Genomic DNA, 144179 nt, shown 5'->3' on the forward strand with positions numbered 1-144179 from the left:
CACAGATGATTAAGAACTGCAGGATCTGAAAGCTGTGCCGTTTATAGCTGGAATCCTGCAGGATTTAGGTTGATGTACGAGAACAGGAAAACTGCGAAGCATATGAAATGTGCTAAAGGAACACTTGGGAGTTTCTGGGAAGAAAGTGCATATACTCGTAAGCCATCTTTGCATTTTAATGGTTTGCCAGAGCAATTATTAAATTGCTTATTCATTAAATGATAAACACAAGAAGGCAGCTGTGCCATTTAAGAAATGGGAAGTATGAGCACTGGAGAGAAGCTTTCCTGAATTGTAATCAAATATCAACTGAGAAGCTGTTTTTGGGCTTTCCTCAAGGTGTCGCCATTGCCCAGTGAATGTTTCTGTGGAGGTGGCTGTTGGGTGCCTTCTCTATTTTTAACCAATATATTAAAGCATTTTTCTGCAGTGACACTGAATGATATAAAGAGGATCCAGGCAAATCCCTTGTATATTAATGAAAACCATGTATGGCTAGAGATACGTGTCCTCTAACCTTTCCCCTTTTTTCTGTTTGAGAAACCTTTACGATACACCTAGGGCCTTATTCTGGTTCACTTGCAAAACAAATTCTCTTTTTCTCGCTCTCTTTTTCTCGCTCTCTTTATCTCTCGCTCTCTCTTTATCTCTCTCTCGCTCTTTCTCTCTCTCGCTCTCTTGCTCTCTCTCTTTCGCTCGCTCTCTCTTTCGCTCGCTCGCTCTCTCTTTCGCTCGCTCGCTCTTTCGCTCGCTCGCTCTCTTTCGCTCGCTCGCTCTCTCTTTCGCTCTCTCGCTCTTTCGCTCGCTCGCTCTCTCTTTCGCTCGCGCTCTCTCTTTCTCTCGCGCTCTCTCTTTCTCTCGCGCGCTCTCTTTCTCTCGCGCGCGCTCTTTCGCTCTCTTTTTTTCTCTCTCTCTTTTTCTCTCTTTTTCACGGACAAAACCATGTGCACTGCAGGTGGGGCAGATGTAATGTGTAGGGAGATAGTTGTGGTGTTATTTATTTGTTTCTGTGCAGGGTAAATACTAGCTGCTTTATTTTTACACAGCAATATAGATATCAGTTTGAAGTACAAACTCCACCCAAATATAACTCTCTGCACTTGTTACATCTGCCCCATCTGCAGTGCACATGGCTTTTTCCATTAGAGAGCATTTACTTTTGCAATGGTACCAGAATCAGACCCCTAGTCTCGCTCTTTCTCGTGTTTGAGTATGGTGGCCGTGCAAGATGTCTGCCAAACTCTGATGCTTTTTATAAAGGGCCAATCCTATGCAAGGCAAAACCATCCCGCACAGTCACTGAACTTTAACTTCATTACATCCCATCCAAATTTGGATTCAGCTATAGGAAAAGAGACAGATATGGAGTAGTGCCTGAAAATGGTGAGGATGCACCGCTGGTACATGAGAAATCAGATAATATTATTACTGATATGTATTACTCCTCCACCTATAACTGTTTTTTATTTTTTCCCTCCATCTTATTTTCTCTCTCCTTTTTGTCTCCCCCACTTTATGGGAGCTGTTGGGGCAAGCTGCAGGCACATGCCTAACTCCTACTGCACATATTCTCCTAGTGTTCAGTCTAGCACCCGTCAACCCATGCAGTTCCTCTTCCCTGCCTGGGGTGTCGCTGTCTGCTGTGGTGTTTCTAGCACAGGTCTGGTTTGCATATCACTGCTGATATACATACCACACTGTGCTAGAAGCACTACAGCAGACAGCGACACCCCAGGCATGAAAGAGGAACTGCATGGGTTTTCAAAATTCTCCTGGTTTTGGAGAATTATATAGATTACAAGCTTTTATTTTGATACTCAGGAAATGTGTTTTTTTTTCTCAGATTAACTGAGTACTGTCAACTTTTAGCATGGCTACCAATGTTCAGCATCGGAACTCTGAGCGTAATGAAAACCATTAAGATGTTTTTATAATTTGGGTGTTAAACATCATCAAATTGATGTCAAAGAGCTCTAATTACATACTTCTATCATCTAATTCATATTCAATTGACTGCCGCACAATTCAAAGAGTACTTTTTGGGCTTCCACACAATGCAGAGAACAAAATGTATTCTGATTTAATGGATTATATTAAGACCATGCAAAAATTGTGGCACTCAATATATCTGCAAAGATCTGTAAGGCCCATACATACTGCGTAATTTTGAGCTGAAAGCAGCTCCGGGTTTTTTTTTGTTTGAGCCGCTTTCAGCTCAAAAGCCGCTCGGTGTGTACGGCCCGGCGGTGAGAGCTGATGCGCGCTATGGAAAGTCATCCACCCCCTCGGACAATCACAGGTGAGCAAATGTCATTTAGTGTGTGTGCACTGAGCGATTTTTCAGCCCATCAATTAATTTTTTTTATTTCTACCCCATCATCGTAGCTGTCCATACACACTGGGCAAAATCACCCAGTGTGTATGGACCTTTAAGCTACAGAAATACCTGAGTTTCATGATACCCAAACATATCTTATTCATAGCTACATCATTGTTGTGCGTTGGAAAATCCTTTTTTTATTCCCTTTGTACAGTATCTATATCAAAATGTACAGGAAATAACTGATTCCTTTATCTACTTGACACTTTTGCATAGTTAAAAACCGAAGTCCCCTGTTAACACCTTTCCCACTGGAACTGTAGAATCCAAGCACATTAACTGCTGTGCAAAGATCATCAAATAGTCTGGCCATTCATCAGACCTCGTGCTTTGGAAATTAGCATCCCATCTCCTAGTCATAGAAGATGGTGATCCAGTCCTATAATACATTCAAACACCTCTTATATACTGTATAAATACATTTAAACATGTAATTCTACAAGTGTACATATTGCACTACATAAAATGTTCAAGCATGTTATTGAATTTAGTCATTTACAGTGCATGGCGCCTAGAGCAAATTCGTCCATTTAAAGAATGATGAAAGGGCCACATTTATAATGTTAGATGGGTCTCCACCCAAACTAGGTGTAGGTGATTATCAAGAGCGGAACAAATGATATCTTTACTAAACTAGTCTGGATACAGAAAGACTGCATTATTGTAACCAGCAAATATATGGCTATAGATGGTAATCTTGCAGCAGGGCCCTCCAGCCTCTATGTCTGTCTGGTTTACACAGTTTTTTCTTCCACTGTTATCAGTTGTAAAGCGCAACAGAATCTGCTGCGCTATATAAGAAACTGTAAATAAATATACTTATCTTAAAATCTACTGGATCGCAAACACAAGGTATTAATTGCTCTGGGCTGTTTTTCTAGGTACCCATGCATATGCGATCGCAAAGCTTCAAATTCTTTAAGCCCAACCTACAATCTTATCTGTGGTCACCTTGATCACATTGCAAATGAAGCCAACACCCGTTGCATGCAATCTTGCACAATTAAAATTGCGATCATTTTATCTAAATTACTATGGTAAAAAGACATGGCAACACTAAATGTTACTATGTATAATGCAAAGCGTTAATGTATGTAATTTGGCATGCAGCAGACTAAACCGCATTCCCTGCATCATTGTGATGTCTTTCAGCTTTGATATTTTTTTTAGCAGCCATCATTAGCCATCCGCTCTGCACTTACCCAGCCTGTGCGAGTAATGCGTTTGTATTTTCTCCTATTGGGTTTGCAATGCCCGCAGAGCAGCCACTACACATCCTGCATCGCAGAAGATGCACAGCTATCCCATTGACACATCTCCCTCCTGCTGTCGCAGATACCTTTTTTGTGTGATCGCGGATACCACGTTGTGTATGCATGTGCAGCGTACCAATAATGGCTCATTGTGATACAATTTGCAGTTACAACTGATGCTGAATGATGGGTATTATACTTCATATGTGATGTTGCTATGGGCAATCAATCAGATCCTGTCTTCTAGAGGGTGCTAAACAAATGAGAAGTAGATTCTGATTAGTTGCCCATAGCAACATCACATGTGAAGTCTAATTCCTATCTTTGGAAATGTCCTCCTTTTTTGTATTGTTTTTTTTTACTTTTTTTGTATAGTAGCATAACAAAACAGTATTCCCTTTTGAAGGTCTGAATTTGAACATCTTGATGCCACCTGACTGTAACATATATTTGTGAAAGAACACTGATCTTTACACCTTACATCTATCCGCCTCCATCCTATCTTTATACCTGTTAAACTACCTCCTGTCTCTAACTTCTGTCTATAGATCTACCGCCTTATTTATTTTTCTCTTTCTCTTTTTCTGTCTCTTTCTCGGTCTCTCGCTTCTCTCTTTCTCTTGCTCACTCCTTTTTTTTTTTTCGCTCACTTGCTCTTTCACTCACTTTCTCTTTTCTCTCTTTCCTATTTGGGCCAAGCGGTTCTTATCTGCCATCTAATATTGTGTATCATTATATTAGAGTCCTTCTCTTGGCTATAATTTTGCAAGGCCACACAACAATGTGATGACGCGTAGCATGGTAACGATCCACTTTCCTGCCTATAAATCTTTTTGGTACTTGTGTAGTTTCATGGCAGCAGCTTACGCTATGTTTGAAGCTACGCTATTAGCGTAGCCCAACAGCTGCATTACTTGTGTAGTTTCACGGCAGCTGCCTATGCTACATAATCAGTGTAGGCTGCCACCATGGAACTACCGTACTGTTGCCGGGAACTGCATCTCTGTACCTGGCAAGCCTACTCGGCTCCTCTCACACCGCTGGTGCCAGCATGATCCCCTCTCTTTGGCGGAGAGGGGGATCATGCTGGTGCCGGCGGAGAGGTGCTCCATCTCTTTGACATGCAGGAGCATCTCACGCTCGTCACGCGTCCACCCGACCTTTTCATACCCCCACTATCCACGTCGGTGTGGAGTTTATTTTATATAGTCTGGTGAGCGCAGCGGATTACATGTAAGGTCATCCGCGTCCCCTCGCGGCGCACGCCACGCTTCAGGCTTGGTGGCTCGCTGCGCTCGCCACAGTATGGGTATGAAAAGGTCGAGAGGACGCATAACACATCCCCTCACAGGGCACGCTACGCTCGCCATGTTTCAGGCTGCCGTGGATAGTGGGGGTTTGAAACCCTGTAGGAAGCATTGCTGTACCCGGATTCTGACAGGAATGATACGCTGACGGTGTAACTGCCGCCGTGAAACGACACAAGTACCATTATTTTAGCTAGTTAACTCACTGCCACTGATAGAACCCAATGGACAGCTGCAACCCAAACAACTGCCATTTAAAGTGAATGCTGACCATCCAAGCCTCAAGTAGATTTTTTTTTTTTTTACTATTCAGTTGTCTTTTGTATTTAAAACAGGCTTGTCTGTTAGAAACTCTTTTCAATGTACAGTAATTTCTAATTTACAGTCACAACATTTAAACTACTAAACATTGGTGAGATACAGACTAGATATTGAAGACTCCTACTATAGGCAGATGGACTCCAGCTGCTAAGCCACAGGTTTTTCCCTTTTACTACATCATATGTGGTGGTGATCTGGATTAAGACCCCAGAGGGGGCACATCATGCCACCCGAAGGTTTTTCTATAACTGACAAGTGGTCCAAATGTCCACCTCGTATACATGTGTAAGCAAAAGTGACACAGAACAAATATAGGGGGTTATCTTTCAGTTGAATAAATCACACACCCTCCCCTTCTTCACCATACATAATAGCATTTTTATTGGTATACTTTTTCAGATATTTTATATTAGTACTTTGCAAACTATTTGGTTACCATGGAAACAGTGACATATTGTACAGCCGTTTTACCTCAAATGTTTTTTACTTCAGCTGCACTATTCTTTTATTCTTGACACAAGACTTCGTAAATAATAGCTCTACTTTTTTAGTAGACCTTTTGAATAGTGAAAGGATTTCACCACCACTATGCATTGTATATTTTAGGTAATGGAGAAAGGAAGTATTTTACCAAAAAAGAGACACAGGACTCCACTCCACCGAAAAACTCTGGCAGTGAAAAGAAAAATTGCACGTAAGTAAGAAATAATTTGTTGTTCATTTTAATGACCTGCACCTGCCACAATCTGGTTGTTGTGCTCGGTTTTGGTGCACCTGCCACAATCTGGTTGTTGTGCTCGGTTTTGGTGCTTCTAATGCAATCTATCTGGGCTGTATTTCAGAGCATAACGCCCCAGGCAGGAAAGTGTGCGAGTTAGGACAGGTGCAACGGTGCTACAACAAACTATTATTGCTTTGTAACATGTGTAACAACCAGGATTTTGTTATGGAATATGGTTGGCAATGTCAGTAACTCATACACAATGCTGCTAAGAGCGTGGTTGCAGGACAGAAAACAGAGAGTTGTAGTAAACGGAGTACAGTCAAAGGAGGGAAAGGTTACAAGTGGAGTACCCCAGGAATCTGTACTTGGACCGGTGCTTTTTAATATCTTTATTGGTGATATTGCAAATGGAATTGAGGGTAAAATGTGCCTTTTTGCAGAAGACACAAAGGTATGCAACAGGGTAGACACACCACGAGGGGTAAAACAAATGATTGAGGATCTAGGCAGATTAGAGAAATGGTCAAGAGAATGGCAACTACAGTTTAATGCCAAAAAATGCAAAATCATGCACTTGGGTCTCAGAAATCCAAAGACTCAATATAGTATAAATGGCACTATAATGGAAACTACTGAGGAAGAGAGGGATCTAGGTGTCACTATTTCAGGGGACTTAAAAGCAGGTAGGCAATGTAACAAAGCAATGAAGAAGGCAAGTCAGATGCTTGGTTGCATAGGGAGAGGTATCAGCAGTAGAAAGAAAGAAGTAATAATGCCACTGTATAGGTCATTGGTACGACCTCACCTAGAGTATTGTGTTAAGTTCTGGAGGCTATATCTTCAGAAGGATATAAATACATTAGAGACTGTACAAAGAAGAGCAACTAAAATGGTGCATGGCCTACATCACAAAACGTACCAGGAAAGACTAAAAGATCTTAATATGTATACTTTCCTTGTCAGGGTCCATGGGTCCCACAGGGGACATCGGGGTTGTAGTCGGATCCAGGGGGTCCGAGGCACCAATCAGCGAAGCTCTTAAAGGTTTTACCCAGCATGCCCGGGCCCTCTCCCCTACAACCCCGCCTCCAGGCTACTGCCGCCAGTTTTTACCGCACCTGTAATCAGCAGGAATCACCTCTTTGAGGTGATTCCAGTAGAAGCTTTTCCATTTTCATTTTTATTTTTATTTTTAAAACAGCTGCTACGGCGGCAGAAGCCGCCTTGCGGCAGAGTCGCTCCCCGCCGTCAGTGATTGACAGCGGAGTGAGCGTCTCCTTCACTCCTCCCGGCGCCGACCTCCTCAGAACAGCTTGAGGCAGACGGCGGAGGCGACGTCAGCGCCTAGCACCGCCGGACGTCGCTCTCCTGACAGCGTGGCCGGACCAGGAGCAGGTAAGGCTTCCTAAGGAAGCACTAATCGCTGTCCTGCCGCGGCGCGCTGGGAGACGCCCGCGGTGGCTGGCGTGGGCACTCGCTTCGGCCAGGGATCCCACTAGACCACCGGGGACAGAGCAGCAGGCTGGGCCTGGGGGGGGACCCATTTTTAAGTAGCTCTTATGCTCCGGTGGGGGAAGTCCAGCAAGGGGAGGTGGCGTTTGGCCTGCAGCCCCTCCCCCAGCTTTGGCGCCAATCTCCTCGAGGTCTGCCGTCCATTAGCTGTAACTGTTTGTGCCCGCCCCCCCTCTCTTGGACCAGCGCCATTACAGCAGCACGCAGGTCTCCAGAGGTCGGGCACATCTCTCTCCCCTGTGAAACCGGCTACAGGCTAAGTAGTGCTTTTCACAGCCACCCTCATTCCCCCTTTGCTCTATAGAGTACTGTGGTTGATCTAGGGTGTGTTAGCTCATCTATATTGCCTAATATAGTGTGTATGTGACTTTGTGCTAGTACTTTCTTTTCCTCTGTCAGTTTTTTTCTCAAACTGTCCACTTTATTCTAAGTGAGGTTTTTACCTCAGAGGTCACATACTGTCAGTGGATCACTCTAGGTTCTCTTTCACTGAATTACCTACTGTGCACTGTATCCCCCCTATTGGGAGTGTGTTCACTATGTCCAAACGGGGGCGCAGCCAGACAGAATCTCCCTTGCTCTTGTCCTGCAAGAGCTGCGCTGCAGGTCTGTCTGACATGGATGTCATCCAGGATGGGCTATGTGTCAATTGCTTTACCCCTCCTGACCATCCCCAGCCCTCAGGGGCACCTCAGCCACCATGGGCAGCCTTTCAACAGCTGTTGGGCACCCTGGTGGATCGTCTCCCTAATGCTATAGCACCCCCTGTAGTACAGCCCCCCCCTCCATGGGTGGATGCTTTGTCGACCACGGTGCAGACCTTGCAGCAGACTACGGCAACTATGCAGAAGCTACTGCCTCTCGCTGCACAACCCAGTAGATCATTGATAAATCCGTTGCTACCGGTAACCAGGGATGGGTCTGATGACACAGACGATGGCGGGGATGACCCCGATAATGCAGACCCTGATAATGGGGAGGACATCATACCTGATGACGATCAGGATGACCCTATGCCTACGGACCCTTCCGCTGCTCAGGCTGAAACCCCTGACATAGCAGGCCTTATTTATGCCATCCGGGAGGTTCTTCTGTCAGATGCAGACGAACCTGAACCCACTGCTAAGACCAGGGACGTCTTCAAAAAGCAGAAGGTAGTCAAAGCCCAGTTCCCTCATTCTGATCATTTATCAGAAATCAGGAGAGATCAATGGGAGGCCTTAGGAAAGAGAGCAAACATATCTAAAAAGATGTTGGCTAGATACCCGCTACCTCCAGAGGATTGTACCCCTTGGGAAATCCCTCCCACAGTGGACGCGCACGTGTCCAGGCTGGTTAAACCATCCGTGCTCCCGGTAGCCTCAGGGTCAGCCCTGAAGGACCAGACAGACAGGCGTCTGGAAAACGCTCTCAAGGCAGCCTTTTCCTATGCAGGGGCAGTACAGAGGCCTACAATTGCAGCTACGTGGGCGGCAAAGGCCATTTCTCCTTGGTTGCAAGTGATAGAGGATGAGTTGGCCCCAGTCGCATCTGAGGATGCAAGGCTGTGTATGCAACACATCAAACATGCAGCAACATATATTATGGATGCTATGTCGGACGCCGGCACTCTAGCTGCCAGAGCCTCCGCCAGTTCAGTGCTGGCACGCCGGATTATCTGGCTTCGGTCATGGAAAGCGGACCTAGAATCCAAAAGGACTCTGGAACTCTTACCCTTTAAAGGGGAAAACCTGTTTGGGGAGGAGTTAAATAAAATTGTGGCCTCCTTGGCGTCAGCCAAGACAGCCTGCCTCCCTACGGCTCTACCTCAAAGGCCTAGAACCCAGTCCTTTCGGCCCTTTCGCCCTCAAGGCAAGGCCAGAGGCCAGTCCTATACCAGACCCTCGCCCGCTCATAAAACTGGCAAACCCAAACCCAAGCAGCCTTGGGCCGCCAGACAGGCTCCCCCCAAGACCGACAAGCCTTCAGCATGACGGGGCCAGCCTCCCACAGACGGACCCCCAAGTGGGAGGCAGACTCCTGTACTTCGCTCACCAGTGGCTGTCCACCACAAAGGATGCCTGGGTGAGGGAGGTAGTGTCGCAGGGGTACGCCATATCTTTCTCAAAGCCTCCCCCAAGAAGGTTCTTTTGCACAGGTCTCCCCAGAGACCCATGCAAGGCAGAACACCTAAGGATCATCCTACAGACCTTACTTCGGTCGCGGGTCATTGTTCCAGTGCCAGGGCACCAGAGAGGCCTCGGCTTCTACTCAACCCTGTTTCTGGTGCCAAAACCAAATGGAACATTCCGTCCCATTTTAAACCTCAAAGCTCTGAACAAGGTGGTAAAAGTCACAAAGTTCAGGATGGAGACCTTGAGGACCATTATCCTGGCCCTAGAGGAGGGGGACTTCATGGTCTCTCTAGATATCAGAGACGCATACCTCCACATCCCCATCCTACCGGCCCACCAGAAGTATTTGCGCTTCGCTATTCTGAAGAGTCACTACCAGTTTCAGGCCCTCCCATTCGGCCTTGCAACAGCGCCAAGGATCTTTACAAAAGTGATGGCTATAATGGCAGAAATCCTGCACAAGCAGGGGATCAGGGTCTTCCCCTACTTGGACGACCTGTTGATTGCAGCCAAGTCACCAGAGGTCCTGACATCCCACTTGCAGATAACAGTCTCCACATTACAGGATCACGGGTGGCTCCTCAACTGGGAGAAATCTTCCACGATCCCCTCCCAGAGAATGTTGCATCTGGGAGCTTTACTGGACACCAGAGCCCTGCGTCTGTTTCTTCCAAACGACAAGGCCAGGGACTTAATACAGAGAATCCAGATCTTTACTCAGAAACCAAGAGTCTCGGTTCACTGGGCCATGAAAATATTGGGGAGGATGGTGTCCACATTCGACATGGTCGAGTGGGCCCAGTTCCACTCCCGTCCGCTCCAGGGCCTGGTCCTGGCGAAATGGGATGGCCTACCACAACACGTCAAGTCGACGTTTCTCACTCTAACACAGGAGGTCAAAGACTCGCTCCTGTGGTGGGAACAGATGGACCACCTAAACCAGGGGAGACTATTCTGGTTCAGAGAATGGATAGTACTGACCTCAGACGCCAGCCTGCGAGGCTGGGGGGCAGTAGTAGGATCCCGGTCCTTGCAAGGCGTCTGGACCGAACCAGAATCTCGACTATCCATCAATGTCTTAGAGATTCGAGCAGCCTACAATGCCCTTCTTCAGTCTCAGGATCTGTTGCAGGGAAAACCTGTTCAGATCAGGTCAGACAACGCCACGGCGGTGGCATACATAAACCGCCAGGGAGGAACACGAAGTGTTGCCGCCCTCCGGGAGGTCTCCAGGATTCTCACCTGGGGGGAAGAACATCTCCTAGCCCTGTCGGCAGTCTTCATCCCAGGAGTCCTGAACTGGGAGGCGGACTTTCTGAGCCGACAGGATATCCACCCGGGGGAGTGGTCTCTACACCCGGAAGTGTTTGTCAGTCTGACGCAAGTCTGGGGCACCCCAGATGTAGACCTCATGGCGTCCAGACACAATTTCAAAGTCCCATGCTTCGGAGCAAGGACCAGGGATCCGCAGGCCTACTTCACGGATGCCCTGTCCGTACCGTGGAAGTTTCATCTCCCATACGCGTTCCCTCCGATAAACATGATCCCCAGGGTGATCAGAAAATTCAGGCAGGAAGGAGGAACCCTTCTTCTCATCGCACCAGACTGGCCACGCCGACACTGGTACGTAGACCTACAACAATTGTCACACCAGTCCCCCTGGCCATTGCCTCTTCGTCAAGATCTGTTGAGCCAGGGACCTTGTCTTCATCCAGACCCTCAGCGCCTGTCTTTGACGGCGTGGCTCTTGAAATTGCCTTATTAAAGGGCAAGGGTTTTTCTGACAAGGTGGCTAGGACGATGATCCAGGCTCGCAAGCCAGCATCCTCAAAGATATACTACCGGACTTGGCATTCCTATTTTTCTTGGTGCAACTCTAATAAATATGATCCCAAGATTTTCAAAACAGCCAGGATATTGGCCTTCCTTCAAAATGGATTGGACTTAGGACTAAGATTGGCTTCCCTGAAGGTCCAAATCTCAGCCCTTTCAGTATGGTTTCAGAGAAAGATTGCATTCTTACCTGACATTCGCACATTTCTACAGGGAGTAGTACACATACAGCCTCCCTTTGTCCCTCCCACGAATCCTTGGGACTTATCTTTAGTGCTTCAAGCTTTAACCAAACCACCGTTTGAACCACTATCATCAGTGGAACTTAAATGGCTGACAGTCAAAACTGTCTTCCTCCTGGCCATTGCCTCCGCACGCAGGGTGTCGGATCTTTCCGCACTTTCGTGTAAATCACCCTTCCTGGTGTTCCACAGTGACAGGGCAGTGTTACGGACAAGATCTTCCCATCTGCCCAAGGTGGTGACAAAATTCCATGTCAACCAGGAAATCGTGGTACCTGCATTCACCTCAGATGACCTTTCCTCTGATGAAAAATTGCTCGATGTGGTCAGAGCTTTGACCGTCTATGTCGACCGCACTAAATCGGTCAGGAAATCAGATTCCCTCTTTGTGTTATATGGCTTTCACAAGAAGGGCTGGCCAGCGGGTAAACAAACTATTGCCCGCTGGATCCGCATGGCTATACAACAGGCATATCTTCTGTCTAACAGGCCCATTCCGGTTGCTATCAGAGCACACTCTACTAGAGCGGTTGGGCCTTCATGGGCAGCGAGCAGGGGTGCTTCTGCCGAACAGCTGTGCAAGGCTGCAACGTGGTCATCCGTCCAGACATTCATTAAGTTCTACGCCTTTGACACGTTCGCCTCCCAGGATGCCTCCTTCGGTCGTCGGGTTCTGCTGACACCTCAGACAAATTCCCTCCCTTAATTACGGCTTGTGACATCCCCGATGTCCCCTGTGGGACCCATGGACCCTGACAAGGAAAAGGAGAGTTATGGTAGACTTACCTTTGTTAACTCCCTTTCCTTGAAGTCCATGGGAACCACAGGGCGCCCACCCTTTTAAATTTGCCACTGAGGTTCACCTTTACGTGATGTTCTGATACTGTGACCCGTTCTGACCATTCCATATTCATGCTATGTATGTATGAGTTCTGGGCATATGTGTTCTCTGTCCTCTTCTCTTCTCCGCTTCCTGCTCTCGGCTTGTTACCAAAAACTGGCGGCAGTAGCCTGGAGGCGGGGTTGTAGGGGAGAGGGCCCGGGCATGCTGGGTAAAACCTTTAAGAGCTTCGCTGATTGGTGCCTCGGACCCCCTGGATCCGACTACAACCCCGATGTCCCCTGTGGTTCCCATGGACTTCAAGGAAAGGGAGTTAACAAAGGTAAGTCTACCATAACTCTCCTTTTAGAGCAGAGAAGGGAAAGGGGGGACATGATAGAAACTTTCAAATATATCAAGGGCTTTAACAAGGTACAGGTGGGAGACATTCTTCACAGGAAGAGGAGCAACAGAACACGAGGACATGCACTGAAACTAGAGGGAGGAAGATTCAGGGGAAATGTGAGGAAGAATTACTTCACAGAAAGAGTAGTAGATAAGTGGAATAGCCTCCCAACAGAGGTGGTAGACGCAAATACAGTAGTACAATTTAAACATGCTTGGGATAAGCATATTGATATCCTTACAAAAAAATAAGGATCAAATATGGTTTGAGGTAACATGTTTAAAAAAAGGGGCAGACTAGATGGGCCAAGTGGTTCTTATCTGCCGTCAAATTCTATGTTTAATCCTCACCTCTGGTCCATGTATAGCAGCCTCTCTCCCCATACCTGCACTGTCAGGGACATGCGGTAGTTATGTTGATATGGCTGACCCTTCCGTATTCTAGCTTACAGTGGTATGGCTATATGTATGAATGTGTGTTTCTCCTTCATCCACTAGGTGTCACTGGAGTTACACTGGGGAATATAAGGCGACCACAGGGAGCATGGGCACTTTCAATATAAAAGTAGTGTGGCCAACTCCTCCCCTTCTACTTCCCCCTCCCAGGCAATCTTAGATTGTGTCCGCAAGGGAGCAGGTCACACTTGTGCACACTCCTGGGCATTTTGATATAGATAAAGCAGCAAGTCTTTTACATTGGGGACAGGCATATAGTTGCTGCTACGTGGGAAGCCTGCCAAAGGGAGCCGGGTGCTGCTGCAGTTTGCGCCCAGCTCCCTGGCTGCAGAGACAAGTCTCTGGAGATGAAACGGGCGCCGCTCACCGAGGCACGCGTCGCGATCCTCCCCTAGCCACACTGCCAACTGCAGCTCTGTGAGTATACCTTGCCTCGCTGTTAGCAGTGGAGGTCAGGGCACTTAAAAGGCGGCATAAGCAGAGCTTTTATTTAAATCTGGCACCATGGAGAAGAGAGCTGCCGGGCGTTAGTGTGCCTGTGGCGGCTTTTTTCTTTGTACTTGGCGCTGCTGGAGGCCCTGTGTTACACTTGCACATTCTCCCAAGGCTGCATGTTATAACATCCCGATTCTCCTGGTGACCATCCTGCTACAGCTCTACCCGGTTTGTGCGTTAGTGGGGCTTTAGAGCTAGGTGAAGGCAGTTGGGCATTGTTAAAAGAAGGGCTATAGCGCTCTGTGTGTGTGTGTGTGTGTGTGTGTGTATGTATGTGTATAGATAGAGATATATCATAGCACTGTTTACACCCAGTGGCAGCTTCTCTCTTTCACGGTCTCTCCCATCCAGTGTTTCTATCTGGATCTTCTTCTATGCCTACTCTCCCTTGGGTGTGTGGTAGTATGTAGACTTTGGCATATATTCAATGCCGTGGGCGAGCGGTGACTGCGAGCAGGACTTTTTGCTCGCAGTCACCGCTCACCCTGTCAGTATTCAACTGACCCCCCCTCATTCGCAAATTCCCCCTCGCTCCGTTTTTTGAGCGAGGGGGAATTTGCGAATGTGCCTCCAAAAGCTGCGAGAGCCGAGGCTAATTACAGCGAGTTTGCTGCACTAGCCGCGGCTCTCGCAGTTTAGGGGAATCCTCGCCGTTCTGTGACTGCGAGGATTCCCCCAGAACGTTGCATAGTGCGAGCGGCCGGCGCGGGGGTTAAACTGCGAGGATCACTGGTTTTCTGTGATCCTCGCAGTTTAACCCCCTCGCCGGCCGCTCGCACCGGCATTGAATACTGCACATTGTCTGTGTGCCTTTAAAATGGCAGGGGGAAGCTCCAAGAGGATTGCTTGTCAAAAGTGTAATGCAAAATTTACACCAGCCTCAGAGGGGATGTTGCTTTGTGATAAATGCTCAGTTAAACCCCCCTTCTGGGCTACACAGCTCACAGATGTCATGTTTATCTGCTGAGCTCTCTGAGTCTCAAAAAGATAGGGAGACCTCCAGAAACCAACAGAGTGATTTAGCCACTGCAGTTCAAAACCTCACTAGAGCCTTGGCTCCAGGGCAATCTGAACCTCGCCCTTCCTCTTCAAACCCCCCTTTTACAAAGGAAGAGGGCCCTTCCACAAAATGTGAAATTCCTGATTCTGATATGCCAGAATTAGAAAAGGGTGAATTTGAACCTCAGAGGAGGAGGAGGAGGAAGTGCTGGCTTTTGACACCTAGGAGCCTGCACAAACCTCTCAGGGGTCAGAGTATTAAATTGAAATGGTAAAAGTTGCTTGTAATGTGGTGGACGGAGTGGATACTCCTGCCCGAACCTCCCTATTTGGGGAAAAAGAAAAAGCAATCGTCCAACTTCGCTCCTGCGGAGGAATTGAATGACCATGTAAAGGAAGCCTGGAATCATCCAGACAAACTCTTTCAAACACCTTGCAGGTTTTTATTAAATTACCCCTTGCAACCAGAAGGCAGAAAGAGGGTATTGGTACCCCCTCGGTGGACTCGTTGGTGTCACGGCTGTCTAAAAAGACAGTCCTCCTGGGGCCACCACCCTTAAGGACATCTCTGACCGCAAGTTAGAGTTAACCCTGAAAAATATCTTCTCAGCTTCTGGAGTGAAGCGTCCGGCACAAGTCAGATTCTGGGTTAATAAGGCCATAGGTGTGTGGGCCTCAAATCTCAACTGCGCACACTCCCGCTCTAGCCCTGTCATCCATTTTTATACCCGGAGTAGAAAACTGGGAGGGCGATTTTCTCAGTCGGCAGGATGTACATCAGGGAAAATGGTGCTTACACCCTCAGATATTTCAGAGGTTGATCCATCGGTGGGGCCATCCTCAGGTGGACCTGATGGTGTCCCATCACTTTCAACTCCCCAGGTACTTCTCTCGGACGCGAGACCCACAAGCAGAAGGAATGGACGCGCTGGTCGCTCCGTGGCCTTTTCAGTTTGTGTACCTCTTTCCACCGTTCCCGTTGATATCTCGAGTTCTTCAACGCATCCGGAGAAAAAGAAATTAGCCATCCTGCCTGAAGTGCTGACATTTTGTCAGGGGGTGTTACGCCTGCAACCACCCATTCGACCTCCAACGGCTCCTTGGGACCTTGATTTGGTCCTCCAATTCTTACAATCCTCCGTGTTTGAGCCTTTGGAGGAGGTGGTCCTTTTACTGGCACTGGCCTCAGCCAGACGCGTATCTGAACTGGGGGCTCTCTTGTCGTTCCCCCTTACTTCAGTTCCATTCTGACAGAGCGGAACTCCGCACTAGTCTGTCATTTCTTCCAAAAGTAGTATCTACTTTTCATGTGAACCAACCCATTGTGGTTCCAGCATTCACAGAGGACTCGCCGGAAGCAAGATCACTGGATGTGGTCAGGGCGCTGCGCATCTATGTGTTTTGCTTGTTACCTACGACCCAATACGTCATGGGTGGCCAGCTTCAGAGCAAATTTTCAGGGTGGATTCGGCTGACCATTTGTCAGGCTTATGTCACCTCTTCAGACACCTCCTTTTTGCATAACTGCGCACTCAACCAGATCGGTGGGTCCCTCTTGGGCGGCTGCCCGAGGGGTCTCTCTCCAGCAACTCTGCAGAGCTGCTACATTGTCGTGCAGTAAAACCTTTGTTCGGTTTTACAGGTTTGATACCTTTTGCGAATTTCATTCAGCTTCAATGAATGGCCGCACAGTACTACGGGGTTTTCAGCGATTTCCTGCCCCGTTGTAAGCTCTGGGACGTCCCCAGTGTAACTCCATTGACACCTAGTGGATGGAGAGAGGAATTTTTTGTACAGGTGTCACTGGACACCAGCCTTAGCGCTGTTCTCTACTTGCCCTAGGGCAAGTTACATGTCAGGGTAGTTACTTTCGAGTTTTCCCTGTTAAGGTTTTCAACTCTTATGTTATGATGCGACATTGTCTGTTGACTCTGTATGTGTTTTTAGTTTTCAGTGTTTTTCTCACTGTTTCTTTTTTTTACTTTCTTTATTGAATGTTATGTGGTGTTTAACCTCCTCTTCGGAAGTGTGTTTTTATCTTCCTGCTCCCTTCCGAGTACAATCTTTATGACTGCCTGGGAGGGGAAGTAGACGGGGAGGAGTTGGCCACACTAATTTTGTATTGAAAGTGCCCATGTTCCCTGAGGTCACCTTCTATTCCCCGGTGTAACTCCCAATGACACCTGTGGACTTACGGCAAGTACAAAATCCCTCTTTTAAGATGGCGCATCCGTAGAATAGAGCATAGTGTTGTGTACTGCCCTCTGTCATCGATGGAAAGATATACCCCTGTAACTTTAAAATAGTAGAGCGGTTTAGATGCCCTGACATCTGCAAAACTATGGGTCTTGGGATAGTGCCCACTCTAACAGCCCAAGTTTTAGTCTCATCCATGCCTAAGCACAGATCAGAATAATACCGCTTTCACACCGCACAAATAACTGGGGCTGATCTGTGTCTCTGTGCGGTGTGAAAGGGCCATTTGAAAAAAACCCGGGTCCATCAATCCCCCCCCCCTCCCCGGGTCATGCAGCCGCACCACCCCGCCCACTTTCTGACTTGCGCAACCTGGTGTGGGTCACAAATGTCAGGTCTCTCCCGGGACGGACCCATGTCTAAATCCCAGGTGCGACTTGGCATTTGAAGTGTGACGGGGGTATAAATATAGCCCATTTTGTACCACTACATTTTTAGTGGTGCAAAAACACCCCCAAAAAATAATTAATTGAAAATTATTTTATTATGTTTAATCTAAAAATTGGTTTTATTAAAATAGTTTAAATAAATCGTAGCAAAGCCTAATATCTTTGGATTGTTAATGTTAGCGTTAAAGCATTTGTTTATCAAGGTTTCTAATACATAGCAATGTTTCACAGTATTATTTTCTTTCATTAAACCGTTAATGAAAAAAGAAATCCTGCCCCTTTTTGTGTTGCTCATACCGGATACAATGTTAAGACATACTGTATTTAACTTATAACACAGTCAGTGCTGATATATCTTGCATGTCTGGCTGTGTGTACAGGTGACCCACTGCCTGTCTGTACATCACAGCTGTGTGGGCAAATTCAAGTGCTTTTACTGTGGTTCGCTATGAATGAGCACCATTTTGGTCATAGAGGCTCACAATTTTAGCAACTTACAGAGTTTAGCTTTAATTTATTAACAGAACAGCTTTGTTTTCATGGCAATACTTTATAGACTTCTGGTGCATTTGTATTATGTATGGGTTACTTTTTTTTATTTTTTATTCTAGTATATCCTAATTGTACACTGACCCATTTTAAAGGGTCAGGACCCAGCAATTCCATCTGCCATCAAAATGTTATTGTGTGGTGAATATATAACTATTAAAATACATAAAACTTTATAATTGCTAATTTCTGCATTAACCCCTTCCCGACAATTGACGTACATTTACGTCATGGTCGGGAAGTACTTCCCGACACATGGCGTAAATGTACGTCATGGCATTTAACTGTCACCGCGTCTATAGACGCGGTGACAGTTACAACATGTCTGCTGTCCCTGACAGCAGACATGTCCGTGCATGCCCAGGGGGGGCTGCGATGCCGCCCCCCCATCGGCGATCGCTGTGATTGGCTGTTCAGTGTGAACAGCCAATTACAGCGTTTTTTGTGTCACCGGCGAATAACGTTCGCCGGTGATTGGTGCTGTAAAGTACAGCACCAATCACCGCGGGGTGTAAGGGTGACACTGGTGTCACCCCACCTCACCCCGCCCGCCCCCAAAGGCCGTGATTGGTCCGTCGGACCGACGGACCAATCACAGCCATGGAGGGGGGTTTAAACTAACGGTGACTGCACTGCAGACGCCATTCCGGTCTGGAATTGCGTGCAGTGCGGTCACCGTGCCTAGCTGCCGCGATATACTGACCAGAACCTTGCAAAATACTTACCTGATCCTTGCAAATATCTTGCCTGCTTCATCACTGCTTGTAGTGTGCTGGATGCTTCCTGGATCCTGTTACTTGTGACTTCCTGTGAACTTGTGCTGCTGCAGTGTAATAGCGTTAGTTAGATAGAGAGAGATAGAGAGAGATAGTGTCAGAGAGTGCTATATTTTGTGCTGCTGCAGTGTGATATAGTTATAGAGAGAGAGATAGAGAGAGATAGAGAGAGATAGAGAGAGATAGAGAGAGATAGAGAGAGAGAGATAGAGAGAGATAGAGAGAGATAGAGAGAGATAGAGAGAGATAGAGAGAGATAGAGAGAGATAGAGAGAGAGGCCTAGTGACAGAGTGCTATATTTTGTGCTGCTGCAGTGTGATAGTTATAGATAGAGAGAGATAGAGAGAGAGAGATAGAGATAGTGACAGATTGTGCTATATATTTTTTATATAACTGACTGCTGCCCCCCCTTTTGTGCTGATCAGTATAAATTAACTGATCAGCAACTTTTTGGGGGCGCAGGTTTTTTTTTTATATATATATATATATATATATATATATATATACCTGTCACTGCTGCTGCTGCAGTGTCATAGAGTGTTAGATAGTGAGAGATAGAGAGATAGTGACAGAGAGTGATAGAGAGTGCTAAATTTTGTGTCTGCTGCCCCCGCCTTTTGTGCTGATCACTATATCTGAGGTGATCAGCAACTTTTTGGGGGTGCAGAGGTTTTTTTTTTTATATATACCTGCCAGTTGCACTGTCAGTTGCACCAAAGGTTGTGCACCTGCTGCCCCTCACTGGTAATCAGTGTCGCATCACTGATCACCTTTTTTTTTTTTTTTGTGTGTGCGCTGTGGGGTCTTTTTTTAATTTTTTTTTTACACACACTGTGATTTTGTGGGTGTCCTGTGGCCGCTGTGCGCTGATCAGTGACGTACATCACTGATCATCTTTTTCGGCACAGGGTTGATCTATTTTTTTTTTTTTTTTTTTTTGATCAAATTCCTGTTGCCTTTGAGCGCTGTTCAGTGACGGACGTTACTGACCAACATCTGTGCTCAATTTTTGGCGCAGGACCTTTTTTTTTTTTTTTTTTTAACCCCTTCAATTTTTTTTTTAACCCCTTCAATTTTTTTTTTTGTAACCCCTTCAATTTTTTTTTTTTGTATAAAGTATTTTTTTTTTTTTCTGCACTACATACACACTACACACTACATACCCCCCGGGTTGAAATAAAGTTTGTACCCCCCCCTACACTATACACGTGTTGAAACATTTCACTACCAGTAACACAAAAATAAAAATGGCATCCCAAATGTCATCCCAAATGTCATCCCAGTCATCCAGAAGAATGTATTCAGCGGAGGAGGCATATGCCATGCTTGCTTCTGACTCTGACACAGCCAGTGATGCAAGCGGGGAATTTGAAGGATTCGCCTTAAGCGCCTCTTCCTCCTCTGGTGATGAGGGACCCCCTCAAAGACGCCCCCGTAGAGCAGCTGAGACCCCCCCCCAATAATTGATCTCGTATGGACCCCACCACCAGACAATTTTGAGCCCCAGGTTCCTGAGTTTTTGGCCATGCCAGGAATCCAATTTGATTCCACAGGTCTCAGAGAAATTGACTTTTTCAAATTATTTTTCTCTGATGATTTTATAAATTTAATGGTGGACCAAACTAATTTATATGCCCAGCAGTTTATTGCTCAAAACCCCACGTCATCATTTGCTAGGTGGACCCCTGTAGATGCAGTAGAGATGATGACGTTTTGGGGTCTGGTGTTTCATATGGGCATAGTAAAAAAGCCAGAAATTAGGCAATATTGGAGTACAGATGTTCTGTACAGCACCCCATTTTACCGTATGGCCATGCCCCGGGCTCGATTTGAGACGATCCTTAAATTTTTGCATTACAACGATAATGCACAGTGCCCACCCAGAGATGATCCCACCTTTGACCGGCTATTCAAAGTCAGGCCGGTCATTGATCATTTCAGTGCCAAATTTGAAGACATGTACATCCCAGATAAATTCATTTGCATAGACGAGTCCCTTATACATTTTAAAGGAAGGGTTAAATTCCGCCAGTACCTTCCCAGTAAGAGGGCAAGGTATGGCATAAAAATGTATAAGCTGTGTGAAAGCACCTCAGGGTACACTCACAGGTTTAGGGTATATGAAGGGAAGGATTCAAGAATTGAACCGCCAGAATGCCCCCCCTCCCTCGTAGGTGTTAGTGGAAAAATTGTCTGGGATTTAGTGCACCCCTTCCTGGATAAAGGTTATCACCTCTATGTGGATAACTTTTACACCAGCATCCCCCTGTTTAAGGCCCTTGGTTCAAGAGGTACAGCAGCTTGCGGTACTGTGCGCAAGAACCAAAGAGGCCTCCCAAAAACGCACATTGCCCAAGTAATGAGAAGGGGTGAAAGCAGGGGAATATGCACCGAAAATATGTTGTTGGTCAAATATAAGGACAAGAGGGATGTCCTTATACTGACAACAATTCACGGAGACAGTACCACCTCCGTCCCTGTACGAGGTACCAGTACCCACACCTCAAAACCTAATTGTATCCTGGATTACAATAGGTACATGGGCGGAGTGGATCTTTCAGATCAGGTACTGAAGCCGTACAGTGCCCTGCGGAAAACAAAAATCTGGTACAAGAAGCTGGCCGTGTATATCATCCAGATGGCACTGTATAACGCTTACGTGCTATTCCGTTCTACCGGCCAGAGGGGGACATTTATGCACTTTCAAGAGGAAGTCATAAAGGGCCTAATATTTGGGAACCAGCAGGCAGAGGGCCCCAGTACTTCTAGTACTGGCCCCCGTATTGTACCAGGGCAGCATTTTCCTGATGAAATCCCCTCCACTGGAAAAAAGGGCAGGACACAAAAAAGGTGCAAAGTTTGCTATAAAAAGGGAATAAGAAAGCAAACTATTTTCCAGTGTGACACTTGCCCCGACAAACCCGGCCTATGTATAAAGGAGTGTTTTAAAATATACCACACATCTATGGATTATTAGGTTCATAATTTCACCGTGCTTCGGGGGTCTTGCTAATGCCACATAGCACCCACCATTCATTCCACCAGAATCTGAGCCGCAAAATCCAAAAATCACTCCTTCCCTTCTGAGTCCTGCCATGCACCCAACTGGTATTTTTTGGTCACATGTGAGGCATTGCCGTACTCGGGAGAAATTGGGGCACAGATTTTGGGGTGCTTTTTCTCCTTCATACCTTCTGAAAATGAAAAATTTTGAGCCAGAACTGCATTTTTGTGTAAAAAAAATGTAATTTTTCATTTTCACTGCCCACTTGTATCAAAATTGGTGAAACCCCTGGGGGTTTGAAATGTACACTATACCCCTAGATGAATTCCCTGAGGGGTGTACTTTGCAAAATGGGGTGACTTGTGGGGGGGTTCCACTGTATTGGTGCAACATAGCACCCACCATTCATTCCACCAAAATCTGTGCTGCAAAATCCAAAAATCACTCCTTCCCTTCTGAGTCCTGCCATGCACCCAACTGGTATTTTTTGGTCACATGTGAGGCATTGCCGTACTCGGGAGAAATTGGGGCACAGATTTTGGGGTGCTTTTTCTCCTTCATACCTTCTGAAAATGAAAAATTTTGAGCCAGAACTGCATTTTTGTGTAAAAAAATGTAATTTTTCATTTTCACTGCCCACTTGTATCAAAATTGGTGAAACCCCTGGGGGTTTGAAATGTACACTATACCCCTAGATGAATTCCCTGAGGGGTGTAGTTTGCAAAATGGGGTCACTTGTGGGGGGGGTTCCACTGTATTGGTGCTTGGGGGGTCTTGCTAATGCGACATAGCACCCACCAAAATTCCACCAGATTCTGAGCTGCAAAATCCAAAAATCACTCCTTCCCTTCTGAGTCCTGCCATGCACCCAACTGGTATTTTTTGGTCACATGTGAGGCATTGCCGTACTCGGGAGAAATTGGGGCACATATTTTGGGGTGCTTTTTCTCCTTCATACCTTCTGAAAATGAAAAATTTTGAGCCAGAACTGCATTTTTGTGTAAAAAAATGTAATTTTTCATTTTCACTGCCCACTTGTATCAAAATTGGTGAAACCCCTGGGGGTTTGAAATGTACACTATACCCCTAGATGAATTCCCTGAGGGGTGTACTTTGCAAAATGGGGTGACTTGTGGGGGGGTTCCACTGTATTGGTGCAACATAGCACCCACCATTCATTCCACCAAAATCTGTGCTGCAAAATCCAAAAATCACTCCTTCCCTTCTGAGTCCTGCCATGCACCCAACTGGTATTTTTTGGTCACATGTGAGGCATTGCCGTACTCGGGAGAAATTGGGGCACAGATTTTGGGGTGCTTTTTCTCCTTCATACCTTCTGAAAATGAAAAATTTGGAGCCAGAACTGCATTTTTGTGTAAAAAAAATAATTTTTCATTTTCACTGCCCAGTTGTACCACAATTGGTGAAACCCCTGGGGGTTTGAAATGTACACTATACCCCTAGATGAATTCCCTGAGGGGTGTAGTTTGCAAAATGGGGTCACTTGTGGGGGGGTTCCTAACTTTTAGCATCTTATGGTGCCTAGAAACCTACATGGTGCCTAAAAAAATAATCTCATAAAAAGGAGGCTCCAAAATCAAGTAGGTGCTCCTTCTATTATGAAGCCTGTGGTTTGGTCAACGTGCACACTAGGGCCACATATAGGATATTTATGAAAACAAAAGAATTGGGGGAATCAATTTTTAGTCACATTTCTCTAGTAAAATCTACTGTGTTCCTTAGAAAAATGTATTAAAATTGCAAATCTGCAAAAAAAAAGAAATTTTGAAATTTCACCTACACTTTGTTTTAATTCCTGTGAAACACCTAAAGGGTTAACAAACTTCCAAAATGCTGTTTTGAATACTGTGAGGGGTGCAGTTTTTGAAATGGTATCATTTATGGGGGTGTCTCACATACAAGTCCCTCAAAGTCACATCAGAACTGAACTGGTCCCTAAAAAAATCAGTGTTTGAAATTTTCTTGAAAATTTGAGAATTTGCTATTCATATTGTAAGCCTCCTAGTGTCCAAAAAAATTAAAAGCAAGTTGAAATAATGATGGAAACATAAAGTAGACATATGGTCTATGTTAGTTATTAACTATTTTGAGTGGTATGATTATTTGTCTCACAAGCAGAAAATTTAACATTTTGCAAATTGCAAAATTTTCCATTTTTTCACGACATTTTGGTATTTTTCACAAAAAAACACAGACTGTATCGACCCAAATTTACCACTAATTTGAAGTACAATGTGTCACGAAAAAACAATCTCAAAATCACTGGGATAAGTAAAAGCAAAAAAAAGTTATCCCCACTTAAGTGAGACATGTCAGATTTGAAAAAAAGGGCTCTGTCAGGAACGCAAAAACTGTCTCTGTCAGGAAGGGGTTAATTACTCTTTTCAATGGGACTACAAAGCAGTTTGAAACTGAGGTATTTTTGGTTATTTTTGTTGTTGTTTCTTAAATCCTAGATATGACCGAGGAGGAACAACTGGCACTGGCACTACAGATCAGTCAACAGGAGCAGACAAATAATGTGAATTATAGACCAGAAGAAGATGACATTTTAAAAGAGGCTATTCAGGACAGTCTCCATGTAAATATACACTATTTGTTTCTAATGCTGAATCTAGTTGTAGATATGGGTAGACAATGGTAATTTTTAATTGCTCTCATACACACTAGACAATGTTTTCAGTGAACTATATTGCTGAACAATTTCCCTTGTGCTTTCCAGGGTCCTGGACAAACGATATTGTGCATACACTGAACGATATAGCCAGAGTCTAGTAATATGCAGCTTTTGTTCTCAAATGGGCAAAACCATGTGCACTGCAGGTGGGGCAGATGTAACATGTATAGAGAGAGCTACAGTTGTGTGACTTTTTTTTTTTTTTTCAGGGCAGGGTAAATACTGGCTGCATTAATTTTACACTGCAATTTAGATCTTAGTTTCAAAACACCCCATCAGTGCACATGGTTTTGCCCATTTTGAGAACAAATTTATACTGTAATCAGATCTGAATAAGGGCCTGAGACTGCAGTACAATGCTATTGTAGAGACTGCAGCCAAAAGATAAACTGGTCCAAAAAAAGTAAATCCTTGATTGCAACCCCTAACTCCATAGCCACTTTTGTCTCCGGTTCCTAAGGTGTAGCATGCAATAATTAGCACTTTGGGAGTCCTTGTTCTGACCCATTGTTCAGTGAGCACGAAACTCCTTCATGTTAATTGTGGCTGGTGCTCATTGAGGGGCAGATTTATTAGGCTCGGTGAAGTGATAAACTGTCTGGTTTTTATCACCGGCCAATCAGCTCCTATCTTTCATTTTTCAAACCAAGCCTGTAACTTCACAGGTAGGAGCTGATTGGCCAGTGATAGAAACCAGACACTTTATCACATCACCGAGCTTAATAAATCTGCCCCTTAGATCCTAAATTTGGCAGTGATGTTTCAGTGAAAATGGACTATTTACAAATGTAAAGTGTGTACTTATGAATATGTGTCACCACCGACACTGTGCCGGATTATCCTTGGTATCCCCCGGAGCACGATTGCCACCCCCCCCCAGCACCTGGTCTCACTCGCTGCAGTCCATCGCCTTAATGAAGAGCAACTGATGGGCTCCGAGCAAAATAGTTTGAGAATTCATGTACTAGACCGTGAAAAATTGGAGGTCTCTCTATGCAAACAATTATATAGATTGTATATACTGTAGATGTGGGCCATATTTTATGATAAAGCATATCTGCCTGAGCAATAGACTTCTCTGGAGGCTGGCTCCCCCATTTAATGTGACAGTTTACAATTTTAATATGGTAAAAGGAGGAAGCATAATGCTTATGACATTTATTTTCTGCACTTCTTTTTTAGAGTTGTCAAGTTCCTGATCTTTCCACTAGTGACAGAGGACCTGTTTTAACAAATGAAAAGCATTCAAGTGAAGTGTGCACTGGTATCCAGGAACACAGTCAGGGACTGCCCTTATCCCAATCCTCGAGGCTTTCAAGTGAAAGCTCCTCAAAAAGCCCCATGGTGCTACTAAAACGTCTAAGTCAAGATATTGTGGAAAGTTGCAGTGTCATTTTGTCTCCCAATCACCAGTGCCCTGATTCCTACCTAGAAAGCTGTAAAGCTTCTCCGCCATCTCTAAATAGCAGCGTGGACGTACTAAGCTCATCGCCATGTAAATCGGTTGCTTTGAGTCCTGTGTTCTCTTTGAAGCCCCCATTTCCACATAGATTGTTACCCTGCAGATTATTTCAGGACAACAATCCAAGTGCTGCAAAGTTATCAGATGAAACAGATGATCAATGCTCACACTGCTCAGAAAGTTCCCAGTTGGACTCCATGTCTGTGGTAAATGCTTCAAGTCTGCCTGAGATCTCTAAAACGGACAATGTCCCTCATAGTGAGGAAGCCTGTGGAAAGAACTTGTGCAATGAACGATCGACAATTTTGAACAAAACGGAAATTACTTCTGTGGACAGATTTGAACGTTCTGCTTGTAGAGAAGGTAAGGAACAGAAAGGTGAAGGTACAGTTCATTACTACTGGGGTGTCCCTTTCTGCCCAAAGGGTGTAGATCCCAGTGAATACACAAAAGTCATTCTCTGTCAGCTTGATGTGTATCAAAAAAGTTTGAAAAGTGCTCAGCGACACCTCTTGCACAAAATGGACTATGGAGAACCCATTCAGCTATCGGCTTCATGTCAAAGCTTTAATGAGCAGGTAAAAGGTGACATCAGCCAGGAAGAAGATACAGAAGAGATTTTAGGTGATTGTGACCTGCACAAAACAGACCTGAGTGAGAAGGAGCCACCCTGTGATTCTGATGGCTCAGAGGGACCACACATGTCAAGCAAAAGGCAAAAGGTTTTCCCGGGACCGGTTCATGAACTGGTGGAGGTTGCCCAGCCCTCTGCTTTTACAGTGCAGCCAACTCATTCACAGGTAAGCGCCATGCTAATTGATTCAATTATGTACTTATCGCATCTGAGCATCCTATAACAATGCACCATTATTAACCTCTATGCACAGGGAGCTGAAGGTTAGGAATGGCATCTGTTTTGAAGTCTGATCACTTACACTATTTCGTCAGGTCCTTTTGTGAAGTTGAAAACTGAAAACCACTTGGACAGGGGTGTAGTAGCTAGGGGGACACAGTGCTTGGAGCAAGGGTATGTTTTGGCACCCCTACCCATCCACCCTGTACTGAATTAAGGGTCTGGCCATCAAGTGGGGGGGCATGTTACATTTGGAATAAAACATTTTTAAAATACTAAATTGGTGACAGTGCAGGTTCTAGACCTTGTAAAGCTCAGGGTAAAAGTTTTTATCTGGTATCACCATGATCACCTGAGCAGTGCATGCCAGAAGCACACTGAAAAAAATATTGTGGCATGGCTATATGGGATAGAGGTGTACACACTGGACCATGTTTAATGGTGGGAATCGTCGAAAACTAGCAACCCAAGCCGTTTAACCACTGCGCAGGCTGCTCATCCTATTCTACGTTCCAGGGGAAACGTCGCTTTCCTCTGACAAAGAGCGAGGCTCATGGCTATTTAGCCGCAAGCCTCGCTGTTTTAGCGGCCACACACACGCTGATTTCCCCGTCGCTGCAAAAACCTAGCGACGTTCAAAAAGCGTGTGCAGGGGGTCAGTTGAATACTGACTTGGGAGCTGTGGCAGAGAGCAGTTGGCACTGCTCACTGTTGCACCTCGCGAAAATCTTTTAATATATCCCACACTGAATAGTACCTATTCACATTACACTGCACAGAAGTAGAGCCCCTTATACACTTAGATTGTGCCTTTCAAGTGAATCAGAATAATCCCCACTATGGGCAGTATTCAATGAGAAAAATTTGCCATGTTTTTTGGTGAGTTTGTGCTTTTCTCACGTTGGACGGAGACGTTTGCTCTCCAAAAGCAAGCAACCCTATTTAACGTGCACTTCTCGCCATCTTTCTGAGTGATTTTCGCTGTGTCTCTCCGTGTAGCAATTCATCTTTTCATGGAGAAGTGGAATGTGAACTTTTTTAATAAAATGTTTTTTTGTTTTAATTTTGGTGTCAAAAAATCAGGAATTTTATTCTGCGAAGGGGCATGCTATTTTTATTCATGTGCTTATAGCACATGAATATATATTTTAATAAAAAAAAATATATATATATGGGATGCGGTCATTTGGTCTACTGCATTATGGTCGACAGTCATTAGGTCGAATCCATTAGGTCGACATGCTAAAAGGTCGACATGACTCTAGGTCGACATGGGAAAAGGTCGACATGATTCTAGTTCGACAGGTCATTAGTTCGACAGGTCATTAGTTCGACAGGTCATTAGTTCGACAGGTCATTAGTTCGACAAGGTCATTAGTTCGACATTGTCTATGTCGACATTCACAAGGTCGACATGGAGTTTTTCACTGTTTTTTGAGCCAACATGTGCCGACAGGCGGTATTTCATGCCCTACCATCCACTAGGGCGTGGTGGGAGAATAAAATAGTGTGCCGAGCGTAGCGAGTCACCGTGCCCGACGCATCGCGAGCGATGCGAGGGGATGCAGTGCACTTTAAACTGTGTCCATGTCGACTGTGTTGACATTCAGGTAAAAAAACAGTGAAAAACCCCATGTCGACCTTGTGAATGTCGACATAGACAATGTCGAACTAATGACCTTGTCGAACTAATGACCTGTCGAACTAATGACCTTTCGACCTAGAATCATGTCGACCTTTTCCCATGTCGACCTAGAATCATGTCGACCTTTTAGCATGTCGACCTAATGGATTCGACCTAATGACTTTCGACCATAATGCAATAGACCAAATGATCCCAACATATATATATATATATATATATATATATATATATATATATATATATATATATATATATATATATATATATATATATATATATATATATATATATATATATATATATATATATATATATTTATATTTATATTTACATATATATTTACACTGAGCAGCCAGCAGGGGGCCTGGAGCCGAGCCGCTCATTAGATATTCATATATTCACTGCACCCGATCATTACATATGCATGATCGGGAGCAGTGAATATATATTCACTGCCCCTCCGACATCGAATACGGCGAGAGCGAGTGGCAGCCAGCCCTCCGTAACGCAGTGAGTGTGCAGCGAATCCTAAACAGGATTCGCTACACACGGCGAGATTTCTCATTGAATACTGCCCCCTCTAATGGAGAAAACCATATGCACTTCAGGTGGGGCTGATGTAACATGTGCTGTGAGTAAAGGGCCCCATACATCAGCAATTAATTGTGACAATTTTCAGATCTGGAGATGATTGCCACAATTAATTTTAGATGTGTGGGCTCCCCTTTTGGCAATCCCAATCAAAATCGCCAATCGATTGCTTTAATCAGGTTTTTAAACATGTTTAAAAATCTGGTATTATCTGCAGATCTTTTTTATATGTGTGGGCATTCCCAATTCGTCGTCTTCATCTATTTACATTATGATCAGCAATTGATTGGGCAATTTCCAGATATGAAGATATAAGAATCTTTAGATGGGAAAAATCTGCCGATCACTGAAATAAATCTGTAATGTGTGGGCAAAGTCAGATAGATTGTAAAATCCATTTATCTGGCCAAAAAATCCCTGGATCTGGAAATCCATTAATTGTGATTGCTGATGTATGGGGCCCATTAGATTTGGGTGGGGGGTGTACTTCAAACGGATATCTACATCGCAGTGTAAAAATAAAGCAGCCAGTATTTAACCTGCACAGAAACAATAAAACACCCAAATCTCTCTGCACGTTACATCAGCACCACCTGCAGTGCATATTGTTTTGTCCATTAGATAGTGATTGTGCCTTTCCGAGTGAAACAGAATAACCCCCTTTGTCACACAGTAGAGCAACTTATACATGTTACTTCATTAGGCAGGCAAACCTATAAAACAAATAAGTAGGCATACAGCGTTATAAACCTAGTCAGGAAGAAAAAAAAAAAATTACATACACTGCTCAAAAAAAATTAGGAGGAGTTGCAGGCCTATGGCGGATGTTCTGGACATAAGGTCAATGGTATGAAATCGGAGGCCCTGGCATTGCATCTATCCCCTGATGTACAGAGGTTCTTAGAGCTTAACTTTGACTACACATGGAGACCACAGGGCATTCATTTTATTCTATCCTGGCTAGGACGTATAAACTCTATTAAAATGAACATTTTGCCCAGGCTGCTTTATCGGTTTCAGACAATACCAATAGTGGTTCCTTACCCTTTCCTTTGCTCAGTTCAGTCTCTATGTGGAGCTTTTGTGTGGACAGATAAAAAGCCTATACTCCGTAGGACATGCCTGGCTAAGACATCACTTAGTGGAGGTCTAGGCCTCCCCATTTTTAAACATTACTATCATGCCTCCCAAATGAGTCACATTCTGGGCGGTATTCAATGTGAATACCGGCGACGTGCAGCGAATCCTGTTTAGGATTCGCTGCACATTCGCCACTGCTCGCTGCGTTCTGGAGCCTCGCCGGCTCTGGTATTCAACGAGTCGGGGGCTCTCTGCCCCTGACCGGCGAATTTGAGCTCCTGCGGCGGACGCCACAGGGTGCCTGAGGACGGTGGCAGGCAGGGAGATGGAAGTCTCCCTGCCTGCCCCAGAACGTTTGTGGGGGGCAGGTGGGCTCCCCGGGTGCCAGGCAGCACAGGGGACCGGGTATATACACTACACCCGATCATGCATATGTAATGATCGGGTTAAGTGAATATATGAATATTTAATGAGCGGCTCGGCTCTGGCCCCCTGCTGGCTGGTCTGTGTGGTCTGGCTCACGTCTGGGCCAGATATGTTCAGCTAATCCCCTGGCAGGATCCTTGAAGTATGTTTTGGAGGGAAACCTTCCCCCTGGCCAGACAGACCGGCACCTGGGTGGTACCTGGTCCCCCAGGTGGGCTGTGGCTCAGAGGAGTAACCACTCCCCTCTGTCCATAGGGGTCAATGCTGACAGTGCATGCACGTCTCATGCACTTAAGTTGATTGGTTGAAGACCACAGGGTGGGCTTACCCCCTATGGTAAAGTGTATTGGAGTAGCTTAAAAGGAGGGCCTGTGAGCCCTGGTATTTTTTACTTCTGCCTGTATCTGAATGCTGTAACCTCTGTATGATGTGCCTCCTAAGATATGAGAAAAGATCTTTTAAGAGCTATTGGCAAATAAACCATCTTTTGCCCAAGATGACTACTTTCATCTTGCGACCAACAGAATTACTGCAATAATTCTGTTCTCCGGCTTTTCTGGGTACAAGTATCCAGCATCCTCCAAGTTTCCGCTCTGTCAGCTACCGAAGCAGAGGTCTGGTCCGTGACCAGTGGGGAACCAATCGACGTCCGTCGGCGGTCTGTCGGCGCACACACTCCAGCAGGTAGTACTCAGGTGCCAGCATTTGGGCCTGAGGAGGTATCCGTGGTTCCAGGCGCCATGTAGGAGGAGTCTGGTGGTGGCAGCGATATCCCCGCCCACTGCGTAGTGGCAGAATCCGTAACAGGGAATCCCCTAATGGCCAGAACCCGTAAGACCAGGAACCGCTATCTGTGCATCCAAAGGGTGTAGCCAGAGCATAAGGGCAGGCGTCCGGTCACAAGTACATAATCAGTATTAGTGAAACAATGGCTTAGCAATATGGAAGTGGCAATTGATAATGGAAATTTGTGGCAGAGGAGAGAGACCACTTTTTAAATTAGCAGCAAGATATTACCATCTGGATGCTGGTTCTTAATTGAGGAGAGCTGTTTTAGTTACAAAGGCTTTAAAAAAAATAAATAAAGAAAATTTGGGTACTTGTGTAGTTTCACAGCGGCAGCTTAAGCTAAGTTTTAAGCTATGTTATTAGCGTAGCCCAACAGCTGCATTACTTGTGTAGTTTCACGGTGGCAGCCTAAGCTACGTTATCAGCGTAGCCCAATGGCTGCCTAGTGTAGCCAGCATAGTGTCCCTGTGAGGCAGCTACTCACTGTACTGTTGCTGGGAACTGCATCTCTGTTCCCGGCGTCCCTGGCAAGCCTAGTGAGCGCCTCACACAGTGCCCGGCGGAGAGGGGATCATGCGGGCGGAGAGGTGCTTCATCTGTCTGAGATGCAGAAACGTCTGATACGCTTCTGCGTCTGGGTAACTATTGCGACAGAGTTAGGGGTTCGGTAGCATGTGCGTCTCCTGCACAAAGAGGGGGTGCCGACACAAGTGTGTCTAATGCACAATAAAGGAGGCATTTCCAAGTGCTCCAAGTTACATACTGGCAAATGCCTCCATTTGAAACCCCCACTATCCACACCAGCCCGAAGCGTGGCAAGCGCACACGTTACGCGTCCTCCTGACCTTTTCATACCCCCACTATCCACGACGGCGTGGAGTTGTTTTTATAAAGTGTGGTGAGCCACCGAGCCCAAAGCGTGGTGAGGGGACATGGAATACATGTAAAGTAATCCGCGTCCGCTCGCCACGCTTCGAGCTCGCTGCACTCACCACACTTTTTATAAGATCAACTCCACGCCGACGTGGATAGTGGGGGTATGAAAAGGTCAGGAGGATGCGTAACTTGGGGCTTGCTACGCTTCGGGGGTGTTTCAGGAGCCATTTCACACCTGTCATGTCAGGCAGGTTAAAATGGTCCCCACACAATGTATCAAGCGCAGATTGACTACGTTAACTGCATAATGCTGGCTAACTATGTAAGCTCTGACTGGCCACGAATGGGCGGAAACACGATGCTGATACTAACAGGGACGCCTGACTGACTACTTGTGTAGTTTCACTGAGGCAGCTTAAGCTACGCTGTTAGCATAGCCCAAAGGCTGTGGCCGCAGGAACACTACGCTGATTCTGACAGGGACGCTGACTACGCTTGCCGCAGGATCACTACATTCATTCTGATAGGGAAGCTACACTGACTACGTAACTGCCGCCGTGAAACTACACAAGTACCGAAAACTGATATAAGTGGAAGTGTATTGAATATATATTGTTCAAAGGTGAATGGAAACCAGACATGCTGAAAGTTTTTAAATAAATGTGCTTATTTTAATGTGAAAGCTTCAATGCCACATGCTGCAAGATGTTACTAACATGCTCCGTTACAATTATTGTTCTAAATGTGTTTACCTTATAATCATTTAACAATATGGCACTATGTATGATATTACCATGATTTTAAGGTTAGGTGCTTTCTTATTTCATATCCTTTATTCAACCACTGTTCAAGTCAGTGCTTCGCTGAACACACTTGATTACAGAGATGGATAGCAAAGGACATTGCATAATCACCAATGTCACAGTTTGAAAGGAAGATGGGCACGTCTACTTGCTTGGATAGACTATTCAGACAAGCAAATGAAAGACGCCTGCAGAGCTATTTTAGCAGCAATCTGAACAGTGTTTCAACCAGGGGTGCAATCTTACTACAATAGTATGGATGCAGCAGGATATCATTATGTTCACGTTTACTACCTCTTTATCGTAAAGCTGATCCTTCTGTAAGTTAAGCTGAGAACATACTGGTCGATCTATCGTTGGCACGTGTTTAAAAGCAAAGTAGAACAGCGATTTGATGAGGAATAAATTAATGTGTTCAAATTAAGAATTGGTTCTAATACGCAATGATAAATAAAACCATAGATTATAAAGGTTTTAAAATGCTATGCATACACTCCTCTCAATTGTGGGTCATCAGTTGATAGCGTCCAGTTCCTATTATGACCTCTTAATTAAGGACACTCTCTTGCATAGGAGAAGATTGGTCCTAATTATATAGACCTTACCACTCACTAGTATAGAGTCCCGTTGATGTGGATAGTGCTCAAGCTTCAGATACAGGGTTCTCTAGAGTGGTGATGTTGGTGGTTGAATCTGTGGGACAAAATTGTTTATCTCCTTGGATTTGCAATGAAGTCCAGAGGTCTGGTCTAGGTTATCACTGTTGATATTGTTCTGGTTTATCTAAATGAGAGGAAAAGTGGGCTTTAACGAACATGTTTCACTGGGTAGATCCCAGTGTTTTCAAACTAGGATTAATACTGAAACCAATATGGCTGTCTGTTACATCTGTGCCGAATAATTAATTTCTTGAAGAATTCATAGGTTTAAAAGTTTATTTTAAATATATAAAGAGGAGACAGGCTAAGGTAAATAGGAGCACTTTCTCTTTGTCACATGATGCAGTATATGTTCCAAGTGATTGTTGGGGTAAACAACATTGGTGTTTGGTGGAATCATCAGAGTGCTGTGGTGTCACATGATTGACCCCTCTATGACTTCGCCGGCTCGCATGTTAAACCCCTGGTATCCCAGGGTCCCTATACCTATGTTCAAAATACTAATTTTGTTAATGATTCTTTACGAACATCTGTCAGTGTGTTCGCTCAATATTGTTAGCAATTGGAAAGCACAGACCCTCCCAAAAAATGGTCCTCCTCACGAGGAACTTATAGATCTGTATAGATCTGGCCTGTTGCCCTGAAACTATAACTCAGATCGCTGGTAGCATTGGATGTGGGTTTTATGATGTAAAAGTAGATTGCAATATTGTACTCAGTAGAAATAAAAGTCCCAGAAAGTCTGCCTGTATATGCCTAGAAAGCAAGGGCTCACAAGCACTTAATCCCACTGTAACGAAAATATATGGATTTTTTTATTTTTATCTTTATTGGAATTTTAAAAAAATCAATCGCACTTCAACAATGCCTGCACAGCTGATTTATGATCTGTGCTGCACCTAAAGGCAAACCTGCCCCTTAGTTCTTTTTAATTCTTCTATTGTGATGGTTTTGGTACAATTTCTATTAGTTTTACAAACAATTTTTAGTAAATCTGGTATTAATATTTGTGACAATGTTAAGGATGCAATGTTTGGTGTGTTGGCGTGTCTCGCCTATGATTTCCAATCTGGTTTTGCTTTTAGTAAATCCTTAAATTAAAAGGATCCTGCAAAAACAATAAATGTAGTCAATTTATCATCTTGTTTATATGTTAAGAATGTCTATGCTCCAAGTCATACATTGCATGGTTCTAAGGTAGACCTAGCATGTTCTAGAGAAGGTGACAAAATCTATTCTAGTCTTTCCTACATAATTGATGTTTACATATCAAAGTCAAAGCATTAGAGCTGGTAACAAGTCATATATAAATTAAAATGCCTACTGGCTAATGCAAGAAGCTTGGCAGGTAAAATCGGGGAAGTTGAAACTGTGGTCACTAGGGACGTTTATGACATTATTGGTATTACAGAAACATGGTGTAACGAGTCGCACAATTGGGCATTATGCATGGAGGGATATACACTCTACAGAAAAGACAGGGAAAATAGAAAGGGTGGGGGTGGTGTGCCTATATGTAACATCGTGTGAGAAAGATATGAGCACAGGTACAGAGGAAGACTACACGGAGGCCGTGTGGGCAGAGATGACAGACAATAACAAAAAACCTAATAACAGAATTTTAATAGAGGTATGCTATAGCCCACCAAACATAAAAGAAGGGGACAAGTCTCTCCTTTTAAACCAAATCAAACAATTATCAGATCAGGGTCCGGTATTAATTATGGGGGATTTTAATTTACCTGATATTGATTGGAAAAACAAAACATGTAAAACAGCAAGAAGCAGTGGGTTCCTAAGCTTACTTAAAGACCAGTTTATCACGCAAACGGTAGAAGCTCCAACTCGTAATAAGGCATTATTGGATTTGGTATTAACAAATAACATAGATTTCCTTTTAAACACAAAAGTAATTGAACACCTAGGGAACAGTGACCACAATATGGTTTCACTGGAAATCAACTTCAGTAAATTACATCATAAAGGATCGGCAAAAATACTAAACTTCAGAAAAGCTAAATTCGAATTATTCAGAGAAGCCCTAAAAAGAATTGTGTGGGAAACAATTTTTGAGGGGATAAATGCTGAGGAAATGTGGGATACTCTAAAAAATTTACTCGCGTCATTAACTATTTAAATGCATTCCTAAAGTAAATAAGGGTAAATTCAATAAGAAAAAAAGCCACCATGGTTGGACAAAAAAAGTTAGGTCAACAATAAAACAAGAGCATTTAAATTCTATAAAAATCACTTAAATACAACGAATTAAACAAAATTTGCAAAGGGGCAATCAAAGTAGCTAAAAGGGATTATGAAGGGCGCATAGGTACTGAAAGTAAAAATAAGCCCAAGAAGTTTTTCAAATACATAAATAGTAAACGTATAATTAAGGACAACATAGGCCCACTAACCGATATCAATGGAAAACGTTTTACGGAGGATAAGGGAAAAGCAGAACTGTTAAATGAGTTCTTCTTATCCAGTGTTTGCTAAGGGAGAGCACACATACTACAAATGGGATGAACAAGCCAGACCTCAATATTGATTTCTCTACTGAGGAAATAATATTGAGACTCGGCAAAATCAAAACAAATAAATCACCTGAGCCAGATGGGATTCATCCTAGGGTACTAATCAAGGGAGGAATTAGCTTCCCTCTACATGATGTCTTTGATAATTCACTATCATCAGGAAAAAAGGAGGATCCCGCTAATTACAGACCTGTCATTTTAACCTCAATAGTGGGTAAACTATTTGAACGATTTTTAAGACATGGTATCCAGGAATATTTAGACCTTCATAGTTTACTCAGTAATAACCAGCATGGGTTCGTAAAAAATCGTTCATGCCAAACTAATATACTTGGTTTCTATGAAGAGGTTTGCAAAAACCATGATAATGGAAACGCTGTAGATGTGATTTTCCTAGATTTTGCTAAAGCCTTCCACACAGTACCACACAAGAGGTTGATAAATAAAATGGAGGACATGGGATTATGGGAAAATATCTGTAGATGGGTAGGAAACTGGCTGTGTAATAGAGAACAAAGAGTGGTCGTGAACAGTGCCGTATCAAATATGATACCAGTACTAAGTGGAGTGCCACAGGGTTCGGTTCTTGGGCCCTTTTTGTTTACCATTTTTATTAACTATATTGGGATGGGGTTACTCAGCAATGTATCCATCTTTGCGGACGATTCAAAACTGAGCAGAGTTATTAAATCATCAGAAGATGTCACCACGCTTCAAAATGATCTTGACAATCTAGATGAGTGGGCAAAAAAGTGGAAGATGAGGTTCAATGTGGACAAATGCAAGCTCATGCACCTTGGGAGACATACCCAGTGTGCTAGTTATAACCTAAAGCGGAGATGAATTGGGTAATTCAGTACTCGAAAAGGATCTAGGAGTCCAAATAGACAACAAACTGGGGTGTAGTGCTCAATGTAATATAGCAACAAAGGCCAACAAAATTCTTGCATGTATTAAAAGGGGCATGGAAACTAGGGACTCAAAAGTAATTCTGCCTCTGTAGAAATCATTGGTTAGACCGCACCTCGAATACAGACTACAATTCTGGGCCCCACACTATAAAAAGGACATCATAGAATTAGAAAACATCCAAAGAAGAGCAACAAAGCTTATTAGGGGAATGGAGAATTTAAGCTACAAGGAAAGATTAAACCATTTTGGGACTATTTACACTAGAGAAGAGACGTTTAAGGGGGGATATGCTCAACCTGTATAAATATATTAGGGGCCAATATAAGGAACTGTCAAACACCATTTTTTCTACTAGAAAGGAATCTAGGACGAGAGGGCACGAGTTTAGATTAGAAGAAAAAGGATTTTGTTCATCTAGAAGAAAAAATTTCTTGACAGTCAGAGCAGTCAAACTTTGGAACTCTCTTCCTGGAGAAGTGGTGTCGGCAAACACTATAAATACGTTTTAAAATAAGGTTGGATAAACATTTATTGGTTAAAAATATCAATGGGTACGAATAAGTAACATAGTCTGTCTTTAAAATATCAGAACATACTATACAACAAGGTATAAGCTACTATAAACTTAGGTTGAACTAGATGGACGCAAGTCTTTATTCAGCTTCACCTACTATGTAACAGAAAATGTTCCTATCATGTCTGCCAAGGAAAGAAATGTGCATGATACAGATGTTGACTAATAGAGGTCTATGGGTAATGTTTGCCTTGATTTTTTGCTGCGCACTGGCTAATTTGTAAATGTAAAAATACACTTGAACAGAGTCAGGGCAGTAGCGCATCCTACATAGATGAGCCTTTCAGCACCATCACATAATCCATATACCAGGTTGACGTTGCAGCAGTTCATATGCCATGTCTGATGGCTCCCCCAGAGGTCAGCAGCACCTTGGTTTGTAGAAAGGGAATGCTGGCTATCTGGTTTGAAGTAAAGTGACCCTGCTAATGTCTCCAGTGTCCTCTAATATAATCCATTTATGTTGATAGAGCCATGACCTCTAGCACCTAAGTAACATAATGCATTTCCTTGCTGTGTCCTCGGTTCGCTTTTACAAATTGACACCTATTTTCGGCTGGGGCCATTGTACAAAAAGTTACATTTAATAGACAACTGATTTGATTACAATTACTGTATATGCCAGCTTTAGTGACACATGCCCAAACTTTTGCCCTTCAATATTATAATGTACCCTCTTCATGATCCTAGCACAGTTTTTGGAAACGACTGAGGAAGAGAGGGATCTAGGTGTCACTATTTCAGGGGACTTAAAGGCAGGTAGGCAATGTAACAAAGCAATGAAGAAGGCAAGTCAGATGCTTGGTTGCATAGGGAGAGGTATCAGCAGTAGAAAGAAAGAAGTAATAATGCCACTGTATAGGTCATTGGTACGACCTCACCTAGAGTATTGTGTTCAGTTATGGAGGCAATATCTCCAGAAGGATATAAATACATTAGAGACTGTACAAAGAAGGGCAACTAAAATGGTGCATGGCCTACATCACAAAACGTACCAGGAAAGACTAAAAGATCTTAATATGTATACTTTAGAGCAGAGAAGGGAAAGGGGGGACATGATAGAAACTTTCAAATATATCAAGGGTTTTAACAAGGTACAGGTGGGAGACATTCTTTACAGGAAGAGGAGCAGCAGAACACGAGGACATGCACTGAAACTAGAGGGAGGAAGATTCAGGGGAAATGTGAGGAAGAATTACTCCACAGAAAGAGTAGTAGATAAGTGGAATAGCCTCCCATCAGAGGTGGTAGAGGCAAATACAGTAGTACAATTTAAACATGCTTGGGATAGGCATATTGATATCCTTACAAAAAAATAAGGATCAAATATGGTTTGAGGTAACATGTTTAAAAAGGGGGCAGACTAGATGGGCCAAGTGGTTCTTATCTGCCGTCGAATTCTATGTTTCATTCAGAGCTTGTAGTGCTACTGTGTGTGACATAGGGAGAGATATCTCTATGTGGGTGTGGGTGTGTGTGTGTGGAGAGCTGCTTGGTACTCCTTCATGTTATCGGTAAACGTATGTAGGTCGCCCGGTGCCTTCCCAAATAATTTCATATAGATTTGTGGTTGAGGCGTCACTCTGTCTTATTAAGTAAGGGTTATAGAAACTCCCACGCATAGACGTTCAATTAAAGGTTTCAATTTTATTAATAGTCTTCAGGTTTCTAAAGACAATTAATAAAACTAAAACATTGAATTGAATTTGAATTTGGGGGGGGGGGGGTAGGGGGTATTCTCACACACAGCCATATACCGACGGGGACGGAGATGACTGCGGGGCCCTATTCAATGCTGTCTTCTTCGACAGCATTTAACAGGTGATCTCGCAGAACGAGCCGGACTTCACAAGCAATCGGGCTCGTTCTGCCGGGAAGTGACGAGCTCCCGGCTGCAGCCCGCCTCTTACCGGGCCGCAGCTCATGGCCATGCCCCCTCTTTGTCCCGCCGCAGGCGGGACATTGAATCCCGCCAGCTTTTTCTTGGTTGAGCAGACCGAGAACAGGACAGGGTCACGCTTCCTCCCTCTTTTTAAGGTAGCTGCTTCTTTTTTCTTCCATCTGTGAAACATGACTTCTAAATAGTCAAAAATGGCCGCAGTTGACAAAAACATGTGGATCAGCGAATTACTCTACAGTCGACAATTGAACTTTCAGTGAATTGAATACCCCCCTTATATTGGAGATTATTTTATCTTCTGTATGATACCTAAGGAGTGAACAGAAGGTGGCAGTGTTGCAATATTGCTTTTTATATTGTCTGAAAGGTCAACAGCTATCCAGATACTTAAAAGTTCACTGGCTCCCAAACTGGGTGGGTGGCCCTCTGGGGGTGCTTCAGGGCACTTGCAGTGGTGGCCGAGCTTGGTGGTTCAGGACCAATTAAAATAGTTGTTTAATGTCCCCGGCAAACCCAGTGCTGGCTGCTGCGGGATGCAGTTAAGATCCCGGCGGTCGGGATCCCGGCGTTCAGAATCCCGACGCCGGAATCCCGACCGCCGAAATGCCGACACTTTCTCCCTCCTGGGGTGTCCACGACACCCCTGGAGGGAGAATAAAATAGCGTGCCGAGCGTAGCAAGGCACCGGGCCCGCTGCGTGGCGAGCGCAAAGAGCCCGCAAGGGGGGGCGATCCACGTCCCCCCCTTGTCGGCATTTCGGCGGTCGGGATTCTGAACGCCGGGATCCCGACCGCCGGGATTCAATACTGAATCCGGCTGCTGCCAATAATACAATATTTGAACAAACGTAAGGGAATCCTGTTACTCACCACTTAACTGTTTAATTTCATAATAATAACATTTGGGCCTAGGTGTTCATTGAAAAAATAATCATCCTATCCTTTAAGAGCCATGTGTTTAAAAAAAAAGTTTTGAAGCAACTGCCCTAGTTGCATTTTTGAATATTAAAGTTTAATTCGGATTTAGCTTTGGAATTTCACTAGATGAATAAAAATTATTTAATTTTCTGTATCCTGCTTGCAATTTGCCCATGTTCGATGGGATCCCATTACTGGTCCAGATGGCTGCCTATCAGCAGGTATTGGGGTTAATAGTTTAGGTTTGCAGGGGACCATTATGACCCTTTGAGACCACACTAAAAAAAACAGTATTTTGCCGATTGTTTTTTTTTTTTTTTTCGTTTTAAAATGGTAATATGTGCGGTCTGAAAGGTGCAGAGTGATTTTACCCTTTCCAAAAAACTTTTTTTGGGGGGAAACGGTAAAAAAGCAGGGTCCTACCCGTTTAAGACCTTCTTTTTTTTTTTTTTTTGCTGTCTGAAATGCTACCCAGGCAACAGTGAGCACTATTGGTTCCCAGCGCAGTGCATATTTAATGAGACGACCGCTCATTACATATGTGCATATGTAATGAGCGTCCGACTCATTAAATATGCACTGTGCTGCCTCAGAGCAGATCAGCTACTGCTCACTATCAGACCTCCTACCCTTCCACCCTTGCAACTCTCCTCCATGCCTGCAGTGCGGGCTCTGGTGCCTGATCTCCTCTCTCCCCATCGCTGCTTTCACACCGCAAACCTGCTTTAGACCAGGTATTTACATGCGATGTGAAAGGGGTTAAACTTGCTCTGACCCGTTTTCAAAAACGTTTTAAATACCTGGTCTAAGCAGGTTTTGCCATGTGAAAGCAGCATTAGCTATTATAAGTTTTAATTTTGGGTGGAAATAGTATATAATTTTAGCTTTTAAGTCGTATCTACAAGTCTGAAGGCAGATGTTCTGCTCTTGGCCTCCAAAGAAATCCTCCTCTAATGGGGCCTACACACAAAGCAATTTAGGGGTATTATCTAAGCAATCTCGCTAGATTATCACTACATTGCTCCGTGTGTAGGGGTCATAGCAATGTGTGTCCATGACCCAGAGATCTTACGTGCAGCATGGATGATCTCCAGCTCCAATGCATCTGACACATGTGGGACTAATTTCTTGGCCCGATGGGGCCCACATCGCATAGTGCATGGGAGGCAATTGTGAACTACAGCTCTCATTATAACACGAACTTTCTTCTTCCTACTTCATAAAGCCTTAACAATGGGTTCATCCCTCTCTTCCTCCTAATTAGACAGGTAGTTTTTTCCCCCAGGATCTAGCTCCTCCTCCTTCCTCTCCCTATATAGTCCAGCCTCTCCTCTGTAGTCGCTAGTCTTTTTCCTGTTTAATCTATCTATGTGCAGGTAGTCAGTGTAGTGTTAGTGTTTGTATCCCAGTAGGCTGGTTATGCTGCTGGGTCTGGGCAGTGTGGGTTGGCGGTGCCTTACCCTTTTGGTTCAGTCTGGCGGTGTCCGGCTGTCTGGTCTCGGCCGGGAGGCTGGGGTATATTTCGCTGTCCAGGTAACGTGTAGCACACATGCAGGAGGCTCTGGGTGGCTGAGACGTGCATTGGCGGAAGCGTCCGGATCAGGTGTCACGCCTGTGATGACTTTCGGCGGGCGCAGTCAGTACACGCGGCCTGCGTTCCACAGGCGGGCCACGTGCGTTCCAGCACCCGGATGTTGGGGGTTATTTGAGCGCCTGGCCGGTGTAAGAGGCACTGCTACCTTCCTGAACAGTTTCCCCAACGTGGCTGCAGATCCCACTGGATGTTAAACGTGGAGGATGCCTCTTCTAAGGTTCATTTACCGCTGCCCAGGTAAGTCCTCAGATTGAGGACTGGTTTTATTTCTTTATTTTTAGTGCAGTTAGTGTCTCTTTTTTCCTTTTTGTAGTGTGCCTAAGAAGAAAATATGCAAGAAGTATGCTTACAAAAATTGCCCTATGTGTGATAAGTCATTTATGGGAGAAGAAACTTGGGCCCTTATTCACACCTGATTGCAGTACTAATTTGTTCTCAAAATGGGCAAAACCATGTGCACTGCAGGTGGGGCAGATGTAACGTGCAGAGAGAGTTACGTTTGGGTGGGGTGTGTTGAAACTGAAATCTAAATTGCAGTGTAAAAATAATGCATCCAGTACTTTCCCTGCACAAAAACAAAATAAGTCACACAAATCTAACCCTCTATACATGTTACATCTGCCCCACCTGCAGTGCACATGGTTTTGCCCATATTGAGAACAAATTTGTACTATGATCAGATCTGAATAAGGACTTTTGTGTCAGGACTGTACTAAAGGAAGAGCAGCTGATCCTAATGTGTCTTCACAGCTTAATGACATGGTGTCTTGGATGAAAAAGAATTTCTCTAACGTCCTATGGGATACTGGGGTTCAATACTATGGCGATAGAGATATTCCGCAGGAGAGACAGGCACATAAGATCTTTCAGTGTGGGTGTACTTGCTACTCCCTCTATCTCTCCCCTCCACTAGTCAGTTTAGAAAAATGTGCCTCAGGAGAGTCTGCACTTCTGGAAGCTCCAGAGGATTTTTCATCAGATTTGTTTTAGTTTATTATTTTGGGGCACTGCTTGTGGACCAAGCAGCAGTCCTGCTTCGAGGGTGCCAGGGGAAGGGTCAGTCACCGGCCTCTTCAGGCGCAGTGCTGCGCTGCTGCAGGACTTTGTCCTGAGTGGGGTTTTCTGTCACCCTCTGGCAAGGTCTGAAGACATCGAGTGGTGAGTCGAGGTTCCCCACAAGGGGTACCCCGACTTCATGTGTGGCAAGATGGCGGCGGCAGTAGCGGCGGACCGCGCAAACCCCCCATCTTTAATCTGACATATACAGATAGCCGCTGGACCTCCAGGGCTATTCCTATATCTGGTTGTTAATACAGATAACGGAAAAATTGTCAGTTTTATTTTCTAATGGCGCCGGCTCCATGTAGGGGACGGGGCTTGGCTCAGAGCGGGACCAGGTTCTGCTGGGTGCACTTTTAACATTACTTCCTGCTTCTTCTGCATCTGAGGTCGCCATTACGCAGCTCTTCATCGGTGGGGTGGATCCTGGATCCTTTTGCCAGCAGAGACAGCAAGTTTTATAGCGCTATTTAACGCTTAGTTGCATTGCCTAGACTATATTCAATATTGTATGACATTCTATGTTATATTAATCACTGTGTTTTACTGGGCAAACCAGCTCTCAATCAGTGAGCTAAGGTTACAGGGTGCACTGGTTCCCAAGTAGCTCTGATTTCTTCCACACTGGCTAGTTTTTGTTACAATACTGTATTAACCTTAACACATAGTATCTGTATTCCATGCTGTAGACAACCTATACAAAAGACAGTGTGTGGCAGAACACATGTTTTAATATGGTAATGAAATTGACTTGTATGGTGTGCAGCACCAAGTTTATTCCGGCATCAGTCGCAGGTTACCTGTGAACCGTGTATGTCTCCGCAGCCCAGTGGGATTACTCCTCCGGCTAGTGGTTTGCCCCCACAGCTCAGCGGTGCGTCACAAGGTGACCAGGAGCCCGCATGGGCCAGCAGCATTAAAACACTGCTGGATTCTGTCTCTTCCCAGCTGGCTGCTAATTCACAGCAGACTCAGAGGGTACAGTGAGATTTGTCCGTCTTAACTGCTAGGGTGGATATCATCACCCCTTTTCCCAGCCATCCTCAGAAAAGGCCTTTAACGGCAGTTGCCCCTGATACAGATGAGGAGGATATCCTTGATGAGGGGGAGGAGGAGCAGGATCAGGAGCCTGTCCAGGAACAGGCACCAGCCCATGGCCCTGAACCTTTGATTAGAGCCATTAGGGAAGTTTTGGACCTCCCTCTGGAGGAAACCACTGAAGCGGACCCCTTCTTTATGATACAGAAAAAAACAATCTGTTTTTTTCCGGAACCAGCGGAATTAGGTGTTTTTAAAGCCGCTTGGAAAACCCCTGAAAAAGGTTCCAGTTAACAAAACGGTTTTCAAACGCATATCCTTTTGAGCCTGCTGGTAGAAAATTGTGGGAGGAACCTCCTGTTGTAGACTCCTCTGTTTCTCGCCTTTCTAAGAAGGTATTACTTCCAGTCCCGGGTGTCTCCACTTTTAAGGACGGAGCTGATAGGAGACTTGAAACCACACTCAAGTCCATGTATACGGCAAGTGGGGCTTCTCAACACCCTGTACTGGCCAGTTGTTGGATGGCTAAGGCTATTCACACTTGGTCCGCTCAAATCCAGGATAGTTTGCTGGGGGACATGTCTGTGGCGCAGTCGGGTGAGAAGCTGCGTCACATTCAGGACACGGCAAAGGTCCTATGCGAGGCCCAGAAGGAATTAGGGGCTATAAATGCCCGTAATTTGGCAATGGAGGTCTTGGTCTGTAGGACCTGTGGCTGCGCAGTGGGTGGCAGATGTGGACTCAAAACGCAGTTTTGAAAGTATTTCTATCTCAGGTGAAAGACTTTTTGGGAGTGAGCTGGATGAGTGGATTTCCAAGGCCACGGCGGGAAAGTCCACTCCTTCAGCCCCTCCTGCACCGAAGCGTCCATTTATCACTCCTACCCAGCAGTCTAGATTCCTGGGCCAGGAGTCTTATTTAACACCACTACAGGCTGGAGTTCGACAGACCCCCATCCCCGAAGGTACTCCAAGTCAGCCTTCCCAGCCTCTGCAGAGGATCGGTTACTACTGCAGGGGGCAATTCCGGGACTGCTACAGTCCAAGGTAATTCTGACGGTTCCACAAAAAAAGCAGGGACAGGGTTACTATTCGAACCTCTTCCTGGTGCCGAAGCCAGATGGGTCGGTGAGGCCTATTCTGAACTTGAAGACATTGAACCCATACCTGCGGTTGTTCAAGTTCAAAATGGAGTCGCTCCATTCAGTCATTGCCAGTTTGGAACCAGGGGAGTTCCTGGCCTCCATAGACGTCAAAGGCACCTGTTTACACATTCCCATTTGGCCCCCACACCAAATGTTCTTAAAGTTTGCACTGGGGAGGGACCATTATCAGTTCCAGGCGTTGCCGTTCGGCCTGTCCACGGCTCCGTGCATCTTCACAAAGATTATGGCGGAGATGATGTCCCTTCTCAGGCTGAAAGGAGGGAATGTCTTTCCATACCTCGACAACCTTCTGATCAAGGCAGGAGGATTCTCTCGGACCATGGGTGGATTTTGATCCTGAAGAAATCATCCTTGGTCCCAAGTCAAAGAATGCTGTTCCTCGGCATGATCTTGGACACAGCAGAGCAAAGAGTGTTCCTTCCAGTGGAAAAGGTGGCTACAGTTGACAGTTGCGGTATTGGCGAATCCTCAGGTGCCGGTCCATCTCTGCTTAAGACTGTTTGGCAAGATGGTGGCCTCGTTCGATGCCATACAATATGGCAGGTTCCACACCAGGACGTTCCAACTGAATATCCTGACAGTGGTCAGGGTGTCCCCGCCAGATGCACAGGAGGATTCACCTCTCTGCACAGACCAAACTGTCGCTCCAATGGTGGCTGGATTCAACTAATCTTCTAGCCAGACGAGGTTTCCAGATCCAGGATTGGCTCTTGTTGACTAGGGATGCCAGTCTGAGAGCATGGGGAGCGGTGGTACAGGGATTCTGTCTTCAAGGTGCTCCCATGCTCCAAGGCAGGGCTGTACAAGTACAGTCTGACAATGTTACCACAGTCGCGTACATAAACCGCCAAGGAGGAACGAGGAGCATGGCCTGCATGAGAGAGACTGCCAAGATCACCTCTTGGGCGGAACAAAACGTTCTGGAATTGTCTGCCATATTCATTCCGGGTGTGGACAACTGGGAGGTGGACTTCCTCAGTCGCCACGACCTCCATCCCGGAGAATGGGAACTGCATCCAGAGGAAGTGCCATTGCAAATCTGTGGGGATCCCACAGATAGACCTCATGGCTTCTCGACAAAAACAAAAGGTGAACAGGTACTGCTCACAGACCAGGTATCCTTGTGCGGAAGCAGTGGACGCCCTAACTTTGCTTGGAAATACTGGCTGGTATACCTTTTTCCTCCGCTCCCGCTATTGGCGAGAGTGTTAAAAAGGATCCGAAATCAAAGGGCAGAGGCAATCCTGGTAGCGCCAGATTGGCCTCGGCGTGCCTGGAACGGGAATCTTCAGGCCATGCTGGTGGAAGACCCTTGGCGACTGCCTCTCAGGGAAGACCTTCTTCAAGGGCCGTTCATGTAACAGGACTTCGTTTAAAGGCCTCGAGGTTGAGAGGCAGATCTTAAGCCAGAAGGGATTGCATCCCTCGTCATTTCTAATATGACCCAAGCCAGAAAACCGGTGACTGCATCCCACTATAATCTCATTTGGAGGAGATATGTGGCCTGTTGCGAAAAGACGAGCCTGCCTCTGGCTGTGTTTTAAACTGGACAATTTCTTGCGGTTTCTTCAAGCAGGTTTGGACCTGGTACTTTGATTAGGCTCCTTGAAAGTCCAGGTTTCGGCACTATCTGTCTTTTTTTCAGAGAAAACTGGCTTCTTTACCTGAGGTCCAAACTTTTCTTCAAGGGGTCCTCAGAATTCAACCCCCTTCTGTGCCGCCAACTGCACCATGGGACTTAATTGTAGTCTTATCCTTTTTACAGTCTTCCTGGTTTGAACCATTGGATCAGGCTGATTTAAGCTATATTATGTGGAAGACTCTGGTCCTGCTGGCCTTGGCTTTGGCCAGAAGGGTGTCCGAACTTAGAGCCCTCTCTTGCAAGAGCCCTTACCTGGTTTTTCACGGCGACAGGGCAGAATTGAGGACCAAGAGCATTTCCTACCTAAGGTTGTGTCTGCATTTCACCTTAATCACACGATTGTGGTTCCTTCTAGTTCGGCCCATTCAGAGGTTCCGGCTTCTCTGGATGTTGTTCATGCCCTCAATGTGTATGTTAAAAGAACCTCTAGGTTCTGAAAGATGGGTAGTCTGTGCTCTATGATGCGCAGAAGAAGGGTTCTTCAGCATCCAAACAGACTATTGCCCGTTTGATATGCACTACTATCCAACATTCCTATGGAACGGCCGGTTTAACGCTTCCATCATCGTTGAAGGCTCATTCAACAAAATCGGTAGGGACTTCCTGGTTGGCTGCTCGAGGAGTCTCAGCCCTACAGCTTTGCAGAGCTGCAACTTGGTCAGGGCAACATACGTTTGTTTGGGTTTTTTTTTTTTTTTTTTTCAAATATGTTTTATTGATCCTCACATATTGCAGTTGTTACAGACAGTAGTAGACGTAAAGGTATTAAATGAGGAGCAATCCTCCATTTTCTAATTTTCCACAAACATATACGAACAATGACCATAGAATGTCCATGAAATAAAAGGAAACTTAACATGGCAACTCCGGTTAAAGTATAGTGATGGTTGATGCGAGCAGCAGCACTGTACATAAGATGCAGGCAGTATTGGCCATTTCAAGACTGGGAGTTACCAAAAATGATCAGTAATATAAAAGACTGGTTGGAAAACAAAATAAAAAACAAAACAAAAATTTAACATTTAAGCAGTAGTAACAGGTAAACAACTAACTAATAGCCCACTCCGAGTTCCAAGCCATCAACCCATCCATGGACCGATCCAGCCGTCCAGCAAGAGATGGAAAGGAGAGCAGATAAGGTGAGTGGGAAATAGAGGAGAGGAGTATAGATAGGAAGGGTATGTGGATTGTGACACCTAAATAGCGACAGGGGTTTTATTTTGGAGAAGCTGTAAATTATACCATGAGGTAGACTGGAAGCATGCCTGGATTGCCGTTTTTGTTCTAAGGGGTAGGCTCTGGATGTACTTATCCCAGCATTGAAATAGGCCTGAGGTCATGGATTCTTTGTGGAGAGATGCCTCCAGCCAATCCATAGTGAATAAGAAGAGTAGTCTAGATGTTGCCATCTCCAGGGAGGGGGCCGAAGCATGTATCCATTGCTGCAGAATAGCTTTCCTGCCCACAGCTGACAGGATTACCAGAAGTTTTTTATCATATTTTAGAGTGGAGGTCTGGTCCGCGACATACCCAAAGAGCGCCCAAGATTCATTACAATGGAAGGTTAGTTTTAGTGAGGAGGTAGCGAAGTTGTGTAGGGTGTTCCAAAAAGTTTGGATATGGGGGCATGACCATAGGCAATGGTATAAGTCAGCTTCATGAGAGTGACACTTGGGGCAGTCAGAGGAATCAGCAGTACCCATCAGATAACGCTTAGGGGAGAAGTAGGCTCTATGTAGATTTTATAGGACATCTCCTGATAGGAGCTAGCAGGGATGAGTTTGAGATTGAGGAGAAACGTGTCTAGAATTGTTTCAGGGTTGAGCGTCGTGGTCTGTGCGGCCCATTTATGAAGTCCCGGAAGGTCTGAATCAATGTCGAGTTCAGGGCGTATACGTGCATATATCGTGGATATGGAGTGTGTACAAGTACGGATGACAGAGTCAAAAGGGTTTGTGATATCTTGGGGTTGTAGCTTTGGGAGTATAGATTGTAGGTAATGTGTAGCTTGGAGGTAAGCAAATTTATGTTGTGGTAGCAAATGGAAACGTGACACGGCTTCGTCAAAAGTCAGCGGTGTATGTGAGGTGTTTAGTAAATGTCGCAGAGATAGAATGCCAGAAGAGCGCCAGATAGTAAAGGGGGACATGGCTTTGCCGTTCTGGAATTCTAGATTGCCGACAAGGGGGAGCGATAGGGAATAGTAACACTGTAAGTGCAAAGATTTCCTGACGCGTCTCCATGCGTATATAGTAGAGGATAGGAGGGGGGTTGTCAAATTGGCTGGATTTTAATTGAGAGGGTTTAGCGTGTAAAATGAAACGGAGAGAGAGGGGGTAGCAGAGTTGGGAATCTAAGCGGGTGTCTGTAAAGATGTTGGATTCGGTAATCCAGTCCACCGCATAGCGGAGGATACAAGCCAAGTTGTAGTATTTAATATTAGGTAGGTTAATTCCACCCCTCTGAGTAGATTGTGTTAGCTTGTAAAGACTAATCCTGGGTTTTTTGGAGTTCCAAATAAATTTGGAAATCATGGCATTAAGGGATGACAAATCAAATTTGGTGATTAGGACCGGGGTCATTTGTAGAGCGTATAATAATTTGGGAAAGCTAGCCATTTTGAAGAGATTACAGCGACCTAGAAAGTTCAGAGGTAGATTTTGCCATAGAGCAAGTTCTGCCTTGATTTTTTGAATAACCGGAGTAATGTTACATGTGTATATATTATGGGGATGTGTTGGAAGAGTAATACCCAGATACGTGATATGCGAGGGGGCCCATTTAAAGGGGAAAGGAGTAGCCCATCCTGCGCGTGCCTGTCCAAAAATGGCGAGGGCCTCAGATTTATGAAAATTAATTGAAAACCCAGCAAAAGATGAAAAACGATTAATTGTATCGATAAGGGATTGGATAGGAAAAGAAGAACATCATCTGCAAACGCCACCACACGTAGCTCCCTAGTGCCTACAGAGATACCCTGAAAGTGGGGGGATGATAAAATATATCGGAGGAGTGGCTCAAATGCAATATTGAAAAGCAAGGGGGAGAGGGGGCATCCCTGGCGGGTCCCTCTTTCAAGAGAAAAAGGGGGGGGTAACGTTGTTGACCATTACTTGGGCCCTAGGGTCAGTATATAAGGATTTAATAAGAGCGCGAAAGGATTCGCCAAATAATTGATGTGCTAGTATCCTATGAAGATAGGGCCAAGCAATTTGGTCAAAAGCCTTTTCGGCATCTAAATTAAGTAGGATGTTGTCATGGGTTTGATGGAGACGAGTATGGGTTATTGCAGCAATAGCTGCACGAATGCCCACCACGGACTGCCTACCTTTCACAAAGCCTAACTGGGCAGGTGAAATTAGCCGTGGTAGACATTCCTGCAGGCGGTTGGCCATTAGTTTCGGTAAGATTTTAAAGTCCTGGTTCAGGAGGGAGATAGGGCGGTAGGAGCCAACCAGGGAGGGGTCTTTTCACGGTTTCGGTATAACTATAATCTTGGCTTCGTTAAAGTTAAGTGCCAATGTTTTAGAGGACAAAATATGGTTAAAAAGGAGAGCTAAAGTTGGAGAGATTTCCGAGCGGAGTAATTTGTAAAATTCAGCGCCAAAGCCATCCGGGCCTGGACTTTTACCATTAGGGAGAGATTTAATAGTAGTACAGATTTCTTTCTCCGTAATGGGTCTGTCTAGCATATCGCTTTCTTCCTGTGAAAGTGTGGGTAGGTTAGTGGCCTTCAAAAAGGATTCACTTTCCGCTGTGTCATCAGGGCCTACTGAGTATAGGGACTTATAAAAGCTCATAAATTCGGCACATATGTCGTTGGGGTCTGTAAGAAATGTTCCTGATTGCTTAATCGTGTTAACCCATGTGCGGGAGTGTGGCCCTTTAATTAAGTTAGCCAGGAGTTTGCCAGATTTGTTTCCAAATCTATGCAGCTTGTTTCTGAAATGATTGTGTTTGGTCTGGGCCTGTTCTGTAAGGAAAGTATCGTAGAGCAATTTAGAAGAAAGGTATGCTTCTTTGTTAGCAGGAGTGTCAGATCTCTTATAAGTTCTATAGGTGTCAGTAAGGGTACTACTCAATTCTTTTAGACGGAGAGTGAATCGTTTGCGTGTAGAGTGGACGTAGGACATAATGTGGCCTCTGAGAACTGCCTTAGAGGTGTTCCAAAATAATGGGGGGTTATCTGTGTGTGCGGAGTTATCTGTGGTGTAGTTAAGCCAAGATTGTTTTAGGTGTAGTAGAAAATCATTAGAATGGAAAAGATGAGATGGAAACCGCCAGCATCTAGTAAAGGATTGGGGCAAAGATAATCGAATGGATAGCAAAATAGGGGCATGGTCGGAAATAATAATGTCATGGATGGAGGTGTGTGTCACCTTGGGAAGGAGATGGTCTGAGATAAATAGGTAATCTATTCTAGAATATGTCGAGTGGGGGTGGGAGAAGAATGAGTAATCCCTCTGTAATGGATGAAAGATGCGCCAAGTGTCAATAAGGGTGAGCTGAGAACATAGGGGGGAGAGAAGATTTGAGAGAGCTGGAGGTCTGTTTGCACTTACCCCGGATCTGTCCATGGATGGGTCCATGACCGCATTGAGATCTCCTCCAAAAATGAGATTGGTAGAGCCCCAGGACAGTAGTTTCTGTAAAAGTAAAGCAAAGTAGGAGTCATTGGGGTTAGAGGGGGCGTAAACATTAAACAGAGTGTAGGTGACATTGTCAATGAGTACATCTAACAAGATAAATCGACCATCAGGATCAATACATTTTCTGACTACGGAGTACTGTAAATTGTTGCTAAATAAAATAGCTACACCCCTAGTTTTATTGGTGAAAGAAGCAGAAATGCACTCCCCAAGCCAGGGGGCCCTGAGCAATGGCTGTGAACCCTCCACCCAGTGGGTCTCTTGTAAAAAGACTATATGTGGGGACATACGCTGTAAATGTGAGACAACTTTCTGACGTTTAACTGGGTGGTTTAGGCCCTCTACATTCCATGATATGATGTTGAAAGAGAGAAGAGGGACATCTCTCCTAGAGGACGTAGATGAGGGAGTTTGGTCAGTTATGCTAACCAACTCCTGTAGGCGGGATCATATGATGAGATAAATATGGTGAGGGGAGCCCCCCTTCGTCCCAGTGAGCAAAGGGGGGGAATCCCATAGAGGGAATAGGCCTGGGGTCGGAACGGGCAGAAAACACAAACATATAAACTATTATATAGAACATTAATGACGGATCCTAAACAGACCCAACGGTCACCTAACCAACGGATATTTGGACTATTCACACATCATAGCCAGCAGTAACTAAATGTAAAATAAAGCAAAACAACGGTGTTTACAACATATCAGGTATTGATATGGAAAGGGGGAAAAGAAGAAATCTCCCTTCCCACCCCTCCCCCTGATTTCAGAGAAAAGAAGAGAAAACCCCCATGAGGGAGGTAGGGCAAGCCTCAGGTATCAGGAATGGAGAAGTGGGCCTTTGCCTCCTCCAAAGTGTCAAAGAAAAGTGGTTTCCCATCCACAAACGCCCGCAACCGTGCCGGGTAGAGCAGGGAGAATTTGATGTTAGAGTCAATCAGGTGCTTGCAGATAGGTGTGAATTCCTTGCGTTTGGCCGCCACCAAAGCAGAAAAGTCTTAAAAGTAAGCGTTCACCATTGTAAGCAAGGTTATCAGTTTTGCGGTAGTGTTCCAGGACTCTGATTTTATCTGCGTAATTAAGAATTCTCATTATGACAGGACGTGGTCGCCCCCCACGATTCGGTCGTTCTGGGCCGATGCGGTGTGCCCGCTCTATAGCAAGTGGGATTCCCTTCAGATCAAGGGCTAGTTGCTCCGGGAGCCAGGTAGACAGGAGGTGTATGAGCTCATGGCCCTTTACGGACTCTGGAATGCCCACCACTCTCAGGTTGTTTCGACGGCTCCTGTTTTCCAGGTCGTCAATTTTCTCCTGGAGTGCCGCAATATCCCGAGATTGGGAGTCGACAGTTCGCTGAGCTACAGTGAGATCATCTTCTATGGACGAAACCCTCTGCTCAACCGTGTCCAGACGGTGGGTCAACTGAGTGAGAGTGGAATCGATAGCCTCCTTGAGCCCAGACAGTTTTTCATCCAGCAGGGGGCCAAGGACCGCAGCTATATCAGAGGGTTTCATCTTGGATTTTCTGGGTTTGGTAGTGGATTTACGTTTTTACTTTGAAACAGATTTGGTAGAGGAGCGATCCGAGTCTGTAGAATGCCCACACGTGGTAGCCTCAGAAGGTTCTAAAGCTGGGTCCACAGAGGACATTGAGATGGGTACCAGGAACCTTTTCATAAACAGAAGTCTCACTGCTATGCTGGTAGTAGATAAGGAATGCAGGCGGTAGTATGAAGGCTATTTGTGTGAAGCGAAGACATCAAATTTTGCATAACGGTTATCGCATCATTGGACAAAGTGAAGCATAATGGTATCGGGCCCGTTGGGGTCTGAGAAGTGAAGTCAGATTACATTGCAATGTAACAGAGAGCCATAGTTCATGTGTGAAACAATATTCAAATCACAAGAGTGCAGGAGTTGATTCCGGATAAGTGCAGGGCACAATATGTGCGTGTACACGGCAGTACTCCTCAGGAAAGGGAGACAGGTGGTCTAGACAGGCCGTGCACAACGAGGGGGGGCAGCCATGAAGTGGTGCGGCAGGGAGTCCCAGATGGAGTGTAGTAAGCACAGATGTATCTGATAGTATTAGGACGCTGTTAATTATAGGCACAGGGTGTCCTGGTCAGATGGATGTGGAGGCAGCAGCACGGGCAAGGTATGAACCCAGTCCCCACTGGCCTCAGCCTGTGTATACAGCACCTGCATAAATCAAGGCCCTGGTGTCATTTGGGTGATGGGCCACAATTGTCCTGTGTAATATGGGGTCTCACTAGTGCTTGCTGGGTGCCTCCTCGGAAGGATGGGACACAGAAGGGGAGTATTGGGGCACAGGGCTGTTTGGGCAGGACCAGCTGTGGAGGTGTGCAAGGCCTATTGCGTGGGTACCTGTAGCCACAGCCTGACTGGCGGTGGCAGCGTGATCCAGGCAGGAGACAGGGCAGCAGGGGGGAGAGCCCACCGCCCCCTGCACCCCAGAGAGATTGCTGGGCTGGGCGGCCGTCCAATCATGGGTGCGCGCCGCCCCTGGCGCGGCGGAAATCGAGGTCCCGGCTCCGTTTGGCGGGCTAGGCCTCAGTCTGCCGGAGGGTGAACCAGCCCTCTCCGTCTCTGTGGCCCGCGCCGCCTGGGTCCCATCAGCGGCGGCTCCCCAGACGGGGAGGCAGCGTGGTGGTCAGTCGCGGCCGCGCGCCGTCCAGGGCGCGACAAAAATCGAGGCCCCGGCTCCGTTCGGCGAGCTAGGCCGCAACCCGCAGGAGGGTTATTAAGCCCTCCCCGGCTCCGCAGCCTGCGTCGCTAGGGTCCCGGCAGCAATGACTCTCCAGCCGGAGGGTAGCGGGGTCTGGCGGTGTGGATTAGGGGCAGAATTTGGGCAGGTGAGGCAGGAGCTTGGTTAAGGTGCTGCCGATCGGTATGGCCGCCAAGCCACGCCCCCGCAACATACGTTTGTAAAGTTCTACAAATTTGACGCCCTGGCCAGGGAGGATTCCCAGTTTGGGCAAGCAATGTTACTGCAGTCTCCGCACATACCCGCCCATTCTGGTAGCTTTGAAACCTCCCCATAGTAATGAACCCCAGTATCCCATAGGATGTTAGAGAAAATAGGATTTTAGATACCTACCGGTAAATCCTTTTCTCATAGTCCATATGGGATACTGGGCGCCCGCCTCGGTGTGGTTTTTTTCTGCTGCAAGTGGTTTTCAATTGGATATCCTGTGTTTTGGTTTGTTGCCTGGTTAAACGTGTGACCTTTTCACCTGTAGGTGTTATCAAAATTCATTGTTCACCTATTTTGTTATTTTTGTTCCGGGGGGCTGGTATGAATCTCACCACATTTACATGTTCACTTAACCTCCTCACATAGGGGGTTATTCTAGTTCACTCTTTCTGACAAAGTCCTTCTTAGATGGACAAAACCATGTGCAGTGAAGGTGGAGCAGATGTTACTTGTGCAGAGAGAATTAGATTTGGGTGGGGTTTTACTGCAAAGTGAGATCTATATTGCAGTGTAAAAATCAAGCTGTCATTATTTACCCTGCACAGAAACAAAATAACTCACTCAAATCTAATTCTCTCTGCACATTTTACATCTGCCCCCCTGTAATGCACATGGTTTTGTCCATCTAAGAAGGATTTTGTCAGAGTGAACTTGAATAAGGCCCTTAGTTTGCTCTCCTTCAGCACAGTTTTCTGAACTGACTTTTGGATGGGGAGATAGAGGGAGGAGCCAGTACACCCACACTGAAAGTTCTTATGTGCCTGTCTCTCCTGCGGAGGATCTCTATCCCCATAGTATTGAACCCCAGTATCCCATATGGACTACGAGAAAAGGTTTTACCGGTAGGTATCTAAAATCCTATTTTTGTGACCAAGGAGGAATTCATTAGTAGTAAAAGATCTTGGTCTCAGACCAGTCTGGATCATGATATAGAATTGGAGTCTGGTGATGTCGGGTCTGATAAGGATGGTTCTATTGATTCCAGTGCAGAATCGGGAGAATTAGTAGAAGATGATTGTTTGTTTAATGTGGACTTGGTTGAAGTTAGTATAAATGGCACTATAATGGAAACTTCTGAGGAAGAGCGGGATCTAGGTGTCACTATTTCAGGGGACTTAAAGGCAGGTAGGCAATGTAACAAAGCAATGAAGAAGGCAAGTCAGATGTTTGGTTGTATAGGGCGAGGTATCAGCAGTAGAAAGAAAGACGTAATAATGCCACTGTATAGGTCATTGTACGACCTCATCTAGAGTACTGTGTTCAGTTCTGGAGGCCATATATCCAGAAGGATATAAATACATTAGAGACTGTACAAAGAAGGGCAACTAAAATGGTGCATGGCCATCGCAAAACGTACCAGGAAAGACTAAAAGATCTTAATATGTATACTTTGGAGCAGAGAAGGGAAAGGGTGACATGATAGACACTTTCAAATATATATCAAGGGCTTTAACAAGGTACAGGTGGGAGACATTCTTCACAGGAAGAGGAGCAGCAGAACAAGAGGACATGCACTGAAACTAGAGGGAGGAAGATTCAGGGGAAATTTGAGGAAGAATTACTTCACAGAAAGAGTAGTAGATAAGTGGAATAGCCTCCCATCAGAGGTGGTAGAGGCAAATACAGTAGTACAATTTAAACATGCTTTGGATAGGCATATTGATATCCTTACAAAAAAATAAGGATCAAATATGGTTTGAGGTAACATGTTTAAAAAAGTGGCAGACTAGATGGGCCAAGTGGTTCTTATCTGCCCTCAAATTCTATGTTTATATGTTTTAATAAAGGATCTCTATAGAACCCTTAATTATAAGCAACCCGTGAAGTGGGAATATGATTCCCTTTTTGAGGACAAAAAAGGGCCTGTGTTTCCCTGTTCACAAAGTGGTAAAAGATATACTGTCTAAACAATGGCTTAACATTGATAAAAGGGTAGGATAATTTAAGAGAATTGATCGCATGTACCCTATAGATGACGAGGAATTTTTAAAATGGTGTGGTATGCAGCCATAGCGGAGGTTACCACACTAACAACTATACCCCTAGAAGATGGATCTACATTTAAAGAATACCATGGAGAAAAAGATGGAGACTGCCTTGAAGAGATTACATATCTCTAACTCGGTATCCATGAAGTAAGGGGTGCCTATAGCCTCTCTGGTAAGGGCCCTTTGAATATGGTGTGCATCATTACAGGAGGACTTACAGGATAAGAGCTCATGGGAGCAAATTAGTAAGAATTTGGCTCAAGTTCAATTAGCAGTGGACTACATCTGTGAAGCTTCAGATTTCTCGGCTAAATCATTGACCTCAGGAGTGGTAGCCAGAAGAGCTTTGTGTTTGAGGTCATGGGCTGCAGACTCACATTCTTAAGGCCCATACACACTTGAAGATTTTCATTTCAAAAGACTTTGCCAAAATCTTTGATAGATAAATCTTTCACCAAAGTAGTGCGTACACACTGGACTATTTTCCTCAAAGAGCAAGAGATTTTCAGGAGGCGAAAGACTTTGCTGAAAATCTTTCATATACAAGGCTATTTACATAATGGGCAGGGTTTGAATTCCAAGGGTGGGAGCAGGGGCCATTTTAATCAGTGCATTCCTGTTCCTGGTGCCTGATTCAGAACTGATTGCTGGGCTGCGTATATTCAGAGCCCAGCAATCAGGTAAACTCCACCACGCGCCACCCGGGTGATAGTGACAAATTGTCGGGTGACGGCAGCGTAAGGGTGGCGGTGATGGTGACGTATAGTGGGTAACAGCAGCGTGAGGGTGATGGGCAGTGGGTGATAGTGATGGATTGTGGGTGACGGCAGCATAAGGGTGGCCGGTGATGGTGACGTATAGTGGGTGACAGCAGCGTGAGGGTGATGGGCAGTGGGTGATAGTGACGGGTAGTAGGTGAAAGCTGTTTATGTACGGAGTGTCACCTGGCGGTCCCGCAGTTGTAGAGTTGTACTGGCTCGGGGGGCACATGCTACCTGACACAGTCCGCCACTGGAACTTGGGCCCCTAGCATCAAGACGGCCCAGAATATATGCATTGCTGGCCTGTGCCAGCAATGTATATATTACTAGCTAATACGTAATCATTGGTGCCCAGTGGTACCAATAGTAGATACATTGCTGGTCTGTGCCAGCAATGTATATATTACTAGCTAATACCTAATCATTGGTGCCCAGTGGTACCAATAATATATACATTGCTGGTCTGTGCCAGCAATGTATATATTACTGGCTTATTAACAACATTGGTGCCCAGTGGTGCCAGCAATACAGTGGGGCAAAAAAGTATTTAGTCAGCCACCAATTGTGCAAGTTCTCCCACTTAAAAAGATGAGAGGCCTGTAATTTTCATCATAGGTATACCTCAACTATGAGAGACAAAATGAGGAAAAAAAATCCAGAAAATGACATTGTCTGATTTTTAAAGAATTTATTTGCAAATTATGGTGGAAAATAAGTATTTGGTCAAAAACAAACAAGCAAGATTTCTTGCTCTCACAGACCTGTAACTTCTTCTGTAAGAGGCTCCTCTGTCCTCCACTCGTTACCTGTATTAATGACACCTGTTTGAACTCTTTATCTATATAAAAGACACCTGTCCAACACTTCAAACAGTCACACTCCAAACTCCACTATGGCCAAGAGCAAAGAGCTGTCAAAGGACACCAGAAACAAAATTGTAGACCTGCACCAGGCTGGGAAGACTGAATCTGCAATAGGTAAGCAGCTTGGTGTGAAGAAATCAACTGTGGGAGCAATTATTAGGAAATGGAAGGCATACAAGACCACTGATAGTCTCCCTCGATCTGGGGCTCCCCGCAAGATCTCACCCCGTGGGGTCAAAATGATCACAAGAACGGTGATCAAAAATCCCAGAACCACACGGGGGGACCTAGTGAATGACCTGCTGAGAGCTGGGACCAAAGTAACAAAGGCTACCATCAGTAACACACTACGCCGCCAGGGACTCAAATCCTGCAGTGCCAGACGTGTCCCCCTGCTAAAGGCAGTACATGTGCAGGCCCGTCTGAAGTTTGCTAGAGAGCATTTGGATGATCCAGAAGAGGATTGGGAGAATGTCATATGGTCAGATGAAACCAAAATAGAACTTTTTGGTAACAACTCTACTCGTCGTGTTTGGAGGAGAAAGAATGCTGAGTTGCATCCAAAGAACACCATACCTACTGTAAAGCATGGGGGTGGAAACATCATGCTTTGGGGCTGTTTTTCTGCAAAGGGAACAGGACGACTGCTCCGTGTAAAGGAAAGAATGAATGGGGCCATGTATCGTCAGATTTTGAGTGAAAACCTCCTTCCATCAGCAAGGGCATTGAAGATGAAACGTGGCTGGGTCTTTCAGCATGACAACGATCCCAAACACACTGCCCGGGTAACAAAGGAGTGGCTTCGTAAGAAGCATTTCAAGGTCCTGGAGTGGCCGAGCCAGTCTCCAGATCTCAACCCCATAGAAAATCTTTGGAGGGAGTTGAAAGTCCGTGTTGCCCAGCGACAGCCCCAAAACATCACTGCTCTAGAGGAGATCTGCATGGAGGAATGGGCCAAAATACCAGCAACAGTTTGTGAAAACCTTGTGAAGACTTACAGAAAACGTTTGACCTCTGTCATTGCCAACAAAGGGTATATAACAAAGTACTGAGATGAACTTTTGTTATTGACCAAATACTTATTTTCCACCATAATTTGCAAATAAATTGTTTAAAAATCAGACAATGTCATTTTCTGGATTTTTTTTCCTCATTTTGTCTCTCATAGTTGAGGTATACCTATGATGAAAATTACAGGCCTCTCTCATCTTTTTAAGTGGGAGAACTTGCACAATTGGTGGCTGACTAAATACTTTTTTGCCCGACTGTATATACATTGCTGGCATGTGCCAGCAATGTATATATTACTGCATTATAAACATTATTGGTGGCCAGTGGTGCCATCTATATACATTGCTGGCATGTGCCAGCAATGTATATTAATGGCTTGTTAATAACATTGGTGCCCAGTGGTGCCAGTAATATATACATTGCTGGCCTGTGCCAGCAATGTATATATTACTGCATTATAAATATCATTGGTGGCCAGTGGTGCCAGGAATATATACATTGGTGGTCAGCGGCTGCGTGTGTAATGTATACACACACTGTGGAGCAGGAAGGTTGCTGCCAGTGAGCTGGGGGCGGGGCATCCGGCCGGGGGCGGGGCGCTCCGGCGTGCGTGTAGCCGGGAGGGGAGAGAAGTCTGTGCTGCAGGTCTGCAGCGTGTGCCGGGCAGCGTGGGAGCGAGGAGGGGTGAGTATAAGCAGGGGGAGGGAGCGGGCGGTCAGCTGGGCTGAAAGTCTGTGATCTTTCAGCCCGGCTGCCGTACACATTTAGCGATGATGGCTAAAAAAACAGCCATCATCGCTAGATGTGCTGGTAAAACCAGCAGACTGCCCACCTCGGTAGCGATGATGCGGGAGCGCGCATCATCGCTAGTCGGGGATCTCTGGCCCATACACACTAGGCAATTTTGAGCTGAAAATCGGTCAAAACACCCGTTTTGACCGATTTTCAGCTCAAAATCGTCAAATGTGTATGGGCCTTAAGAACAAACCAGCCACTTTCCCATATGAAGGTGCTCTTCTTTTCGGGAGCAAGCAGGATCAGATGATTCAGAGGATGTCTGAAGGCAAGTTGTGAGACTGCCACAGGACAAGAGGAAGATTTACCAGTTATTCGTCCAGGCAAGCTTTCAGACAAGCTAGATCAGTGGTAGCCAACTACGGTCCTCGAGAGCTACCAACCGTTCACATTTTCCAGACAACCTAGCTGCTGCAAAGGTGCACTCATTACTAGCTGAAACATTTTCAAAGATCCACAGGTGGAGCTAATTACTTCACTTGTGATTCTGTGAGGAGATCTGGAAAACCTTAACTGTTGCTCTTGAGGACTGGTCCAGCTCCTGATGAAGGCGTGTGAACACGCTGAAACGCGTTGAGCCATCACTCTTTGCTCTAGCACTCTATTGGAGAGCCATCCAGCTCACACACAGCTCCATTTTTCAAACCTTGCAATTGTAGAGGACACCATACCCGGACCAGTCTTGCTGTATTCATCGCTTTGGATCTCCTGGAATCTGCAGCCCTTTCATCTTGGTACCAGCCGTACCTTAAGGACTGCTACATTATTCCATCTATTGTGAGAGGTCCAGGAATCCACTACTGGGAAATCTCTGGGACTCTGAAAATTCATTCCTAATAAGGTTATCCACCACGTATGGTAATTATACACCCTGGTGTTGATTTGGACACTCAATACTCATTTGGCCCCAATATTGAATGCTAGCGGAAAATCCTTTAAAAAAAATGTTATCATCATTTTTCCATTTTTATATCTTTGAGAATTCTCATATGCTATGTATTGTTTATCAATTGTGTTTTAATATTGTAATAAATTCAGTAATACCCGAGCGCTGTATCATATTCCATATATTCTACTTGCATGAGTTATAGTGAACCTAAATGGAGCATAGGGGCGATGACTTGACTGATCATATTAAATTGGCCTAACTTGTGTTTAATGCAGGACTTTATGATGCCTTTTTGGAGGATTATTTTAGTGTAGTGATCATTATACAGTATATGTATGTTCTATTAGCCCCAAAGCCGGCTTAGTCCCGATACCTGCTGTTATCGGGTATTATGCTTGCCTCGCTTAATTTCTGCAGCTGCCTGGACCCACTCACACATACAGGTGTAGCCACACCCATCGCAATGCTGGCGTCCTTGTCTCACCATGAGAAGTGTCCCTTTATGGCGAAAGCATGTAATTATGCTGCTTCACAGCTGGGTTGTGATGGCTCCACTAAACAAAAGTACAGTACAGTGCCACAAATGGATATGGCACTACAGAATACAATGACCAGGTAGTCATGTACCTGTACATTACAGTGCACATTACATTAAATATGATTAAATACCATAATGTTGCGTACATTGTGAAATTTGAAACCTGAGCGTAGCACAGAGCTCCATCGCAATTTACCAGCCGCCTACTTACAAAAGAATTCTGGGTTTCTGCATCATGCGATAAATACCTTGTTAGCTCCCTGTGACTCTGAATTTCTGCTGCATTTTTGCTACTTTTTATTGTTAAAATGCATGGTTTGCAAAATGTAGCGAGTAGGACACATGCAGTTTCTGTTGATTTACATTTCTATGTGGCATACTGATATTCATTGTGTGGCTGCTGCTGTATCTGTATTAAAAATGGAACATTCCTGGAAAAGGCTAACGTAGGATTCTTTACGCAGATACAGTCGCACAAAGCTGAAGCTGCTTGTGCATCTTATTCGCTCTGATTTCATGCACCCTACAACGTTTCACCTGCTCAGATGGTGGTGAAAAAAATATCCCTGTTAAAACCTATGAATAATTATCTCTGCTAAACTTTTTAGATGGGTCCATTTTTGTGAATTACAATAAAAGTGAATATTTGTGAGATTATGTTGTCGCAGCTAATTGAATTCAAGAGAGGTTCAGAGTTTGATTGCGCAGCTGTCCTGAGAACACTATTTTTATATTCGTATTATTTGATGTTAACAAGCTTGCAGTAGCACTTTCTACAGCTGGTCTCTGAATTAGATTCATGAGGAAAAAAGAGCAATCAAACGAACCTTGCCAGGGACGGAGACAGCCTTGCATTGTCCTGCCCTAGTATTTAAAAAAACAAACAAAAAAAACCCGACTTAATTATTCATATTAAATTTATGACACTGGTGCACTGTTTTGTAATAATGGAAAAGGATCTATGAAACTAGATTATTATATCTATGCATCTACAGTCTGTTTTTGATATTGAAGGTGTTTGTCAGAAAAATTGAAAACAAAATCTTTTATGTGGACTACATTTCAGAGTTCGGCAGTAGTGCCATTGTGGAATTTTATTTGTGGGCTCGGGTGCTTGTGTGCTGTTGCCTGGTGGTGCTTAATAGCAGCAGTTTCATTTAAAAGACAGATGTTAAATTGCCTCTCTGGTATTATCATAGTATACTGTGCTAATAACAGTCCATATAAAACAGAACAAAAGCTTATTTTCTTGCGGGTAGCATTGTGGAATTTTATTTATGGGCTTATGTGCAGTTGTTGTTTCTCATAAAAGTTAAGTCTGGTTTAATTTTTTCTGTTGATCAAACCGCAAAATAACAAAAATTGCAGTGCTGTATTAAAAATCGCGGGTGGTTTCCATACACATCAAACATAAAAGTATGACCAAAAGAGGACATGGGCATACTATGTTTAGTCAATATTGCTGGAAGTCCACAATTTCGCATTATTATGGCCATCTGACAAAATACATCATAGACAAATTTATCAGAAATAGCCACTTTAGATGAACTATCCTACATTCCCTCGAAATTGTGCGCAGTCTAAGCACTAGTTCTTTTGACGCCTTATGAATAAAATGTAAAAATATTAGATTGAAGAACTTGAGCCATTCGGACTGCCTTTGTTTTGTATTTGGTGGTCAGGAGAGGTTATCCAGCTTTCAACCCAGGCCATTGCTCAGTGGATTTGGGAATTCATAGATCAAGGTTACATTAGGCTTCCTATGCGTCATTTGGCTGCTGCTCACTCTACTTTTGTTGGTGGTAACATCTAAAGTGGTTTGGCCTGACATTTTGAATCCTTCACCTTTAAGGAGACTGGTTGTGAATGAGGGGTATTCCCTCCTGTAGTGGACACCTTTAAGACATCCCGAGGGTATTTCCAGTGTTCTCTAGCATTGTGAGATCATGCTAAAAAAAAAATTTTTTTACCTGCCGAATATGTTTTTCTGATGCCAAGCGGGACATGGGACACCCTCCCATTTGCTCTTGATTTTCATTAGTTGAGTTGGTTTGCGTTACACCAGGTCACCTGCCCCTTATGTATGAATGTGTTTTGTGTGCCTGGCTTTATCCTCCTTTGCCTTCAAGGCCTTTTCTAAATAGAAAGTAGCTATTTAGGAATTAGCAGGACAGGGTATTAGGGAGGAGGAGGAGCCTTACCTGCCCTAAAACCAAACATAAATACTTGTGCCCAGACTCCTCCACCTGTACCCATGGTTTTTTTTGGGTTGTATTAGAAACTCTCATAATGATTCCCTAAATCCTACTTGTCTTCTCCTGGTCCTTTCTCATTCTAACTTATGTGACCTGTTCACTCTATCTAAAGCTCTACATGGGAAAGTAATTTCTCAGCAGTGTGCAGAACGCACACCATGTTTTAACAACCAATTCTAAATTAGATCATATACATGACTAGAAAACTTTGCCAAACCTCTGAAGTATGGTTTTTATGCACTCGCTACTTTTGTGTTCATGGTACGGTACTTTATTTACTTGCATCCCTTTCACATTCTTAGTCTATTTAGATCACTGCCGCTCCAGTTTCTTATGCTTCTTTCACACCGCAAAACCAGCTTAGACCAGGTATTTGAAACGTGTTTTTTTTTTTTTTTTTAACCCCTTCCCGACATTTGACGTACATTTACGTCATGGTCGGGAAGTACTTCCCGACACATGGCGTAAATGTACGTCATGGCATTTAACTGTCACCGCGTCTATAGACGCGGTGACAGTTTCAACATGTCTGCTGTCCCTGACAGCAGACATGTCCGTGCATGCCCAGGGGGGGCTGCGATGCCGCCCCCCCGTCGGCGATCGCTGTGATTGGCTGTTCAGTGTGAACAGCCAATTACAGCGTTTTCCTGTGTCACCGGCGAATAACGTTCGCCGGTGACACGGGATCAGAGGTGATTGGTGCTGTAAAGTACAGCACCAATCACCGCGGGGTGTAAGGGTGACACTGGTGTCACCCCACCGCACCCCGCCCGCCCCCAAAGGCCGTGATTGGTTCGTCGGACCGACGGACCAATCACAGCCAAGGAGGGGGATTTAAACTAACGGTGACTGCACTGCAGACGCCATTCCGGTCTGGAATAGCGTGCAGTGCGGTCACCGTACCTCCCTGCCGCCATACTGACCAGAACCTTGCTCCATAGCTTGCTCCATACTTACCTGATCGCTGCTTCATCACTGCTTCCTGGATCCTGTTACTACTTGTGCCTTCCTGTGAAATTGTGCTGCTGCAGTGTACTAGCTAGATAGATAGAGAGATAGAGAGATAGAGAGATAGATAGAGAGATAGAGAGAGATAGAGAGAGAGATAGTGTCAGAGAGTGCTGATCGCTGCTTCAACACTGCTTCCTGGATCCTGTTGCTACTTGTGCCTTCCTGTGAAATTGTGCTGCTGTAGTGTACTAGCTAGATAGAGAGAGATAGAGAGAGATAGAGAGAGATAGAGAGAGATAGAGAGAGATAGAGAGAGATAGAGAGAGATAGAGAGAGATAGAGAGAGAGAGAGAGAGAGAGAGAGAGAGAGAGAGAGAGAGAGATAGAGAGAGATAGAGAGAGAGATAGTGTCAGAGAGTGCTATATTTTGTGCTGCTGCAGTGTGATATAGTTATAGATAGAGAGAGAGAGATAGAGAGAGAGAGATAGATAGAGAGGCCTAGTGACAGAGTGCTATATTTTGTGCTGCTGCAGTGTGATAGTTATAGAGAGATAGAGAGAGAGAGATAGAGAGAGATAGTGACAGATTGTGCTATATATTTTTGATATAACTGACTGCTGCCCCCTCCTTTTGTGCTGATCAGTATAAATTAACTGATCAGCAACTTTTTGGGGGCGCAGGTTTTTTTTTATATATAGATATACCTGTCAGTGCTGCTGCTGCAGTGTCATAGAGTGATAGATAGTGAGAGATAGAGAGATAGAGAGAGATAGTGACAGAGAGTGATAGAGAGTGCTAAATTTTTTGTCTGCTGCCCCCGCCTTTTGTGCTGATCACTATATCTGAGGTGATCAGCAACTTTTTTGGGGGTACAGAGGTTTTTTTTTTTTTTATATATACCTGTCAGTTGCACCAAAGGTTGTGCACCTGCTGCACCTCACTGGTAATCAGTGTCGCATCACTGATCACCTTTTTTTTTTTTTGTGTGTGTGCTGTGGGGTCTTTTTTTAATTTTTTTTTTACACACACTGTGATTTTGTGGGTGTCCTGTGGCCGCTGTGCGCTGATCAGTGACGTACATCACTGATCATCTTTTTCGGTACAGGGTTGATCTATATATTTTTTTTTTTGATCAAATTCCTGTTGCCTTTGAGCGCTGTTCAGTGACAGACGTTACTGACCAACATCTGTGCTCAATTTTTGGCGCAGGACCTTTTTTTTTTTTTTAACCCCTTAAATTTTTTATTTTTAACCCCTTCATTTTTTTTTTTTTTATTGGTATAAAGTATTTTTTTTTTTCTGCACCACATACACACTACACACTACATACCCCCCGGATTGAAATAAAGTTTGTACCCCCCCCTACACTATACACGTGTTGAAACATTTCACTACCAGTAACACAAAAATAAAAATGGCATCCCAAATGTCCTCCCAAATGTCCTCCCAAATGTCCTCCCAGTCATCCAGGAGAATGTATTCAGCGGAGGAGGCATATGCCCTGCTTGCTTCTGACTCTGACACAGCCAGTGATGGAAGCGGGGAATTTGAAGGTTTCGCCTTAAGCTCCTCTTCCTCCTCTGGTGATGAGGGACCCCCTCAAAGACGCCCCCGTAGAGCAGCTGAGACCCCCCCCCCAATAATTGATCTCGTATGGACCCCACCACCAGACAATTTTGAGCCCCAGGTTCCTGAGTTTTTGGCCATGCCAGGAATCCAATTTGATTCCACAGGTCTCAGAGAAATTGACTTTTTCAAATTATTTTTCTCTGATGATTTTATAAATTTAATGGTGGACCAAAGTAATTTATATGCCCAGCAGTTTATTGCTCAAAACCCCACGTCATCATTTGCTAGGTGGACCCCTGTAGATGCAGTAGAGATGATGACGTTTTGGGGTCTGGTGTTTCATATGGGCATAGTAAAAAAGCCAGAAATTAGGCAATATTGGAGTACAGATGTTCTGTACAGTACTCCATTTTACCGTATGGCCATGCCCCGGACTCGATTTGAGACAATTCTTAAATTTATACATTACACCGATAATGCACAGTGCCCACCCAGAGATGATCCCACCTTTGACCGGCTATTCAAAGTCAGGCCGGTCATTGATCATTTCAGTGCCAAATTTGAAGAGGTGTACATCCCTGAAAAATTTATTTGTATCGACGAGTCCCTTATACATTTTAAAGGAAGGGTTAAATTCCGCCAGTACCTTCCCAGTAAGAGGGCAAGGTATGGCATAAAAATGTACAAACTGTGTGAAAGCACCTCAGGGTACACCCACAGGTTTAGGGTTTATGAAGGGAAGGATTCAAGAATTGAACCGCCAGAATGCCCCCCCTCCCTCGTAGGTGTTAGTGGGAAAATTGTCTGGGATTTAGTGCACCCCTTCCTGGATAAAGGTTATCACCTCTATGTGGATAACTTTTACACCAGCATCCCCCTGTTTAAGGCCCTTGGTTCAAGAGGTACAGCAGCTTGCGGTACTGTGCGCAAGAACCAAAGAGGCCTCCCAAAAACGCACATTGCCCAAGTAATGAGAAGGGGTGAAAGCAGGGGAATATGCACCGAAAATATGTTGTTGGTCAAATATAAGGACAAGAGGGATGTCCTTATACTGACAACAATTCACGGAGACAGTACCACCTCCGTCCCTGTACGAGGTACCAGTACCCACACCTCAAAACCTAATTGTATCCTGGATTACAATAGGTACATGGGCGGAGTGGATCTTTCAGATCAGGTACTGAAGCCGTACAGTGCCCTGCGGAAAACAAAAATCTGGTACAAGAAGGTGGCCGTGTATATCATCCAGATGGCACTGTATAACGCTTACGTGCTATTCCGTTCTACCGGCCAGAGGGGGACATTTATGCACTTTCAAGAGGAAGTCATAAAGGGCCTAATATTTGGGAACCAGCAGGCAGAGGGCCCCAGTACTTCTAGTACTGGCCCCCGTATTGTACCAGGGCAGCATTTTCCTGATGAAATCCCCTCCACTGGAAAAAAGGGCAGGACACAAAAAAGGTGCAAAGTTTGCTATAAAAAGGGAATAAGAAAGCAAACTATTTTCCAGTGTGACACTTGCCCCGACAAACCCGGCCTATGTATAAAGGAGTGTTTTAAAATATACCACACATCTATGGAATATTAGGTTCATAATTTCACCGTGCTTCGGGGGTCTTGCTAATGCCACATAGCACCCACCATTCATTCCACCAGAATCTGAGCCGCAAAATCCAAAAATCACTCCTTCCCTTCTGAGTCCTGCCATGCACCCAACTGGTATTTTTTGGTCACATGTGAGGCATTGCCGTACTCTGGAGAAATTGGGGCACATATTTTGGGGTGCTTTGTCTCCTTCATTCCTTGTGAAAATGAAAAATTTTGAGCCAGAACTGCATTTTTGTGTAAAAAAATGTAATTTTTCATGTTCACTGCCCACTTGTATCAAAATTGGTGAAACCCCTGGGGGTTTGAAATGTACACTATACCCCTAGATGAATTCCCTGAGGGGTGTAGTTTGCAAAATGGGGTCACTTGTGGGGGGGTTCCACTGTATTGGTGCTTTGGGGGTCTTGCTAATGCGACATAGCACCCACCATCATTCCACCAGAATTTGTGCTGCAAAATCCAAATATCACTCCTTCCCTTCTGAGTCCTGCCACTTTTTGGTCACACATGAGGCATTGCCGTACTCGGGAGAAATTGGGGCACAGATTTTGTGGTGCTTTGTCTCCTTCATTCCTTCTGAAAATGAAAAATTTTGAGCCAGAACTGCATTTTTGTGTAAAAAAATGTAATTTTTCATTTTCACTGCCCACTTGTATCAAAATTGGTGAAACCCCTGGGGGTTTTAAATGTACACTATACCCCTAGATGAATTCCCTGAGGGGTGTAGTTTGCAAAATGGGGTGACTTGTGGGGGGGGTTCCACTGTATTGGTGCAACATAGCACCCACCATTCATTCCACCAGAATATGTGCTGCAAAATCCAAAAATCACTCCTTCCCTTCTGAGTCCTGCCATGCACCCAACTGGTATTTTTTGGTCACATGTGAGGCATTGCCGTACTCGGGAGAAATTGGGGCACAGATTTTGGGGTGCTTTTTCTCCTTCATACCTTCTGAAAATGCAAAATTTTGAGCCAGAACTGCATTTTTGTGTAAAAAATGTAATTTTTCTTTTTCACTGCCCACTTGTATCAAAATTGGTGAAACCCCTGGGGGTTTGAAATGTACACTATACCCCTAGATGAATTCCCTGAGGGGTGTAGTTTGCAAAATGGGGTCACTTGTGGGGGGGTTCCACTGTATTGGTGCTTGGGGGGTCTTGCTAATGCGACATATCACCCACCAAAATTCCACCAGAATCTGAGCTGCAAAATCCAAAAATCACTCCTTCCCTTTTGAGTCCTGCCATGCACCCAACTGGTATTTTTTGGTCACATGTGAGGCATTGCCGTACTCGGGAGAAATTGGGGCACAGATTTTGGGGTGCTTTTTCTCCTTCATACCTTCTGAAAATGAAAAATTTTGAGCCAGAACTGCATTTTTGTGTAAAAAATGTAATTTTTCATGTTCACTGCCCACTTGTATCAAAATTGGTGAAACCCCTGGGGGTTTGAAATGTACACTATACCCCTAGATGAATTCCCTGAGGGGTGTAGTTTTCAAAATGGGGTGACTTGTGGGGGGGTTCCACTGTATTGGTGCTTGGGGGGTCTTGCTAATGCGACATAGCACCCACCAAAATTCCACCAGAATCTGAGCCGCAAAATCCAAAAATCACTCCTTCCGTTCTGAGTCCTGCCATGCACCCAACTGGTATTTTTTGGTCACATGTGAGGCATTGCCGTACTCGGGAGAAATTGGGGCACATATTTTGGGGTGCTTTTTCTCCTTCATACCTTCTGAAAATGAAAAATTTTGAGCCAGAACTGCATTTTTGTGTAAAAAAATGTAATTTTTCATTTTCACTGCCCACTTGTATCAAAATTGGTGAAACCCCTGGGGGTTTGAAATGTACACTATACCCATAGATGAATTCCCTGAGGGGTGTACTTTGCAAAATGGGGTGACTTGTGGGGGGGTTCCACTGTATTGGTGCAACATAGCACCCACCATTCATTCCACCAGAATCTGTGCTGCAAAATCCAAAAATCACTCCTTCCCTTCTGAGTCCTGTCATGCACCCAACTGGTATTTTTTGGTCACATGTGAGGCATTGCCGTACTCGGGAGAAATTGGGGCACAGATTTTGGGGTGCTTTTTCTCCTTCATACCTTCTGAAAATGAAAAATTTTGAGCCAGAACTGCATTTTTGTGTAAAAAAATGTAATTTTTCATTTTCACTGCCCACTTGTATCAAAATTGGTGAAACCCCTGGGGGTTTGAAATGTACACTATACCCCTAGATGAATTCCCTGAGGGGTGTAGTTTTCAAAATGGGGTGACTTGTGGGGGGGTTCCACTGTATTGGTGCTTGGGGGGTCTTGCTAATGCGACATAGCACCCACCAAAATTCCACCAGAATCTGAGCCGCAAAATCCAAAAATCACTCCTTCCGTTCTGAGTCCTGCCATGCACCCAACTGGTATTTTTTGGTCACATGTGAGGCATTGCCGTACTCGGGAGAAATTGGGGCACAGATTTTGGGGTGCTTTTTCTCCTTCATACCTTCTGAAAATGAAAAATTTTGAGCCAGAACTGCATTTTTGTGTAAAAAATGTAATTTTTCATGTTCACTGCCCACTTGTATCAAAATTGGTGAAACCCCTGGGGGTTTGAAATGTACACTATACCCCTAGATGAATTCCCTGAGGGGTGTAGTTTTCAAAATGGGGTGACTTGTGGGGGGGTTCCACTGTATTGGTGCTTGGGGGGTCTTGCTAATGCGACATAGCACCCACCAAAATTCCACCAGAATCTGAGCCGCAAAATCCAAAAATCACTCCTTCCGTTCTGAGTCCTGCCATGCACCCAACTGGTATTTTTTGGTCACATGTGAGGCATTGCCGTACTCGGGAGAAATTGGGGCACATATTTTGGGGTGCTTTTTCTCCTTCATACCTTCTGAAAATGAAAAATTTTGAGCCAGAACTGCATTTTTGTGTAAAAAAATGTAATTTTTCATTTTCACTGCCCACTTGTATCAAAATTGGTGAAACCCCTGGGGGTTTGAAATGTACACTATACCCATAGATGAATTCCCTGAGGGGTGTACTTTGCAAAATGGGGTGACTTGTGGGGGGGTTCCACTGTATTGGTGCAACATAGCACCCACCATTCATTCCACCAGAATCTGTGCTGCAAAATCCAAAAATCACTCCTTCCCTTCTGAGTCCTGCCATGCACCCAACTGGTATTTTTTGGTCACATGTGAGGCATTGCCGTACTCGGGAGAAATTGGGGCACAGATTTTGGGGTGCTTTTTCTCCTTCATACCTTCTGAAAATGAAAAATTTTGAGCCAGAACTGCATTTTTGTGTAAAAAAATGTAATTTTTCATTTTCACTGCCCACTTGTATCAAAATTGGTGAAACCCCTGGGGGTTTGAAATGTACACTATACCCCTAGATGAATTCCCTGAGGGGTGTAGTTTGCAAAATGGGGTGACTTGTGGGGGGGTTCCACTGTATTGGTGCTTGGGGGGTCTTGCTAATGCGACATAGCACCCACCAAAATTCCACCAGAATCTGAGCTGCAAAATCCAAAAATCACTCCTTCCCTTCTGAGTCCTGCCATGCACCCAACTGGTATTTTTTGGTCACATGTGAGGCATTGCCGTACTCGGGAGAAATTGGGGCACAGATTTTGGGGTGCTTTGTCTCCTTCATACCTTCTGAAAATGACAAATTTGGAGCCAGAACTGCATTTTTGTGTAAAAAAAATAATTTTTCATTTTCACTGCCCAGTTGTACCACAATTGGTGAAACCCCTGGGGGTTTGAAATGTACACTATACCCCTAGATGAATTCCCTGAGGGGTGTAGTTTGCAAAATGGGGTCACTTGTGGGGGGGTTCCTAACTTTTAGCATCTTATGGTGCCTTGAAACCTACATGGTGCCTAAAAAATAATCTCATAAAAAGGAGGCTCCAAAATCAAGTAGGTGCTCCTTCTATTATGAAGCCTGTGGTTTGGTCACCGTGCACACTAGGGCCACATATAGGATATTTATGAAAACAAAAGAATTGGGGGAATCAATTTTTAGTCACATTTCTCTAGTAAAATGTACTGTGTTCCTTATAAAAATGTATTAAAATTGCAAATCTGCAAAAAAAAAGAAATTTTGAAATTTCACCTACACTTTGTTTTAATTCCTGTGAAACACCTAAAGGGTTAACAAACTTCCAAAATGCTGTTTTGAATACTGTGAGGGGTGCAGTTTTTGAAATGGCATCATTTATGGGGGTGTCTCACATACAAGTCCCTCAAAGTTACATCAGAACTGAACTGGTCCCTAAAAAAATCAGTGTTTGAAATTTTCTTGAAAATTTGAGAATTTGCTATTCATATTGTAAGCCTCCTAGTGTCCCAAAAAATTAAAAGGAAGTTGAAATAATGATGTCAACATAAAGTAGACATATGGCCTATGTTAGTTATTCACTATTTTGAGTGGTAAGATTATTTGTCTCACAAGCAGAAAATTTAACATTTTGCAAATCGCTAAATTTTCCATTTTTTCACGATATTTTGGTATTTTTCACAAAAAAACACAGACTGTATCGACCCAAATTTACCACTAATTTGAAGTACAATGTGTCACGAGAAAACAATCTCAAAATCACTGGGATAAGTAAAAGCAAAAAAAAGTTATCCCCACTTAAGTGAGACATGTCAGATTTGAAAAAAAGGGCTCTGTCAGGAACGCAAAAACTGGCTCTGTCAGGAAGGGGTTAAATGCCTGGTCTAAAGCAGGTTTGCTGTCTGAAAGCAGGATCACAATCTGTATACTCATCTCTTCTTTTCCCAAGCAATGTAACCATGTCTAGCTCTCTGGATCAGTGACAAAACAGTGTAGCCAGGATCAAACCCTTAGCTGACGCATTACTGCTTCATGCACACCACACTGCATACAACAGTTGCACACACAGCCCAAAATACAGCTGTATTAGTACATGCATGGGGGGGGGGGGGTGTTCACCCCAATTGTCAGAGGGAACTCCTTCTCTCCAGCACACACCCATGTCATGCCAGTTCTGTGCTGCTGTGCCCTCCACTCTCTGAAGTCTCTCTCTGGTGCAGGGTACACTGAGCATTAGCTGGTCCCCTCTGAGCCAGCGCCGTGCATAATTAATGAGCCGGCCGCTCATTACATATGTGCATATGTAATGAGCGGCCGGCTCATTAAATATACACGGCGCTGGGGTACCAGTAGTGCTCACTGCTGCCTGGGTACCGTTTCAGACCCATACAGACAGCAAAATAAATGGGTCTGAAACTGGTAGGACCCTGCTTTTTTACCATTTTAAAATACCAGTTATTTTAAAAAGGTAAATTCAATCTGGACCTTTCAGACTGCACATATTACCGTTTTGAAACGGTAAAAAAATGGCAAAATACCGGTTAATAAGTGCGGTCTGAAAGGGGCATTACCTCTTAAATAACCACACAGACGCTCCTTTATAGGTTTTCCTATGTCTCTGTGTTACCTTGTGTATCCATCTTTTGTTTTCACATCCCTGGCTTCCTTGCCCCTGAGTTTCCCCTTACAACATTGTTTTATGGTGGTCAAAGAGGAGCAAGGTCTGATTTTATTTTTAAGTCTGGGAAAAAGAATGCCCAGAGACCATTGTCCCTAAATTGTGATGCTTTTGAAAATCTCTTTCAAGCCTGTCCCCAAATGAATCCTTTATGAAAGTTCAAGGGAAATCAGGTCCGACTTGTGCCTCTGACCAGTGTATGGGAACCTTTTAGTTTGCAGCTTTTTCAATAAACTTAGATAAAAATGTTTGATTTTAACCTTTACAGTTACCTATGTTTTTGCTACCTTACATACAGTATTATGGTTTATTCCCCTGTCAGAGCTATGCACGTTTCATGTCCATAGTAATGCTCTGATGTTGCTCTTTATTTTTACGCTGTTTCCTTTCGTTTAGACTCTTATTTTGTACTGTATTTCACTAATCAATGTTAATGTACTTTTTTCTCCTGTCTCCTCAGGCGCTGCTTACCAAGGGTCTTCTAGATGAATGTGCAGGGGTGACTCCAGTGGCACTCGGTGAAAGGTGAGACCGCTCACAAACTCCTTTTCCCAGCCTTGTAAAATTACTGAATTCTACTGATAAAATGTCTGGAACCTGAGAAGGAGTCGGTACTACTTCTATGGGAAAGTCAGTTTTTGCCTTTTTATCAGTCTGTTTTTTCCCACACTTCATGTAACTGGCACCTGGCCATGCGCCGTCTCTATGGAGTGCTCTTCGTAGCAACGTGATCATTTTTCATGTTTCAGGAGCACTTCTTAGCATAAACATTTCAAGAGCAGGCAATATCCTTGTCACAGGGGAGATAACTTACTTGTTCAGGGAGTAGTTGAAGCTTTTAATGTAATAGTCTGAAAATTAGGATAAGCACAGCTACAGACCTGTAACTTCTTTATTGATATATTTAGTACTTCAGGTGAGATGCTGAGAGCAGCGATTCGTCAAATGCTTCTAATGGGTTTGGATCTTTATCTATAATCTGTGCTCTTTAACTCTGCGGCAAATTGTATGGTGTATTCGTAAATAAGCTTGTTAAACTTGCGAGTTCACATTTTGCAAACCTATTCAGCACATTACCCTTTAGTTTAATACTTACCATATTTTGCAATATTTCATGAAAAGTCTATCATACGATGTCACTAAGTTTTATGTCTTCAGCCCATGAGACAACTGGGTTCTAGTATATAACATACTGGAAAGGTTGACCGTAAAGTGCAGTGTTTATGCTTTGGTCACATGAACGATTGGTTCCTTATATTGGAGTCTTGCAGCTGTTGTCTCCATCATTCATGCTATTTTCCTATACCGCTTGTTGGAGCCAGCATTAGTTGTACTAATAGAAAAACAGTGGAGTATCTAGCAAGGGTGCAGGGGATACTGTAGCTATGGGGCCAGAGTCATCTCAAGGGCCCGCAGATCCTCCCCTGCACCCAGTCACACCAGTATCCAGTCGCTAGGCTGACTCATGCTCTTATGTCATAGTGGCCTCCGTACAAATAGATGGTGTGAATGGTCAGTGCCGTAGAGAAGGGGGCACAGCTATATACAAAAGAGTGCTCATATGCCAGAAGCCGTACCTTTTGTGTACTGCTGTCTTAGCCCTGCACACCAGCGTCCCATGAAGCCTTGCCTCCATTTTTACTGAAGTCTTCTCATCATGCACTAGCAGATGCTGGCCCTGTGCACTTGTATCATGAGAAGGCAAGAGCCACAGAGGGTGTGCTGCCTAGTATGAGTACAGAAGAAATGCAGGGCTGAGGAGGACAGGGCAGCTATCACCAACTGTGAGGTGACGTCTGCATGCATCATTCAGTAATCTGGGCTGGTTCTAGACCAATTTCCTATGCCTACATTTTCCTTTGCCCCCCAATCACTTTTACCATAGCCGCATGCTACCCCGTAGCCTCGCAAGCTGTCCCCATAGCCGAACACGGCCCACTGCCCCCAAAAAGATTGACCCACAAAGTTATAGTTATGCCCTTTTGGGAGAATTTGTTTGGGTACTTGTGTATTAGCCGGTGCCCAATTAGCATACGTACGCAGGCGTAGGCTAGCTACGCTGTCAGCGTAGTCCAACGGCTGCCTAGCGTAGTGACTCCGCGGCAGCCCAATGGCTGCCTTGCATAGTCACTCGGTGTCCATGGCTCTGTCCCCGGCGTCTATGAAAAGTCTAGTGAGCGCCTCACACAGATTCCCTGCGCTGGCGGACGCCGGCAGAGAGGGGATCATGCGGGCGCCGGCGGAGAGGTGCTCCAACTGCCTGAGATGCAGGTGCATCTGAGATTAGTCTGAGTAATTATTAGCAAGTGTGCCTCATGCATAAAGGGGGTATGCGGGCGCAAGTGCGTCCTATGCACAATAAAGGAGGCCTTTTCAAACCCCCACTATCCACACCAGCCCGAAGCTTGGCGAGCGGATGTGTTACGCATCCTCCCGACCTGTTCATACCACCACTATCCACACCGGCGATTTTATAAAGTGTGGCGAATGCAGCGAGCTACCAAGCCCGAAGTGTGGCGAGCGGACACGGAACACCTGTCAGGCTGGTCACTTGTCGGGCTCGCCCCACTTTTTAAAATCAACTCCATGCCTACATGGATAGTGGGGGTATGAACAGTTTGGGAGGACACGTAACGCGCCCCCTCGCAGGGCTCGCAGCGCTCTACACGCTTCGGGCTGGTGTGGATAGTGAGGATGTTTCAGGAACAGATTCGCACCTGCCATATCATACATCTGAGACAGTAATGACATGTGTTAACTGGATTTTAGTTAATAGCAAAGGAGAAAATATAACAGCGGGAACACTATGCTGATTCTTGCTGACTACACTGGCCGCAGGAACACTACTCTGATTCTGACAGCACCGCTACGCTAACTACGTACCGGGCACCCGGCTAATACACAAGTACCTTTGTTAGAACATAATAGATATTTGAAATCAGAAAATATTTTATTACCATCGAATAAGTTACTATACATTTATTCCAACATTTACTGAGAGATTGTGCCTGGTGATTCTCTCTACGGTATATTTGTTTCTGACTTCTTTTAGTGGAAACCTGTGTTTTTGAGGTCTTATCTTATATTATTTATTGTCATAGGTGTTTACTGTACAGTTATTTACAGTTGTACCGTAAATAATTCTGGGGAAAATTTTATTTTTTGCTTTCCTTTGCAGTGCTGTGTCGCCAATTGTTGTGAGGAGTCACAGACCCCTTCTAGAGCACACTGAGGACGTCTTGGATGAAGACATTACAGTCTGCCCAGGTACAGGGAAAATAACAAATAATGTATTGCATATATCTATATATACACATCTTGCCTGTCTGTGGAGAGAGGGCAGCTATGTTAAGTGACTTTGGGCACTGTGATTATGCCATTCTAATCTTGCTTGCTTCATTCTGCAGAGACACAGCCTAGTCCAGCCAGACAAGAGGACTCAGACCGAGAGGATGGTGCAGACTTCACAAAGCCAACCCATGTACCACAGGTAAAAATCACCAATGAAACAACAGCAAACTGTAAGAATATATGTTATTGTGATGAGAAAAATGACAACATTCGAATAAGCATACACTCCAGGCACATGCTGCATAAATAATATATTTTCCTTGAGGCAAAACAGAGATCTTAAAGTCTATCTACAGGGAACTGTGTTGTCATATCAGTTTTGTTTATTTTCCTTGCCTTAGATGCAGGAAGATATAAATTCAGGCGTGTGCATTGGATATTATTTTATATTATGTGGATATTATTTAATATTTTTGAATCCGTTTCACTCACCTATTTTCTTTTATATTTTAAATTAGTATTTTGCCACAGACACACCATATAGGGACATCTACAGTCACACTATTTTCACATTTACGATCACTCAATAAGGCCTGCTACCCATCACAATGTGCAGTTGACAGGACCCTGCATTGTTGGTGTCTTCTGATTGACCGTACAGTAGGGCTGTCCAGAAGACATCTCTAACTACCGTGGGAGTTATATCCTAGGTTCACACTGACTGATCTGGCAGACAAGTCATTCCGATTTGTCTGGAAACAACCTGCTGAGCTGAGTGCGGCTACTTGTTTTTTTCCGCATAAATGTATCCTCCTTCTGTAGCTTTAATTCCTTTGCTGATATGGAGTTTGGCAGAGTGGTCCTCAGCTCAGGAGCGTTCTTGCCCTTAAAGGACTGCTTTAGGATGTACCATGGTCCCATTGTGACACAATAGGCTAAAGGGGAAAAAAAAAAAAGGATTTACTTACCTGGTTGACCAATGGACACCCACCCATCGCTCTTTTCTGCTGAGAGGACATTCTTGCCTTGTATCTCTTCCAGATGTGTGTGTGTGTGTGTGTGTGTGTTATGCTTCTCCTTTCATGTCCTTTTTGGCTTTGTAAGTAATAAACTGGCTGGCCTGTGGCAGGCTGGGTACAGAGAAGGAGGAGCCTCTCTCTCTGCTGCACTCCAGACATGTAAGTACTTGGTGTCCAGTCTGTTGACCTGCCAATACCCCATGGTCTCAATGTTCTACCATGGCTTCAGAAAAAAATATTTAACAGGTATAAGACCAAAAATCCTGTTATTTCCACACATTCACTATATACACATTCATAGCAGTAGTGACAAGAGAACGTACATCTCTACATCAGTCCTTTCATTCTTAAAAATTAGGACTTTGGTCTCAGATTGTATTGTATAGGATTTTTGGAATTTTTCTACAGATTCACAGGTTTGAAGTCTCTTCTATAAGCTGTATATAGTTTTATATTAGCACAGCAGTTACCAAGATTACTGACTAGCAAGGTGGCAGGAAACAAATTTGTGTAAAAATAAATAAGAAGTTCCGTAAGCTCCTGCTTTGCACAAAGCTGCTGGTGTCAGAGTGGCATTGATTTTCCGAATTAATGTGGGCTGAAAACGCTGCAAGATGAAATGCCTCAAAAAGATGACATTTCTATTTTTAAATGCAAACAATATTATCTCATATAGCCTAATTAAAGAGGTAGCTACTTTATGTCCTAATGAATTATGGATGCATTATTTTTCTATAAAAATGTTTAGCTTAATCCATGTGTTTGCACAAATTGAGACTATTTTCGGTACTTGTGAGTATCACGGCTCCCACGATGGGCATCGCACAGGAAAAAATCGTATGCGATGCCATTTTTCACAAAAATCATTGACATGTGTTAAAATCATGTTAAATGCACCCCAAAGGGCATTTGTTACTGTACCACCCCCACTATAAACGGCAACCCGTGGCGAGCGCAGCGGTATGCGTCCTACGACCTTTATATACCCCCACTATCCACGTCGGTATGGAGTTGAGAATAGAAAGTGTGGCGAGCGCAGCGAACCACCGAGCCCGAAGCGTGGCGAGCGCACGCGGATACCTGTGAAGGCCGCTAGGGTACGCTGATACCTATGAAGGTATCCGCGTCCGCTTGCGGGGCTCGCTGCGCTCGCCACACTTTCTATTCTCAACTCCACGCCGACGTGGATAGTGGGGGTATGAAAAGGTCGTAGGACGCGTACCGCCGCCCCTCGCGGGCTCGCTGCGCTCGCCGCACTTCGGGTTGGCGATGATAGTGGGGGTGGTACAGTGTGAAAAATGACATTTGGGGTGCATTTAACATGTTTAATACTAATTGGATGCATTTGTGATCAAAATCGCATACCATGGCATCGCATCCCATCGCATGGCATGCGATGGCATATGATTTTTATGACAAATGCATAAAAAAACACATAGAAATCGCATGCCACTACATATGGCATGCGATGGGAGCCGTGATACTCAAGTACCCTATTTTCTGTTATTTATCCTATATAAAGGACTTAACATACAGTTTGTTTTTTCTTAAATGTCACCACGGACACCATTACACCATAAAAATATATTCATTTAAACATCCTGAAATCCTGGAAATTGACCTTGTTATGGAAAGAGATTCCTTCTAGTCCTCTCATGGATAAGCAACTGTAACATTGTTAATAAAGCAGTACGATCTGCTCAGTGAGGCTCTGCCATAGTGCGCTGTAGATTACAGGCTCGGGGCATTCCCTATTGCTCGTAACTTGAGCAGTAGAATTCACTTACATGCAGTGTTTTTGCACCTTCCATCTAATTGTGCCAGTTTCCAAGCTGAAAGACAAAGTCGCAAATCAAATTACAGCAGGTACAGTAATATTACAGGCGCCTTGAGATGAGAGGCGAGAGTCTGTGGCGTGAAGACCTTCTCACATTGTCGTTGTGAAGAGACGTGTGCACTTTTCCACAGCCCGCAGGGCATCTAAGAATACGTCTTCCAATTCTTTGTGGCGTATTTTTTTTTTTTTTTAAATAAAGTATTTTTATTTCACAGATCATAAGTACAGAGCAGAACATCATCTCAAGTTGTGTACATGCACTAAAGTCCTTTTTGGCGTATTTTATAAAACCTAATATTTGTTTTGATTTGAGCCATTGTACTTAATGTGGAAAGGAATTAACTATTAGCCTTTCGGTCTATAGTTAAAGGGCGCCTACTGGGGTGGTTTGTCAAGCTGCTCCTGCTGGGGGGTGTCAATCCCCTAAATGAAATGTAATGGAAAAATGGGGGTGGGTGGAGCACTAAAAAGAGTAATTGGTTTACAATAGGTTTGTATCAACAGGGGAAAAGTTTACTTCTATAGGATAAAATTGCTAGTTTAGTGTGTAGTTGCACTGGGTAGTGTATAAAATAAATGCATATATAACAATTTGTTGCACAAAATATACAATAATAAAGAACATAAAAAAATGTACATTACTCAATGAAAAAATAGAAAATATATAAAGATGGGTCTGATACTTAATGGTCTGAAGTCCCGTTTCACCCAGGGGTGGAGGACGTTTGTGGGAATGAAGCAGTCCTTGGGTCAGTCCTTATATAGCTGTGAGTTGAAGGGGTCCATATACCTTGCTGGATTCTTTTCACGCTGGAGGATGATGATCGAGCCCCAGTTGGAGTGTGGCGAATCCTCAACAGCGATGCGGAATTTGTAATCCTAATTGTGCAGGTGGTGGTTCCCAAATAGATATTGCAGCTCTTTGACCCAGGTATTGCAGAGGTAGAATCGGTCTCCAGAGTTATAGTGTGGAAAGGGGTGGGAGTCAGACCAAAGTTGCCCAAATAAAATCAACTGGTGCTCCCTGACATGTTTCGCCATCCAACTGACAGCTTTTTCAAAGGTGTAGCACCATGTGCAAAGTCTTGGTGAGTATGAAAAAAGGGGAAGATATTATCCGCGATCGCGACAATTCATGGCCGAAATTGACAAAACGGGACCGACTGCTTTTAAAGTCGATCTGCCTCTTCAATGCTCTCAGGAAAGACAGCATTGAATAGGCATTCACCGCTATTTCCCCCGTCGTAAATAGTGGCCCAGATTGAATACCCCCCTTATAGTAAGTAGCGATGAAACAACTTTTATAACCGCCTGTCCGAAATCTCTTACCTGTCTTGAGCTGTAACATACATTTGTACCACAGGAATTTTTTCATAAGAATGTTTTATTTTTTATTAATGTTTGTAAATTTTTAGTGTGTACTGCAAATAATCCGTGTAGTGTGGAAGTTGAACATATCAAAGATCTATGTTTAAAAAAAATTAAAATAAAGCAGGCCTGCTGGAGTGCATACAAATGTGTCGGGAAAAATATAGAGCATGTTTGCTGGGAAAGGGCGTGTGGAATACGGTATATACTTGAGTATAAGTCGACACGAATATAAGCCGAGGCACCTTATTTTACAACAAAAAACTGGGAAAACGTATTGACTCAAGTTGAACCCTCACTCGAGTATAAGCCGAGGGGGGCTTTTTCAGCAAAAAAAATTTCTGAAAAAGTAGGCTTATACTCGAGTATATATGGTATATATATATTTTTTTTTTACTAAACTAGCATGTTAATGTGATTGAGTACAGAGTGGCATCAGAACACTAAACTGCAAGATGCTAGTGTTGTTTTGTAGACCACTAAATTTGTTTTGTTTCATTTCATACCTCCGTTGTAATGTGTTTATAATTTTGTAATCAAGCTCCTTTTTTTTTTAAACTCTATTCCTATGACTGAAGGGTAGCTCTTTTGATGTAGGCTTGATCTGAACACACATTTAAACACAGAAAATCATACACTTTTGCTTTACTGGGGTTTATTTCTTTTGGTGGCTTTGCAGGCTTGTCTGTCTGATGGGCCTCCTGCAGAAGATGTTATATGTCTGGAGCAAAGCTGTCCAAAAAACGTGGAGTGTCCAATGTGTGGGTGTAAATTTTCCCGGTCCCAGATTGAGCGGCATGCAGCATACTGTGATGGGACGAACAGTCAGCAAGAAGTAGCTGGTTCGTATCTTGTTTCATCATTTATTTCTAGGATTATACATTCCATAGTCTTTATAGATGTGTCATACCTTATTGCATAATACCACATACACGAATAATCTTGAACTAGGAATAATGTATAGTATGAGTTCCAGGTCTTTAAAGGAACAAATAGCGGTAGTTTCAGCATAAGCCATGGCATAATGGTAGTAATATGCAGACCTAGATTAGGGAAGGAACTGATCATTTGATCTAGAGGAAGGAGTTAATGACAGACACGGAGTGTACCAAGAGAAGCAATAGGGTATGGCGGTGGGCTAGGGAAGTAAAAAGAATTTCTAAACAGTCATGAAGAGGTGATGAGAGAGTAGCTGAAGTATTGCAAGTTTTAATACAGATTAGTATGTTTTAGCAAGGTGTTCAATAAGTAGAGTGCAGCTGGGAATGCACTGGAGAGTGGAGTGGTGTAGTCGAATCTGGTATATCTCTGGACAAGTTCATAAATGTAAGCAAGGGCAGTGTTGGTCCTGCTGGCGAGGATGAGCAACTTTTATCTGAATTCTGTAAGATGGGAAACTAGTGACGCCACTTAGATTGGTGCAGAAAAGTAAGAGCAGTTGGAGATAAGATTAATTTGGCGGCCGCATTCAGAATGAAGAGGAAATTGAGTGCGATTTGAAGGAGAGGAAAGTAGAGGTTAAAGTAGTTTAGGATAGAGTATAAAGGATTGTGGCTTTAGCACCTTAAAGGTCCATACACACTGGGCGACTATGCCAAGCGTGTATGGACAGCAATGATCACGTTTATCGCTGCGGGGAAAGCCGCTCAGTGCATACACATTGAGCGGCTTTCCCCCTGCGCCAACGGGGGGGGGGGCGGCATTGCATAGCGGAGCACTATGCAAAGCCGTCCATCTTCTGGTATAACCAGCAGATGAACGGCTTTCCCGGCGATGTTGCGGGAGCGCACAGCAGTGCTCATCGCCAGGCCATTCACACTGGGCGGCTTTGAGCTGAAAACTGCTCAAACCTCCTGTTTTGAGCGACTTTCAGCTCAGTCGCCCAGAGTGTATGGGCCTTAATAGACAATGGCCTTTAGTCAGAAAATGGGCAAAACCATGTGCACTGCAGGTGGGGCAGATGTAACCTGTGCAGAGATAGTTAGATTTGTGTGAGTTATTTTGTTTCTGTGCAGAGTAACTACACAGGCAGTGTATGTGTAAAGAAGTAGGGTGGAGAGATGTTGTCAGCGACTGATTTTATGGCCAGATATAGCGATATTTGCATAGCTAAAGATGTTGATCTCAAATTTGGAGAAGTTAAATAGGAAAAAGTATTTGGTCATCTTGGAGATAGTGAAGAAGTGGAACCACAGCATAAGAAAGATGGATAGTGTTTGCTTAGGAAAGATAGATTTTTAGTGTATGCATTGGTCTGAATGTATAGGCTGAAAAAGTGTGTGACCTTGCAAACAGAAAAGGTGTAGATAAAGGCAGGCATAGGGCTACAAACAGATCTTTGAGTCCAGATTGTTTGGGGAGCAGGATGGGAGCAGTTGCCCAAAGCAGTGACACACTTATACCCCTTTTACACCAAAAACCCTGGTCGGACCCTGGTCTTTGAACGCTGGAGTTTCCAGGGTCTGACCCTGCTTTATACTCCATTTACACAGCACTTAGACCTGGGTCTGCACCATTTACACTTAACTTGGGTCAGCCCTGCCTTTCCTTAAAAATGCTTGCTTGTTGCCAAGGGGGTATAAAATATATATATATATATATATATATATATATATATATATATATATATATATCTACTACTACTACTACTTGAATAACAGGGGGTAGATGGGGGAAGCTGTCCCCGGGTGCTGGGAGGAGGGGGGCCCTGCGGCTGCTGAGGGGCACCTGTCAGCCTGAGGTCGGAGGGGGGTGTCTGCAGCTGCTGAGGGGAGGTGGGGGTACCTGTCAGACTGAGGTCGATGTGCGCTGTCCCCAGGTGCTCCCCCCGCAGCCGCAAAGTTCCTGCGGCGAATGTACAGTCAGTGCCGGGGTCCCTCCAGCGCATGGGAACTAGTACTAGTTCCCATGCGCTGGAGGGACCGCCGACACTGACTATCCATTCGCCGCAGGGACCGGCTGCCAAGGGGTGGTACAGCAGCAGCGGCGCACATTATCCCTCAGGCTGACCGATACCCCTACCTCCCCTCAGCAGCTGCAGACACCCCCCTCCTCCCAGCACCCGGGGACAGCGGCGGCGCCGCACATCGACCTCAGGCTGACAGGTACCCCCCCCCCCCCCCCTCCCCTCAGCAGGTGCAGGGACCCCCCCTCCCGCAGCAGCTGGGCACAGCTTTCCCAGCGCTGCACGCTGTGGACCCGCTGCGGGTGCCGGGACCAGCAGCGGGACCATTTACACCAGCATTTACACGGGTCCTATCCGGGTTCTACCTAGGTCAGGACCTGGGTAGAGGACCTGTGTAAATGGACACGGATATACCCTATTTACACCGCCGGTGATCCGGGTCTGACCCGGATTTTTCGGCAGTGTAAAAGGGGTATAAGAGTGATCAACAGTGGCTTAGAGGTCAAGGAGGATGAAAAGAGTTAAGTGGCCCAATAATGTATCGAGGAGTAGGTCACTTGGCTTATGGTATTTTCAGGGCATGACGAGCCCCAAAGACATTTGAGCAAGTTAACAATTCCCTTTACATGGTTATTTCGATAATAACCATATTGAGCAAGGAGAAAGTGTTTTGCTTTTTATGTTCTTTTAATTTTAAATGTTACTAAATAGTATTTAACATGTTTTCTGGAATTAATGGAATAAAATGCACATTTTGTCTTGCATGTTGACAATGTATAAAATCTCACTTCCTTGCTCTGTTTAAAGTAGTTTTGAGACCAAGACACAAATTAATGAGAAGAAACCATACTGAATCAGATGACTGCATCCTGCCGTCTGAATCTGGCAAGTAAGTAGGTATGCTGCTCTTTTGGTTTTAATAAGAGCCTCCTCTATGAGGACTTTTTATGTGATGACTAATGAACTGACCCTACCATAAGTTACCAGAGTTTTGATTGAATTTTTGTGGTAGACCTTGTTGAATTCCACTGAAATCATCCACAATTAGAAAATATGTGGATGAGCAACTTGAAAACTAGTAAAGCAAAATGTCTACATTACTGTGACATGTACATTATTTGGTACTTGTTTCCTAGCAGGGCGTCCTGATTTCTTACGTACGCAAACGTAGTGAAATCTCATCGCGATGCAGTGCGATTTCATGCCCCCTTTCAGTGAATTCCATGACTCCCATAGATGGAGCGTGGCGAGCGGACGTGGATTACTTTACATGTATTCCGCATCCCCTCGCGCTGCTCACCACGCTTCTGGCTCTGTGGCTCGCTGCGCTCACCACACTATATAAATTCAACTCCACACCTACATGGATAGTGGGGGTATGAAAAGGTTGGAGGACGCGTTCTGCCGCCGCTCGCCACGCTTCGGGTGGCATTGATACTGGGGGTGACGCAAAATGATGGCATAGGTGCTTACAATTGTAAACACCCATCACATGGGTGCTTCTACAATAAAATATTGCATTGCATTTGGTGCACTGAGATCGGATTCGATATTTCATTGTATAAGCACTTCTGTGCACTTTAATATGGACATCGATTCACATCGCATGCTACTATAACGCGTCATGCAATGCGATTTCACTACGTAGAATAGCTCCGTAAGCATTTAGCGTACTGGGCGCCCTGCTAGGAAACAAGTACTCATTCGTTTTACACTCATAAACAGATGTTGATGACTTTATGTATTATTTAGTTAATCTTTGCTGCAAATGGCATCAAAGTTGATCATTTATAAAGCATGATGCTATAATGTCCGCCATTTCTGCTGCGTCGTTCATTTTAGTGCTGACATAAACCCCAAGTTTAAAATACAGAGGAGAACATCTATTTACCTTCTAATATTGAAGGGATTAGATTGGGTGAAGTACGGTATGCATCTTTCAATATATTTAGGTTTCTGTGAAGGGTCAGTCCATACCTTCCTAATCAAATAGTGATGGAAGTAGATATATCCTTCAGCAGGGAACGGTTTACACATGTCTGATCTGGGCATGAGACTAGCACAGATGACCTATTGCCTACATTTACAGTTGTACGGTAATGCAGCGGCGAATGTGTACACAGAAACTGCTAAAATATGCAAATGCTGCATGTGCCTTCAATTTGTATTGACGCACACTGCCTTCTTTGCGACTGTGTACAGCTGCGTACAAATATCAGATTCTTACCTGATAATATGCTTTCCTCTACTCCACCATGGCAGCCATTACATATGGGTTTTTCCCTGATTGGGTAGCTTTGGAAAGGAAAAAAAGACTCCTCCTGTATAAAAGGCTCCTCCTCCTTCCTGCTTGTGTCTTTATTCCTAGCTCTCAAACACAAACAGTTAGTTGCACAAAAATACAGGGTAGGGAACTATGCTGCCATGGTGGAGTAGAGCAGTGTTTTTCAACCAGTGTGCCGTGGCACACTAGTGTGCCTTGAGCTGTTCTGAAGTGTGCCCCTAGATCTAGAGATGCCCAAACCCATTTACAGCCACCACCAGTTCAAAAGTTATTTACTGGTCTCTTCTTTTCATGTAAAGGGCCAATGTATTTTATTTTTGCTACCTGTGGGGATCATTGTGATTGTTTTTAATGTGGGGGCCAATAGGTTTGTTTTTTTTTCCTTTGGTGGCCAATGTGTTTTGCCCTGTGGGGATCTTAGGGTGTGCCTCGGCAATTTTAAAGTCCTATTTAGTGTGCCGCAAGGTAAAAAGGTTGAAAATCACTGGAGTAGAGGAAAGCATATTATCAGGTAAGAATCTGATATTTCCTCTACCTCCCCCATGGCAGCCATTACATATGGGTAATACCCAAGCAGTTCCACATTCTAGGGCTGGGCAAATCATATTTCAACATAACGATAACTTTCATAAGAAATTTTTTTTTTTTTTTTTTTATATTATATATATTTTTTTTTTTTATTTATATCACTGCAGACAATACCTTACGTCCCAACTTTGCGTCTGCTGACGCCATCACATCTAACCTATAATATCTGGCAAAGGTGTGCACCGAAGCCCATCCTGCGGCTTTACATAGCTCTAATATGGATGCTTCGCCCTTTTCTGCCCATGAAGCTGCCATTGCTCGGGTTGAATGCGCCTTCAGCCCTTTAGGCGGCACTTCTTCCATTGCTTTATAAGCTTCCAGGATACAACACCGAATCCATCGGGCAATCGTCATTTTTGACGCCTTCTGCCCTTTGTTCTTACCCTCTGTCAGTACAAATAGATTCTTATCCTTTCTGATTTCTACAGTCCTTTGTTTATATATAGTTAGGGCCCTAACTACATCCAGTTTATTCAATCGAACTTCCTTATCATTTTTGGGATTCCCGCAGAACGACGGGAGTACAATCTCCTGATTCACATGAAAGTTCGATACAACCTTGGGTAAGAACTGCGGATTTGTCCGCAATACTATCTTATCTTCAAACTCATTCATGAAGGGCTCTTCTGACCACAGTGCCTGTATTTCCGATACTCTTCGGGCCGACGTTATAGCCACAAGGAATGCCACTTTCCAAGTAAGCATTTTAAGCGAGACTTCTTGTAAAGGCTCAAAAGGTTCTTTAGTGAGTGCATTGAGCACTAAATTCAAATCCCATGGTGCTAACGGCTGATGAAACCTTGGCCTTATCTTTTTCGCCGCTTGAAAAAACCTCTGGATATATCTATCCTCTGCTATGTTTTTATCTAACATGGCTGCCAGTGCTGACACCTGCACTTTCAGAGTGCTAACTGTCTTCTATCCAGGCCTTCTTGCAGGAAGTCTAATATTACTGGAATCTGCTCTGGGCTTCTGTTTTTCTCCCTGCACCATGCTGTGTACTTTAACCAAGTCTTGTAATACACCTTAGATGTATTCTGCTTCCTTGCTTTAAGTAAGGTCTCCACCACCTGACTAGAGAACCCCTTCTTTAGCAGTGTCCTGGTCTCAACAACCACGCCTTCAGATTCCAGGCTGATGGTTGAGGTTGCTGTACTCTGCCCTGTATCAGCAGATCCGCCCTCTTTGGGAGTTGCATCGGTCCCTCTATTGTCATACGAAGTAGTTGAGGAAACCATGGCCTTCTGGGCCAACTTGGCAAGATTGCGATCACCGTCGCCTTCTCCCTTTGCACCTTTCTTAGGAACCTTGGGATTATTGGGAACGGTGGGAATGCATAAAGAAGTTGCTTTGGCCAAGTTGCTGTTAGTGCGTCCCACTGCTCGGCTTGTGGGTCCTGGAACCTTGAAAAGTACCTCTCTACTTTCCTGTTTTGCCTTGATGCCATGAGATCCACACACGGGTCGCCCCATTTTTTCGCCAGCATTGCAAAGACCTCTCCGTTCAGTCCCCATTCTCCTGATAAACACAGGGTCCTGCTTAGGCCGTCCGCCACTTGGTTGTCCTTGCCTGCCAAGTAAACCGCTTTTAAACTTTGTACTTGCCCCTCTGCCCAGGCCAGCAGTCTCTCGGCCTCCTGCATCATGCCTAGGCTCCGCGTACCTCCTTGCCTGTTTATGTATGACACCACTGCTTGGTTGTCCGATCTGACTACAAGCTCCTTGTTCTTCACCCTTGTCTGAAAAACTCTGCATGCACACACTACTGCTCTCATTTCTTTGAGATTCGAGCGCATTTTCTTCTCGTCTGTTGACAAGACCCCTTGGGACGACTGACCCTCGCATACCGCCCCCCAGCCGGTTCCACTTGCGTCTGTCGTTATCACTACCTGATCGAGTAGATGGAACAGTCTTCCTGCCTGCAACCTGCTTCTGTCTGACCACCACCTCAGATCTTCTTTCGCCCTTTGTGTTAGCCGAATTCGCTGGGTCAGATCCTTGTTGTTGCCATTCCACTGCGTCAGATAGCACCTCTGCAATTTTCTCGTATGGAACCTTGCCCACTGTAAGGTTTCCAACGCCGAGGCCATCAGTCCTAACACCTTCATACATGCTTCCGCCGTTGTCACTGGTTTTCTTAGTAAGGGTTTTATTGACTGGATCAACTTCTCCTGTCTTTCTGGCGTCAAGGTGACCCGGAGCGCCCGAGTGTCCAAGATCACCCCCAAGTACTTTATCTTGTTTGATGGTTCTAATTGGCTTTTGCTTTTGTTTATCAACCAACCGTGCTTTGTCAAAAACTGTAAGACCTCCTCGGTGTGTTTCACTGCCAGTTCCCTTGTTTCCGCCATGATTAGCAAGTCGTCTAAGTACGGCCATATCACTATGCCCCTTTGTCTTAATTTTGCCACTAATACAACTAGTATTTTGGTAAATGTCCTCGGCGACGTCGCTAGGCCAAACGGTAGTGCCCTGAATTGGTAGCTTATCCCCTGGATAGAAAACCTCAGGTACCTCTGATGACTGACACAAATGGGCACGTGAAGGTACGCGTCTTTGAGGTCTATAGAGGTCATGTAAGCGTCCTTCTTGAGGTCTGGTAATATACCTCTTACCGACTCCATCTTGAACGTTCTTACTTCTACTAGCTGGTTCAATTTTCTTAGATCCAGTATTGTCCTGAATCCCCCCGACGGTTTTTGAACCACGAAAAACCGTGAATACCAGCCCTCTCCTACTTGTGATTGTGGTGTTTCCACCACCACTTTCTGCTGTACCATCTCTTTCAGGCTGGATAATAAGGCTTCCTTCTCCACTGGGTTCCTTGGTATTGGAGATTCTGTGAAGAATGACCCTGGACGTTCTTTGAACTCTACCTTGTATTCTTGTCGTATAATCTCCAGTACCCACTTGTCCGAAGTGGACACCTCCCAGGCGCTCTGAAACTCGAGCAGCCTGGCCCCCACCGCCTGGGGTTCGGCGTCATTGTGTATTTTGTTTTGTGGCGAATTTGCTATCTCTGCCTCTTTGGGCCCGAAAATTCGCCCTTGACAGCCAGGTACCTCTCCTGTACCCTCTGCCCGGCCTATAGCTTCTTGCCTCTCTGTACTCCTGACTCTGGAACTTGAAGTTTCTGTTTCCAGGTGTTTTCCTACTTTGTTTTTCTTGAGGCAGCCACACTGATTTGCCTCCAGAAATTTTTGTAATGATCTGGTCTAGCTGAGTACCAAACAGGTAGTCACCTTGAAAAGGTAGAGTCAATAATTTATTCTTCGACTGTACGTCAGCTGCCCATGGTTTGAGCCATAGTGCCCGCCTGGTCACTGCTGCTGCCGCACCGGCTCTAGCCGCCAGTCTCATTGCGTCAAGTGAAGCTTTGCACATTAACTCTATTGCCAACTGCACGTTCTGCACGGTTTTGAGCAGCTCAGACCTCTTTATGCCGTCCAGCATGTCTGCCTCCAACTGATTACACCACTCTCGCGTCACTCTAGACGTGATGGCCATGGCTGCTGCCGGCCTCAGTGCTGCCCCTGCAACCAGATGTTTCTTCCTCAGCCCCAGCTCCATTCGACGTTCCATTGGGTCTTTGAAGTTATTCGCGTCCTCCAAAGGGAGGGTCGTCTTTTTTGAAAGTCTCGCAATTGCTGCGTCTACTTTCGGCAGCTCATCCCACGCCGTAGTGAGATCTGCCTGAAATGGGTACATTTTCCCCATTTTAGCCGGGACCACAGTCCTTTTATCCGGATGCTTCCATTCATCCAGAACTATTTCTGTTAGAGGCTGAGACAATGGGAAAATTTTATTCCTCTTCTTCTTGTCTCTAAACAATAACTCTTGTAACTTAAGCTCCTCTGGGGCCTCTTCTATATTAAGTGCCTTGTTTATCAAGGCCAACAAATTTTCCACCATATCAACACTGAAATCACTCTCAGTTTTGTCCACTGGTGTATCCTCTGTGTCCTCTATAGCCTCAGCTGTAGAGATTCCTGGTTCCTCCCCAGACTCTCCCTCACTCATGCGGGAGCGCCCCCTTTTTCCGGTTGCTTTCACCAGGTCTTCCTGGGTCACGAAAGTCCCGGTCAGGGCTGTTTTGATCATGTCCACCAATCCGGACATTTGTGACAATGGGATCCTTGGGACTTTACATGTCTCACATACACTGCCCACGTGTTTCTCTGGCAAGTTTTTGTCACACATCAGGCATTTGTCAACATGTTGTTTCTTGTGCCTGGCTTTTCCTGCTTTGTCCTTACTGCTGTCGGACCTGCACAATACAAGCCCTTAGTTACTATCTATGTATACACTTTTATCTCCTGCTCCACTTTCATGGTGGCTTACCCCGACTTTTGCATGGCCTGTCTCTTTTCTTCCTCCATTTCTAGGCAGTCTAGTCTAAAAAGACATGATACCTCAGTGTCCAGCGGCAAAATAAGGCACAACCACTCACGTTTGTGAGCCCACTTACCAGCCAGTGGTAAGTTTCTGCCTCCAACGCGATCTCTGCTTGCCGCCGCTTGCACACCCCGCTGGGAGCTCCGTTGGTGCCATAGTCTCCTAGCACTGCGGCTCATATACCCGCGCGCCGGCCCCCCTCCAATCAGGGCCTGCCGCGTCATCCAGCCGCGCCTCGCATGCACGTGCACCGCGTTCCCGGGCGTGCGCTCTCACGCAGCTGACGCTGCAGCGCCCGTCATCATCTTCCGGCGCCTCCGCGTGCGCCCGCCTTGTCACTCGCAGCTTCCTGTTGCTGCGAGCGTCCCCGACGCCCGCCCGGCTTCACAACTGATGGACCCGGACAGATGACCGCTCCCCTGGCCACCTAGGACGCCACCGCCTGTAGCCGCCCATACCTGAGGACGGCATGCGGCCCGTGAGACTCCGGCACTCTCAGGTACCCTTTCTCCCCTCCATAACCCCGAAGGGGATGAGGGGAGGATTTAGCCAAAACTTTGCAGGGCAAGCCACCACCTTTCTGCTACCCATTCTTTTAGGGAAAGGAAAAAAAGACACAAGCAGGAAGGAGGAGGAGCCTTTTATACAGGAGGAGTCTTTTTTTCCTTTCCAAAGCTACCCAATCAGGGAAAAACCCATATGTAATGGCTGCCATGGGGGAGGTAGAGGAAAGATGCAACATCGGCCCCAGTTCAATCCATTATTTAATTTTCTGAGTACCCCTATTGTGGCACAGCATGGCTGCAGTAAGTGAGCCGCTGTAATTGACATTGGTTCCCAAACGTATTTAAATCACGGCGCCCTGAAGTATCAGAATTTTATTTTACAGCACCCCTAGGCTTTCAATTTCTTACTGAGAAACTTCGCAAAACATATTAAATTGTATCTGGTATGGAAGTTATGGCCCTCATCCATTCCTCCACCACCTCCCCACTTGACCCTATCCCCTCCTCCGCCATCTCTCTCCTTCTGCCTGTAGCCCATCTTGCCCACCTTCTCAATCTCTCTCTCTCACATCAGGCTCTGTCCCATCTGCCTTCAAGCATGCTATTGTCTCCCCTATTCATAAAAAAACCTACCCTTGATCCGAACACATTTTCCAACTATCGACCCATCTTTCTCTCCTCCCTTTTACCTCCAAACTCCTTGAGCGTATTGTCTACAATCGCCTCCCTAACTCTTTCCTCCAAGTCTCTCTTCTTGACCCATTCCAATCTGTTTTCCATTCTGTTTTCCATTCTCTCCACTCCACTGAAACTGCCTTCACAAAAGTCTGCAATGATCTTCATGCTGCCAAATCTAAGGGCTACTACTCTCTGCTTATTCTTTTTGACCTCTCTGCTGCATTTGACACTGTGGACCACCCTCTCCTTCTCCGAATCCTTCACTCCCTTGGTTTGTGTGATACTGCTCTCTCCTGGCTGTCCTCCTACCGCTCTGATTGTTCCTTCTGTATCCTCTCATAACACTACCTCCCCCCCACTTCCACTAACCGTTGGTGTCCCACAAGGTTCTGTTCTTGGTCCTCTACTTTTCTCTCTATACATGCTCATTAGTTCTTTTAACTTCCAATATGATCTCTATGCTGATGATACTGAAATCTACCTTTCATCCCCTGACCTTTCCCCCGTTCTCCTCACTCGTATCTCCAACGGTCTCTCTACTATCTCTTCCTTGATGTCCCAGCACTTTCTTAAACTTAACATGTCCAAGACAGAGATGATAATCTTCCCACCCTCCCACACAACCTCACATCCCACAATCTCATCTATTGATGGCACGACTATCCGTGCCATGGGTTGATGGACCAGGACCAATTGAAGTTATATATGTCCAATATAACATTAAATTATGGACAAACACAAGTACATTTTGTCCATTACCACATAACTGATCCTAAGGATGAGATATAAACACGATTTTTTTAACTTAATATTTGTTTCTGACTGTCTTAAAGAGAAACCTTTAGCCTAGGGGTGCTAGGCTGATGCTTTGGGGTGCCGCAATTCAAAAACGTTTGAGTATCCTGTCCTCTTAATAGACAGTTGTATCCAAATCCTTTTTATTTTCACTTTATATTGGAAACATTGTTCCTTTCTCAATTTATTTACTAAAGATTGGATACATTAACTTTTATAGCTGCTGCTAAAGATGGACAGGGTATCTGGACTATTCTGTATTGTGGTATGTTCACAATAATACCCCTTTCACACTGCACTTTTAAAACGGTATATTGCCATTTTTTTTCCATTTTAAAACGTTTAAGGCTGCAGTGTGAAGGTGCCAGAGTTGATTTCCCGGTTAAAGTTAACTGGTATTTCAACACGTTTAAAAAGCAGAGTCCTACACGTTTCAAAGCCGTTTTTTAGGCAGTGTGAATGGCTCTATTTCTATGGCTTGAAACATGTCCCTTGGGGGTTAAACAGGTTGAATGTGTGAATGGTATTAAATGCTTTTTAAAACGGTTTCACCTGCAATGTGAAAGGTCTTAACGTTCAGACCCGTTTTAAAATCCCATTTAAGAATATAGGGTCAATACCTGTTTCTGCAATGTGAAAGCAGTATAAATTGTCCTTGCCTCTCATGCAGCAAATGTACATGATATTTGCTATTTTTTGATATTTTCTAACATCTAACCTAGATGTTAGAGACCTTCTTTGTAGGTAGCCAATGCTTCATTACAGGTCTCTTTTCACTGATGGGTAGATTCTCTTATACTTCTAGGGAGGAGTCGGTAATGTGCACTCCAATTTATGTACAGTATATTTGGAAGCTGTACGTATGGTGGTCAATCACAAAATTACCTGTGTATTATTGTACAGACAGGCGGCGTATGGGTTAATTATTGTCGCTGGTCACATATATAGTAATATTACATGGCCATATAGTGCTTATTGTAGCCAGATACCCTTTCAGCCAATTCAGTGATTTATTATGTTAGCCGCTATCATTAGTCACAAGCAATATGTGTAATTGTCGCTGCTGATCAGGCAGCATATCAATCAGCTAAGGTAATGGTCACTGTGATCTGTCTGACAGCATTGACCGGCCAAATCAAATAATTTGTGTGCCAGATAATCTGATAGACACTGCTGTTTCTGGTAGAATATACGCTATTATGGATTTCTCCCAATAAATTGCCGGTATGGTGTGGTTACTGTCTCCAATAATTCAATCCCCTCAATTCTATGGGGATGAAACAATCACGCACTCCGATTGGGACATTTATATAGTGATTATGCAGGTAGGAAGCATGTAAGATAATTGTTGCTGCTAATTTACATATAATGTTAAACAGCTAGTTTATACCCCGGCCAGTTAAATGCACAAAGTTTCCATAGGCTGCACATACATTAAGCAATCAATGGACCCCATGAGATAATTGAATTGACTTGTAACTTCTGAGAAAAAAAGATATTAATATTGCAAGCTACCGCAAATGGTGTGCAGTATTAGTAGTAATAATCAGTCCGGAAACTTATGTGATAAATGTACAGGCAGGAGGCTTGTAATACTGCCACCAGTCACCTGTAATATCGCTCACCTATGTGGTGTTTTACTGCAACCACATTGTTAGGCAGTAATATTTAGAAGCTGTATATGTCACTGCCGGACTCTGGGTTTATATAATAATTAGGTATACAGCCCACTGATTACATAGTGTTCCCGCTAGGCTGTTTTAGCGGGGCGCTGCGCCCTGCCCGATTTTTAAAGTGCAAAATGCGCCCTGCCCCTCTGGCAGCGCCCCGCTAAAACAGCCTGCCTTTGACACTGCTGTTGTGACCGGGGAAGCCCGGCGCCACTGTACATAGCGATGCCCAGCACTTCCCCGGCAGTGTACAGCCTACCGGGTGGCCGGGTCCGCCCCCTTTGCGTGACGCCGCCGGCCAGGCACGCCCCTTTCCGTCACGGCGCAGCCCGGGCACGCCCCTTTTGTGACGTCGGTGGGCCCGGTCAATAGTTATATTATTCATTTCTATTTTTGATGTTTATATGCGATGAACCACTCATGGTAATAGTTATTTATTGTTGGTTCCATAATAACTTGTCACCTCTTTTTCTTGATTCCTGAGTGACTATAACCAATGATATTGGTTTGTGAATGTGACAGTAGTGAACTGTGAGGATAATAGTGTATATTATTATAGTGTATGATGTTGGGTTTGTGTATGCTGTCATGGATTAATAATAGTGACTTATTTGATGGTATTGTGTAGTGGTGGAGTGTATAGGGTATTGGGAAGAAAACCACATTTTTAGGACCCAATTTGTGTATTAATGTGCCATTTGAAAAAACGGGAGAGGTAAAACCTATTATGCTTCCGTGCTGGAAGCATACCAAGGGCATTGGTGCACCAATATGGTGTCCACGTCAACTGTTGTCATTCGGGACAAAAAAAACCTTTTTGACTGTCGACCTTATCAATGGCGACCTAGTGCATGTGTTGCCTGTAGGCATTTTGTCTGTGTTGACCAAATGATCCATACCCCTTAGGCCAGGGGTAGCCAACTCCATTCCTCGAGAGCTACCAACAGTTAATGTTTTCCAGCTCTCCTCACAGGGTCACAAGTGAAGTATTTAGCTCCACCTGGGGATCTTTTAAAATGTGTCAGTCAGTCATGAGTCTACCTAGAGGTGAGCATGAAAATGTGAACTGTTGGTAGCTCTCGAGGACTGGAGTTGGCAGGGGCCTTATGCTAACCTCCCAGTTGTAGCTTTTATCCAATGTATGATGTTCCAGTTGAAATAGCAGAAATAGTTGTACAGCCTAACCACACATAAGTACTAGAAATTATTAGTGGTCACTTTATGATGTACTGTATACCGCTACACCTGATCTTTTATGCAATTTTCTGTTCATTTAATAATGTTGCAAGAACGGCATGTATATAGTCATGTAGACATTGTCAATGCTGTCCAGTGTTCGGCGGGGGAAAAAAGTGAAAATTAGATTTCTTTTTTTTTTTTTTTTTCATTCTGGTTAGTTTTAGCATTTTTAAAACTGCTGGTGCAAGCAGTTTCTAGTCTTTATAGAGGATGGTACACAAAACTAAAAGACATTCAGTGAGTGACATTTCACTGGAAAAACAACTGGTTAATTAGACAAATCCAAGAAGAATGGGTAGACTGGTTAAAGCGAACAAGAAAGCAACAGTAATTTGTATAAAATACAATAGCAGTATGCTGAAGGCTTGACACGTTAAATGTGGAAGTGGATGGGCTTAGAGCAGCAGAAGACCGTACCGGTTTCCACTTCTGTTGCATGGTATAATTGCACGTCTCTCCCTATAGCAAGTTGGTGGTACTTAGGTGTTCAGCACGCTGGCTGGAAGCGACCGGGATGTTTCATATGAAATCCCCTCACTACAGAATCAGTACTTGCGTGTAAGATACAGTTCTGTCATTTTTTAACTCCCTTTTATTTTTGAGTTGTATTTCTGTTGTGTGAACTTTTTAAAATCTTTGTAACCATTTTTATCACTAAATCTCTGAAGTATTTTCTTGGAATAAATCATTCATAATTCCAGTTCTGAAATTTGTGTTCTGAGGACTTAAGCCAAAGGAGAGTGGTTAACGTTAAGTGTTCAGGCAAGTCTATCATATTTAAGTTCCACACGCATAACCCTCTGAGACACTTATGTATTATATAGCTTTTCTTCTGGACTTGCAACTTGGTGGGACTGCTATGCTATTACTGGTGCCAGTCCTTTTGTTTCCCTCCTATGTCCCTATAGATTGTAAGCTTGCAGCAGGGCCCTCTTACCTCCAAGTCTGTCGGTGTTACCCAGTTTGTTTTATCACGGTCTACTATTGTAAAGCGCAACGGAATCTGCTGCGTTATATAAGAAACTAAATAAATAATAAATGGTCTGATTAAAATCTGTTACTGCTGTGTATAGTGAGGTAATGGTGCAGGCCATTTATTTTTGGCACACATTGGGTCCCCAAGTACTAATGTACATCTGTTTAAATGCCAGTCAACAGCATAAATGTGCAGCTGACCAATCTACAACAACTGCCTCATGCTATTATGGGTCTGATTCAGAGATGGGTACTAGTACAGATGCAAGTGTGATTGTTTTTTTTTTTTTTTTTTTTTTTATTGCAACACTATTTAAGAAATCAGCAAGTAAAGAAGCACCCAGAGAACAAATGCAACTCCTATACAATTGTAACAAGCGCTTGGAATCAGGAAATATAAAGCCACTCTAAATTGAAATGAATTAATTTAAGAACATACAAAGATACAAAAACAACAGTAATGACAGAAATAAAATTTAATAATAAATTGTAGAGGTACCGGCCGATTCCAGACATAAACAGTTACAATAAATAGAAGCAATAATAAAAAAATATATATAGTCAGGATTAACCTGAATAATAATTAAAAATATGATAAAATGACCATATATTGATCTTTGAAAAAGCCGCTGAGACACGTAAGCGGGGAAACGCATCAGATCACAAACCCTACCACCAACTGTAAGGTACTGCCGGCTGGCATATTAGAGCTCTATTCCTAACCTTGCTGTGTCTTTAAGAATCTGGGACCCACACTAAAATGCATTCGGTACTTGTTTCCTATCTGGGCGCCCAGGTTTTCTACGTACGGCACCGTACTGAAATCGGATCGCATCGCATCGTACACATACACGATATTGAACGATGCGATGCGATGCGATGCGATCCGATTTCCCATAGGAAACAATGTTAAATGGCTCAATTTAGCCAAATTATCATAGGAACAATAGTAAATGGGCCAAAAACACCCCTGAACATTGAAATGTCCCCCCAAAAGTAGTTGACGCCACCCCGCCATCAACGTGAACCCGAAGCGTGGCGAGCGCAGCGAGCCCGCGAGGGGCGGCGGTACGCGTCCTCCGACCTTTTCATGCCCTACTATCCACTAGGGCGTGGAGTGAGAATAGAATAGTGTGGCGAGCGCAGCGAGCCACCGAGCCCGAAGCGTGGCGAGCGCAGCGAGCCACCGAGCCCGAAGCGTGGCGAGCGCAGCCAGCCCCGCGAGGGGACGCGGATACCTTCACAGTTATACGCGTCCCCTCGCGGGCTTCCCAGGTGTCCATGGCGACGCGGACACCTGGGAAGCCCGCAAAGGGACGCGTTTACCTGTGAAGGTATCCGCGTCCCCTCGCGGGGCTCGCTGCGCTCGCCACGCTTCGGGCTCGGTGGCTCGCTGCGCTCGCCACACTATTCTATTCTCACTCCACGCCCTAGTGGATAGTAGGGCATGAAAAGGTCGGAGGACGCGTACCGCCGCCCCTCGCGGGCTCGCTGCGCTCGCCACGCTTCGGGTTCACGTTGATGGCGGGGTGGCGTCAACTACTTTTGGGGGGACATTTCAATGTTCAGGGGTGTTTTTGGCCCATTTACTATTGTTCCTATGATAATTTGGCTAAATTGAGCCATTTAACATTGTTTCCTATGGGAAATCGAATCGGATCGCATCGCATCGCATCGTTCAATATCGTGTATGTGTACGATGCGATGCGATCAGATTTCACTACGGAGAATAGCATGGTGCTCAATTTACTTAGTGGGCGCCCAGATAGGAAACAAGTACCATGCATTCTTTGTGAGATCTTCTTGATACTAACAGCACCTTTTCAATGCCCCATAGCTGATCCTAAATGGGAGTGTGGTAAATATACCATAGTGTCTAATCAATAACACTAACATTGGATTGACCCTATATGACTTTCTTCCATAGTAACAATACTGGATTGCTTAACCTATTTTGGGCTTGAAGCTGGAGAAAGTGGATTTATCAAATCTTATATCCAAAGAGGACGTTGATCTCCCCCTCTGCAATATATGGTCATTTTATCATATTTTTATTATATTTTTTTATTATTGCTTATATTTATTGTAACTGTTTATGTCTGGTATCGGCCAGTACCTCTACAATTTATTATTACATTTTATTTCTGTCATTACTATTGTTTTTGTATCTTTGTATGTTCTTAATTAATTTCAATTTAGATTGGCTTTATATTTCCTGATTCCAAACGCTTTCTTTTGCTTCTTTGTTGTTTTCTGTTGCTAAGATTGGTGATCCTACTAAAGTTAGCAGCTGGATTAAGGGTTAAAAATAGGACAGGGAATAGTAGCGCTAATGACCAGTTTGTTTTTAGCTTCCTATACAATTGTGTATGTATACATAACATATACTCGAGAACAAGGAGCAATGGGCTTAAGTGTTGATTAATAAATATGCAGACTGGCCGCAGCAGTAGTGATGCAGGTGCTATGCTTGTTATCATTCATGATCACAGCTGAAGCCCGATACGTGCCACGAAAACATATCGGACCTCATCCCGGGTTGACCCATCAGCAACCTGGCACTAACCCAGGTCCTAGGTGCTGTGTGAAAGGGGTATTAGTGTGTACCCACATTAAGAGTGGACAGAGATGGTACCAACCAGCTCATGTTATTTTTCAAACACTGTAACATGTAAGATAGGAGTGCAATGGCCTCTGCATGTGATAGCAGTTGTTGGGGTTTTTATTAGCTGATACTAAAAAAGGCCCTTCATTGATCATTATAGAAAGCAACATTTGTAAAGCGCAACGGAATATGCTGCGGTATATAAGAAACTGTAAATAAATAAATGATTGCCCAAAGGCAAATTTCAAGAGATGGAAAAAACCACAACACATATACAATGATGAAAATTATACTGAAAAGCAGGCGGCGCAATTAGTGCCGGTGGCATAATACATATTACTGCACATGGTTAAAGGGGCAGATCCAGGAGAAAATGACATTGAGGGCACCATGATAGGAGAGGGCTTGGGAGGGGGATGTTAGTGGTGCCACTGTACATGCTAAGAGCGGCGAGAGAGAGGAGAGCAGAGAGCGGGTGGAAATGGGATTAAAAATAGGTCCTGGCGTTTAAAGTACCCAGGCCCACCTTGGCAACAAAAGTGAAGGCTATAGTTGTGTGTGCACCGAAGACGTGCTGTGGAAAAGGGGGTGTGGCCATGCAAAAGGGGGCGTGTCTTTGAGTGTAGTGTACAACACAATATACAACTTATACACCTTATGCAACAAAATACTAGAGCCCATTATACTTGCCCCTTACACATGATGCCAAATAAAATTAGCCAAAATTCACATAATGCCACATGGATTGAGCCAAAATTCACAATATGCTTCATAAACAGGAACATTTTGCGCCAAAGGTGCATTACATGTTAAGCCGCACATCATGTCCATTACATATTATGACAAATACCATAATGCCTATTAATTATGCGACTTAAGTGCTGCTTACCTACATACTCATTGCCAAAGGTTCCATGCTCATTGCCCGGGGTGCCTTGCTCGTTGCCCAGTATCATATCGAAAAACTTTTGAGTGGGCTTAAAATGATTTTGGTCCTGTGAAACTGGACTGTTTGGTTTCAGAGAAATTTGCCCTCAAAGAACATGAACAGCCATGAAATTACATTTCAGAAATATAAAAAAATAGGTTTACCCGCAATATCCCCGGAACCAATTTACCCATATTGCCTGGTATCCGATTGAAGGCCGAGCGATTTGGGTTCGAATGAAATCAACCACGAGTTTCTTGCTTCTGTGATGCCCGGGGGTGAGGGGGGGTTACTGGCAGCCGTCAGAACCGGGTGGGGGTCAGAATTAGCTGGTCCCATGTTATCGTATGGGGAGAACATTCCAGGTTTGCCCAGCGGTATCTCCGGTTCCCGGGGTGGGGGAGGGGGGACTGACAGCCATCGGAACCAGGTGGGGGTCAGAATTAGCTGGTCCCATGTTATCCTATGGGGAGAATGTTCCAACTTTGACCAGCGGTATCTCTGGTTCCCGGGGGCACTAGCGACGCAGGGTCGGGCTCGTTGGAAAGGTCAGATCCTCAGCTACAAAATGAGCTATGTCAGAAATGACAGGGGAGGGGGGGGGGTGGGCCACCTGGATCCTCCCATGAGTATTACATATATGGAACGTCATGAGTTTTTCTGATCTACCAACTATTCATTTACAATGTGCTATGATTTATAGATGAAACTACAGTGTTAAATGTTTTCTTTACCTGTAGCTTTTTTTTTTTCATAATTATCTGCCAACCTGTCGTGATTTAATTTTGTTGTGATTAGTGTTTGCCCGTCCATCTTTTGTTTTCATTTCCTTCCCAAACTTATCAGACGATTTTTCCTGCACTTAGAACTTGCCGCGGCTTTCATCTGACATAGTTCTGTTGGGTATAAAATAAACTGGGATCCAATCACCCTCATATTTACTGTGCAGTATGTTAATCTTTTGGATCCTTGATTTTGAGATTAAACATAAATTGGAATCTAGTACATTCTGGTCTTCTCAGTTAACTTTTTTTTATTTTTTTTATTTTACCATTCGTCCAGATATGAGAAATGTTACCTGTGTAAATCAATAATACCACTGACGGACTATCAGTCACATGTAGACAACTGCCTGCATACTGCAGCACTGGAGACTGAGGGGAGCCGGAGGATAAGGAGCAATAAGGTAAGTGTTTTACCTCATTTACTGATTTTGTATAGAATGAGGGAACAGAAGTCTCCAATACTAGTTCCGTTTCTAATCTATACGAAGTGCGGATTTGTGTTCAATAGTATTGACCAAAGCATATTCCTAATCATCATTTTTATTGGAGTACCTCTGGCAATAGGCAATTATGTAAAAAGAGCAGAATTGGACCTGTTTTCAATAAGATTCCGATCCGATGCACACCCCCAACCAGTCGTGTGATGGGTTTGGAGATTTTACCTGCTGCACTAAATATCCCTCAATTAGACTCCGATTGGGTGTAGATCATTGTGTGTGTTTTTGAACATAACACCATCAGGCGACCCTAGTCCGGCCCATTATTTAAATTTCAAAGGACAATCTGCAAGATGGTCACATGATGTACTGTGCAAACGCATAAAGCACCAGATCCCACTGTCTAACGGCCATCTCGATCGGACTGTTATTACAAATCGTGAGCCGGGAGCTCCCGGGGAGTTCAAGAGAAATCATTTTGCGATCGTCGCACAATCTTGGTCATTCTACTGTGTACCCTACATTATCCAATTTTTTTTATTTTAACATTTAAAAAAAAAAAAAAATACTGGAACATAATGGTCATCGCCATCTAAACATTGTGACTTTTAATTTGCTCAGTAGCTGCCAGGTACACTTTAGGGTCAAGGAAGGGAGGGGGTTAATTTACGTTTCCTGGGCACTGCTCCTCACTGCAGCTGCCAGGTGAGGGGGGGGGGGGGCTCCTGCTGAGCAATCAGTGATTAGTAGTTCGTAGACACTTGGGGAGGATGCAGAGTCACAGTGCTAGACTATAGCCAGCCAGCCACTTTGCCTTTCTGACCGGTTGCATTGTTTCAGATTAGTACCAGTATGTAGATGTTTATATGGCCATGGATTATAATATTTCTATTTTAGCCACATAAACATACTGCGTTTTACAGCGATGTGATTTAGTTGGCTCCATGTTAAGACTTGTACCACTTCTAAGGCTCTGAAACTTCAATCCAGGTCACCGGCTTTCTGAAAGTGTGCGACCCGGGGTTTTTTGCATACGGTCATGGAAACCGGTTCTGATTAGGTGACCTGTTGGGGAGGCATCTGAGGTAATTAGCTAGCTGCAAATAAGAGAGCATGATGCACTTAGCAAGGTGCACCTCATCTGTGTGCCCCCAAAAACGGTCTTATTCTTATGATACCATATATTTCAGGGATAACAAGTCTTCTGTCTGAAAGGGGTCGACCTGGGAAATTTCTGAGTTAAATGTGCTGTGTGAAAGGGGTAAGAGCTTTGAGCCGTGTCTTACACGAGGTTTGGGGATTTTTATGTCTGAAAGTGGTAGTTTCAACTTTAGGTTTTATGGAATTTTATTCATTCATAGTGTTCACTCTCGGGAAGAGGAAGGGCAATCCCCAATCATGGAGCAGGCCCCCCATCGCCGAGCAGGCATTCCCCCCCCCCCCCCCCCCCCGATAACTTACAACTTACGGTAGGGTGGTCGTGGCAGGGGGCACCTGTAAGAGCTGATATGCCATTCTCAGTAGAGGCGAGTGGCTTGTCAGTACAGCAGGATGTGGCTGGAACCAGAGGTGGAACTAAAGAGTAGTAGGCTCAGGTACAAACATATGCTTTGGGTCCTCCCCAACCTGCCTCTCCCCACTCCGACTAAAGAAATTTTTTGAAAGGGTCCCCTCTTACAAAGAGGGGATATATAGTGTAAAACAAACAGTGTATCAGGGTAGGGACACACACACATGGGTAGGGGGTGTACCCAACATCATATATGGGAGGGGGATTAGGAGGGCACAGTATGTCAGTCAAATACACTTATAGAAGTATAGGTGTAGAGGGTGACAGACATGGATAAAGGGGGACAAGGTGTCTCACTCACACACACACACAAGCAGTGATAGGGGTAAATGGGGGTCACACACTCATAGGAAGTGGGTGGGAGGGGTTTCACACACACAGAAAGGGGGTATAGGGGAGGTAAAATAGAGGATGAGTGGACAATGTGTCTCTCATATATACACAGGGATAATGGGGACGGGGGGGGTTCACACATAGGGCGGTATTCAATGTGAATACCGGCGAGGTGCAGCGAGTCCTGTTTAGGATTCGCTGCACATTGGCCACGTTCCGGAGCCTCGCCGGCTCCGGTATTCAACGAGTCAGGGTCTCGCTGCCCCTGACCGGCGAATATGAGCTCCTGCGATGAACGCCGCAGGGAGCCTGAGGACGGTGGCAGGCAGGGAGATGGAAGTCTCTCTGCCTGCCCCAGAGCGTATGTGGGGGGGAGGTGGGCTCCCCGAGTGCCAGGCAGCACAGGCTGCCCCCCGGGGGTGCCAGCAGGGGACCGGGTATATTCACTACACCCGATCATGCATATGTAATGATCGGGTGCAGTGAATATATGAATATCTAATGAGCGGCTCGGCTCCGGCGCCCCCTGCTGGCTGGTCAGTGTAAAAAATATATATATATATAATTTTTTATTTTTTTTTTTTTATTTTTTTTTATTAAATATATATTCATGTGCTTACAGCACATGAATAAAAATAGCATGTCCCTCCTCAGAATAAAATTCCTGATTTTTTTTACATCAAATGTAAAAAAGAAAACACTTTATTTTAAAAGTTCACATTCCACTTCAGCATAAAAAGATAGCGATTGCTACTCGGTGAATCATGGCGAAAAAAACCTTGAAATGTATTCGCCATCTGCTCATTGAATAGGGTGATTCACCATTTTTGTAAAAAATTCGCCAAACAGCACAAATTCGCCATAAAAACATGGCGAATCAGCCTCATTGAATACCGCATATAGTGGATGAGAGGTGTAGAGACGGAAAATTATATATATATATATATATATATATATATATATATATATATATATATATATATATATATATATATATATATATATATATATATATATATATATAGCGTAGAGAGGATACGCACACTCCAGGTAGGGATACCAGTCTGGGTGCAGGGACAATCAATCAATATTGTGTATCAGTCCTTAGTCAGACAGATCCAATCCAAGACAGACAGGTCCAGCACTCCATAGCATATAACATGCAGATAAAAACGATTTATTGAAGCAATGTATAAGAATTCATTATACTCAGCACATCCGTGGCAGTAGCATGAGACAGCTAATCACTTCAATTCCACAGGCTTAGCCCTGACGGGCCGTTTCGGTGTCAAATCACCTTCCTCATAGGGCATTATATATATATATATATATATATATATATATATATATATATATATATATATATATAATCTCAAAGAAGCCAGCACATCCAGTCCAAAGAAAAAAAGTTTTTATATAAGGCAAAGTGAAAAACGTGGGGACACACCATGAAAGGTATAGTTCAAATGCATGATTACAGTCCAAGTACAGAGTTACCACAGTCCAGTAAAACAAGCATGGTGGTCCACTTTCAAGCCACTGATGCCCAACGGCCGTTTCGGTGTGCTCACCGTCGTCAGGAGCATGCTGGCTTCTTTGTTTTTCCTAACTTATCCTTATGTGGCCCTGGCACTCTGACGATGACTTATTAAGTGTGCGAATTGCCTGGATTATATATATATTATTTTTTTTTTTTTCAGACTTGATTCTCTGTCCATCTGTTCTCCCTTCCATGCACAATGTATATAAAATTGTATATTCATTAACCCCTTCACGACATTTGACGTATATATACGTCATGGTCGGGAAGTACTTCCCGACACATGACGTATATATACGTCATGACTTCTAACTGTCACTGCGTCTAGAGACGCAGTGACAGTTAGGTGATGTCTGCTGTCCCTGACAGCAGACATCCCCCCTCGCCGCCCAGGGGGGGCAGGGGTGCCCCCCCCCGGTCGGCGATCGCTGTGATTGGCTGTTCAAATCTGAACAGCCATTCACAGCGTTTCCTGTGTTACCGGCGGCTAAGCCGCTCGGTAACACAGGGATTCACTGGTGATCGGTGCTGTCAAGTACAGCACCGATCACCACCGATGTGCAGCCCCCCCTCGAACCCGCCAGGCACTCACCCGGCAGCAGCTCCCCCGGAGCGTCTGGAGCGCACGCAGCGCTGCCCTCCTCCCCCCTCCCCCCCGCAGCAGCAGCATCAAGCTGCAGAAAAAGTAAAAAAATAAATATATGCACTGAAAAATATATATATATATATATATATATATATATATATATATATATATATATATATATACACACACACACACACACACACACACACACACACACACACACACACACACACACACACACACACACACACACACGTGTATATATATATATATATATATGTGTATGTATATATATATATATATATATATATATATATATATATACACACATACATACGTATATATATATATATATATATATATATATGTGTGTGTGTATATACCGCACCGATCGCCAGCCCCCTCCCACCCGGCAGCCCCCCTCCCACCCACCCGGCTGCCGCAGCGCCAGCACCCCTCCCACCCCCCCGCCAGCCGCAGCGCCAGCCCCCCTCCCAAAGCTGGTGACTAAAATGGGGTCACTTGTGGGGGGGTTCCACTGTATTGGTGCTTCGGGGGTCTTGCTAATGCGACATAGCACCCACCATTCATTCCACCACCAAAAATCACTCCTTCCCTTCTGAGTCCTGCCATGCACCCAACTGGTATTTTTTGGTCACACATGAGGCATTGCCGTACTCGGGAGAAATTGGGGCACAGATTTTGGGGTGCTTTGTCTCCTTCATTCCTTGTGAAAATAAAAAATTTTGAGCCAGAACTGCATTTTTCTGTAAAAAATTACATTTTTTTACACAAAAATGCAGATCTGGCTCAAAATTTTTCATTTTCACAAGGAATGAAGGAGACAAAGCACCCCAAAATCTGTGCCCCAATTTCTCCCGAGTACGGCAATGCCTCATGTGTGACCAAAAAATACCAGTTGGGTGCATGGCAGGACTCAGAAGGGAAGGAGTGATTTTTGGATTTTGCAGCACAGATTCTGGTTGAATGACCCCCGAAACACCCATACAGTGGAACCCCCCCACAAGTGACCCCATTTTGCAAACTACACCCTTCAGGGAATTCATCAAGGGGTATAGTGTACATTTCAAACCCCCCGGGGTTTCACCAATTTTGATACAACTGAGCTGTGAAAATGAAAAATTAATTTTTTTCATTTTCACTGCCCAGTTGTACCACAATTGGTGAAACCCCTGGGGGTTTGAAATGTACACTATACCCCTAGATGAATTCCCTGAAGGGTGTAGTTTGCAAAATGGGGTCACTTGTGGGGGGGGTACCTAACTTTTAGCATCTTATGGTGCCTAGAAACCTACATGGTGCCTAAAAAATAATCTCATAAAAAGGAGGCTCCAAAATCAAGTAGGTGCTCCTTCTATTATGAAGCCTGTGGTTTGGTCACCGTGCACACTAGGGCCACATATAGGATATTTATGAAAACCAAAGAATTGGGGGAATCAATTTTTAGTCACATTTCTCTAGTAAAATCTACTGTGTTCCTTAGAAAAATGTATTAAAATTGCAAATCTGCAAAAAAAAATGAAATTTTGAAATTTCACCTACACTTTCTTTTAATTCCTGTGAAACACCTAAAGGGTTAACAAACTTCCAAAATGCTGTTTTGAATACTGTGAGGGGTGCAGTTTTTGAAATGGCATCATTTATGGGGGTGTCTCACATAAAAGTCACTCAGTCACATCATAACTGACCTGGTCCCTAAAAAAATCAGAGTTTGAAATTTTCTTGAAAATTTGAGAATTTGCTATTCATATTTGAAGCCTCCTAGTGTCCAAAAAAATGAAAATGAGGTTGAAATAATGATGGCAACATAAAGTAGACATATGGTCTATGTTAGTTATTCACTATTTTGAGTGGTAAGATTATTTGTCTCACAAGCAGAAAATTTAACATTTTGCAAATCGCAAAATTTTCCATTTTTTTACGACATTTTGGTATTTTTCACAAAAAAACACAGACTGTATCGACGAAAATTTACCACTAACTTGAAGTACAATGTGTCACGAGAAAACAATCTCAAAATCACTGGGATAAGTAAAAGCAAAAAAAAGTTATCCCCACTTAAGTGATACATGCCAGATTTGAAAAAAAGGGCTCTGTCAGGAAGGCAAAAACTGGCTCTGTCATGAAGGGGTTAATGTCTTACCCTTTTCTATGATGTACACTTAGTATGGTGTTTTGCCTTTTATCGATTGGTCAAAAAAAATTGTTACACCCCTGATGAAGTCTCTTAAAGAGACGAAACGCGCTGGAAAATAAGAAAAGACAGGAAATACCCTTTTATCTATGTAAGGGCGCCATATAACACTATTGTGTGGAGAATCCGATTGTGGGCCCTGCTAGTAGAAGTGTTCTAGGCAACCGTGTATTCTTATCTTTAGCGCAATTCTTGAGATTTTGTACATTGTAGATAGAGATATATATATATATATCTCTATCTACAATGTACAAAATCTCAAGAATATATATATCTATCTATCTCTAGTGTCCATTTTTGTGTCTCCGAAACACTTCCATTTGTTTGCAGCTAGTGAAACTACATATTTCTCTCACACAAACACAGAGAGAATCACAAGATAGCAGACTAGCTTTCGAAGCATTAGCTTTGAGCGGGCTTACTAGTTTTATACATTGCAAAAGAAATTCTAGTTTATTGTAAGCCTGGATCTTGCATTACTGGAAGTATATATGAAAATGTTATTCATATTCATATTTTAGCTTTTGAACTCTAATGCTGAAGCGAACAACCATTTATTTATTTATTTATTTAGATAGATAGTTCTCTATCTCTTCAGCCCATTGGCTGATATATGTCTGTCAGAATGATGTTCATGTAGAAGTAGTAAACTGCGAGAGGGACCGGCAGTCACTGGTCTCCCAACTGAGCAGGACATTGTAAATGCCTGCCTAGTTGTGACGTTGGGCACTACACATCGGTCGGACAATTTGGTAAGTGTGCATTCACCAATTGGCAGATAAGTTGGCAGATTGGCTGAAAGGCCAGGTGTGTACTTGGCATTAGTTTTGTACATCTGAAAGGTAAATATATAGCATGGCACAAAGGGTATAATACTGAGCAGGAACATTATATGACTGATTTTAAGAGCAGTGAGCAGGGCCCTAGAAAGTGTTGCATTAGCATGAGGTCATCACAAACTGTGAGCACCAATGAAGTTTGTAACAAGGTGCTAGTGACAGCACCCCATTGTAAACTTCAAGCAATGATTTCCAGGACAGATTGATCAACCATGACAGTGGAATGGTCTGCAGAACTTTGAAATTCACCTCATATCTCAGACACAATGCAGGGTCTTTAGATTTGTTTATCTGAAGCTCAAATTGCACTTTGCAAGCACCGTAAGACAGCATTTACGTAACATTTTGGAACAAACAAATCTTAGCATGGCCAAAAAGCAAAACTGTAGCAGGGCATGCTGGGATGTGTAGTTCAACAACATCTGGAGGGCCAAAGGTTCCCTATCCCTGATATGTGATGCCTGTATGTGATATTTCTACCTGCCAGATCTGGCTGGCTGGAATGAGTCTGTCATTCCTATACATAACCAGTCAAACATTTGCTGGAAAAGAGACAAAAGCAATCATTCAGACAAATGGGTTAAATACAGATTCAAATCATTTGTGTTCACAATCCGTTGTGCATATAAGTAATGTGATGGCTATTCTGTATATGACAGCTACGTATGCCTTTTTTTCTAGCAGGCATCTGCAGGACGCGACGGCAGGCTCCTGAGCATGCTGGAGCAGTCAGAGTCACTCTCAGAAGGTATTATGTGCGAGAGAGGCAATGTGTGTAACATGATTTGTGATTGGCAGTGAGGTCGGAAAGGTTGCTGGGAAATGTAATCCAGCTGCTAGCGGATGCTTTCAGTGTAGCTGTATTTTTCTGTGGCGCAGAGCATGCAGCAATAGCGTCCGCTTGTTCATCTAATGTGTGACAAGGGCACGTAATAAAGCAGATTTTTCGCAATCTGGAATAATTCAACAAAAAGGAAATGTAAAAGAATTAAAAACGGTGAAAATTATTTACACCACATTATGTAGACGTTCATAGGTTTTCTGTTAAGCCACGATTGCAAAAGTCTGTTTCGTGGTGGATATTTTCATAACGGTAGTAGCACTAACCATGGGTTCTACATGTTACTTACCCCGCATTTGGGAGGAGTTTTCATTTTGTTAATTTGTTTGCTTTATACATTTTCTCTGGCAGTTTCCAATAGTGATGAGAATATGGTAAAAGTTGCATCTCGCACAAAAACCTCAGGATACTGGTGGTCAAAAGACCGACCCCTGTCATGCCAAAACGGGCTCCGTAAGGTATCTAACCTCTCACCCCCTCGCAGCCTGACTCTGACCCTCCCTGATGGTGCCTAACCATAACCCCTGAACCCGGGCACCTATACTGAACCACCTCACTTCCCCAGCCTGACCCTAACCCACCCCGCACACTTAACAATCATGGTTAAGCTATTCTGGCTTTTGCATTCTGATTCTTTAGAGTTCCAGAGTCCGTGTTATAAAGGCAGTTTAGATGCCAGTGTCTGTATACAGAACTCCAGCATACTGACTGCATCTTTCACAATATACCATGCAGAGCGAGATGCCTACTGTTATTGAGTTGCCAGATGCCAGGCATTGTTTTTGCCAAAAATGTGTTTAGTCGCATTACAACCAGGACGCACAATTAGACTGTGCTAATTAATTTGATATTTTGTGTGAGTCTGTATACGGAGCACAACAGAACTTGTATTGGATATAAGCACGCGCTGCTACATTGTGCTGTGTACAGATTCTCAGAGACTCAATCGCACAAGACACTGTTAAGACAGCAAAAAAGACACCTAATGCTAGAAGATTCCTGAGTGACCTGGCTTGTCAATGGGGCGGTTTGACATGGCTGAGGACACATCTGTACAAGCACTACAATGTGGCATGCTAAATATTTGTAAAGGATCTACGGGAGTAGTGTTTTTTGTATCTGTCACTTGCCAGGTCTCTAGCTCAGACATGCCAGGCTTTTCCCTGCTTTCATTTAAAAATTAAAAAAAAATGTAAAAAAATTGTATCCCTTTCTCGGGCTCTCCTTTCTGATCTTTTTTACACACCTGTCTTCATCCCAAACTGGATTTTGGTAATACTGTATTTATTTGTTTGTACCCTTGTCCGTACTTGGGCAGCCATCCATCTGCAAGTCCTCTTGCCTATTTGCCAAGCTGCAGCATGATTGACATTTCTGAGATGGATGAGACCAGGTTCTGCGTGGCAGCATGCAGATTTCCTGGCCTTAAAAGCTTCTATGGTCCTGGGTGGGTAAGCTCTTCACTGATGGCATATCCATGCAGGTGGTGGTCATATAGACACATTTGTAATTTGGTGGAGGGAATTGCAAAGCCCATTGTGTTGCAGCTCTGCAATTCTGGCTCTCACCAGGACCCGTAGCAAACATGCAGTCACTAACAATATTGTCAGATTGGACGGCATGTTCAGATGATGTGGCATAAACGAGCACACCTAAATATATTGGGTACACACTGAACGATATGCACGATGATATTATTAACCATATAATTATCATTAATGCAGATCGGCTAGTGTACTGTATACCAGGCATGTCCAAATTATGAACCCTCCAGCTGTTATGAAACTACATATCCCAGCATGCCTTGCCATAGTTTTAGCATTCCCTAATAGCAAATCTGTGGCAAAGCATGATGGGATTTGTAGTTTCACAACAGCTGCATGGCCAGAGATGGGTCATTCCTGGTGTAATGGACTATAGTCACAACATATTCTTCTACTACATGTCTTTGAATGGTATGTAAGTCACTATTGTAAAAGCTTTGTTTTTTACTTTTGCCCCCTCTCTTGGCAGGATCAAACCATGCCAAAGACCCTCCTTATAGAAGGTAAGCATTTTTTTGTAGTCTCTAAATGTGTGTGTGTGTGTGTGTGTGTGTAATTCGGTATTCCTAATTATTCTGGAAGTATATTGTGTCTAGTGCTACTTATGCTGCTTTCACATTGCCTAAATGTTTGAGACCCAGTATTTAAAACGGTATATTACCGGTTTAAACCCCTCACACCGCACATAAATACTGGGTCTCAAGCAGGTTTACAGTGTGAAAGCAGGACAGATAGTAGCTTTAAGACAGTGTAGTGCATATGTAATGAGACACTCATTATATATGCACATATGTAATGAGTGCAGTGCATATGAATGAGCCGCTCATTACATATGCGCATATGTAACGAGTGGTTCATTACTTATGCACTGCACTCATTACATATGTTCATATGTAATGAGCGGCTAATTACATATGCACTGCGCTCTCATAGCTACTGCCTGAGTCCTATATACCGGTTCAGAGCCGTTCAAACTGCATAAAAACCGGCACTGAACCGTGTAGGACTCTGCCTTTTACCGTTTGCAAATACCGGTTATTTGTAACCGGTAAATGCAGACTGGCGCTTTACACTGCAGCTCTAACCGTTTTTAAAAGGCAAAAATATCGGCAATATACCGTTAAGAGCTGCAGTGTGAAAGGGGTCTTTCTGAATGTAGTCTGCATCCCAACAATTAGGATGCCAATGGTGACGTTCCAGACATTGGCAACCTGACTGTTGAAATTTTACTGGTGGAATGTGTCAAATCTAAGTTTAGGCTGAACAGGAGATGTTAAGATGTAGGCTTAAGGAGATATTGGGCAAGGCTGAGAGAGGGGAGGCTTAGAGTTATGCTGGGTACACACCAGGACGACTAGGGCCCGATCCCCACAATCTAGATCCAATTCCGATCAATTGGATGTAGATTGTGTGCTGATTGGGCCCTTTTCTGACCTGCTGTGGACCGATTCCGATGCGCGTTCCCGCGGGTCGGTCAGTCGTTATTGAGATCCTACCTGCTGCAGGTAGGATCTCAATGACGACCATACAGCCGGGTGCGGGTCGCCATTGGATCGGACCCGCTCACGGTGCACATCATGAGCGGGTCGTGCCCCCCCCCCCCCTGCCCCACACCCCGCCCCCCCGCGTCACCGTGAGCGGGTCGGACGAGACACTGACGACCCGCTCACGATGTGCATCGTGAGCGGGTCGTCCTGGTGTGTACCCTACAATAGGGGGAGCTTTACAGTTCTTAACAAAACGTGTTGGGATTATGGCAGTCGGGATGCTGCAGTAATCCTTACTGTCCGGAACCCCTACCTCTTTCTGTGAGGTAAAAAAAGACCAATGTGAATGATTTAAAGATCAACTCTACCACTCCTCACACCATTTATTGAATTCTATATTTTTCTTACTTGAAGATTCTACATTTTCCTTCTATTCACCATGATCATTCAGTCTTTTATGATACAATATTCAAGTTTTGCAGTATATGTTGAGTTTGTCAAGTCATAATGTCCGCATTCATCATGTAGATCAGTTTTGGGGAACCTTCGACCTTCCAGCTGTTGTTGAACTACATATTCCAGCATGCCATGTAACAGTTTTGCCATCGCCAAATAGCAAAACTATAGCAGAGCATGCTGGGATGTATAGTTCAACAACTGAAGGTTCCCTATCCCTGATGTAGATAGTGTTGAAAGCTGCAGCGTCTTTGTTGCGAGACTCTTAACTGGCATTGTGAATGTCAAAAAAAAAAAATTTTTTTTCAAGTATCTTTCAACACTCGTATTGGTTTATCACACTAAATACCATGTTCTTCTAAATTTGATATAACATCAGCCTTATGTTTTAAACATTTATATATGTTCAAACTCGTATAAGTGGGAATCTAAATCAGTGGTACCCAAGCTTTCTTGAATCAAAGCACTTTAGAGTATAGACATCTTTTTCACAACACCCCAAAGCCTAAAGTTTACAAAACAAAAATTTTATATATATATATATATATATATATATATATATATATATATATATATATATATATATATACACTTGGGGGTTGGCGGCACTCACAGGTATTTCATCAATAAACTTATTGTTTAAACTTTATTGATGAAATCCCTGTGAGTGCCGCCAACCCCCAAGCCTGCATATCTAACGAACCCAGGAGGGCACCCGGGACTGGTCTCTATTGTTAGGAGTGGAGTTTACAGTTTCTTCTGTATAATGCAGCAGATTCCCTTGTGCTTTACAATTGTAGACAGTGATAGAAAAAAACTTTGTAACAACAGACAGACTTGGAGGTAGAAGGCCCTGCTGCAAGCTTACAACCTATAATGCTATAGCTGAGAGCCCAAGACCCAACAGTGTTTTATTGGAAGTAACCAAAGGTCTTGGTTATTTCAATATGAGCCACTATATAGCCAATACTGTCATCGCTAATTTCTGATTGTCAGTTCTGTCATCTGCATTTGCTTCATATATAAAAAAAATGCCACTTATATTACAATTTGTTTTGACACTGTTTATTTTCTATAAACTTTTTTTCAGCCCTCCTAGAGAGGAACATTGTGGTAATTTCAGCTCTGAGTATCTGAACATTGCTGACTCTCCTATCAGATCTTTTGTGTCCATCTCAGAGGCCAGGGATTGCCTGGTGGACTTCAAGAAGCAGTTCAGCCGCAAACCAAACAGTAAAGGACCCAGGCGTAGAGGGAAGAGACAAAAGATGTGACATTCCTGGGCTAAAAATAATATTGCAGCAATAAGCGATGAATGTTGACTTATGTAAGCGTAAAAAAATTGGTTCATCTGTATTTAGATTAAATTAAACTTTCTGCAACGGAGCAGCTTGTAGCGTCATACAGCAGACCATAATATTTTCTTGGAAAATATTTTTTTTTTCATCTAATATATTACCCATCATGTTTCTATATATTTGTCTGAGTCATTTATGTTAAAGAAGCAATGGATGTTTTCCAATTAGTACATTAAGTGCCTAATCCTATAAATATGTAATACATTTGTTTGATTTTCATTAATGTATGTACAGTTGCTGAATAAACATAAGTCCAGGTGTCAGAATAAAAACACAAGTCTTTCCTTTTCTGCTTTGTCTATATCTGGTTTCTGTTCTGTAATATTGAGATAATTCTTGTATTTATCAGAACGTGTGACCGTTATAATTATCTATGTAGCATCGCCTACATTTACTTTGTGTATCGCTAGAACTGCAGCAAGCTATGATTAGCGCATGCACTATAGCAGGATCTGTGGCAGCGTAATTCCGGAACAATACTGCTTAGATGGAACTGTTTTGCTTATAATCTATAAGGTGCTTTATGGTTCGTATACTTTTGTGATGCCAAAGGAATTTTAGGGCTGTGAGTGTTTAAGTGCACTGAACAGGCTGTAACTTTAAACACAAAACCCAGCTGGGTTTGGGATACATTATCTCTCTGAACAGAAAGACAACCTAGCTGGACATAATAAGCCCCTGTTGCACTGAAGTTACAAAAGATGTGGGATAGGTGCCTAATATCATGTAGGACTCATGAAATCTATGCCACGCTTCGCCAAGCTGCAATAAGAGAACGGAAGACTCACGGGAGAGATTTCACCCATACTGTCTAGATCAGGGGTGTCCAACCTTTCACCTTCCCTGGGCCACATTAGAAGTTGAAAATTTGGTTTGGGCCGCACATAAAATAACAGTAACGATACCTGATCATATATAGATATTAGTCTCCTGACTACCATAAAGTGGCTTACCTGACAGTTCGGATGCTGGGATGAGGGCTGTCTGCTTTAATGGATGCTGGTACGAGGACTGTCTGCCTTGATGGATGCTGGTATGAGGCCTGAAGTAATGGATGCCTGGAGGGAGAGAAGATCTTGGTTAAATATGGAGATAGGTGGGTGGAGAATGACAGGAGACTACCAGAAAGTGGCTTACCTGAGAGTTTGGATGCTGGGATGAGGACTGTCTACTTTAATGGATGCTGGTACGAGGACTGTCTGCCTTGATGGATGCTGGTATGAGGCCTGAAGTAATGGATGCCTGGAGGGAGAGAAGATCTTGGTTAAATATGGAGATAGGTGGAGGAACAGGGCTCCGGACATTGTATACTGGGAATAGTAAGAGATAGCGACCTACGCAGCAGTTAAATGCTGGCATCAATCAAAATTAGCTCATTTATTGCAGGTCGGAGCCCACCTGGTGTTTCATTAGGTCCCCGGTGGGCCAGTCTGACCCTGAACAACAGTGAGGGAGCGCTGCGCGATAGTTATGGCCACAGCGCAAAAGAGTTCAACCGGCTTTCTTACACTCCACACAGGCAGCAAGATGTGACCTGTAGGAGCTTCTAAAATGGACGGGAGGCAAGTGGAGCTGGCGCGCTCACCCATACTTCACACAGGCCGCAAGATGTGGCCTCTTGGAGCACATATTGTGCCACTTATATCCAATTTGCTCCTTGTAGTGCCACTAATATCAATGTCTCCTGTAGTGTCACTTATATCCATAGTGCCAAGTAGTTCCTTACTGCCCCCTTAGTGTCACATATTCATAATGCCCCCTGGTAATGCCACATATTTATAATGCCCCCTGGTAATGCCACTTATATTCATAATGCCCCCTGGTAATGCCACTTATATCCATAATGCCCGCTGGTAATGCCACTAATATTCATAATGCCCCCTGTAGTGATTACTCACCACAGCTGATGGTAGTGGGGGTATGAGAAGTCACCGCTGGCCTGGCTGCCTGCTCCTGCCGCCGCCACGCATCAGATAATCATCCAGCCCTGCGCGCTGCTGGGATGAATCACGTGGGGGAAGCGCCAGCACAGACGTCCTTCGGACCGCGGGAGCAGCTGAGTGCGCCTGCGCATGCACACCAGCGCTCCCGCGGCCATTTTAAGTTTGGGAGAACTCGATGCTGGCCGCGGCCATCTTTACTTTGGGCACAGTGCCGCGGCCAGCACGGAGACGCTGCTGCGGGCGGAGTTGCCCTATAATTTATATTTAGAATTACTATAAAATGCACTGGGCCGCATTACTACCCGACCTGGGCCGCATGCGACCCGCGGGTTGGACAAGCCTGGTCTAGATAGATTCCACAGCTTTATAAATGTGTATGTATGCATACTTGGAGGTGGGGACCCTTCTGCCTGGAATAGCACCCCACGTACCTCCACATTGGTGTTTTCAATTAGTGTGGGAACTTGCATTTGTTTTCTACATATTAGAATGGCACTATTATAGGAGAGAAATGGATACATTTATATAGTCATCCATTCCACATATGTTTGCCTCTATACAATATAAATAAAAGCACTGAATAAATTCCATAGGTAAATCACATCGCATCGGCACTTACAATGGCCCATGAGATGCGATGTGATTTTCCTACACAGAATAGCCCACTAAGCAAATAGCTTAGTGGGCGCCGTGATAAAACACAAGTACGAAAAATTGTCTATTAGCCAATAAATCACTGTGCATACGGGGCTTTAGTCTGGCTATTTTAATGAGGCATCTTTTCGGTATCAGAGAACTAAAACCTGTTTTCTATATGGCGGACCAATCTGGTCATTGGAATCTACCAACAGCCCACACAGACCACATAGCTGTTGCACAGGTGTAGTCATTACTGACTGTCACATTTTCAAGCATGCTGCATTCATCCTTACTAACCAAACGCAACATCTACTTGTTCTTCTAAGTACTAATCTTTACAATAAATTGTGTTGCTGTTAAAATATGGGTGCTGGATGACCTCTTAACAGTTTGGCTTCCGGCAGTCAGTATAGAGACATCGGAATCCCCACTGTTAAATGCCTGACAGTCAAGATCTTGACTCACAGGGGCGATTCTCCCTTGTAGGGGTCTATCACAAAATATGAAAACCGTGCATAGAATCCATCCTTTCCTTCTAATATACTTTACAATGCTTTTATTCATTTTATATATTTTATTGGCAGTAACATACTTATGTAAAAAAATGAATCTAATAGGTTGCCGACATCAGAAAATCGTCAGGGAGAATGAAAGAACCCATTAAATACTGAACAAATGGGTCGCAGTGGCAGCTACTGTGATTGCGCTGGCTATGAGACTATCATTTCAAACTCATTCCTTAGCTTTAAATTCTGAGTGTTATTAAGACCTACAGTTCATCATTTTGCTCTTGACTTCAGCTAGATAACCATAACTATTAGATTCAATATTCATATTTTTATACACTTGTCAATGAGTAAGAAGCCTTCTCTGATTATAATGTTCCAGAGGGCATGGCCCAGAGTAAGGGATATTAAAACATACGAGCCAACTTCATTTTGAAGTGACATTTTCCCTTTAAGTTTTGCTTATTAACTTGGGTTCTGCTTTGGAATCTACAGATTGCTGCTCCTTTCCTACAGTGAATGTGCTGCTTAGTGGGTATTATTAAGCATTTGTCTGCATTCTCTGTTTACAGGGACATCTGTGAAATGACAGCTACTGAAATGTGCAATGATGTTTGAAATATTCATATCAAATCAGTTCAAAGCAATGTCTGAGAAGTGTTTAGCTTCTGTCTGTCTCCATCAAGGCTCATTTCATCTTTAGCTCCCTAAGGTCCTTTTAAAATTGGGACAGTTTTAATAATACAAATTATTCTTTAGCCATACTAGTAAAATATTTGTTATGATCTTAATCACTATACAGTTTGTTTTATATAAAAGAGACAAAATACCATCTGGGATCATTGAAAGTTGTGTAAAACGTATAGAAATGCTTCACATATACTGTAATAGGGAACATTCAATTTTAAGGAACCGGACGGACAGTATTAAATCTCTTAGCCATTGGGAAACCATTATTTCTGCTTGCTACTTACTGAGATAGTGAATAGAAATGCACAAAAAGTCTGACTTGGGCACCAAACTAAAGTTGAATATCCTAAAAATAAGCACTTAAAATGATTATATAAATTGGCAGTCAAATAATTCTAGGACAGATATAAATGCAATTTGCCTTCAATCTTGTTATTGCGGCCATTTACAGATGGTTTTTAGTCCTGTTTTGCCTATGCAGTTTCACTATTTTTAAAAGTCAACAAAGATTAATTTGCTGATCCATGTTTTTTTTTCCAACTGTGCCAGATATATCAACTGTCAAAATATCAAGGACTTAATTAAATACCCCGCAATGTTGGAAGCACACAATTTTCTATATAATGTCATTGTATGCTGTAGTACAGGGCAGGCCAAATCTGTCCTCAAGATCTACCAACAGTTCAGGTTTTTCAGGCAACCTGTAGATGTATAGTAGGAATGAATGTTTTAAAAATGTGACGGTAATGACTACAGCTGTGCAACAGAAAACTTGGACAGTTGGTAGAACTCGAGGACCGGTTTGGCCAGGTCTGCTGTAGCATTAGTACTTTCCTCCACTGGCACTAAGGCGACCCGGCCGAACATTGAAACAGAAAATCCAGATTCAGCTATCAGGCTGCCAGTCAACAATTGACATTACGCATAGTGGTATTGTGTGCAGCTGTTCAATCTCCCAATGAGCAGTTCTTGTTCGGACTTCTTTACAATGACCGTTTGGGACTCAGTTATAACTTTTGCAATCAAAGACAGATGACTTTTAAGCACTATACAGAGGCTCTTAAAGAGAGAAGGAGGCTCGTGTGCAGCCATCTCTGTCCTTGCCACATCCTCTCTGTCAGCACTTCGACCTTACTGCACATGCACAGATCTTAGGAAAAAGGCACGGCAGCCATATTTCTGGGGATTTTAACAACACTTAGGCCAGCATCGTGGACTTCAGTGCTCATCAGACCTGGTCTTAGAGTCTCACTTCACAATAACAATGCTTAGAATTGTCTAGGACCACACTAGTAGGGCAGCAATTTTATTATCTGATATTTGTAAAAACCACCCTAGTTTGTGCCATGGTAACAGACAAGACTGCGACACTCGAATAAATGACAGGAGACTGGGCTCTGGTCTAGCAACGTTTCAATCACTAGATTGTCATCAGGATATACAAAATAATATACATCATGCTCACCTTATATCCCTCACCGAGTGTCTCGAGCCGTCCCCGCACCCGGGGCACGCCCCTCCATTCACTTCCGTGTGCCTCATCATCGGGTCGCGTCTGGCAGCGTGCTGACATTGGCGCCCATCAGTGATGTCGCGCGGCAACCCGGTAACGCCGCATCGCGGCTCGATAATGCTTCAATTACACCAGATGGGAACCATACACATCGTAGTACTATTAATTTAGTGATTAATGAAGCATGAAAGAGGAAGATTCTCATTTAACCCTTTGGGTTGGATGGTCTGCTGCCTATTGATCCACTCAGCTTCACGTCTGAGAAGCATAAGTTCCCTATTGCCCCCTCTACTAGGTATCGGGAAAAAATCTATCATGCGGTATCTCATGCCGGGAAGATTATGCTTAAATTTGGCAAAATGGCGGGCCACCGGCTGCTAACACTGGCCAATGCTGCCCTGATCGAGGACCGGTGACCCGCCATTCGCTCCTTAAACTTCCTCTGTGTTTTGCCAATGTATGACAAACCACAGGGACACAAGATCTGGTAAATGACATACATGCTTTCGCAGGTTAAGTGATGTTTGATCATAATACTGGTCCCCTTCTGGGGATGGCAAAATGTGTCACCTGCAATAAGGAATTTACATGTTTCACAACCACATTTAAGGGGATATAAGATGAGCATGATGTATATTATTTTGTATATCCTGATGACAATCTGTTGATTGAAACGTTGCTAGACCAGAGTCCAGTCTCCTGTCGTTTATTCGAGTGTTGAGTGCCGCGGTCTTGTCTGTATTTGTCCCTGTGGGGTTCAGTGGGCACCGCACCAAGCTGCCAGAATTGTGAGAGTGCTGAGTATCCACTGCATATATATATATATATATATATATATATATATATATATATATATATATATAGATGACTGTTCAGCCTGGCACTCCACTGATGGTACAGTCGCCTCGGGTGCCTCCTGGTAGGTAAGTATAGAGAATGATCCAAGCAGGCAGCGGCACTCCGTGGGCTTAACAAAAGTGTTTATTAGAGGTGACCAACGTTTTGGGGACTGGATACCCCTTTGTCAAGGTGTACAATGATATGGGATCCGGCACTCCCTTCTATATGGATCTAATGCTGTGGTGCCTTCCAAAGCCCTTTACAGGGATAACATACCAGTGAGGAGGGCGGCACTCAATCAGACTTCATTCCAGTATAGAATAAAACAGCCTTTATTTCCAACAGCGTTTCGGGGCAACACACCCCCGTTTTCAAGGACAGTCTGTTCTTGAAAACGGGGGTGTGTTGCCCCGAAACGCCGTTGGAAATAAAGGCTGTTTATTCTATACTGGAATGAAGTCTGATTGAGTGCCGCCCTCCTCACTGGTATATATATATATGTGTGTGTGTGTGTGTGTGTGTGTGTGTGTGTGTGTGTGTGTGTGTCCTTGATTTCTTTATTATTTTCACAATATATTAACTCAAAAGCACAAAACAATTCCAAGTAAAAGAAAAAATATATATTTAGTATGCAACCAGCTAAAATAGATATTTAAAAGATATTTACAGTAAAGTAACATCAAATAAAAGTAGAACTACATAAACAGTACAAATCACTTGTTTCTAGATTTCTGTTATTGATTTCCTTTAATATCGAATATGTATTGTAAACATGAAGTCAGTCTGCACGAATATATTTATAAAACAATTAATTACAAATGTTTTCAAACAAATAACCAGAATAACAAAAACAATTATATGGATGAAGTAGTCCCAGGCTGTGTATACACAAGCAGAGTAGTGGGTTATGATGCATGAATAACAATATAAGCTGAGGCAACATAATGCTAGAATAGCTAATGGAAATCATTGACATTGGCATATATGTGAATATATTAAATCCAAACTACATGAACATTTCATACATGGACTGGTCTATTTAAAGAAATGGAAAACTGCAAAAAAAAAAAAAGTCTAGCTAATATGAGTATTTTTTACATTATAAAAAATATGTATGTAAAGTGGTGTTAGGAGAACAATTGATAATTTTCAGTTTTTTTGTCATATACTTGGATTGATAATAAAGTTACCGCTGTGGAACTGTTTTGGGGATTATTAAAAGTAGGATGTCTGTGTGTGTCTGCATAAAATAAGATTTACACTTCAATCCATGTGTACATTTGATGATAACATCTTATGCTTAGAATGGCAGGATATGCATGTGCTCGGAATTAATCAGAATGGCCAGGAGTCTGACACATATGTGCCTGTTAAGAGGCATGCAGTATCTTGGTGGTGAAAAATGTGTTTCCTCCAACTAATAATGTATTATGTAAAACTCCTTAAGTTGGGTACACCCTATACAATGCTCTATACTCTCCATAACGATATTGGTGGAGCTCCCGGATGAACTGTCTAGTGCATACAGATTGAACGATATCAGTATAACAGTATCGTTCAGTGACATCACCAGGCAACTGCTGAAAATACAGTCTTTGACCATATTGGGGCTAATTCAGGTTGGATTGCTTAAGCGATCGGAAATGGTGAATGAAGTGGCTGAGCCAAGGATTAGACCCAAATCTAACTCTCTGCATATGTTATATTTGCCCCACCTGCAGGGCAGCATGGATTTGTACATTTGAGAAAAAAGGTGCTTTGCCTTCAGTTCTGAATTGGGTCCCGAGTTGTCATCTCAGTTTGTGCCTTTGAATGTCTGATACCTTCTTAGCATCTTTCCGCCTGCCAATATATTCTTCTTTGTCATTATTATTTTGAGTCTGCTTAAATTTCCTAAAGACTACCTTTCTTTGCTCTCATACTAGTTGTTGATATTTATTTTTTTAAATCACAGTAGTAAACCTATTTCTCCCAGGTGTGCTGCTGCTTGTTTTTTTATTAAGCTGTTGCACAGCAACCTGGGCTAGGTTCTCTGTACAGCAGTCCACCTGCACTGGATATCTCATTAGCTGGTTACCCTTCATTAGGGGTTCTGATCAGCTCCTCACCACCGGTAATACTTTCCTGTTGAGCTCCTAGTGAGTGTTCCGCATTAGCTGTACATAGTGCAGCTCCTTGGTGCATTTTTACAGACTGAGCTTCAAGCCATGTGTCTGTAGCCCAGCCTCCTGTTTCCAGCATACCTCAGCCTGCATTCACTGTCTACTGTAAGTTCCCAGTCTGGAGTTTCTACACCTGCAGTTGTTGGTAACCACCACAGCAAGCTTCTTCTCCTGGTGTTCCTGGTCATCTGTACCTCCAGTCCATGAGTCACTTACTCTGGGTGTCGTGAGTCCTGCGGGCCTTCTGCACATTGCTGCTAGGTCTTCTGTTGGTATACTGTTCTATGTATATCTTGTGTGTGGGTTGTTTATTTTATGTTTGCTCATTATTAGGGGTTCTGCGACAAGATCGTTGATGTGACCACTCCATCATAAATGTCAGGAGTCTATCCATAAAGTAGACAAAATTATACGGTACGGGACCAACAGGACTTCTCAAAAGCATTCATTAGAAATACTCATAAACAATAACAATATCACACTATTATTTCTTTAACTTTCTTTTATTTTTGGGTATAAGATCCATAAGAAAATAAGAGATTGTCATCAACGCCAGGGACTGTCTCAGTGAATTTTCTTGTGAGGTATAGTATCTGTGTGTTGTTGTGATACACATCATTTGAGGTTGTCCCACTAGACTGCTAATGCGCATAAGTGTCTTCACATTTGTCTCTTGTTCACGAGCCTCTGTACATGCCCGCGTGTCCTAAGTAAAGGCCTGTTAGTGAACAAATCATGTCCCAGTTTCATATGATTCCCAAGCCTGTATTTGAACATACTAATCATATCACCTCTCAACCTCCATTTCTCCAGTGAAAACATATTCAGCCTGGTTACCCTATCTTTGTATTCTAGTGATTCAAGACCTTTTACTAGCTTAGTCGCCCTTCTCTGTACCTGTTACTATTCATTTATGTCCTTTTCAAGGTACGGTGCCCAGAACTGAACACAATATTCCAAGTGTGGTCTCACCAATGCCTTGTAAAGAGACACTATCACATTGGCATCCCTTGAATCCATACCCCTTTTAATGCATGCCAGTATCCGGTTTGCTTTTGTTGCTGCCCAATTACCCAGTGTTTCATGTATAATGACCCCCAAGTCCTTCTCTTCAACAGAATTCCCTATAATAACTCCATTTAGCCTATAAGTAGCTTGTTAATTTTTGTTCCAATAATTAATTACTCTACATTTTGTCACTTTGTAGTGCTTCCACATCCTCTCCTGAGTTAATTTCCTTACTCAATTTCGTGTCGTCCACAAATATTGCAATTTTACTTACTATGTCACTTCCAATATCATTAATATATTAAACAAGGTGGGTACCAATATTGAACCTTGTGGGACTCCACTATGGACCTTACCCCAGCTGGAATGTATGCCATTTACCACCACTCTCTGTCCCCAATTGTGCAATCAGTTTTTAATCCAATTACAAATTGTATCTCCTAACCCTAAATTACCTAGTCTCATTAATAACCTTTTATGAGGCACCATGTCAAAAGCTTTAGCAAAATCAAGCAGCATTACATCAACAGATTTCCATAAGTCCAGCCCCCTACTGACTTCCTCATAGGCAAACTCATGCTGAGCCTTACTTATCACTTTCTCCTGTTCTAAGAAATTTTGGATACTATCTCTTATTATTCCATCTAATATTTTCCCCACAATGGCCAATGTAAGGCTGACCGGTCTATAATTGGTCATGCAAAGGACCACAGTTTTTATGTACAGTAAATATTTTGTTAAAGTAGCATATATGCTCTTTTTGAGATACATCTTTCCCATTCCATCCTTTCTTAACAAAGTGTAACCCAGATAGCTATGTACCAGTCATGTTTCTCATTGCATCACGACTCATTGACAGCCACAATATCCAAATCACACCTTTATTGCATTTAGTTCTGGAATTGTAACTCCCAAGCTTCTATCAATTGCATACATAGCTTTAAGAGGTTTTTTTGTATGCATTTCCTATTATTAGTCATGTACAAACACTTGTCGAAATTACCTGGATATGTTTGATATATTTGCTTTGAATATGGATATGTACATTCCAACACCAGCTGCCCCTGAAGTTAAGTTATATGAAGTGTGCTAAGGGCACATACTTACATATGAGCCATTTGGTTAGCTGCTCATTTTGTGCAATATGTAAAAAAATAAACATAAATCTAGATTGGATAATGAACTAATTCATGGATGTATATGTAGTCCCCTTTATCACCATATGAGACATTAGCGAGTATACAGGTGATGCGCTATGTTTAAAGCCTTAATGCGTGTTGGGCTATTCTTGGGTGGGAGCATAGGTGACCAAAGGAGTGGCGCTTACAACAACATTTATACAGTGACACATTGCAAACAGGTGTCAAAAGTAAAATTTGTTCTAGACATTTCTCATATTCAAAACAAAGCAACTTTATTGTACCTCCTTTGATGTTCTATTTAGCACATCAGTTATGCTGCTTTCAGACCGCAAAACTGGCTTTGACCAGGTATTTTGAAACGTTTCTAAAAACGGGTCTGCCAGGTAAAACCCCTTTCACACTGCATCTCTTAAATGGGATATTACCGTTTAAGTGCCGTTTTTTGACACTGGCAGACCCGTTTTTGGAAACTTTCCAAATACAGGATCAAAGCCAGTGCAGTCTTCAGCAACCCCCCCCCCCCCCCCCCCGTAACACGCTGTGTGGCAGCGGGTTACAGTTAACACCCCCCCCCCCAACCAATGGGGCTAACACCCCCCCCCACCCACCCACCCAATGTGTTTAAGAAAGCCCCCTATGCAGCCAGTACCTCATGCCTTGCGGATCCCTGCTGTGCAGACTCCTTCTGCTTATAAAAAAAGTGACTTTCGGAAAATATCTGCCCCCATACCAAAGACAGTTTTTTTAAACAGTCTTTGCTATGGGGCAGCCATTTTTCCGAAAGTCACTTTTTTTTTTATAAGCAGCAGGAGCCGACAGGAGCAGGAGCCGACAGCAGGGATCGTAAGGCATGAGGCACGGGGGTTTTCTTAAACACATTGGGGGGGTCCCCTCTGAGCCAGGTCCCCTCTCCGCTGGTCCCTCTGAACCAGCGCAGTGCATATTTAACGAGCCGGACGTGCATTACATATGCGCATATGTAATGAGCGGCTAATTACACATGCACATATGTAATTATCGTCTCATTCCATATGCGCATATTTAATTAGTGGCAGGCTCATTAAATATGCAGGCACTGGGGACCAATAGTGCTCACTGCTGCCTGGGTACCGTTTCAGACCCGTTCAGACTGCAAAAAAAAGGGTCTGAAACGTGTAGGACCCTGCTTTTTTACCGTTTTAAAATACCGGTTATTTTAAAACGGTAAATTCTCTCTGGCACATATTACCGTTTTGAAATGGTAAAGAAACTGCAATATACCGTTTAATTTGTGCGGTCTGAAAGGGGCATTAATCTTCATTGGCACCACCCTATAACGCTTGTGCACACAGATGTGTTATACGCTTAGCTATTAAATTCAGTTCTCCATCTTTTTTTATATTTATTCAATGGGGAAAAGCTAATTTCTGAAAGCACAATATTGCGGGCTGGCAGTGCAAGTCAGGTTTTGTGCTGTCAAGTGGATTTTTAAAACAAATGTACTTGTAAAAGTGCAACATATGAAAATGACAGCATCTGTATGTGTGTAGCATTTAGTAAATTCCCATAGGAGTGAGCAGATTTGCCTAGCAACACTGGTATTCCATGTTAGAGGGAAATATTCTCAGCATGAATGATGGAGTCCGGCATTTTATAAGGAATGGAACACATGGCACATGATTGATGGTTGAAGATAGTGAAATGTTTAGCAACTAACTGTAGGATTCCATTAATGATTATATAAATATTTGGTGACATTCAACTTCTTAGTGAAGCAATAACATTTTAATAGAAATGTATACCATATGTTAGAAATACTGCAAAGCAAAAAAAAATAAAAAAATCTAAAAAAAAATTAGTCTTTTTCATGTCAGAAGAAAATTTACAATTTAAATGATGAAAGTGTGAAGATATAAAGTCCCACGCTGTGCTCAGAAACATACTTAACATTCAAAAATGTGCCATTACAGAAAAGTAACAATATATAGAAATACGGTCTGATTCAGGGATATACACAGTAGTTACAGCCGTTGTGTCTTTGCCATACCTCCATACCTTTGACAGGTTCCAGAATCTACCTGCTCCTGGATTGTGGACTTCCTGATGGCACAGAAACAGGTGGTGAAAGCCGGAGCCATCCACCATATGTACGATCAGCACTGGTGCTCCCCAGGGATGTGTCCTTCCCCCCTTGCTCTACTCCCTCTACACTAACGACTGCATCTCGAGTGACCAGTCAGTAAAAATCATAAAATTTGCTGATGACATCACTATCATCGGTCAAGGAGACAGATGAGTCTGCATACAGATGGGAATTGGACAGGCTTTCACAGTGGTGCCGCAAAAACAACCTGCACCTAAACTCCATCAAAACAGTTGAGATGGTAGTAGACTTCAGGTCCCACTAGTAATTTCCAACAGAGTGGTGTCATGGGTAGAGACCTTCAAATTCCTTGGGACGAAAATCTCTGGCAACCTCAGATGGGAGCCCAACATAACTTCCATTGTCAAAAAGGCCGAAAGCGGTTGTTCCTTCCTGAGGCAACTGAAAAAAATAAACATTCTGCAGGAGCTGCTACGGCTCTTTTACACTGCTATCGTGGAGTCCGTTCTGTGCTCCTCTATTACAATCGGGTACGGAGCGGCCAATGAATCTGGCAAACGAAGCCTGCAAAGATTGGTGAGGACAGCAGAGAACATTATTGGGACGGACCTCCACCCAGTAAGGGAACAATACTTAAGCAGGGTCAAAAAGCGCACTGGGAAGATCGTGGCGGACAAATTGGTGGAGGAAAAACTCCACCCTGGCCATAACTTGTTTGATATTCTCCCATCAGGTAGACGCTTCAGGTCCATCCCTGCCAATTCTTCAAGAACCGCTAAAAGCTTCTTCCTGATTGCTATTCAACTATTGAACAATGTACTATAATCTAAACACCTAACACCTAACTTTCTAACCATGCAAATCATAACATGTGAATTGTCATTTGTATGTGAAACTGATGCAATGTATGTATGTCCTGTTATCCCTCTTGTACCATGCTTGAAGCTGCACTGTATCCACAAAAAAATCCTAGTTATACGAGAGTATACATGGCCAATAAAGTGATTCTGATTCTAATTTCTGAAAATGACCCATTCCAGGTGTTAATGGCGATTAAATATGACCAGAGAGGCAATAAGTGAAAAGCGCAGGTTACGTAATAAGTCCGCAACCTGCGTACCCTTTATACCTAACTACGTGCGTACAAAACATAGCGCAGCGTAGCGTACCTTTATTGTATATTATACACCAAGAACCGATACCTTAATAAGAGATCCCTTCGCAGTACTTTGTCTCTAATCTGCGAATATACCTTTAAGGACAGTGTCCGTAATATACCTTTATCGCTAAATGCGAATAACAGACACAAACCACAGTATAGAAGTAAGGAGATAAGAACTCCGCAAAAAGGTTGTATTTAAGTCCCTAATGGACAAAAGGGGGTTACAGGAATAGAAAATACAGGTTTAACAGGTAATACAATAGACTAACAATAAAATACTATAATCAGGCTCTGCTAGGGGGAAGGAAACAGATACAAGACACAATCAGCCAACAATATAATAAGAATAAATACCGTGAATGCAACCGTTTACCGTCTCATAAAATATGCGAAGCGCAGTCCGGTCAGAGCTCGCTATCGTTCAGGGATGAACTATAGCCCGGTAGAAAGTCAGCGAAAGGTAGATGTGCCGAAGTGACCGTGTATGCTCTGGGTCGCCTATCTTATAGGGTCAGAAAGGGGAGGTCAAAGGCCGTTCTCATTGGTCAGAGGTCGTATGTCAGGTCAGCTGTGATTGGGGGGTAAGATGATACACCTGGTTTGGCTAGGTCCAGGGGAGTGAACTTTAAGAGTCCTTTGTTTGATGGTTTCGGCGTCAGCAGTGATAAGAACCGGTTTCATCTAGATTCCTTTGTTACATACTTTCAACAGAAACTGTCTCTGGAATATGGATTATGTCCATAACTATCGAGCCGTGTATATTGCGAAATATTCGCAATGACCGGAATACTTCGCACAATGAACGGAACGGAACGGTACTAAATATGATACAGACAGATGTGTGTAGGGCTAACTAAGCTATGTGTGGCGTTCTAAACCTTTAACTATATTTCATTTAGTGTGAGTGTGTTATTATGAATTTATGTGTGATAGTATGGCTACTCTTCTGGTCCACTTTGTCACACATACTCGGGTATGGAAACTTTATTTGCGCAACTCTGCGAACCAAAATGGCAGCCATACTATCCTAAAATGGCGTGTGTGCAACTCGACTTCCACAGTCCACCCTTTAACAGTAAATATAAAACTGTTACAATACAAAACATTTTACACGACAATACAGAAATTCATAATCCTAACAAAGAAATTGGGATCCATGAACTAAACATATAAGGGGAGTAAACCATCTGCTCTTGGCCGATCCAGGATCACGGATAAACGATGTGCCGCATTTATCGAACAATCTACTTAGGGTCACGAAGGATAATGTACAATTTTTGGGATAAAAATAAAAACCGGGGTGGTTACAACATATACACGTTCACAAATATGGTTTCTTTAAAGGGAGGTGGTTTCGATTCTAGGGTCATATACCAAACCCTGGTCTTCCTCTGTATCTCTCGTTCTTACACTGAAGATTTCGGTACGTTTTGTCTTTTCCCCGGATCACCACCTTTAAACATTTGAACAATAGCACAAAGACTATGATGGCACCACCGATACAGAGAAGAAGTTTTCCTATGCTAGCTATGATCCCTTGCGCCCATTCTCCTAAACCAGAGAACCAGTGCATTGGATTCAACCAGGAGGTCCATTCACTAACTTTGTTACCTATTTCTGCCAGGCTGATATTATGTTCCCTTCTAAATTCCCATTTAAGCTGAAGAATCTCATCCATCCGATGATCGATGATTTCTTCTGGGTCTTCAGTATTGTTGGTGATATATGTACAACATTTCACCCCAAACTGTGTAGAGAGGGTGACACAATATCCTCCTGTCATAGCTGTCAGATATAGCTCTTTTATATGCTTGCAACTCCTTCCCAGTGTATCTAAAGGTGTCATCATAAATCTCAGTGATGTTATCTACCAAGCTGGCTAATGCTTGTATATATTTAAAATTTATGACTCCTCTGGCGGTATGGGTGATATCTAAAGCAATGAGGAGTTGGATACCGAACGACTCGTGTATCATTTCAGAAGCTAGGGGTTCTTTCTTGATTGTTAAATCCCTTTGATGGATTTGGTCATAATGGGTATGAGTGTAAGGAGGAGAAATACCTCTGTGTATGCTCATCATCTCATCATGTGTGAGGGTCATCACTTCAGGTAACACTCTGCCTAGATAACAAATACCAACGTAGTTCATGGAGAGCCATTTGTACGCCCTCCTACCACAAATATAATAAACATCATCAGGGAGAAAATAAAGGACAGAGTATTTCATGATCTTGTCACACATTATCCATAAGAACACCCCCGTCCCCTGTTCCCTGACTTGTTCCTCACAGATCTCTGGCTGTAGGGTTACATTACAATAGCCGGCTGATACTCTGCCGGCCATCATTTTACTTTTCTTCACCGTGTAAACATATTTATAATGTCTCCCACTGGTTCGGATCTTTAACAACAATTCCTTATCAATAGGCTCTCCATCTGGACGCTGGGAGTAAGTTATTGTCTGGTTATGCCATGTCACTTCCCAAGTACCAATCGCTCTGGAACTCGAGAAGTTCATACATACCAGGGATTTATCCACTTGGTATGGGTGTAATCTAAGACTAGGGGACCTGGTATACAGGTATCTCTTATCCAATGGCCTCCCCTTATTTAATACGCTTATCTCTGAAATATTAAGCGGATATGGGACTAGGCCTACATTACTCCTTTTATGTAGCACTTGTGAACACACCCAGCATTCTGTTTGGTTTAAAACCTTACCCACTAGTGAGTGGTAATCACTCAAGGGATGTCGGCCGGTAGTTGCCTTACTTGTCGACTGACATCGCTGGATGCATTCTTCTTCCATTTTAGGTTGACAATATCTACAGACACAGTACTCACCAGACAATAACTCATCACATAGCCCTTGAACTACGTTCTCCTTATATCTTTTACCTTCTCCTGTCATGGGCAAAGTGTCAAGCTGGTTTAGGGATTCTACCTCACCCATATCTGGGTTCATTATTACACTGTCAGAACTCCGCTCCGATCGCTCTAGAATGTGGCAGCCACCGAGTATCTTTGGATGAAGAAAAGAACATAGAAAGAAAACAAAGACATATATGCATAACTGTGAACCTGTTGCTTGGAGTCCTTCCATCATCTCTACCAGGGGACTTTTATTTTGCTCTGCTCTTAGACCTTTGTTCGCTCAGGTTGCTCGACCTTGGCTGCTTCTCAGTGTTCCCGAAACAATGCTTCTAGCGACGCTTCTTCTCTTTCGCTCTCTGCACACTGGGACTCTGGGTTACTGGCTTTCTTGCAGTGGGACGAATGTATCCAAGTCTCTCTCTCTGCGACTTTAATTGATGTAGTGCTGGTCAACAAAACTTGGTACGGTCCTTCCCAACGGTCTATCAAATAACCTGAGCGTAAAAAATTTCGGATCATAACAAAGTCTCCTGGTTTAAGATTATGACAATTCTCGGTAGGCATATCAGGGTTCAGTAAATTCAGCTGCTTTTGTTGCTCCCTTAGCTGTTTGTTTAGCTTTAGGATATACTGTACAGTTAGCTCATTGTTACATTTGAGATCATCCTGTGGGTCTATCATGATGTGTGGCTGCCGACCAAACAATATCTCGAAGGGGGACAAGTTGAGCGGAGTCCTGGGAGTGGTCCTAATGCTATACAACACAATAGGCAGTGCCTCTGGCCATAACAACCCTGTTTCAGCCATAACTTTACCCAATTTGTTCTTAATAGTACCATTCATTCTCTCAACTTTGGCGCTCGCCTGGGGACGATATGGAGTATGAAGTTTACTATTAATCCCCAGGAGTTTACACATGATTTGGAAGACCTCTCCTGTGAAATGAGTGCCTCTGTCACTCTCAATGACCTTTGGGATACCATATCTACATATCTTTGCTGTAAAGGTAGCAGTGTTGGAGGCAGCGGGGAAAGCCTCCACCCAGCTGGAAAACATGTCAACACAAACCACTACATATTTCAAATTTCTACAGGGTGGTAACTGTATGAAGTCGATTTGTATTACCTGGAAAGGGCCTTCTGTAGGAGGGATGTGGGATGGCTCTGTTGGGATGGCTTTTCCAACGTTCTTCCTCAAACAGGTGAGGCATGACATTGCCACTCTACCTGCTTGAGAAGCGAACCCTGGTGCACACCAGTAGGCCTTTACCAGCTTGCACATACCTTCCTTCCCAAGATGTGTCAGCCCATGGGCCGCCTCGGCTAGACTAGGAAGGTATGCCTTGGGGGCCACTGGTTTCCCGTGTCCATCTCTCCAAAGTCCGGTGGACTCTTGGCCACATCCCTTCGACTTCCATACTGCTCTTTCCTGTGGGGAACACAAATTCTGCATGTCTATCAGTTTGGATGTGGATACCATGTTCAGTGTACAAAGGTTGGTAGGATGGGTGAAAATATTTACAGGGCATGCGGCCCTTTTCGCTGCCTCATCAGCGCGGCTGTTACCAAGTGACACCGGGTCCTTCTCTGATGTGTGAGCTTTGCACTTGATAACAGCCACTCTGTCTGGAAGCTGAATAGCTCCCAGAAGTCTCCTAATATATGTCGTATGCGCCACTGGTGTGCCAGCCGCCGTCATGAAATTTCGGAGGCGCCATAGGGCTCCAAAATCATGCACTACTCCGAAAGCATATCTGGAGTCGGTATATATGTTAACTGATTTTCCTTGGGCCAGTTCACATGCTCTGGTTAATGCCACCAGTTCCGCTACTTGTGCTGAGTGAGGTGGTCCCAAGGGTTCAGCTTCCACAATACCTTCTCCATCTACTACTGCGTAGCCTGTGCACAGCTCTCCCGTGTCCGTCTGTCTATGACAGCTACCATCTGTGAATAAGGTTATGTCTACCTCACTTAATGGGCTGTCGCTTATGTCAGGACGTGCTGTGAAGGTCTGATTCAGGTAGGTCATGCAATCATGTTTGTCCTCACTCTTACTAAACTCTGCTTTACCATATTCAGCAACATTCCCATCACCCTCCACCCTTTGTGCCTTGGAGGGCACATGAGGAAGGAATGTGGCTGGGTTTAGTGTGTTGCATCTTTTGATGGTAATATTTACTGGGGCCATCAGCGCCAGTTCCCACTTAGTGAACCGTGCTGAGGACACATGACGTGTTTGGGCAGAATTTAGGAGGGCAGAGACAGCATGGGGAGCATGAACAGTTAAATCGTGTCCCAACACTACGTCCTCACTCTTACTTACTAGTTGTGCTATTGCAGCCACACTTCGTAAGCAAGTTGGGAGTGAGCGTGCTACTGTGTCCAGCTGGCCACTGTAGTACGCTATTGGTCGGTTGGCATCACCATGTTTTTGTACAAGTACTCCTGCCGCACACCCACCTGATTCAGTTCCGTACAGTTCAAAGGGTTTCCCATAATCTGGCATTCCCAGTGCTGGGGCCTTTGTTAGGCTCACCTTTAGTTCCTAGAAAGCCAGCTCAGATTCCTCAGTATGAGAGACCCGATCTGGCTTAGTTGAGGAAACCATCTCTTGTAGTGGTAATGCCAGAATAGAGAATCCTGGGATCCAATTGCGACAGTATCCACACATGCCTAGGAACGTACGGATCTGATGCTGGGTCTGTGGCAGTACCATGTTCTGAATCGCTTGGATTCTGTCGTCGGTGAGGTGTCTCAGCCCTTGGGTAAGGCAGTGGCCCAGATACTTAACCCTGGTCTGGCATAATTGCAGCTTATCCTTTGATACTTTATGTCCTGTTTCTGAGAGATGCATCAGTAGTTGTCTAGTGTCATCCACTGATGACTCCAGTGACTCAGAACACAACAATAAGTCATCGACATACTGTATCAGTATCGAACCACTCATGGGTTGAAAGGATTGTAAACAATCATGCAAGGCCTGGGAGAAGATGCTGGGGCTGTCTATGAACCCCTGGGGAAGTCGTGTCCAGGTATACTGTACTCCTCTGTAGGTAAAGGCGAACAGATACTGGCTGTCAGGGTGCAAAGGGACGGAGAAGAACGCTGAACACAAATCAATGACTGTGAAATGAGTACAGTGAGGTGGGATTTGCATTAGGATGACAGCTGGGTTTGGCACTACGGGGAATTGGCTCTCAACTACTTTGTTTACCCCTCTTAAATCCTGCACTAGTCTGTAGCCCCTCCCCCCGCTCTTTTTCTCAGGAAAGATGGGACTATTGGCCGTGCTGGAAGTTCTAACTAGGATTTCCTGTTGGAGCAATCGTTGGATCACTGGGAATATTCCTAGCTCAACTTCAGGTTTTAAAGGGTATTGCGGTATTTTTGGGGCTATCCTGCCTTCTTTTAAGCGGATCTCTACTGGAGCTACATTTGCCATCAGCCCAGCATCCTGTCCATCTTTAGTCCAAAGGGAACCCGGTATTTGTGCTGTAATTTCAGCTACCCTAGATGGATTTGACTCTACAACAGTGGAATACAACATTAGCCTCTGAGGACTGTCCAGCATATCTTGCACTTCTTGTGTAAGATTTTTAGGAGTGTCTAGGAATACCCCATCAGGAGTGCAATAGATGACACATCCCATTTTACATAGTAAATCTCTACCCAGGAGGTTAGTCGGGGCCGCTGCAGCCAACAGGAAAGAGTGTTTGGTATGCAGAGGCCCGATTGTAACCTCCGCTGGTTTCGTCAGTGGGTAATGTTGTATTTTTCCTGTTACCCCAATTGCTGCTACAGATTGGTTAGTGAAACCCAAGTGAAGAGGAGTGTTGAGAACAGATCTGGCCGCCCCTGTATCAACCAAAAAGGTTTGTCTTACTCCAGCTATATCAACTTTCACCTGAGGTTCCTCTCTAAGGTGTTGGGTTAGTCTAACTGGCTGTAGGATACAGGTATGACCTATTTCCTATTGTCTGACCTGAGTTGCCCTTAGCACAGAGTCAGCCATCAGATGGGGAGGAGGCATGTTGCGTGACCTGTCTGTCTCCTCCCATTGTCTAGGGGCTGGGTATCTCTGTGTCTCACCTTTGTGAGATTCCCATTCTCGCTTATGTGTCTGATAACTCCTGGGGTTTCCTGACCTACAATGAGCTGAGTAGTGACCTTCCCTATTGCAGTTGTAACAGATAATTGGCTTTCTACCTGTGTCCCTGGTGTTTCGTTGGTATGCAGCTTTGTTTGGGGCATTAGTAAGGGCTTGGATGCTAACCATCATCAGTTTGTCAGTTTGCAGTTCCCTGTGCTTCTTAATGTTGCGGTCGTGGTCCACAGCAGATTCCCGTAGGGCATCCACTGTCATTCCACGCCAATTTGGGAAAGAAGTTTGGACTCTGGCTCTCAGGTTTTCCCTAAGCCCTTCCACCAGCACAGAGACAATCATCTCCCTCAGGTGGGGGTCGTCCTTAGGCTCGGAGACACCAGTGTACTTTGATACCTCCAGTAAGGCCTTAGTGAAATAATCAGCAGCAGATTCGCCATCCTTTTGTTTGATGGTAAACATCCTGCTATATTCCACTGTCGCAGGAAAATATACTCCCAATTGTAAGTTAATCAGGCGTATATTTTCCTGGTTGATCTCATCATTTATCTCCCTGTCCACTTTCAATCCACTATCCTGAATGAATTTCGGGATGTCTATGTGGGCAGGGAGACAGGCCCTCAACATGATTCTCCAATCCTTGTTGGTGGGCTCATCAGAGTTTCCCAAATCCCTTACAAATTTCCGGCTCAGAGCCAGATCTTTCCTAGGATCAGGGAAATCTGAAATGATGGACCGCAGCTCTAGCCGTGTCCATGGGTTTAGCATGGTCATCTTTCTGGAAGTTATCACACCCTCTCTGTCTGCCTTACCATAGGGAACCTCCAGTGTGCGAACAGGGTATGTTTGTACCACATCCGCATTACTGGGACCTGCTTGGGAATCGTCCGTGTCTGTGCTGTGTAGTGCATCCTTACCTGAGTCCAATACTACGCTGTTGGCATCAGCCGTCTCCTCCTCCTGTGCTGGGACCTCAACAGCGGGTTGAGCTTTTCCCTCAATCATATTAATTGCATGAGAGACGGCCAGTGCCAACAGCTGCTCGTTTTCCTCTCGGGTTTCCTTATAAGGGGATAAGACAGGGTACAAGTTAGCAACGGATACATTATTACTTATGTCTTTCTTATGAGTCATTAACCCCTTCGGCACATATGGGGGTGGGGGAGCTGATTCTATTGCGGCCGCAGTTGCATTTTTATTGTGGCTGATTGTATCCGGTATTGCCAGACCTCTGATTCCCCATTGTTCCTGTCCTTCCTTCTGCCACAATTTAAGAATATCTAAATGCCTCACTCTCTCCTTATGACTGAAGAGTAGGCATATTTCATCTTTTACTGCCGATAAGATTTCTGGATCGAAGCTACCAACACTGGGAAATTCTAACTTGCTGCCTTGTGTCATTTTTATCCATTTATTTTGGTAAACAACTGCGCGTTCACCGTGCTTCCTGCACATAATAAAAGCCACCGATCCTTTTGGCCGGCTTGCTTCCTCCCTAACATGCACGTTATCACAGCGTGACCCGTTATTGCCCATAATTACAGGAATAAACGTTCACAGCTTAATAGATACCGGTGGGTTATTACTTGTCTGAGAGCTCCCCAAACACTCACTTCTACAGCTTCCTAGAACATCCCACAGTCAAGCAGGTGCGAAGGATACGAGGTATGATACTCAATCACCAAGTCTTTCAACTAGCAGCGAACTTCTAGCCAACTTGCAAGGTGCGGCCTAATTTCTCCAGGGCACAACAAACTTGTTTTCCTGTGCCCCCAGAAACTGGATTTCTAAAGTAGCTAATCGGAAACAACTGGGTTCCGATGTATCTTCTTGTACCCTCCTAGCGGAATTTAGTTCCACTGAAGGGGCAGTTCCTATGTGTACGTCGGCACGTACACCCTGTCCTAACTGGACTGTCCTACACTGGACTACACTGCGCTTGAGTCGTGCCGTCACACACCCGTTCGCCTCAGTTATTTTTCACACTGGGCGTTACACCTTGGTCTTATGCTTATTTTTGAAATATTTCTGTACAGAAAATCTTCCCAGGCCGGTAGCTTTTCACTAGATACTTATGCAGGTATAAATCCCTTATAATAAGCTATAGGAATCTATTAAAATAATGCTTGAGTTGCTTGTTTTTAAAAAATGAACAAAAAGAAAAAAACTTATTTTCTTTTATTAATCACCGCCTTATTCGCAGTATATTACTATACTGTTTAAATAAAGCTAGTGGTTTAATACTGTTCACCTTTGAGTTCCTATGTGTGCTGCATGTGCAGTACCAATGAACAGCCACGTGTGTACGTGCATTGTTCACAGGCCGCCGATGAATCGGCCACCCACGTGTTCTATAGTGTATTTGCAAGGTTGCGTTCGGGTTTCGCTATACGCAGTAATTGCGCCTAAATGTGGAATAAATCCCTTAACTCCGTCCGAAAGTTACGTATCAAGATGCGAAATAAATCCCGCACTTAATCCGTAAATTACGTACAAAGATGCAAAACTTTCCCGATGTGGGCACGTGCGCGCGCACCTTGCGTAATACACAATAGACGCTTTACGTTACTGCAAAAGGCCCAGGACTTGTCGCCACGTGGCGGAGTCCCTGGTTTTGCAGTAACTAACAATAAAAGTTATAGTTTTGCACAGAGGGGGTCCTCTATGTACTATAATAAACACAGACTCCACGTGTGCGAACCTTATCGCACGTGGTACATATACTGTAATGAACAAGCAACACAAGACACTATACCCCGTTAAACTACTTGTGGCAGGTAGAAGTACAGTTTACTAAACACTTAATATATGCTTTAAACACGTGGCTTTCACTTATTGTACTCCGGGTTCAACGCTAGCACTTCCCAAACCCCGCACCGTCGCGGACCCGGCCTATCCAGCAATGGATAATACTTCCACCCTTTTGCTGGTATAGGTCGGGTCGCACGCCTGGTACTGAGTTCTGGAATGTGGAGCGGACGGACGATGCCCCCAATTGTTAATGGCGATTAAATATGACCAGAGAGGCAATAAGTGAAAAGCGCAGGTTACGTAATAAGTCCGCAACCTGCGTACCCTTTATACCTAACTACGTGCGTACAAAACATAGCGCAGCGTAGCGTACCTTTATTGTATATTATACACCAAGAACCGATACCTTAATAAGAGATCCCTTCGCAGTACTTTGTCTCTAATCTGCGAATATACCTTTAAGGACAGTGTCCGTAATATACCTTTATCGCTAAATGCGAATAACAGACACAAACCACAGTATAGAAGTAAGGAGATAAGAACTCCGCAAAAAGGTTGTATTTAAGTCCCTAATGGACAAAAGGGGGTTACAGGAATAGAAAATACAGGTTTAACAGGTAATACAATAGACTAACAATAAAATACTATAATCAGGCTCTGCTAGGGGGAAGGAAACAGATACAAGACACAATCAGCCAACAATATAATAAGAATAAATACCGTGAATGCAACCGTTTACCGTCTCATCAAATATGCGAAGCGCAGTCCGGTCAGAGCTCGCTATCGTTCAGGGATGAACTATAGCCCGGTAGAAAGTCAGCGAAAGGTAGATGTGCCGAAGTGACCGTGTATGCTCTGGGTCGCCTATCTTATAGGGTCAGAAAGGGGAGGTCAAAGGCCGTTCTCATTGGTCAGAGGTCGTATGTCAGGTCAGCTGTGATTGGGGGGTAAGATGATACACCTGGTTTGGCTAGGTCCAGGGGAGTGAACTTTAAGAGTCCTTTGTTTGATGGTTTCGGCGTCAGCAGTGATAAGAACCGGTTTCATCTAGATTCCTTTGTTACATACTTTCAACAGAAACTGTCTTTGGAATATGGATTATGTCCATAACTATCGAGCCGTGTATATTGCGAAATATTCGCAATGACCGGAATACTTCGCACAATGAACGGAACGGAACGGTACTAAATATGATACAGACAGATGTGTGTAGGGCTAACTAAGCTATGTGTGGCGTTCTAAACCTTTAACTATATTTCATTTAGTGTGAGTGTGTTATTATGAATTTATGTGTGATAGTATGGCTACTCTTCTGGTCCACTTTGTCACACATACTCGGGTATGGAAACTTTATTTGCGCAACTCTGCGAACCAAAATGGCGGCCATACTATCCTAAAATGGCGTGTGTGCAACTCGACTTCCACACAGGAGACACACAATATTTTGCTCCTGGACTTCCCTCTTAATGAATGATTGCCATCACCTGTGTTGAAAATGATAATTGATTAAAAAGGCCCATTCCGGAGAGGGTCATGTTGGGAGGTACTGTATGCTTTGTGCCTAATTCAGACCTGATCGCAGGAAAAATTTGTTCTCAAAATGGGCAAAACCATGTGCACTGTAGGTGGGGCAAATGTTCTATGCAGAGAGCATTAGATTTGGATGAGTTATTTTGTTTCTGTGCAGAGTAAATGCTAGCTGCTTTAATTTTACACTGCAATATAGATTTCAGTTTGAAAACACCCAAATCTAAAGGCCCAGACACTATAAGATTATCTTTCCAATCTGGCTGGTTGGAATGAAAATCTGGATTTTTTTTGGGGAGAAAATGACAATTGACCATTTTCTCCTAAACATAAAAAAAACAGACACAAATGATCATTAGACAAATTGGTTAACTAAATTTATGCAGATTATGCTTTTGTCCATTTCCAGCTTTTGGGAGAAAATGGCTGATTTGTAATTTGTTCCCAAAATTTTTTAGATTTTCATTCCAACTCGCAAGATTGGAAAGATAATCCTATAGTGTGTATGGGCCTTAACTCTCTGCACATGTTATATTTGCTCCACCTGCAGTGCACATGGCTTTGCCCATTTTGAGAACTAATTTGTCCTGCTATCAAGTCTGAATTAGGCCCTTTGTAAGCAGTTGCTGTGCTAACATTTGCTAATGCCACAGGAGGTGTCTTTTTACACAAGACGCCTCCTGCCAGATGCTTTGATCCCCTGCAGCATCCGTACATGCAGCTTTGGATCATATGTGTGAAGATCTCTCAGGTTACCCAGGATGGCCAGGAATGTCAGGCTGCTGATGCCAGTGTAGCTATGTCCATTGGCTTCGGCATGCCCAGAAAATGTTTTCTTATTACTAGCTGTCAATACCTCCTATACAGCCACACATACTTGGCTACATTTAAAAACTAGTTTGAGGGAGATTATAGTTGATAGTAGAATTTTGCACAGCTCCCCATTGAAGGGGCGTGTCATGCTCCACCTAAAGGGGCGTGTGCAGTTCCATATATGGAGAGATTGTGAAAAGAGATTGTGAACATGGCACCTAGAAGTGTGGGTGTGTACTGCTACAACTGAGAGGAATCTTGTAAAATGATTTCTATACAAATGTAGATGAGCCCCAAAGAAGTTAGTAAGAGATACTGTACTTGGTAAAGTGCTGGGAAATGGTGCTGATGATTCAATGTAAATGTATCTGTCTCTCATTCCTTTTCCCTCAAAAAGAGTAACAGTGTAATGTGGGCTAGGTGACATGAGGGAGATTGCTAAACTAATGAGGGAGATTGCTGCTATTTCAGAATTCAGGAGGGTAGGCAACTATGCAGCCACAGCCTATCAATCATGCTGCAGCTGAGGGGGCACTGTGGCTTTCATCGCAGACACAGACCTGCATATGCTGCTTGTTTATCACTCTCCACTTTATCCCTTTTTGAAGCTTAGTGCATCTGGCCCATGGTCTTGTTCCCTAGAAACCTTGTGTGATGAAGCAGCTTCACTAGCTCCAGCAGTGTGATGTCACCAGGCCTGAGTAAACTGTGTGTTAAGGCCCCATACAATTGTGACGTAGGGCGAGATTCTATATAGCAGAGATGCGGTAAAAACCCCGTTTTCGGGGTTTCTACCGCATCTCTATATGCTATATTGTGCCTCCGCAGTGTCAGCGCTGCGGAGGGAAACGCCAGCAAAAGCTGGCGAATCCCTGCAGAAGCCTATGGGCTTCTTACCGCAGCGCTGTTTGAGGGATCCGTCTCGGATCCCTCCCAGCGTGCCCTGCGGCCGGCGCCGGGGTCTGCGCATGCGGCCAGCACCGGCACCGCATCGCAAGGGACAGCTCTTACCGCAAGAGCTGTCCCTTGCGTTAATAACGGCATATGTTACAGCATATGCCGTTATTAAAAATGCGATGTCCGGCGAAGGGGGGCCGCGGATGTTATAACATCCCGCCCATAGTGAGCCAATTCTCCAAGTCTCCATTTACCCCACAAAAAACTTTTGAGGAATGCCTTCAAATCTGTCTAGGTGAGTGTCTCTACATCAGGGGTGTCCAAACTTTTTGCGACGAGGGCCAGATTTGGTGAGGTGAAAATGTGTGGGGGCCGACCATTCAGCCTGACATTCTTTGAACCATTTATCACATCAGAATGGTCTTCCACTCTGCCCCAATTCACTGTATGTCCCCCAGCATGTCCCCACTCACTGTATGTCCCCCAGTGTGCCCCTTCACTGTATATTCACCTGCCTGACCCCCCCTTCTCTGTATTTCCCCCATCAGCCCCCATTCACTGTATGTCCCCCACTCTGTCTCATTCACTTTATGTCCCCCACTCTGTCCCATTCACTGTATACCCCCCACTCTGCCCCATTCAATGTATGCCCCCCACTCTGCCCCATTCACTGAATGCCCCCCACTCTGCCCCCATTCACTCTATGTCCCCCACTCTACCCCATTCACTGTATGCCCCCACTCTGCCCCCATTCATTGTATGTCCCCCACTCTGCCCCCATTCACTGTATGTCCCCCAGCATGCCCCTCCTTCACTGCATTTCCCCCAGCATGCCCCTCCTTCACTGTATGTCCCCCAGCCTGACCCTCCTTCACTGAATGTACCACATACTGCCTCCCTTCACTGTATATTCCCCTGCAGGAGACAGATGCTTGGGCTCCCACCACCGCTCTCCTCCACTCCGCATATTACGGGAGCAAGCTTCCCCTTTGCTGCCCCCCCTCCCCGCACACTGCTGTCACTGTGATCATGGTGGAGGGTGATATAATATTGCAGCAGCAGGAGTTGGACACATACTTATCTGAAAGACGGCAAACACGTCTCACAGTGGCAGCCGGCATCCCCTCACTGATACGGACAGCAAGCCAGCAAGGTAAAGGCATGCTCGCTGGGGTCCCACGTCTAAAGTCATGTGCTGTGCGTCCCATGTCAGCCTCCAGCCACCCGCTTCCGTCTGGAGGCTGTGGGCTGCTTGAAGTGACATCACAGGCCGCAATTGGCCCCCGGGCCGGACTTTGGACATGCCTGCTCTACATAATGTAAAGCCTCCATGTGATACAAACACAGCAAAGACCAGTGGCGAGACTATCATGTGGCAGCCACTGCAGGGGCGCACTGAAAGTACCTAACCCAGGGGTTCCCAAACTGTGCGACGCGGCGCCCTGGGGTGCCGCAGAGATATGACAGGGTGCCAGGGTGCAGAAACACTGCTGGCCAGCAGCAGTGTTTCTGCAGCGCAAGGCAGATTGAGCAGTGCGCTGGAAGCGGGAGGGGGAAGCGGAATCAGTCAGCGGCATGGGGGATAAGGACTCGGAGCCGAAGGGGGCTTACGTGTGACTGGTAGTGGTGGTCCGGAGTCACAGCAGGGACTCACTTGCTGTGCTGCAGCTGGCCACTGTGTGCTCCATGGCAGAGGGCTGTGCTGCAGGCCGGGGCTGGAAGTTGCGACCTGCCTTCAGTCCCTGTGCACTGTGACTGCACTAGGCCAAAAATGCCAGCTGCAGGGCCGGCGCTACCCACTCAGCAGCTCCTGCAAAGCAGGGAGGCGCCATGCTGAAAAGGCGCTTTCTCCCTCCCTGCTCTGCTAAAGCTGCCTCAGCCCTCACTGTCACTGCCTCCTGCACGCCGCCCACGGCACCTGTCTGACATCGGGGGCGGCAGTATAAAGAGCTGCTCCCTGCACCGCGAGGGCACACAGCCTGTATGGCGCCCGCAGTGCCTGTCTGACAGTGGGTGGCAGTATGGAGAGGCTGAGCAGCTCCCTGCACTGCGCACACACTGTCCTCCTCCTGCAACCTGCCCCCTCTTCCTCACGGACACTTGCGCTGAGGCATGTAGCGCTGTCTGTGAATGCCTGGATGACATGTCATGTCCGGATCCGCCCCCTACCCATTGCTCCCTGCACCTGTCAGCTGTCAATCAAATGACGAACAGGCAGCAGCTCCGCCTCTCCTTCCTTCCCTCTTCTCAGTGTGCTGTGCCAGTGCCGCTGCCAGTCCTCAACACTCTGGCCCTTATTCTAATCTGTGCGGTACGGCCCGCGTGCGGCCGTACCGCCGATGTTTTCACTCTGCACATGCGCAGAGGTCACTCTGCGCATGTGCAGGCGAAATCGCCGCACACAAAAATTATACGCCGCAAAGGGGGCGTATAGGGGCGTGAGGGGCTTGATAGCCTCATTTACCTATGTATACGCCCAGCGTTTCATGGGCTTTCCCATGCAAACGCGGGGCGTATGCATGGTAATGAGGCTATGACGCCAGTGATGGGGGCGGAAAGCTGACATCGCCGGATGTCAGCTCTCCGCCCAAATACAAGCTTTCACATGGACGATTGTCCGTGTGGTCTAAGCTTGCGTGAGCTGGTGGAGCGTGCGGCCCTGCCTTCGATGGTCGTCGACCATCGAATGCAGGGGGCAGCTCCCACCATGGTGGAGGCGTACGCCCCACCATTTTCATGCGGATCGCCAGCCGTCCGCGTACGGACGGCCGTGGCGATCCGTCTTGTAGGCGGGGTTTGGTTTGTGCGGCCGGAGCAACGTATGCGGCTCCGGCCGCACAGATCAGAATAAGGGCCTCTGCCCCCTCTATCTCCTCCCCTCTTCTTCCATCTGCTCCTTCTCTCCCCTCCTTTCCCCCTCAGTCACGAGTGCTGCACATACTTTTTGTACTGCTTTCGGATCGCATCGCACACACATTGCATGCATGCCGTGTGATG

At 44.3% G+C, this 144179-nt stretch overlaps 1 protein-coding gene across 1 annotated transcript; it reads left to right on the top strand.

Annotated features, from left to right (window-relative positions):
• The first annotated feature begins 5871 nt into the window (after window positions 1-5871).
• On the top strand, window positions 5872-114819 carry UIMC1 (ubiquitin interaction motif containing 1). Its single transcript, XM_083182129.1, has 12 exons — window positions 5872-5955; window positions 24314-24438; window positions 25717-26796; window positions 73918-73982; window positions 76636-76724; window positions 76865-76947; window positions 81652-81814; window positions 84685-84766; window positions 101602-101725; window positions 109526-109592; window positions 111699-111732; window positions 114263-114819. The coding sequence occupies exons 2-12, from the start codon at window positions 24316-24318 to the stop codon at window positions 114444-114446; spliced, it is 2094 nt and encodes a 697-aa protein (XP_083038255.1). The 5' UTR covers window positions 5872-5955; window positions 24314-24315; the 3' UTR covers window positions 114447-114819.
• The last annotated feature ends 29360 nt before the right edge of the window (window positions 114820-144179 follow it).

This window comes from Crinia signifera, chromosome 4 (assembly GCF_055691185.1).
Source record: "Crinia signifera chromosome 4, ASM5569118v1, whole genome shotgun sequence".
Classification (NCBI taxonomy): Eukaryota; Metazoa; Chordata; class Amphibia; order Anura; family Myobatrachidae; genus Crinia; species Crinia signifera.

Bases quoted from the DNA above. Each gene is read 5' to 3' on its own strand.
- UIMC1 (XM_083182129.1), top strand. From the start codon at position 24,316: ATGACCGAGGAGGAACAACTGGCACTGGCACTACAGATCAGTCAACAG. The intron at 26,797-73,917 runs GTAAGCGCCATG...CTGTCTCCTCAG, and splicing joins TGCAGCCAACTCATTCACAG to GCGCTGCTTACCAAGGGTCT. The intron at 84,767-101,601 runs GTAAGTAGGTAT...CCATTCGTCCAG, and splicing joins CTGCCGTCTGAATCTGGCAA to ATATGAGAAATGTTACCTGT.